This window comes from Hordeum vulgare, chromosome 4H, assembly GCF_904849725.1.
Source record: "Hordeum vulgare subsp. vulgare chromosome 4H, MorexV3_pseudomolecules_assembly, whole genome shotgun sequence".
Lineage (NCBI taxonomy): Eukaryota > Viridiplantae > Streptophyta > Magnoliopsida > Poales > Poaceae > Hordeum > Hordeum vulgare.
The window spans coordinates 570976487-571120665 of record NC_058521.1 but is presented as its reverse complement, the minus strand read 5'-3'; positions in this window follow the sequence as shown (position 1 = coordinate 571120665).

The following is a 144179-nucleotide window of genomic DNA, read 5'->3' as shown; positions in this document are numbered from 1 at the left end:
GAAACCTTAACCATCTTTGATCAACGAGCTAGTCAACTAGAGGCTTACTAGGGATAGTGTTTTGTCTATGTATCCACACATGTATTTGAGTTTCCAATCAATACAATTCTAGCATGGATAATAAACGATTATTATGAACAAAGAAATATAATAATAACCAATTTATTATTGCCTCTAGGGCATGTTTCCAACAACCGTCTCCCCAACATGGCTTCGACTTCACAGGAACAAACAGTCGAGGCACACCCATGGACATGCCGGAGAAGAAGAGCCGACTACCACGAACAAGACCACACATCTCACATTGCTCACCGCCGTCATCGTTGCCACATAAGCCCTCGTGCGCATCCAGACATAGGAAGCACCAGAGGGATCAAAGTCTTCAAGACGACACCCTAAATAGGGGAACAATGTTGAAGACGATGCCACCGCCCGACCCTGCAACGGGATCTGGGTTTTCACCCGAAGAAATTGATCCAGGAGCAAAGGCTGTGAAATTCCCGACGATGTCTCCAAGGAGGATAAACGACGACCACGGCCCCGTCACCGTCGGCCGGCCAGCACCGGCCAAGCTTTCACCCGGGGCAGCCACTCACACGCAGCAGGCTGAGGTCGACCCATGCCTCCATTGGACCGTGCACCCCCACACAGCAAGCACACCAACGCTATGCAGGGCCACCAGCTAGCCTCCTCTACGACGAGCCTACTGATACCAGAACAGGTCCTGCACCCCGCATCCAACCATGGCTGGAGCCTCCCTGCCTCACCAAATGGCATCTGGTTTTGTGTTTTTGAGAAAACTATACATCCACTTAGAGCTCATTTTACGCGTAGGATCAGAGACAAATCAATTGCTTAGGACGGCAAGTGTCATCCTATCAAATTACTATACTAGTCCTAATTCCTACATTTTGATTTATCAAAACCAAGTGAACCCTGAGCCCTAAGGGCGGCGATCTGCAAATTTTCATTTGCATCTTTCCACGGATAAGGGGACCAATCCGCACATATAGATACGGGAGGCCATCATCCAACGTTGCACACATACATTTCAACCCGCATTTGGACTAACCTGGTAAAATTCATGCGAACCGACCGATATTCATTAAAGTTTGGATAGAAAATAGCATCAATCATCCATATATAGCATGCAAATTAAGTCTAGTATAACAATGTCTTAAATTCGACTAGATTAACAAGATGCCCAACACGTTTTTCATCAACGGATCATGCCATCCCACACATACCCCCTTCAACTTCATCCAACAGGGTGTGTACGGAAATGACCGTCCCTATATCATGTGGTACATCATGGTAGCGCGTGCACACTGTATAATTTGTAGACCAACATTGAGTGAACGAATCAACCAACAAGTTGAGCAAGAGGAAGCAAACCTTATGATCTCGTCCTCTGCTGCCTGCTGACGAACTATGTTACAAAACTTGATGACGCTGGTGTGGATAGCGTACCAACGATAAATAACGACCTCACATTGCGTTCTTGAATGATGTAATGTCGTAGGGCGCAATGTGCTTTTGTGCGTGAAACGTTTGATGCACTTTCTGCCAGAAGGTATCCCCTTTGCTCCTGCATATGAAATCAACGGATATGGCCAACCACGGATCGCACAACAACTCATCCTTCATGGTCGAGTAGCTCGTCATCCTCCGTACTCTAAAATACGACATAACGTTCAAAAATAAGTTTAATGACATTTGACCAAACACCTGCCAAGCGTGGTGTCCACCATGAAGGTCGTCTAAGGGGGGTGGAGTGTACCTGGGTAAACATCGTCTTACAGGTGAGCGACCGCGTAGGTCCTCGTTGCAGACGCCCAACATGCCTTTGTGGCGGTCAGAGATGTACAACAGCAGCAGCGGAGTTGAAGGGTGTGAATGCAAAGCAAAGGGGAAAGGGACGGAGTGGAAAGAAATGGGACCGGGAGGGGGGATTCGGTGGAAGGGGGTGTCAAAGTCCTACATGTCTGTTGTCTGGACTCCCGCAAGACCCCCCCCCCCCCCCCCCACACCACTTTGCCTCCAATTTGCGGGGGAAACACGTCTGAACCACTCGGCGGACCGATACATACCCCGCATTGAATGACCTCCACAGTTCGGATGGATGTAGATGATTTACATGTCGCCGTTGCAGATGCCATAGATATTTTCCTGATTTTTTTCCTGATAAGACATCCTTATCCACTCACCCGAGGACACATGATAAGCACAAGACCAGCCCTCTACTTTTCTCCCAGCTTTTGAGGAGAGCACTTATCATCGCCACCGGATTAGCACATGAGCTTATCTAATTCTACTTTTACTTTTTAACCTTTTGAGAGCCTCTTCTCGGGCAGATCCCGGACAGGCGTCGCGCCAAGAACATCCCGGGCTGGCCGGAGTCACGGGCGGTCAATCTAGCACAGTGCTTTCCCTCTGCTTTCTTCTGCGCACAGTGTGTGACCTTGACCCCTTTTCCTGGTGGTTTTTAATGTTGTCTCAGAAGAGCACTGTGGGGGTGAGCGTTCGGTGTGTGATCGCGGCTCGTCCACATGGATTTTGATTCGGACGGGGGCGAACAAGTGGCCGAGGGCATGGCCAGGCAGGAGACGGCCTTGGTCCACCGGTGCTGTGACGATGGCAGCAGCCGTTGCCAAGGGATCGTCCGTGCATCATGCATGTGCATGGGTCGATGCCCAACACTACCGGCCTTTGGGTCCCTTTTGGGTAGGTGCTTCTGGTACGAACAAGTCCACACATATTCCTTTTTCTATGTCTGTATTTGGGTAGTGGTCATTGTAGTGCTCTGGATGGGTTGATGGGGAGAGCCTTTCTACTCTCATGTGGTCTTGTGTTGTCTCGGATCTGCAAGCTAGATGCTGGGTTGCGTAGGCTACATGCGGGGGAAAGCTTTGGCTTTACGAGCCAAACTTGGTGTGACATGATCACATGACAATGTGATGCTGAAGAAAAGAGTAGGCAGCTAGGAAGTTAACTGTGCATCCACATGCGTTCATCCGTTTAGTTTCTGAGTTTGTTTATGTCACGCTGGCGTCTAGGAACAACTTCATTAGAATGAGCGCATCTCCAACGCCATCCCTTAAACCCCCAGCAAGCACCCGGACTAAGGTGTTTGAATGTTTTTTGCCATCCATCATGGTGTCGCAAACCGAAAGCAAACTTGGGAAAGGTTTGCGGGAGTTTGGACATCGGTTTGGTCAATCAAAGTCATCATGTAGCTCTCATTTCTTTTAAGTTCGGATGGCGGAAGGGCGTTGCTGACTTTTCTTTTGGTTGTACAGAGGAAGACATGCTTGGCGTTTTGGCGGAAGGCTTTGAAATCTCCTAGCATGTTTCGGCGGAAGCCACTTTGCTTCATTTTCTTCTTCTTCAAGTGTTTGGCAGAAACTACTTAGTTTATGCATTAGTATCATAGTGAGTCGCCCATGTTTTGGCGGAAACCTTTCTTCAAGTGTTTGGCGGAAAGCTATTAATCTGTGGATTAGTACCATTCCGCTGCTACTAAGGTGTTAATAGAGATGAGTATTTGAGATATAGGTTTAGATGACCGACTCTTGTATCTGTGTCCGCGAGGACCCCTGCTTGGATGTGCCAGCGCATGTTTGGGGTGTTCAAGGAATTGCGTTGGAGATGCCCTTAGCTAGGGAAACGAAAGAAAGAGCTCATTTTGGTGAGCCATTCAAAGTTGGCAATCTGGGCCCCTGATCCTTAACATTCTTGTACAGTTGGTAATGAATGCATAAAGCAGTTGCTTGTCATTTATGGCTTCCCAGAATACGGTACTATTAAGTCACAGTATTACTCCCTCCATCACGGTTTAGAAAGCACAGCTAAACTTGCGTGCGTTTCCAAAATAGACAAGATTTAAGGCGCGAAAGCAATTACTCCTACTAATTAGTACTAGTAGTACTATTCATGCATGCATCCTCCTAATTTGCTGCTCACGCATTAGTATTACTATTTTCTCAGTTGATTAGGCACATTAGCATCTACACCTACTACATCTCACAATCAATCGGTGACTACCTTGGTCCCAGAGATTTTCAAACGTGCCTTCTAAACCGTGACGGAGGGAGTACAAGTTTTCAATGGTTTTAAGTTGTGAACATACAACCCAAGATTATCAGCAGTTAGCGTAATGGTTGTGCTAAAATTGTAACCTCAAAGTCATGAACTTAATTATTTCACACTGCTAAAAATGTGACTGCTGCTACAGATGCAGCTATGTGAACAATAAAATATTTTTTTAGAAAAAACCTCTTTTTTGTGTGAAACATTGACAAAATGTTTGTTAGCTTGCATATTTCATCACCATATGTAATTCGCGGAAATCATGGCAAAAAAATCGATGTTTTAAAATGTTATTTTCAAACGTATTTTGGGCCGTCAATTTTTTGTCACATTTTCCACGAATATCATTTCACGATGAAATTTTACAAGCTATGAAAAGATTTGTCAATGTTTTAGAGATTTTTTTAATTTTATTTTTTGAATTTTTTATCCCTATTTTTTATGATTTTACTATTTATCCAAGTTCACATGAGCTCGGTATAAATTAGAACGTCACTTTCGCTGTTGCTACTAGCTATTTGGTGAAAGGTGTTAATAGAGGCTGACATTTCAGCTACAGGGTTGGATGACCGGTTCACGTATCCATGTCCACAAGTCTGGACGTGTTTGTTTGTGGGATTGCGGGATTGTGTTGAAGATGCCCTCACTAGGGAAATGAAAGAAATTACTCATTTCGGTGAGCCATTCAAAGTTGGGAGCCGGATTCTCTAACATCGTGAAGGAAAATCACGGTGCTACAATGTCAGTGTAAAATGAAAAAGAGAAGTCAGGGAGTGTTAACAGATTATTTATTGTAGGTATTTATTGTAGATATAAATAATATAAAATTAATTTTATTTCAACATCAATTTGTCTGTATGTAATTACTATAAATATATGCAGTAGATTGGTAGTAATATACAACTTAATTTAAATCATTTTAGCCTTAATCATATGGATTCCAAAAAGGCAAGTTAGGGTATTTTAGCTTCTCTAACTTTCCTTTTTGATGTTAGAGGATCCATTTCCTCCAAGTTGACAAGGCGAACCTGATCCTGAACATTCTTTTTACCTTCGGCAATGAATGCGTAAAGCAGTTGCTTGTCGTGCATGGCTCTCTTTACTGGTACTACTATAGTAGTGCTCCTTTCGTTTTTAAATATATATATATTTTTAAAGTTTCATTAATGGATTACATGATATATTTTAGAGTGTAGATTCACTTATTTTGTTCCGTATATAAATCATTAGAAAAATCTCTTAAAAAACTTATATTTAGGAATAAGAGAATACAAGTCACAGTAGTAGTACTACTCGAGTTTTCTGTGGTTTTATTAGTTGTGAACATGCCACCCAAGATTATCAGCAGTTAGCGTAATGTCTGTGGTGAAATTGTGGCCTCAAAGTCATGAACTTAATCATTTCACACTGGTATCATACCCACATGATTCCCACGTGGTGGACCTGCTAGACAGCCGCCGATCGACGCAGATGGCTTAACCAAACTCTACTAATCAGTACAGCTCCCTCCAAGCCTTAATAAAAGTCGCCGATTGGAGTCTCTCTTGTTCAGATTTGACGTGAAAGAAATATGCAGAATGCAAATGCAATGCCATGACGGAGATCGTTTTCATTCTAGCGTACTCTCCTATTTAATTTAACCTAACAAGATCGCTGCCATGCCAGTGAGTGATAGTAGCTCAAGCGCTCAACAACCACAGCTCTTTTTCTTCCAATAATTTTTGCGTGGAACGACAATCGGAACTTGACACCTGCATCCATCTGTCGCCGTCATTTGCGCTAATTTCGTGCTTACGTCCCTGTCGGGCTCCTTGCTCGATCAGGGTCAACACATGCAGCCTAACCCGTGTTAATTTTATCACTGTCGTGGTTTGGTTTGGGCTAACCACAACATGCATTTAGACGAAGAATCTAGTATAGGTGTAAGGAATGTCTTGTAAGAAACAGAGAACTAGAGAAAGGAGGAGGAGCCTCGCAAGAGAACAACTTTTCTTGAGAACTGATAGAAGAAAGGGGCCGTGTATTTTGCTTGTCACACGTTTTTAATGAACACGTAAGTTGTCATTATAATCAATCTGTTATGGCCGACCTTAGAACATCTCCAAAGTGCATCGTCTAGTATGAAGTGACTTGACACTCTTATGGTCTAGGAAATTATGGACGTTAACTTTCTATGTGTTATGGACTATAGACTTGTGACAAAATCATCTCCTAGCATAACAAACAACTTAGGTCAATTCAACACAAGTGTTCTTCTAATATCGTGCCCTCGATGTTGTATGCATCATCATTACACTCAATTCATGCACATGATAGAAAAACGGAACCATCGTACAACACTTGAGCTAGTCATAGAGGCAAGACTAAGAATCTATTTTACCGTTTATTATTCTGTATTTGCATATGAGTCTTCATATGAGCCTCATGGTTACTCCAGACTCAAGAACCATTGAAGTTATAGCATAAAAATAAACATTAATTATAAACTTGCAAATAAATAACATTGTTATTATTGCTTTTAGAGTATATTTTCAACATGTTTTAATCATCGCATGGGAGGCGCTTGGACAGATGTCAACACTTCTTCTTCGAGTCACTCTTCCGAAATCCATCCTCCTCAAGTTCGTCCCTCATGACGGATTAGAAGAGCTCAGGCGTAGATTCCCGCCAGCTCCTTAGGGCGCCGAGGTTAGGGCTTATCATCGTGCGTATGCGACAACGAGGTTTGATGTCAGGTTCTTCTTACTGGTACAATGGTTTAACAGGCAACGACTGCAGTTCCGGGGGCAATGATCCTTAGGGACACGCTGCACGAACACTTTATGGCTTCAATCAACAAGGTCATACCGACTACAATATGTGAGCGGCGTCGGCTGCTTGTTCTGACTGCGGCAGTGGCCGCTTAGTGGTCCAGGGAGGTCGACACAATTTTACTATGGTTGGGGTGCTTTATATTCGAGGAGAATTTTTGTAATAGATTTGAATCCTTATCACAAAAACAAATGAAATGTGTATAACAGTTGCTTGTTTTTTCTTCATTTCTCTTATACCACTAGAAGCACGTCATTTTCAAGGTGAGCACTTGGCACTCATGGTTGTAGTCCCTCCCTCCATGTGTTGCCCCGCTTGGGCAACTCTGGGGGGGGGGGGCTAGTCTTCGCAACCTCCCTTCCCAATTATTCCCTCCCTTGCCGTCGCATGAGGCAACTATCGGGCAAGCACAACACGTTTTCGGGGAATGAATGGGGCATATGCTCCCCTTCTTCTCCCACAGGGGGCCTTCGAGACAATAGTACTTAGCCATAGACCTGGGCATTCCTCGGTCCGATCTATTTTCGAGGCAAACTTGAACCCAACACCCGAGCTTGAGCTCAGGCCAAAACAAATAAAAAGTGCATGTTTCCTATTAAATAAGCTTATTTTAATTATTTTAGGGGCATATAAATAATATGGAATAGATATATATCTATTAAAACCCTATTTTGAATTACCTCGTGCTTTTATGCTTCTATTTCAGGCCTAATCCGGAACTCGAGCCCACCGATAGGCCTTTGGGGTTGAATCATCGAGCCGGGCTGGCCATGCCTAGGTCTACCTAACCCCATTAAAAAAGGGCATCCTTCTTTTAGAGCATCGTACTACTACCCTAAATCAACCTCTTTTTGCGGGAAAAACTTTTGATCTATTCATCAAACATTGTGGCAGTACGAAGAACACAAGAAGTAATAAAAAATACATCCATGTCCATGAAGCACCTAGCGACGACTACACACACTAGAGCGAGTCGAATAAGCGCCACCATTATTGCCCCTCCCTCGCTAGGAATGGGCAAACCTTGTTGTAGTAGGCAGTTGGGGAAGTCATCGTGGTAAGGCCACAAAAGACCATTGCACGAGGATAGCAATCATCGCTGATGAAGAGAAGGGTAGTTCGGAAGAATCTAACATATAGACATAAGAACGCAGACGAACAATGACCGAGATCCAGCATGCATCCATGATCCTAAGACCACAGGAGATGAGGCAGATCGACAATGGCGCCCACAAAAGGCGAGGAAACCCTAGACACGTGGGAGGCTTTATTTATATCTTGGGAGGAAAGAAAATGTGTGCATTGAGTCAACCTCCTTGGAGCACCATCCATAATTCCATATGCCGGAATAATGCAAATGTTGCTTCCTCGGTTTCCTCGATCGATTTACATTATGAATCCAGGCTTGCAGGGAACACACACTTATATAATATTACCATAGAGAGAAAACAAAATATATGTCTGCAAGAGAAAAAGGTAGATAGTAGTATGTATTTTTCCTAGTTGGGGAAGTAGGTATGTTACTAGTATGCACAGAGGGAAGCCAATCAACGGGCTCGTGGCTAAGGTAGAGGGAAGTAAAGATTTGCCCGAATCATATTGCAAGGGGAAAAGAAAGATGCATAACGCTTTTTACATACATTCCATGTATACCATTCAAAAATAAAGATGCCTTTCATTGGTTCACCCATATCCGTGTCAAGCAACCGTACGATTTATACCATCTTATACTAGTTATAATGAGAATAACATACTCCTTTCGTCCTAAAATAAGTGATTCAAAAATGACTCTTCTTTGTACTAGGGAGTACATAGTAGCATGCATGTCACATAGATCAAAAAATGCGATGTGATAAATAATTAAAGAGTGGATAGGCAAACATGTTACCATCACATAACGCTTTTCAATACAAAGTGACTCTACACAATACTAAATGAAGATATCTATGTTACTACATCTATGACACTAGTCACTATCTAGGTGGTAACACATATAGATACATGTTACTAGTCTAAGAGCATATCCAGTCGTTCGGCCCCCAGAGGCGTGAAATAGCGCCCCCTGGGGGTGCGCCGGTAGAAAAATCGGCCTAGGGGGGTCGGCTTCCTAGCCGCCCCCAAGGTCGTCCCCAACCGCCGATTTCGGTCCATTTTCGGCGTAAATTGGCTCACTTTTGGCACAAATTGGCCCACTTTTGACCCATATTCAGCATGCTTTGGCACAAATTGAAAAACAATAGTGTTTTTTTTATCACATAGTTCATCATAAAAATCAATACAAATAAAAAATAGTTCAACAAATCAATACAAAATCAAAATAGTTCAACAAATAAAAACTCATAATTCATCACACATCAAGCTAGGCGTTGCCCTTGAGCCTCCATATGTGCTCCACCAAAGATGCACCTGTGAGTCTCGAATCTCCTGACACATGCTGAGAAAGGCAGTCCAGGTTCCCGGTAGGTGGTGATCAACTTGGGCAAGAGGACACTTCCTGTAATATGGTTCAGTGTCAAACACTGTCTCCTTCCTTCGCTCTCAATGATCATGTTGTGCAAGACGACACAACAAGTCATGAATTACCACATTTGATTTTTTGACCAAGTCTGAGCGGGGTACCGGACAACAGCAAAACGATATTAAAGCACACCAAATGCTCGCTCGACATCCTTCCTGCAAGCTTCTTGGCACTTGGCAAAGTAGGAGTTCTTGCCTCCTGGTGCAGGATTTGAGATAGTCTTCACAAATGTGGACCATCTCGGATAGATGTCATCTGCTAGGTAGTATCCCTTGTTGTAATGGTGTCCATTGACCTCGTAGTTAACCGGAGGAGCATGACCTTCAACAAGCTTGGCAAAGACATTCGAGCACTGCAGTACGTTGATGTCATTGTGAGTTCCTGGCATACCAAAGAAAGAGTGTAAATTCCAAAGGTCATGTGTGTCCACTGCCTCAAGTACCACACTGCAACCTCCTTTGGCGCCTTTGTACATCCCCTGTCAAGCAAATGGACAATTTTCTATTTCCAATGCATTCAACCGATACTTCTAAGCACCCCAGGAAATCCTCTTGTTGCATTCTGTATTACGATCCGAGCAGTGTCTTCAGCATTGGGTGATCGCAAGTATTGAGGTCCAAACACTACCACCACCGTCCTGCAAAACTTGTACGAACACTCAATGGTGATGGACACGACCATGCGTCCATAGTCTTCCAGAATATGACCGGGAGCTCCGTATGCAAGCATCCTCATAGCTATCGTGCACTTCTGGAGTGAGGTGAATCCAAGTGTATCGGTGCAATCCTTTTTGCACTTGAAGTAGTTGTCGAACTCCCTGATGGAATTCACAATCCTGAGAAAGAGCTTCCGGCTCATCCGATAACGGCGCCGAAATAATTTGTCGCTGTGTAGAGGAGCGTCGGCGAAGTAGTCGGTGTACATCAAGCAATAGCCTTCCAGTCGATGCCTCTGCTTTGCCTTCAGCCGACCTGACGCCAAGCCACCTCGCCTCGGCTTTGCTTTGCTTGCGAACAGGTCGGCCAGAGCGGCGAGGACCACAAGGCACTCTTCATCGTGGGTATCGACGTTGGCTTCCTCCTCCATTAACGCTGTGAATGCCTCCCGTCGTCGAAGTCCATCGCCTAGTCAAATCGCCGTACATCTGGCGGGCGTGGCGGACGCGCAGCCGACGTGTGTGGCCGGAGCGTCGGGAAAACCCGCCAAGAAGCAGGGGGAAGCAGGAGGGGGCGAAGCCGCGGCGTACCCTCCCTTCGTCGACGGGGAGATGGCCTTTGTAGCGGCGGTAGATAGGTGGACGGCGCCGGGATCGACACGGAGGCGAAAGGTGTAGTGCACGAGGGGTGAAATATGAAGGATGAAGAACTGTTTTTCAGCTGACAGGGGGGCCGACGCACCGTTTTTTCCTTCCGTCGGCGCCCCCGAGCGCCCCTAGCGCTAGGTTTGACTTGGGACCGCCGGAGCCAATATCGACCCTACCCGACGAAAAACGGGCTCCTGGAGACGCGCCTGGACCGTTTTTTCCCCTGAAGGGAGGGGGGGGGGGGCTTGTTAGGGGCGCTGCTGGAGATGCTGTAAGTTACACCCCCACTACTAGCCTTATCCAACATGTTAGCTGTATCTAAATGGCTGTCAGGTTAGATACAAATATGTCCCGTTCAATGAGTGTAGTTTTTCTTTCTTTCCTTTTGGAATATACCATTCCACAAGGGGCATACCGCATACATACGCAGGACCTGAAAAACTGAGTCTGCGCTTGGATTGGGTGTAAAATAATACAGAGGTAGGTATTTTTTTACACGTGTAATTTACCGGTCAATGAGTAATTTCGGGCTAGGAATGAAACGACGGATCTAGGCATGTATTTTTTACGGAGGTATTTCACGCGCAAACGCTGATCCAAACAGGCCCTGAATCACACTATCAACCCTCCGCCTCAACAGAATTACTTTGGGCTAATATCAGAAAATCACGTGAGAGTTAGGCGCGCTGCTACAAACCTATACTGAGATTTCCAACACCTCTTCTCTGCCTAGCTACCTTTGCCAGGACTGATTTGAGTTTGATCAAGTCACATGCATTGAAGAGAATATCCCACTGAAACAACGCGCATCCAGCGCGGTTGCCACGGCCAAATCGAGCTGGCGCGATGACGACCGGCCGATCGATGCGACTGCCCGTTCCCCCGCTGAACCCGTGGGAGATCCACACGGATCTGGCGATCGATTACCCCATCAAAATTCCACGTCGGAGCTAACCGTTTCGTGGACGCAACCCGCGAAGCAGTGCATGCGTGGCTCCGTCATCATCATCAGCAGGTTCCCCAGGCCGGGGATTAGGCCTGATCGCCACCGGTTTAACGCTTAACCTAATCGACCCCGCGCTTGTCCTGTCCGATGGATAGGGATGTAGAGCGGCATCCGATCCGCCCACTTTCAAATCAAAACATCTTAGGTTATTACTAGCAAAAGGGCCCGTGCGTTGCAACGGGAGAAAAAAAATACCCCATGCTCTTATTTTTTTTTATAATAATGTTGATTTATTAAAATAATAAGCTAACTAACTAATGTAGTCAGTCATATCCTATTTTGTTAAAAAATCAACCTGTCCATTGTTAATTCCACCATGATGAAAAATTGAGCGGGACAAGCAAAGCAAAACAAAAAGGCTACCTGAATTAATTAATGGACTGTTATCTTATTTCACTCATGGGATAGAGAATGTGGGATCAGATGACAAACTGAAGGTGGTGTTCCATTCTCTCTCTCTACAACAATGCAATCTTACATTCAATACATTCATTCATCAACAAAACAAATTCCCACAAAACAAAATTTCTTGCTAGTGCTTGGCACACGGTTGGAGGCATGGGGAGGGCCTCTCACCAGATGATGAGTTCCTACCGGAGAAGGGATACGATGAGGGGAGCAAGGGGTTAGGCGTCTCTATGTGGCCATAAGGAGTCGTCGTTGCCGCGCCATAACCTCGGAGTTCCCCGTTTAGTCATGAAGGCCCGCCTCCACCTGCAAGTACTTCTCTCCGCCGCGCCTTATCCGCGCGCCGACGCTGTTCTGCATCGAGCAGACGCATCATCCCAAGTCGTTGTAGCTGTCGCGTTGATTTGATCCAAAAGCTGTGCTCGAGCGCCGAAACGGGGGCAGCAAGCGGGCAGAGGTACGACCGCGGAGGCGGGTGGGTTGAGATCGACATCAGTGGTGGTTGAGGTCGCCCGCGGCGGCGAGTGGTGTGACAGCGGTCTGGGCACAGGCCAGGGTGGACCAGGGTCGACGCGATGCGCTCGAGCGCCACAACGGGGGCAGTGAGCGGGGAGAGGTACAACCGCGGAGGCGGGTGGGTTGAGATCGACAGCGGTGACGGTTGAGGTCGGCCACGGCGGCGAGTGGTGTGGCGACGGCCTGGGCACAGGCCAGGGTGGCTGAGGGTCGATGGGAGGAGGCGATGCCTACGGGTATAATTTTTGCAGCGAATCGTTTTTTTCCTTTTGCGTTACAGTAAATGATGGAGCGTGGATTGAATAACAAAAATTATAAGGGCTTTATTATAAAAATGCTGTAATGGGTTTTTCGACGAAAACAATAGCTGCTTTATTATTAGATATAAATGTATATATAGATTTAAACTAACATTATGTTATGCGGGTTTATGCGGGATGTCCGTCGACATCCCTACCGATGGATGAGTCAGTCAGTCAGATAGAATAATGGCGCGTTCAGTTACAGGCCGCGACGACGACACGCACCAGCCAGTTCCTTCCTTGTCCGGTTCAACGCTCCAACCGGCGGAGGGGACGACGTACGGGTTCTTCTTCTTCCTTCAACACTCCAACCGGCGGAGGGGAGCTAGCGCGCGGCGTGGGGCGGGCGGGCCAATGGGGAGGCGCCAGAGGGGCCACGCTGGATCGTGGTGATCAAGTTGGCGACCAGTACGTACGTACGTGCCCTCATGTGCTTGATTAACTATGCAGGATTAGATGTTTAGATTAGATCGTTTCCCATGGGTGCGAATGCGATGCTCTCCCGGGATTGTTTTTGTATGTACGGAACTTATCTCCAGGATCATGTTGTTTACAGTTGTCATTAGCTGCTGCCTGCCAGCGAGCTAGGTAATCATATATACTTATACTATTACTAATATAGATGTAAGCGTTCATATACATGCGCATACACTCACCCCTATGAACACACGCACGCATACCAGTGGCGGTGCCAAGATCCAATATTTGTGATGTCACATTAGCTTGTGTAGTCAGCTTCCTGAAGTAGTTTGCTTAGTAGTGTAATATACATTGCCTATAGTGACTTGATTTACCAATTTCCTGTGTAGTCATATGACTACACAGCTGCAACGTGGCTTCGTCACTGACGCACACCCTATTCTTATGCGTACCTTCAAGAGTCTGAACCGACATGTCATCTTCAGATTTATGAAATTACCGAATAGCATCAGGACTTGAACCCTTGGTGGGCTGGGGGTAAAGTTATGCATGTGTTCTAGGAGTAGAACAAAGGAAGAAGCTTTGCCGGCGGCAGAAAGAAGAGAGGTGGAGTGCGTACGGAAGCATGTGTCCCAAATGCATGCCTGTCGTCGCCGTTAACCCAATCGTTGCACCACTTCATCAGGTTTCCTTATTTATTTAGCTTGTGGCTGCACTGTGTATCACGGCAGATACACGTACGGGATCGAGTTGACGTAGAGTGCAAGATTTAATTTCTAGCAATGCCGTACGCACTCGAAAAGGAAAAAAGGTCATTCGCCGGAAATACATACGTATAGCATTGCGAGAGATCTGGAGATACGTATATCCACGAGAGGGACGCCGGCCGGGTCTGCATGCAGTAAATGGTCCGGCAAGCATCGTCATTACCGCCTTCCATGCAGCTAAAAACCTCGATCGAGCAGATGTAAAACTTGATCGATCTGGATTTCGACTGTTCAAGCGGACTAGCGAGGTGACCAGGTGCTGATGGATCGATCATGGATGCGTCGCTCGCATAGAACGTTTGGACATATATAGACAGAGGTCAAGAGCGGCCGGCTTCACTCGCCGACGTCACAGTGAGTGCAGGATAGCTGGGGGTCGCGGCGGCCTGTCCGGTTGTGCCCGGCGCCGGGCGCGTCCGGGTTTCGCTTGCGTCAAGATCGGAGCCCAGGACGAGTCAGCACGTCTGGTCGATTATATCCATCCAGTGTGAGAGCTTTGGGGGAGATGGATCGACCGAAAAGGATAACGATGAACAAAGAGCTGTCCCTTTTAGCTGCTGTTGCAGTCTTCCTTTTGGGCGTGAGGCGCGGGAGCTCGCACGTAAAGGCTTTTTTTGTTAAGGACCTGTTTGAAACCATTAACATTATGTAATTCGGTTTTTATAATCTATTTTATCTTTAAAAATATGACAGATTATAATGTAGATTATAAAAATTAGATGAACAAATTATTAAAAACTCATAATCTACTCTATCCCAACTAAAATTAGATTGTAAAGTTGGAGATAATTACATTCCTGCCAACGCTACCCTTCTTTAAAAAAAAACTAGAGGACACACAGGTCATTATGTAATGTAAAACATAGATTACAGTTTATATAATCTGGCCTCCAAACATGTCCACCTAGATTATTTTTATAAACCAGATTATATAATCTATCTTTATAATCTAAATTATTATAATCTATTATGGTTCTAAACATGACCTAAGTTTGTGCTTGTTACTAAGGCTTGGCTCGCTAAGCTTAACGAGTAAACAACTTTGATTATCTCTATTCGTTTAAAGTCTGTGAGCACTCATTAACAAGCATTAAATCATTTTCTTTAGGTACTAAAAACACCTTTTCTTTAAGCTAAGATGTGTTTTTCTTGAACGAATAGAGTAATCACACGATAAATTACTCTAGTTACCCGCAAAAACTTATAATTTTTAACCGAAAAAAAGAGAAGTTACTCTAGTTGTTATCTCCTATGGGATGAGTTGGGTCGATTAGACAGAATATATTGGCCGAGATGCCACAAATATTCTCATTTAACATAATAATATGTGTTGTGTTATATTAACGAGCTCTTCGTAAAACTCATTAACTTGCTTGTTAAGTTTGCCGAATTGAAATCAATGATTAACTATTCATTAGAAAGCGAGCCATGACCTTAATGAGCTGGGTTACAAAGCGTTCATGAAGACCACTATATGAGCTTTTGGTGCACCCCTGCTCACACGGGCCTTGCGAAGCCACGAGACACAAGGGATACGCCTCGGCATGGCCCAAGTCGAGTCGCATTGTGGATTCAGAAAATCGCCTGATAGAAGGCTCTGTTCTGTCCCCATTGTAGGCCGGTCCAGTCAAAGGACAATGCTATATATCATTCTAGTGAGCAGCTCATCTTCTCCAATTATGGTAAGTAGTGCATCACATGTGGAGTGTGAAGTTTTGGAGGACGGGGTCATTGGAGGATTTTATTTTAAAAGATTCAAAAATACTATTTCTATGTTTCAGAAAAATCCAAAGAAAATTTGTGAAAACTTATACATATTCGCAGTGGATCTATTAAATCTTGTTCAAAAATATTATTGTTTGCAAGTTGCACAAAAAGAACAAAATTCCGGCCCAACAACAACAAAAATGTGGCCCATTTTCATTTTTGTATACGGTATGTATGAAAGTATACTGCTATAAATTTTCTCCTCAACGTGTTATATAGGTGTTTGTGTATGCATAAAAACATTGAATTTTTTGTGATGTGGAAATATTTTTTTTAAAAAGTCCTCTCTGGAGCCCGTGCTCCTTTTGCACTTTTCGATCGCATATGTCATTTGTTGCAGTCTTGTAGTTGTGGAGGGATATCACTTCCGTGCATGGGGAAGGGTGAGTTTGTTTGTATCCTTTTAGATCTTTTGTCAAAATTAAATTTCTCTGAAGTCATGCATTCAAACTATGAATCAATTTAATCTTTGTGTTCCTTGTGTCGAGGTCGTCGAAACTAAATCTTAAGTTGATAAGTTTTGACAATTTTTTTTTACGAAAGCCCTAATTTCTCGTTCGATGCACCAAAAAACAGGCGCGAAAAGTGTCATCGGACACAACCCCTTATTCAGAATTGTGTGCGATATCTAAACGTCACAAACGAATGTGTACTTTACCCCATTCTGATGAGATTGGAGTTGTAACATCCCCCTATGTAATGAGATACAATGATCATCATCATTAAGCTAATATATTTTGATTAACTATTCTTGATCATCTTTGAATCATATCTCATTTCATTCCACCACTCAAATCAATTCAAATTATAAGTGAACCAAAGAAATTGAAAAACATGAAAACTAAAATGGACGTAATGTGGCTAATAATTCATAGATAGTTATGGTGGATAAATAAAATTTTTGTAGAAAATTTAAGTGCCCTAAAATAACTATAACATGGAACATAACAATAATTTAAATACATTTTAAATTATGAAAGTCACAAACTAATTTAATTAAATTCCAAACTTCTTGTGCTAGTGTATATTATTGCATTATAATTATCGACACAAGGTTAATATTTTATAAATGTAAAATACTTTTGTTTAAAAAAACAGAAAACAAATAAAAAACAGAAAATGTAAGAAAAAGAAAGGAAAATGCCACCCCCTATTCCCCTGGGCCTTGGCCCAGTGCTCCGGCCTAGCCCACCTCGCCTTCTCCCCTCCACCTGTCGAGCCGCACCGCTACATGCCGTGTGGCGCGCGCGTCCCCGCTGGACCACCTCGCCGGCGACGCCGCGAAGAGGATAAGGACGCCCCCGCGCCTCGAGCTCCTCTCCCCTGCCAACCCCCACTCAATCTCTCCTCTTCCCTCAGTTCCTCCGTCGGAACCGAGCGCCACCGTCGTCGCCGCCCTGTCATAGCCGCGGCCACCGTCGCCCCCGAGCCCCAGGACCTTGCCCGCGAGCTCCGCCTGGATCCGACGCTTCTTCCTCGCCCAGGAGCTCAAGCCTGGAGTCAACCGGACGACGCCTTCGCCTTCCTTTGCCTCGCCGGCGATCTTCTTCGAATCTGATGCCGTCTGCTCCTACTAAGACCCCGACGAGCCTTTCTCGCGTTCCATGGTGAGCTCTCGGTTGAAACCCCTCTCTGCCCCGCTCGTTTCCGCGTCGTAGGCGTCGTCGCCATCGAAGCCGAGCTCCGGTCGCCGCCCGCTCATCGCTGTCGCCGCTACGGGCACTTCAAGTCGCTGCCACCACCACGGTTCGACGCGGTGTGGTGCCCCCGTTCAAATTCGCCCATTCGTGCTTCGCCGCGTGTCCCGCAGCCTCGCCTCCGACCTCGCCAGACTCCGGCCGCCTCCTCGCTCGTCGCCGCTGTCGAATTAGGCCACCCCAGCAACTACCATCGCCACCACTCGATGCGCGCCATCGGATCCGTTCGAACGCGCTTGGTCGCATCCAATACCGTGCACCATAGGGCATCCCCGACGATCGTACGAATGCCGATAGCCGCCCCGCTAGTCACCGCCGCCGTTGAAGACCACCTCCGATCGCGCCACTGTGGCAGATCGACGCGCCATTGACCCCTCGTTCGAATGCGACCGACCGCGCGCCAAATGGGCAACCGTAGCCGTTTTCCGGCGAGTTCCGGCCGCTTGCGCTGTGGATTTGGTCACCGGAGCCAACTCCTGCGCCAACGCCGATGTGGAGCCGCTTGGGGGCCACCCTGGGTCACTGCCAGTGGGTCCCACGGACCCAGTTGGCTGGGTTGACCTGGTCAACGTTGCTGACTAGGCGACCTCTAGTCACTAACATGTATGTGAAATGTATAAACGAGAGAAGGAAACAAATGATGGAACCGTTGCTTTTATTGATGGATTGAGAGTATATATACCCATGGTACAAGGTAGTTACAAAGAGGCGGTTGCTACTTATAGCGGGGATTAACCCTTTAATTAATCTAATTTATTTATTTCTAACACTCCCCCTAATCACTGCTTGTCTTGGATATTTATTTTCTTGATGAAGACTCCTCTTTGTATGTGTCTTTGAGAATGTCCATCATCTTCGTGAAAGCCTTTGTATAATCTTGAAAGTCTTCCCCAAAAACCCTGTGGGAAAAAATATGAGAAGAATAGTGTAGATATGTTGCTTAAACTCCTTTAAACCCGGTGGGAAAATAATAAGGAGAAAATAGTGCAACGTATAATGATTATTGTCTCTTGATAACTCAATCGAGAAAACCTTTGAAGAAGGAGAAAAATCAATTGTGAGTTTAGAGCACAATTAATATGTCTTAAATACTTCCTTTAAAAACCCAATAGGGAAAATAGAAAGTATGGCATATGATTTTTGATAATATATTGCCTCATTAAAAACCTTTTTATGGGAAAACTGATGCAAAACTCATAAAGGAAACGAGTATAATAATTATTATCTAGTGATAATTAATGGTTTATGATTCTAGGAGTTTCTCCCCGTGAAATTTGCAAATCTCGAAAACGTCTCATACCAGTTCCATGAATATATTTCTGAAATGTTGAATTTGGTAAAGACTTTGTGAACAAATCTGCTAGATTGTCACATGATTTGGTTTGCAAAATATCAATTTCTCCATCCTTTTGTAATGCATAAGGATAGAATAACTTAGGAGAAATGTGTTTTGTGATATTACTTTTCACATAACCCATTTGCATTTGAGGAATGCAGGCCGCATTATCTTCATATATAATAGTTGGTGATCCTAATGAACCAACACCACATGAAGTTTGAATATGGTTAATCATCCTGCGAAGCCATACACATTCTTTAGATGCTTCAAGTAATGCAATAATTTCAGAATGATTAGTGGAAGTTGCTACGAGAGTTTGTTTTGTTGACTTTCATGAAAAAGCAGTTCCACCATATAAGAATACGAAACCTGTTTGTGACCTGGCATTGTGAGGATCAGATAGATAGCCAGCATCAGTATATCCTACCATAGTCATATATTGGTTTTTCTGATAGAATAAGCCAAGATCTTTTGTGCCATGTAAATATCTAAGGATATTCTTTACTCCCGTCCAATGACGTTTTGTTGGAGCAGCGCTATGTCTAGCTAGTAAATTTACCGCAAATGAAATATCAGGCCTGGTGCAATTTGCAAGGTACATTAACGCACCAATGGCACTAAGATACGGGAACTCAGGTCCTAATATCTCTTCGTCATCATTCCGAGGTCTAAAAGGATCTTTATTCATATCAATGGATCTGACAACCATGGGTGTTTTGGTTGGATATGATTTATCCATATTAAATTTTTCCAAAACCTTTTGAATATAAGCAGGCTGGTATACTAAAATTCCTGAGGGAAGATGCTCAAGCTGTAAGCCTAAGCAGAATTTGGTCTTTCCCAAATCTTTCATCTCAAATTCCACCATTACATGATTGCGTGCTTTTTCTATATCAGGTGTACTCCCAATGATATTGAGGTCATCAACGTACACTGAGATGATGCAAAATCCATTTGAGGATTTCTTTATAAGTACACAAAGGCAATCGTCATTATTTGAGTAGCCTTTTTGAATAAGGAACTCACTCAGTCGGTTATACCACATTCTACCTGACTGTTTTAAGCCATATAGTGACTTTTGTAATTTTACACAATATGCGTTGCGATTTGCTTTTGGATTCGACATTTTAAGTCCTTCAGGGACCTTCATATATATGTCCGATTTGAGTGACCCATATAAGTATGTTGTCACTACATCCATCAACTGCATAGATAAATTCATTTGTACCGCCAAAGATATTAAGTATCGAAACGTTATTCCACTCATAACAGAAGAGTATGTATCATCGTAATCGATGCCGGGTCTCTGCGTGAACCCTTGTGCTACAAGCCTCGCTTTGTATCTCACCACCTCATTGTTTTCATTCCTTTTTCGAACAAAAACCCATTTTTCTCCAACAGGGAAGACATTGTGAGGAGTAGGTATTACTGAGGAAAATACCTCTCTTTTGTTGAGCGAGCGCAGTTCTGCCTCACTTGCTTCCTTCCATTTAGGCCAATCAGGACGCTTGAGGCACTCCCTGACGGTCTTTGGTTCTAGATCCAGTTGAAGGGTTTCAGCAATTTCAGAGGCGAAATATATGTCGACAATTGTAGTCTCTCTATTATATAATTCTCCTGATTCTGTATAGTTTATGGAAATTTCTTTTATACCTTCAGACTCTATGTGATTTCCCACAACAATAGAATCATGGTGTTCTGATGTCCCAACTATTATGTTTTTTATGTGCATTTATGCTAGGTTCAAGATGTTGAGCATCTGGTTGGTGTCCTTCAACTTGAGGTTGAATTGCATTTACTCATAGAGGATTTGATTTCCTTTGTTTCCGCGGAGGCTTTTGAGAAGCTATATTCCGACTAACCAGATTTCTCCCCCTCTCACTCTCATTTGGGGTTTGAGTGATTTTAGTTGGTACCTCCACTCATTCTGGTGCATTAACAGTGGGAATATGTGATTTAGTGACACCTTTATAGTCAGTAAATGCATCTGGCAGATTATTTGCAATGTGTTGTAAATCTGTGATCCTGTGAACTTCAGTTTCAGATTCTTTAGTACGTGGATCTAAGGACTGAATGCCAGTTACATTCCAATCTATTTCCTGGCATTCTCTGTGGTTTGATTCTCCCCCTAATGCCGGAAAATGGTCCTCATCAAAAATAGAATCAACGTAACGGGCAGTAAACAGGTCCCTTGCAAGAGGTTCAAGATATTTTATTATTATCGGAGAATTATAACCCACAAAGATCCCTAGTTTTCTGTGGGGGCCCATGGATGTACGCTGCGGTGGTGATATCGGTACGTATACTGCGCAACCGAATTTTCGCAGATGGGAAATACTTGGCTGAGTGCCACGTACTAGTTGCAGCGGGGAGGTTGTATGATATGCAGTTGGTCTAATTTGTATCAGATCTGCGGCGTGTAATACCGCATGTGCCCAACAAGATGCTGGTAATTTACAATTCTGTAATAGTGATCGAGCAATTAATTTTATTCTTTTGATGAGAGATTCAACCAAACCATTTTGAGTATGAACATAAGGCACGTAATGTTCTAAATGAATGCCCATAGCCATGCAATAGTCATTGAATGCACATGAAGAAAATTCAGCGGCATTATCCATTCGAATTGTTTTTATCCTATTTTCAGGATGATTTCTTTTAATTTGATAATTTGAGAAATTAGCTTGGCAAAAGCATGATTTCATGTGGACAATAAACACACATGTGACCATCTAGTAGATGCATCTATGAGTACCATGAAATACCTAAAGGGTCCTGATAGTGGTTGAATTGGACCACATATATCTCCTTGAATGCGTTCAAGAAATTTAATGACTCATTTTTAACTTTAAGGTAAGATGGTTTTATAATCAATTTTCCAGTTGCACATGCGGTGCATACAAAATCTGATGATTTTGGGAATTTTTTAGTTGGAAGGCTGTGACCAATAGAATTATCAATAATTTTTCTCATCATCCCTATGCCAGGATGACCTAGGCGATCATGCCAAGTTTTGAATTTATCAAGGTCTTGAAAAATTATTTTGTACGCAACATGTGATACGGGCTTTATATAACTGTAATATAATCCAGATGAAAGTGAGGGGAATTTCTCAAGAATTTGTTTCTCAGACCCATTACTCTTTGTTAAAAGCAAATGTTCAGAATTATTTTCAGATATTGTTTTCAAATGGAAGTAATTTGATCTGAGGTCTTTGAAACTTAGTGTATCCTCAATTACAATTGTAGTACCCATAGGTAGAACGAGTGTGGCTCGTCCTGAACCAATAATCGACGCATCGTGACCGACAATGGTCATAATATTCCTTTTTCTCTTAGTTAGAGTTTGGAAATATTTTATTTCCCTTAATATTGTGTTAGTGGTATAAATGTCCACCAAACATAATTCTTATTCCATCGAATTATTTTCCTGTAAAATCTATATAGAGTAAACAATATTTTAGGATGAAACTTTATTCATATTACTCACATATAAATATATATATACAAAGTATTCATATTACAGTTACAAATATAAATATGATATTATGTTTGAACTACATAATACGATTAGTCCGTAGGACTTTATTCTACTTAGAGTTATACAAATTATAATATCCATTATTACAATAAAATAGCTGATAACATCAAATGAGTGATGTGGAGATTATATAAGATCTCCATATGCGTCTTGGGTGTATTCCACCATCATGTTGTCAACATCAAGAAGATCTTCATCCTTCTGCCTTATTTCCTTAGGAGCGCTTTGAGAAGTGCTAGCTTCAAGGTTTTCTTCTTGTTGTAAGGCGTTGAAGGGAGCTTCAGCTTTTCCATGAACTTTTTTGCCTTTCCCAGTGGATTTGATGTATAAATCCGCTAGATGCTTGGGAGTTCGGCATTTGCTAGTACGATGGTTAGTACATCCACACCTTTGACAAATCTCGGAGTTGGTGTTTCGGTCATTTTTCTTGAAGTGACCTTTACCTTTAGATTGACCAAAGCTTTTCTGTTTGTTGTTCCTTTTCCACTTTCCATTGAATTTATTGAATTTCTTTTTATTGCCCCCATACTTTTTAGTAAACTGAGTGTTATCATGTACTTCAGGGAGTGGCATTGAGCCCGTTGGGCGCGTCTGATGATTCTTCATGAGAAGTTCATCATGTTTCTCAGCCTGAAGTAAAGTGTATATGAGCTCAGAATACTTTTTGTATTTTTGTTGATGGTACTGCTGTTGTAGTACTCTCATCGAGGGGTGGAAAGTGCACAAGGTTTTCTCAATAAGATCTTCTTCGGAAATTGGTTGATTGCAAAACCTTAGTTTTGAGTTAACCTTGTGAACTGCAGAGTTGTATGCTGCCACAGATTTGAAATCTTGGAACCTTATGAGGGACCATTCTCTGTGTGCTTCCGGCAGCATAACTGCTCTTTGTTGGTCATATCTCTCCTTGAGAGAGTTCCACAAAGCTAGTGGATCTTCTTCCATCAAATATTCTGACTTTAAGTCCGAATGGAGATGGTGCCTTAAGAAACTTAAAGTTGTATATTTGGCTGCCGTGGGGATTTCTCCGGCGCCTTCAATGGCTGTGATGATAGTGGAACCGAGTTTACGACTTTCAAGGGCTATCTTTGCATCCATAGCCCATGGTAAATAGTTACTACCATCTAGTTCAAGTTCATGAAATTCACGATGGATGACACCAGACATTTCCTGCATGGTATTATCATGCATAATTTTAGTTTTACTATGAGAGTAAAATATAAGTTACAACAAATGCTTTGGGGAAGCAAAACTTTCAAGTATAAACTTGTATGTGTAGACCCCATTTTATGTATATGACACTTCGAAGATAGTCACCGTTGGGGTGTAGATCTCACAGTAGTGGAGAACATAGTCTGGTTTTGACCAGTAGATGTTCATATGTCCATTACCTTGTGTCATACTATATTTTACAAAAACACTTTGAAGGTAGTCATCTTGTCAAAAGACTAGATGTAGACCTCTTAGCAAGAGTGGATAATCTACAAATTATGCAGTAGATCACACAATTACCTTGTGATTTGCAAAAATTCAAGGTAGTCACATCAATTCGCATATTCGGGAGAGCACTCGAAGATAGTCATTTTGCCAAAAGAATGGAGGCAAAAAGTTGATCTTTCAGCGATGAGGATAATCTTCAAAGTGCAGTAGATGCCTCATCTACCTTGTGGTCCCAAAATTTGAATTGTAAAAAAAATGTTGTAGTTGAGAACTACATATTCTAAAAATAATGAAAAATGTTGAGGCAATCATATAGAATATGTACACATAGTCCGAGACTTTATTTTAGATGATATACAAACTAAGTATTCAAACGTACAATACAATACTGAGTGAATATGAGAAGCAGAGGTTCTTAATACAATAAGATATCACACTCAAATAAAAGGAACAGACTGCAGTGCAATATAGTAGTACTATGATTAAACACAACACACTAATATTCAATTTATTTAGGTAGTGTACGTGGTGGAATTTCCTGGCCTGTAGGCCTTTTTGGAGAGAGACGTGGCCTGTAGGCCTTTTGGAGAGGAAAGAACGTGGCCTGATCCAGGCACCACACGAGTAGATAAGGAAGGAGAGAGCAGCCACGCATGAGGGTTTCCCCGGAGCGCCGCTTCTCCCGTTCCCATCCTGTGCTCGATCTGGTGCTTAGCACCTCACCACGCCAGCCCTCCTCTCCCCATGGCTGCTTCTTCAAGGGAGGCGGGGTGCTCCCGCGCCGCCGCACGGCCACCACCACCGCTGCTCGCCCCGGGGGTGCCGGTGAGGCCGAGGGCCGCCGGCAACCACGCGCCCCGGACTGCAGCGCGGTTCTGTGCCATGGCCGCTGAGAACTGCCGCAGGATGCGGCGCGCCTCTGGTGGAGGCGTGGGAGGGAGGGGTGGTGCTGGAGGCGGGGGTGGAGTCGCCGGTGATGGTGGAGGCGGCATCGACGACGAGCCCTGGCCCTCTCCTTCTTCTTCCATCTTGATGGCACCGTTCAGATCGGGAACAACGGGGTAACCGCCTGTTTCCGCTGCTGCCGGCGTCGAGGACGCCAGATCCGAGATGGGGCCATATCCTCGGGGGAAGAGGTGCTCCGGCAGTTCGTCTGATGGCGTCAGCGACAGAAGCCGCGGTGGTGCGCCCGTACGCGCTGGGCATGGTCCGAACTTGTGCTGCATGCAGTACGGGGGTAGAGGTGGCGGCGCGAGTTCGCAAGGGAACAACTCTTCTTCTCCGAGGAATGGCGCTGATGGCCCTGCAAGAAGCCAATCCATAGGAGGGATGTTGAAGGCGGATGGCGGAGTGGCCGGTGCGATGTAGTCGCCAGTGACGGCCGGAGCCGAAGGTCCGGCCTGATGTATTGCAGGTATATCTCCATTTGCAGCAGGGGTCGGAGTGGAGGATCTAGCTCGGTGCACCGTCGGTGCTTGCCCACGTAGTGGGTGGTTGCCTCGCCGGGCATAGCCACAGCGACGGTTCTGGCAGTGGTTCCTGGCGAAGAAGCGACGACGAGGGCCACTCCTTGCACCAAGTCCCTGACGGCGATGTGCAACACGGTGGTGATGGGTGCGTGGAAAACGACTACTCTCTTTCTGCAGAAAGCGTGCAAAAGCGAAAGCAATCGACGGCAAGTCCCTTCCTGCCATTCTTACCTTTCTCGTGATGGCTCTCTGTCGCTCTCGGCAGAGAAAGTGTTGATAACGTGTGAAATGTAAAAACGAGAGAAGGAAACAAATGATGGAACCGTTGCTTTTATTGATGGATTGAGAGTATATATACCCCTGGTACAAGGCAGTTACAAAGAGGCAGTTGCTACAAGTAGCAACCGACATAGCGGGGATTAACCCTTTAATTAATCTAATTTATTTATTTCTAACAATGTAGACCCGTCGCCTAATTAACTAAACTATTAACTAAAATAATTAGTTTAAATAATTAGGACAGTGACATGTGGGTCCCGCAAACCAATTAACTTATTAGTTAAAATTAAGCCCCTCTTAACTATTCTGTCAGTGACTTATGGCCTCCTTGGTTAGTTTGACCAGTCAACAACTGGCTGTTGACTTCTGACTCAGCAGGCAACAGGGCCCACTGTCAGCCTCTGTAGCACTTCTCTGGGACACTTGGTGTGTGCCCGTAGCAATTTAGGGGGTGTTTGGTTACAGGGACTTATTAGGGACTTAGAACTTATAAGTCCCTTTAAGTCCCATCTAAACCAAACATGAGGGACTTATAGGGACTTAAAGTGGTAATTTGGGACTTGTGAAATAAGACTCTCAAGGAGAGACTTATAGGGACTTATAGTTGTAATATGGTCTTTTAGTCTATGTTTAGTCCTAGGAACCAAACAGGTAGGAACTTTTTAGGGACTTAGGACTTATAAGTTGGGACTAAAAAAAGTCCTAGGACTTATGAACCAAATAGGGCGTTAACCTTTTAATTTCAAGTTAAATAAAATCTAGTAAATTCAAGAAAATGTTTAAATCTTTGAAAATTCATATTAATTCAGGCTTAAGTGAGATGAAAATAATTTATGTATTAAAATTGCTCAGAAAAATATAACGAATCCGAATATGCTATCCGCTCATCTCTCACATGCCTCTAACATAATGAACATGGATTCTTCCCGTGTGACTCATTTGTCGGAAAACTGCGAAACGCGGGGAAAACATTCCTAGATGTTTTGGCGCTCCGTGTGTAATGTGTAGCGCTGCGTCAGGTCACACTTAGCGCAACATACAACCTTTTCATGCATCGTGACACATTTTTTGCTTTTATATTTATTGTTTCTTCCCCTCTTCTCTATGGTAGCGCTGCTACCGAGTACGACTACGCTCCGGACGTCCATCCCCTTTCAGCAGAGCTTCGAGGCAAGCAAACTCCTTGATCATTCCTATGTCGCCAAATTCCTTCTCTCTCATATTTGCATAAGATTCTGCTACTGTTGTTGATAACTCCTATTGTGATGCATAGTCTGCTTTCTAACGTGGTGTTGTACTTTACTTGTTATCCTACTCCCTCCGTCCAGGAATAAGTGTACATCTAGCTTTTGTTCTAAGTCAAAAATTTAAAATTTTGACCGACTCTATAGGAAAAAGTAGCATCATTTATGGTACTAAATTAGTATCACTAGATTCACTTTGAAATGTAGTTCCATAATGTACCAATTTAATTTCATATATGCTACTATTCGTTTCTATAAAATGGGTCAAAATTTTAAAACTTTGACTTTGAACAAAAGCTAGATGTACACTTATTCATGGACAGAGGGAGTATATGCTTAGTATAGGTTGGTTAGTGATCCACCAGTGACCCCTCACCTTGACCCTATTGCACTTGTTTTATCATCGATGACTCGATTAACGTGATTGATGTCCTAAGCCACACACATCACCTCACACACCCCTTAGTTGTATGACTCTATAGAGCCACTATCGAGTGTCGAGGGTGATACATCGTAATGTACTCCTGATGATAACTTTGTAGTGTAGCTAGTCGGTCGTGGATTACCGAGGGTGATTCCTATTTCACCATCTCCGATGATGCATGTGTCATGCAGCACCTCAAGCGTGAACCTGTCGTGGGTGATACCCTTCTAGTTCACCTTGACGATTACATCGAGTGGAAATCCATCAAGGGTGATTCCTCAGATTCCCCCCTTGATGACAAGGACACACTATTACCATTACCTATTGCCCCATTACTGGTATTGTGGGATTGAAGGGACATGCGGTAGCACCCCGGTTGAGGTGGACCTGAGTTCCCGACAGTCCCTTCTGAGTCGGGTTGACCTAGAGGGTACCCGGAAGATAATTCTGAGACACGGTCGCGAAGTAGACCGCCCCACGAGAGGGATGGACCTAACACTTGCCGTAAGTCCTCTAGACAGGGTGACATGATCACTCATTGATGGGGTTATAGTCCCAGGGTAGGGTCATAGGCCTGCCCTATAGGTCCTACCCAAGGACTACTCTTCATAGAGGACAAGGCCCTTAGACAGTTCCGACTCAACTAAGGACTCCCCCATCATCCAGTCGACGAGCACTCGGAGCATATTTAACGTACCGACTGGAATCCACTCTGTACATCGTAACCTCCTAGGAGGGCAACGGTCATATGTTTCCATTCACCATTATTAGCATTTAAGGCTTACGTTACCTGTAACGTAGGCATTTATTCGCCACTATTCCACCCCTGTCCACCGGGCCATTATGAAGGGCAGCACACTCTATATAAGCCGCCCTTCCCCACTGGTGCAGGGGTTGGCATTTACTGTAATCTTATAATCCACTCGACACTAAGCTCCCAAGAGCACTGAGACGTAGGGCTTTTACCTCCACCGTAGAGGGGCCTGAACTCATACATCCTCGCCGTAGCTAAGGCTCTGCCCATCCTTTCGTACCCCATACATCTACTGTTAGACTTACACCCACGACACTGATAGTTTCTGTTCGCTCCCAAGACACTAAAGGGTTTGGGTATGTGATCTGAGTAGGCCTCTCGCCTTTTTGCACTAGCCACCACGCAGGAAATAAGTATGGGCACTCTTCGTCGTATATTCCCTCGAAAGCTCTTTAGATGTCACAGTGAGCGGCACGCGCCCGGGTGGCCCGGGTAAGCACTTGATTTGTATAAAAAGGTAGCTAGGACTTATGAGGGTTGTCCTCGTAAATCATAGGAGTGTAAAGGGCGATGGACCCAGGCCCCTGAGCGCTTAGGATTTACACGAGCATGTTTGCCTCTCTGTTGTGTCTAGGTAGGCTTACGATGTGTCGGTCAGCCGAGGCGGGGCATGACCTGGAAGGTGTGTCCGGTCGGAGTTAATCGGGCATGTTGGGTAAGTTGGTGCACCCCTACACGGAAGTATGTCTATTCGAATAGTCGTGTCCACGGTAACGGACGCACGAAGAGTATCCCGATCCACTACAACTAGAACTGGATACTTGTGACAGTAAAATGAAATGATGGCTTCGAGATTGCTTCGCCGCAGCGACTTCCGGCGAGTTTGCGTTTTCCTACTTTCGTCATGTCGTCCGGTGGAGATCTGTGCATGGGTCGTCAGATCCTCTTTGGCGCCCTCTCCTTCATCGCCGATGATTCGACATGGCTTCGGGATGCGCCCCTCGATGTCGAGGCGCTTCCCAGTTGTGGGGCTACGCACTTCCGTGCCAGTTCGTGCGGTGTTCTTCTTCTCCAGCCATCGGCCCCGATGTCGATCTTCGCCCCCGTCGCGCGCCGCAACAAGCGATCTCGTCGTCCGCGGCTCCAGCGTTGGGTGCAACACGCCCAGGCGCGACAGAGAGCGTCCTCTCAAGTGGCGGTGCTCGAATCGGTTGTGGTCGCGCCGCCATCCCAGTGCTTGGACTCAGTTCCGACTGAGCTACCTTCCGAGTACCTGGGTCGCGGGCCTGCAGCCGAAGTTCTCATGGCCGATTCCCATGAAAGTCCCCTCCGGACTGGTTGGAACGAGCATGAGGTCGGAGAATCATCCGGCGCTCGTCGTCAACACCATCGTTCTGCCAGTCGACGCACTCGCAAGAGCAACGTCGAGGTGTTCCGCACACCCATCCTCAACCTGGCTGCGGCTGCCAGGATAGCCGATTCTCTCCAGCCGACTGATTCAGAGGCGGGTAGAGGGATCGAGCAGATCCGTGCCCTATTGCATACGGCGCAGCGGCCAAATTCGGCGGTCTCCCAGTCGCACAACAGGATCCACAACAGTTGTGTTCACGCGAACACGCATCGGTCGGTTTTCAGCCCCGACTCTCATCAGCGACGCAGAGGGGGCAACCGCTCTAGGAATCCCGAAGATCGTTGCCGTTCGCGCACCCCTCCACTGGGTGGGCCTTACGGCCCCCAGCATCACGATGATCGTCGTTCAATCGGTGACGCGCATGATCCAAGGCCCGACGCAAGAGGGTACATCGCCCAGAAGAAGGTCGACAGAAGTCGAGCCCACCGTGATGGTCACGATAGAGACCGTCCGAGTGGAAGCAGGACCGTCGTCTCTGGTCGCGAGTGCTTCAATCGGGCCATCCGCTCAGCTGACATCCCTCCCAACTTACGATTAGCGATGGGAATCAGCAAGTTCACAGGAGAGTCCAAGCCAGAAACTTGGTTGGACGACTATAGAGTGGCGGTCCAGATCGGTGGCGGAGATGACCAGGTCACCATGACACATCTCCCCCTGATGCTCGACGGCTTGGTGCAAGCTTGGATGAACCAGTTAGCTCCGTCAAGCATCTACAGCTGGGCAGATCTGTCCCGAGTCTTCATCAAAACCTTCGAGGGTACGTGCAAGCGCCCTGCTGGTCTCGTAGAGCTCCAGCACTGTCTCCAGAAGCAGAACGAGCCCCTGCGCGATTTCATCCAGCGCTGGATGACCTCTACCACACGGTGGAGAACGTCACAGAACACCAATCAGTCTGCACCTTCAAGGCAGGCGTGTGGTACAGAGATCTGTACCTGAAGTTTGGTCGGACAGGCGACATCTCCATGAGCAAGATGATGGAGATAGCCGCACGCTATGCAAATGGCGAAGAGGAGGACCGCATACGTAGTGGCAAGCATAAGTCAGTCGCCGATGGAGATGGAAACAACAGTCGGAAGCAGAAGCAGAAGGTTCAATCCACTCCACAGGCAGAGGCAGCTGCTGTTACAGATGCCAAGTTCAAAGGCAAGGGGAAAGCTCACTACACCCCCAAGAAGTGGCAGTCAGGAAATTCCATCCTGGATCAACCGTGTCCAATCCACACGAAGATGGACGAAGAAGGCAACGCCATATTCCTGAAGCATACCACTCGGCAGTGTCGCCTCCTGATCCAAGGATTCGGTGAAGGTCAGCCGAGTGAAAAGGACACCGAGCAGGATGATGAGGACAAGGAGGATCCGTTCCCCCAAGTCCATGCAACGCTGATGAGTTTTGCTGATGTGGAAAGCAAGAGTCGACTTTAGCTGGTTAACAGGGAGGTGAACATGGCAGCCCCATCCACCCCCACGTTCCTCAAATGGTCACAGACTGCGATCACCTTTGATCAGTCAGACCATCCAGCACACGTACCCACCCCAGGGAGGCAAGCTCTGGTCATCGACCCGGTGGTGGAAGGAGTCAGGCTGCGCAAAGTCCTCATGGACGGCGGCAGTGGCTTGAACATCATGTACGCCGACACTCTCAAGGGGATGGGCATTCCGATGTCCAAACTTAGCGAGAGCACTATGCAGTTCCACGGAGTCGTCCCAGGACGAAAGGCCAAATCACTCGGTCAGATCGCGTTGGATGTCGTCTTCGGCTCTGACAAGAACTTCCGCAAGGAGAAGCTGACATTCGAGGTGGTGGACTTCCAGAGTGCATACCATGCGATTCTGGGCCGCCCGGCATATGCGCGTTTCATGGCCCGTCCATGTTACGTCTATTTGAAGCTGAAGATGCCAGGTCCCAAAGGTGTGATTACGGTTACGGGCAATCGGCAGCGGGCTGAGGAGTGTCTGCAGCAGGGGTCGAGGATTGCTGATCAGCAGATGGCTATTCTCGAGCTGGATGAGTACAAGAAGACCGCCGACCCTGCTGACCTGATGCGTTCAAAGAAGCCAGCTTCCGAGTCCGCATTCCAGTCGGCGGGAGACACGAAGAAAGTCAGCATCCACCCGACGGACGACACCGCTGCCCCGACAAACATCTCCACCACCCTTGATCCAAAATAGGAAGCTGAGCTCATCCAATTCCTCCGTGAGAACTGGGACATTTTTGCATGGAAGCCCGCTGACATGCCAGGTGTACCCAGGGAGTTGGCTGAGCACCGACTGCATGTGGATCCTGCTGCTCGGCCCGTCCGACAACGCGTGCGTCGGTCCGCCGTGCACAAGAGGAAGGCAATCGGAGAGGAGGTGGCTAAACTTTTGGCAGCCAACTTCATTCGCGAGGTACACCACTCCGAGTGGCTCACTAATGTTGTCATGGTGCCCAAGAAGGACAAGTCTCTCCGTATGTGCATCGATTTCAAGAATCTCAATAAGGTCTGTCCGAAAGATCACTTCCCGCTCCCCCGCATTGATCAAATTGTTGATTCGACTGCGGGTTGCGAGCGTTTATCCTTCCTTGATGCCTATTCGGGCTATCACCAGATCCGTCTGTATGGTCCGGATGAATTAAAAACAGCCTTCATCACCCCATTCGGGTGTTTCTGTTACATCACTATGCCATTCGGTTTGAAGAATGCAGGAGCAACTTTTATGCGCATGATCCAAAAATGCCTCCTTGACCAGATCGGTCGAAATGTGGAGGCATATATGGATGATATCGTAGTCAAGTCACGCAAAGGTTCCGACCTACAGACTGACTTGGCAGAAACATTCGCCAACTGTACGATATCAAGCTCAACCCAGCCAAGTGTTCATTCGGCGTTCCCAGCGGGAAGTTACTCGGTTTCTTCGTTTCCGAACGAGGGATCGATGTCAACCCCGAAAAGATCGGGACCATCGTCCGAATGGAGCGGCCGAATAGATGATGTTCAAAGGCTCACAGGTTGCCTAGCGGCTTTGAGCAGGTTTATCGCTCGACTCGGCGAGAAGGCGTTACCTCTGTACCGACTCATGAAGAAATCAGATACCTTCGAGTGGACAGACGAAGCCCAAATTGCATTCGACGACCTCAAAGCCCTGCTTTCAACCCAGCCGGTTCTTACTTCCCCGCTCAGTAAAGAACCCCTTCTTCTGTACACCGCGGCTACAAATCAAGTTGTCAGCACCGTTCTGACAGTCGAACGCGAAGAAGAAGGCAAAGCATACAAGGTTCAACGGCCAGTATATTATGTCTCCGAAGTCCTGACTCCTTCCAAGCAGAGGTATCCCCATTATCAGAAGCTTATTTATGGGATCTACATGACTGTAAAGAAGGTGGCTCATTATTTCCAAGACCACTCGGTGTCTGTCATATCTGATGCTCCGTTGTCGGAAATTCTCCACAATCGGGACGCATCAGGCCGAGTGGCAAAGTGGGCAATGGAGATGCTATATTGCGACATCAAGTTCGAAGCCAAGAAAGCTATAAAGTCTCAAGCTCTGGCTGACTTCATAGCAGAATGGGTAGAACAACAGCAACCGACTCACATCTACTCGGCCCATTGGACCATGTTCTTCGATGGGTCCAAGATGTTGAATGGCTCTGGCGCCGGCGTAGTGATCATATCCCCAAAAGGTGATAAACTCAAGTATGTGTTGCAGATACATTTTGATTCTTCCAACAACAAAGCAGCGTACAAATCTCTCCTTTACGGATTGCGCATGGCCATCACACTCGGCGTCCGTCGCCTGATGGTCTATGGCGACTCAGATCTGGTGGTTAATTAAGTAATGAAGGAATGGGACATAAGGAACCCCACCATGACTGCATACTGCAACGCAGTAAGGAAGCTCGAGAAGAAGTTTGAAGGTCTGGAACTTCACCATGTTCCCCAACTGAAAAACCAAGCAACCGATGAATTGGCAAAACTTGGATCTACTCGGAGACCGGTCCCGAGTGATGTCTGCCTCGAGCACCTACACCTCCCCTCGATGAAGGAAGATCCTTTTACAGAGGAGCCAGTACAACCGAAGAGCTCAACAGATCCGACTGAAGTCGAGGTCCCCGCTGTGGTTGATTTGATCATGGAGATTCTTGCTGTCATCCCCGAGTGGACTGTGCCGTTCATTGAGTACATCATGAGGCAAGAGTTACCAGAAGACGAAGTCCAAGCTAGGCAGATCATCCGCAGGTCGAAGTCCTTCACCGTCATTGATGGCCAGTTGTACAGGGAAAGTATTTCAGGCGTCCTTCAGCGATGTATCTCCCTTGAGGAGGGACAGTTAATCTTGGAAGAAATTCACTCGGGAACCTGCGATCATCATGCCTCCTCAAGAGCAATCGTCGCCAAAGCATTCAGAGCTGGTTTCTTCTTGTTGTAGGCGAATGAAATGGCAAAAGATATGGTCGACCGATGCGAAGGCTGTCAGTTCTATTCGAACAAGTCCCACAAGCCAACATCTGCGCTGAAGACAATTCCTCTTGTTTGGCCGTTCGCCGTGTGGGGATTAGATACAGTCGGACCATTCAGAACAGGCCAAGGAGGATTCACTCATCTGCTGGTAGCAGTCGACAAGTTTACCAAGTGGATTGAAGCAAAGCCCATCGAGAAGCTTGACGCACTTACGACCATCAAATTTATCAGAGACATCATCGCCAGATACGGGGTTCCGCACAGCATAATCACCGACAATGGCACAAACTTTGACTCGGACAGGTTCAAAGGTTTTTGCACATGCCAAGGTATCCGAGTGGATTTTGCATCCGTGGCGCACCCCCAAACAAACGGACAAGCAAAACGGGCGAATGGACTTATTCTTCAAGGGTTGAAGCCTCGACTCCTACGAGAAGTTGGACATGCCGCCGGCGCATGGGTCACCGAGCTGCCTTCGGTGCTGTGGGGCCTCCGCACGACTCCGAATAGATCTACAGGGTGATCCCCGTTCTTCCTCGTTTATGGAGCAGAGGCAGTCCTTCTGAGTGACTTGCTTCACAACTCTCCACGAGTCGAACTCTTCTCCGAAGCCGAAGCAGAGCAAGCCAGGCAAGACGGAGTGGATCTTCTAGAAGAAAAGCGCGAGATGGCACTGACTCGTTCAACGATTTATCAACAAGATCTGCGGCGATTTCACGTGCGGCACGTCAGGAGTCGCACATTCCAAGCAGGCGACCTGGTGCTCCAAGTGGATCAGCAGAGACCACACAAGTTTGCTCCCGCCTGGGAGGACCCTTCATCATCTTTAAGGTGCTGAACAACGGAGCATATCGACTCTATAACCTCGACGGGGAAACGGACGAGCCACGAGCGTGGAATGGAGATCTCGTGAAGCGCTTCTACACATGACCGCCGACGGAGACAATGTAAAGAACAAGTATCATTGAAGTAATACAAAGCAGATTGATTTCTTGCCGATTCAAAATTCTTCCGCGTCTGCAGACTCCGATCTAAAAAAAACTCGCTTCGAGTGTGCACTAAAAGTCGCACTCGGGGACTTAGCTGCGACCCAGAGTCGCCTAAGTACAAACTCTCTCCGAGTGCGCACTAAAAGTCGCACTCGGGGACTTAGTTGCGACCCAGAGTCGCCTAAGTACAAACTCGCTCCGAGTGTGCACTAAAAGTCACACTCGGAGAATTAGCTGCGACCCAGAGTCGCCTAAGCAAAAACTCGCTCCGAGTGTGCACTACAAGTCACACTCGGAGACTTAGCTGCGACCCAGAGTCACCTAAGTACAAACTCGCTCCGAGTGTGCACCAAAAGTCACACTCGGAAACTTAGCTACGACCCTGAGTCGCCTAAGTAAAAAGCTTCCTCCGAGTGTATACTCGAGATACACTCGTAGGCTTAGCAGACCCTCATTGAGGCTCATGTGGATGTGAAGACAACTGACATCTACATGAGTAACAACTCACTCCGAGTGTGCACGAAAAGTCACACTTGGGGACTTAGCTGTGACTCAGAGTCGCCTAAGTAAAAAGCTTCCTCCAAGTGTATACTCGAGATACACTCAGAGGCTTAGCAGACCCTCATTGAGGTTCATGTGGATGTGAAGACAACTGACATCTACATGAGTAACAACTCACTCGGAGTGTGCACGAAAAGTCACACTCGGGGACTTAGCTGTGACTCAGAGTCGCCTAAGTAAAAAGCTTCCTCCGAGTGTATACTCGAGATACACTCAGAGGCTTAGCAGACCCTAATTGAGGCTCATGTGGATGTGAAGACAACTGACAACTACATGAGTAACAACTCGCTCCGAGTGCGCGCTTACAGTCACACTCGGGGACTTAGCCGCAACCCAGAGTCGCCTAAGTAACAACTCGCTCCGAGTGCGCACTAACAGTCGCACTCGGAGACTTAGGTGCGACTCAGAGTCGCCTAAGTAAAAATCTTCCTCCGAGTGTATACTCGAGATACACTCAGAGGCTTAGCAGACCCTCATTGAGGCTCATGTGGATGTGAGGACAACTGACATCTACATGAGTAACAACTCACTCCGAGTGTGTGCTTACAGTCACACTCGGGGACTTAGCCGTGACCCAGAGTCGCCTAAGTAACAACTCGCTCCGAGTGCGCACTAACAGTCGCACTCGGAGACTTAGCCGCGACCCAGAGTCGCCTAAGTAAAAGCTCGCTCCGAGTGTGCACTCGGAGGCTTAGCAGACCCTCACTGAGGCTCATGTGGACGTGAAGGCAACTGACAACTACATGCTCCACATGTTTGCCATTGGCTTCACCAAGAGACGCCAAACAAAAACCACGAACCAGAATCGTGTCAAAAAAAAAACTCAGCGAAGGAAGAGCAAAAGATCCGATTCGAATTCAAAGTTGGATCTACGATCAGTCGGCTCGGTGTGAATCAAGCTTATCCATACCGAACCACGAATGTGACGGCCAACAGCAGTGGCCAAAGTTTAATACAGATACCACTCGGCATACCGAGGTAAATGTGCGTTCACCATAAAGTTTTTTCAAGCGTCACCGGGACTGGCGGGCTCCACAAAGGCGTCGAGGTCGATTCCGTCTGCAATGCGAGTGGCTGTGTCGAGGAAGGTCTCCATGAAATCTTCGAATCGAAGCTTCTTGGTGTTGGCGACCTGCAACGTCTTTAGTTTTTCTTCGCGGGCCTCCTTGCAATGCACTCGGACCACAGATAGCGCCACATCCGCACCACAACGAGCGGCAGACTTCTTCCATGCCTGCACTCTGCTTGGGACGTCCTCCAGCCAAGTCATCAACCCATCTATTTCACTCCGGGAGTCGTCTTCTGGCCACAACTCCTTGTCGATTCGGCCAACAAATTTTCTCAGGCGGCCAATGAAAGGTCCCACCCTGCTAAGGCGAATATGCGCTCGGAGCATGTCCCGGTTGGCTTCATCGCCGAGTGGAACGTTCGGAACAAGCGACCGTTCAATGTCGGCTGCTTCAGTCTCAACGTACCGACAGAAGTCTGCAAAGAAAAGACAAGCAGAAAGTAAGCACGGAGTGAACTCCAAAGTCAAGAAGCACTCGGCAACAACTTACCACCAAGCAGTGCAACCATCTTCCTTGCCCAGTCGCTGACGTACTTCTCCTGCGCCATGCACCGAGTGTTCATCACCTTCAGCTGGCCCATCCATTCGGATCTCTGACTCTTCATTTTTTCAACTTCGGCTAGCAATGCCTTGTTGGTCTCCCGAGACTCCTCCAAAGATTTCTCTCGGTCAGCAAGAGCCTCCTTCAAACCAGCCAGGTCATTCACAGCCGCCTCCAAGTCCGCATCAAGCTGAATCTTCTTAGCCTTCAGAGCATTGTACGCAGATCCCATTTCGCAAGTCTTCTGCCAAATAGACACAAAGGGAGGATCAGACACATTCAACAAGGAAAAAGTATCGACACATATGACAAAACAATCAAAGCTCAAAGTTCTTCAGACCCCTGCCGATGCAAGCAATCGACAGCGGTCTCGGCGACTACACGTAGTGGGTTCACTGAGAGTGACCCCACTGGCATGAAGCTCGAACAGGTCGGCCCTATTGAGCTCCATGACAAACAGACAACACTATGAGACTACTATTACCCGACCTGAGTAACACTACTCTCGGGGACTACACCCAGTGGGTGCACTCGGAGTGCCCCCACTGGTACCATTCGGGCAGATCAGCTCTGATCTGTTCAGATTACGGAAAATACATATAAAGACAACTGCCAGTGCAAGAACTCGGCAGAAGTCTCGGGGACTACACCCACTGGGTTCACTCGGAGTGAACCCACTGCAAAATCATCCTACTGTATCCGAGTATATCGCTGAAACCCCCAGTGGGTAACAAGAGGAAAGTAAACACTTACTAGCGCACTTACTCGGATATCGTCCCGGAGTTCCAAGCTTTTCTTGTACAAAGACGCGATGGAGTCATACGCTCCCTTGGCGTCACCCACCATCAGCTCCACCTGCACCATGGCGTCCTTGGCGGCCCCCACCTGGTCTTCCGGGAGGCGTCGGGCGTCATATTGAATGGTTGACGGACCCAGCGCGACAGAAGACTCCCTGGGCATCCCGAGCTCCGCTCCAGTCGGTTCCGCCGTGAGGGGTACCGTCTCAGTCGGCGGCACGTTCATGGTGGGAGCAGCAGTAGATGGGACAACCTCAAGGACAGGCGCCAAAGCTGGCTCCGACCCCCTTTGGTCGTCGTCCTCCAGATGGATCACCTCTGAAGGAAGCCCGACTGAACAAAATAAAATTACAAAAAAAGGTCAAGATCAAGGACAACAGTCGCGAAACAATAATACAGTTCTCGGAGTCGTGACAACGTACCTTGCTGGGACGTGGCGGCATTATCCTTGTCCATGGGATCATCGTCCTGGCGCGGCAGAGAGGTGGCGGAGGTAGCAGCCCTATTGAGTGAAATCCACTCGACGGATAAGCATGAGTTCCCAAAAAGAGGAGTGCAATCGGATACCGAAAGGAGATGGAAGAACAAGACACTTACGCTGAAGCGACCGGAATAGCAATCCTCATGTGAGGCAAAGCTTTCCAAGGCTTAGGCCCACTAGGTTTGGCCACCTTGGACGGCTGGTTCACGGGCTCGGCAGCAGCGTCCCTGGTCCTCTTCACACTCCGAGCACTTGGAGCCACGAGAGGAGCTAGCGGAGCACTCGGAGCCACGGGAGGAGCTGGCGGAGCACTCGGGGCCGCTGGAGGAGCCGGCGGAGCAGCAGGGTCATGACGGCGTTTGGTTCGGTGCTCTTGTGGTGAAGGTGGTGAGCTTTGCTCCCCATCCTCCTCCTCCTCCTCTTCCTCTCCTCCTCCGTCTCCCCGTTGTCGGAGGCGTACTCAGCGCTGCCCTCCTGGCTGCCCTCCTCTTCCTCGGCTAGATTCCCGTTCGAGGCGGCAGAATACCAGTTGGTCCACTCCTGCACAAAACACAGTCGGCAACGTCAGTCGGCGGGACAAGAAAAGCAATAAATCTAAGAAGATTAAAAGCACTCGACAAGATGTACTCACCTCATTCGGAGGAGGATTGTCGGCGCGGAAGGGCTTCACCCGCCGGGCTCCCTCGGGGTTATCACTCGCGCCTGTGATGCCGCGGACCCACGCCCTCACAGTCTCCCCGCTCACGCACTCTGGATGAGACCGAGTGGAATCCGAAGGCCCCGCGTAGTGCCACATGGCGTGGTGTCGGGCCTGCAGCGGCTGGATGCGCCGACCCAGAAAAGTCTCCAGCAGATCCGTGCCTGTGACTCCCTTACGGACGACGGCTATTAGCGCATCGACCAAAGGCTGGATCTTGATCCTCTCCCCCTTAGAGAGCGCAAGCTTCCTGGGAGGGCCCGGACGGTCCAAGCTAAAAGGTGACAACCCGCACGAAGCATTCGGACAAGCAATGTCCTGGCAATAGAACCAGGACGACTGCCAGTTCCTGACTGACTCGGATAGTTGGAGAGAGGGGTAGCTACTCTTTGTTTTCTTCTGGAAGCCTAAACCCCCGCAGAGCTGGAGGATATGGGTCTTATCGTTCGACTGGCTAAGCTTTTTGACGGTTTGGGATCTAGCGGAGAAGACATACTTATAGAGCCCCCAGTGGGGGGGACATCCAATAAAGCACTCGCAGAGGGTGACGAATGCAGCAAGGTGGGCTATTGCGTTCGGAGGAAAATGATGGAGCTGCGCCCCGAAGTAAGTCATGATACCTCGGAAGAAGGGGTGTGGAGGCAAAGAAAAGCCCCTGAACACATGGCTGAGCAGCAGGACGCGCTCCCCCTCCTTCGGCATCGGGTCCGTGTCGCCTTCCGGCAGCCTCCAGGACTTGTTGACGATCATGCCATGCTCCACCAGCTCCAGCAAGTCGTTCTCCGTCACCGAGGAGGGGAGGAAATCCCCCTGGATCCAACCCGCCGGCAGCGCTCGCTGCCGCCGCTGAGTAGGGGCCGCTCCCTTCTTCTTCTTCTTCTGCGACTCGAGTTTGCTGGTCTGCCCCTTCGTCATGGCAAAGGCGACGGATCCGCAGAGGAGGAGAGGAAGGAGGAGGCTTGAGGCATGCGGAGAGCTGCGGGAGGAGCGTGATTAATGAGAAGAGGTTGGACAGCGCAATAGGAAATCCCGCCGGGGGGGGGGGGGCTTAAATAAGCTTCCGACTGGGTCACTAACAGGTGGACCCGAGATGTTATCCCCCCCAACCAGCCGCTGTGATGTTAGTGGAGAAGATAAAGGCACGGTAATCGAGGCGGCAAAACCTACTCGATGGCGATGTCGTCATCCCCGCTGAGCGCCCGGCAACCGAAATTTGAGGATCCCGGAAAATCCGGTGCTGTTAGCATGACGAGTCATGTCGAAAGATTCCGTGGAAGCACTCGGTCCCTGACGCTTCGTTTCACTGGTATATTCACTCGTATCACTGGTTGAAAGGATAAAATGGATCGAGGCAAACAATGCTAAAGTCACCTCCATACCAGTCGGTTCCATACTCCAGACATCACTTCATCGTTCCAACCCCGATCCATTCGGGGACTAATGATGGGGTTATAGTCCCAGGGTAGGGTCATAGGCCTGCCCTATAGGTCCTCCCCAAGGACTACCCTTCATAGAGGACAAGGCCCTTAGACAGTTCCGACTGAACTAAGGACTCCCCCATCATCCAGTCGGCGACGAGCACTCGGAGCATATTTAACGTACCGAAGGGAATCCACTCTGTACATCGTAACCTCCCAGGAGGGCAACGGTCATACGTTTCCGTTCACCATTATTAGCATTTAAGGCTTACGTTACCTGTAACGTAGGCATTTATTCGCCACTATTCCACCTAAACGTGAGAATGGTTATTAAAAAACCGGGTGTAACGGTTCAGTTCTTACTTTGGGTTTGATTGGTTTAGGTTTTATTGGGCTGAGATTTTTTTAGTTTGGTTTTGGTTTGGGTATATGGAGAAACCAGTTTGGGTATAGTTGGTTATGGGTTTAAACGGTTTGGTTATTAGTGGTTATAAACTATGGGTCCAAACCGGTTTCTAGGCATTGGTTATATCCGATAATCAACTACGACCGACAACGAGTATCTTTGATTCGCGTGCATGCTGTAATGCACTATATAATTATGTATTACGGGGAAACAACATATGAAAATCGGAAGTGTTTTCTTGTGCTTTCGCTAAGCAATTTGGTTTTAATACACTTGTTACTGAGCTTATCAGCTATGGGCATGTTCTTTTTGCCTCTTACTGTGTGTTGACTATATCTCAAGGATTACTTTGTTTCTAAACTGTTGTAGATGCACTTATGCCTTTTCTATCTTATTTGTTTCTTAACATGTCAATTTATGCAATCATATGTACATTAAAGCAAACCCATGGTTATGTACTGGGTTTAAACCCATGGTTATGTTTTGGGTTTAAATTGGTTTGGGTGAAAAAAATAGTGGGTTTGGTTATGGTTGGGCTAAAAATGACACTAAATGGGTATGGTTCAAGTATGGTTTTGAGAGATAAATGAATGGGTATGGTTCAAGTATGGTTCAAGTATGAAACCATTCTCAGGTTTAATTTCACCCCTGTCCACCGAGCCATTATGAAGGGCAGCACACTCTATATAAGCCGCCCTTCCCCACTGGTGCAGGGGTTGGCATTTACTGTAATCCTATAATCCACTCGACACTAAGCTCCGAAGAGCACTGAGACGTAGGGCTTTTACCTCCACCGTAGAGGGGCCTGAACTCATACATCCTCGCCGTAGCTCAGGCTCTGCCCATCCTTTCGTACCCCATACATCTACTGTTAGACTTACACCCATGACACTGATAGTTTCTGTTCGCTCCCAAGACACTAAAGGGTTTGGGTATGTGATCTGAGTAGGCCTCTCACCTTTTTGCACTAGCCACCACGCGGGAAATAAGTATGGGCACTCTTCGTCGTACATTCCCTCGAAAGCTCTTTAGATGTCACAGTGAGCGGCACGCGCCCGGGTGGCCCGGGTAAGCACTTGCTTTGTATAAAAAGGTAGCTAGGACTTATGAGGGTTGTCCTCGTAAATCATAGGAGTGTAAAGGGCGATGGACCCAGGACCCCTGAGCGCTTAGGATTTACACGAGCATGTTCGCCTCTCTGTTGTGTCTAGGCAGGCTTACTATGTGTCGGTTAGCCGAGGCGGGGCATGACCTGGAAGGTGTGTCCGGTGGGAGTTAATCGGGCATGTTGGGTAAGTTGGTGCACCCCTACACGGAAGTATGTCTATTCGAATAGTCGTGTCCACGGTAACGAACGCACGAAGAGTATCCCGATCCACTACAACTAGAACTGGATACTTATCACACTAAAATGAAATGATGGCTTCGAGATTGCTTCGTGCAGGGAGTCGAGGAAGGATGTGTGGGCATTGATACTGCATGCTTACATATTTTATACTAACCCATAATCTTCTAATGCTGTAAGATGCTGAAGATGCTAGTATTCGCTAGGATAGGCCTTTCCTTCGATTCTGGCAATTCCACAGATACAACCATTTCCCTTGATACTGATGAATATTTAGCATATATCTGATGCAAGTCTTGTCAGTACTTTGGATGAGTACTCATCGTTGCTTTGCTCCCCTTTCCCCCTCGATACGATTGCTGCGATCAGATGACAAAGCCGGGGAACCAACTGATCCCGTCGACGACTACTACTACCCCGACGGAGCCTAGTACTATGTGGAGGCCGCCGATGACCAGGAGTAGATAGGAGGCTCCCAGGTAGGAGGGATACGCCTTTTAGATCGAGATGTTGTTGTTTTTGCAAGTCTTCTTAAGTCAAACTTTTTTACTTATGTTTGTACTCATATATTGTTGCTTTTGCCGAGTCTTATGTATTCGAGCCCTCGAGGCCCCTCGCTTGTAATATAAAGCTTGTATTATTCTTATGGGCCAATTCCATTCGTGCCCCTAACTCGAACCCACTACTCACTTTTGCCCCTAGTTTTCGCGAATGCTCGGTTTTCCCCCTCCATCGTTAGTGCCACTTATAGAAATGCCCCTCCGGACCATTTCCATCCAGTCAAGGCTGTTTGACTGCTAACTTACCATAACTTACCATTCTTACATGTGGACCCTCTCTTACCTCTTCGCTTCACTCTCTCTGCTCTTTCTTCAACCTCTCGACTGCTCGATTTGGAGAGCAGCCGCAGCAGGTGGTCACAGCCGGTCAATTTGGAGGGCGACGACATGTTCACGTCGGGCATGTCGAGCTCGTTGGTGGCTTGCGTGGTAAGTGTTGCTGGTCGGTGGATAGATGTGGGGGATTTTTGTCCCAATTAGAGTTCATCAGTTTGGGGATTTCTTGCGTTTAGGTCGATGGTGTTGGGATTTTTCAGTTTCAATCTGAGTTCTACATTCCCCATCCTTGATTCTCTGGGCTGGAGATGAGCTCGACACGGCGGTGCCGAGGGCACGATCTCATTCCTGCTCATCGTGCCGCGTGGGAAGGTGCAATCATGGGAAGAAGATTCTTAGGCTGCCCCCTCGGTGTAATTACCTCTCAATCCCGCTTTGTCTATCCTCTCATTTTGCTTTCATTATTTGCCAACAAAAATGTATAATGTAAGATTTAATTCTGTAGCTCCCTGATGGATGCGACTCGGTAGTTTGTATTGATCCCCCTCCCACAGATTGTGTTGCTCGTGCATTTGAGGAACTTCATGCCGGATTGGAGAAAAGGTAGCTAAAGGCCCATGATTTAGAGAGGAGGTTGATCTACTTAACATATAAGAACAAGAAACTCAAGTTGAAGATCAAGAAGAGAAATGGGCTTATGCAAACATGGGGATTTTTCATAGTACTTGGCATTAGCATTTTGGTATCAGTTTCTTTCTGAGTGGTAATGTGACAAGTTTCATCTAGAAATCAGTTTGCTATTTTGAGTATATTGTGTTCCATTTGGTAGCAATGTAGAAATGTGACAAATCTTGATAGTGCAGTATTAATGTGACAAAATTGACCGTTAATTGGACCACATAGTATATGATCACATTGAAACATAAGAGAGTTCACAACATTGTGCCACAACAAATTTTGACAGCATTACAACTACCACCAAATCTGGTACATGACCTTATAGTTTTGACATCCACAACAAATTTTTGAGTATTACAACTACCACCACATCTACTTGTTCTTCTTACTCCTGGTGTTGCAAGATGGGTTTGAAGAGAGCCTAGAACTCCTCCTAGGCCACACAATTTTTCTCGTAGCTTTGTTTGGAGTAGAAGAACTGGTAGGATTATTGCTTTTAGTGACAGAAACTATAGTCTCCTCTTCTGCAATTTTGAACTTCTTCTTAAGTGACGACTGTCCCCTCTCAACTGGTCTTTTGTAGTTCTTTCTTGGGTTGCAATGTCACAAATAAATGGGAGAAGTTAGTTACCAAACATTGAAATTTTTAGGAAATAACTTCAAAAATAAACCAAAAAAGTACGTGACTGTAGTACTGACTGTTGTTGCATCTCCATCAGTAGAAGCATTTGCATTTGCATCATCTCCAGCACTAGCAACATTTATATTTGCATTTGCATTTACATCATCTCCAGCATTTGCATTTGCATTTGCAACATCTCCAACACTTGCATTTGCATTTACATCATCAGTAGAAGCATCTGCGATAGTTTCATTAGTAGCAGAAGTTGCACCAGTAGCAACATCCGTTACTCCATCATTTATAGACAGAGGTTCATCATCAACATTTTGAGCACCTCAATGTTCTTCCTCTCCAAATGGAGGGTCAATGGACTCTTTGAAGTGGTTGCCTTTGCGCCCAAGCTTCCCACATCTTGAACACTTATTATTTCTTCCTCCAAGTCCTTTTCCCTCTGATTTTGCCCTAATTCTTGTCTTCCTAGGTCTACTAGGGGCCTATTTTGCAATGGAGTACTCAATTTAAATCCTGGGTCTACTATATCCCATTGTTGCTTGCCCTCCAGAAGTGGCAGATTATCAGCATAAGTAGCACTGAATTTTGCCACAGAGAAATACTCATGAACATACTGATCAATCTCACTCAGTGGACCTCTCATTGAAGTGATAAAGTACAATGCATGTATGCATGGTTCTCCTATTATTTGCCAATTTCTACAACTACAAGTCTTTGTTTGCAAATTAACATGATATCTCCACTCTCTTTTTCCCTTGTCAATTGTAGTAATCACTTCCTCTTATGTGCTTCTTTTCACTATGGACATATCAAGGTCTTTTGATTATGCATGAAGCATAATCATGATTTTGGGGATTATGGTGTGCCCATTGTATGTGCCAGGTGCAATCTGCTGTCTCAAGTCAAACTTTTCCATTATGAACTGCCTAATTTTGTCAAGCAAGTCCATAGTGTGTATCCCCTTCCACTTGTTAATTTTAGAATTGAATGACTGAGCTAAATTGTTATTGACATAGTCAATTTTGCATAATTCATTGAACAGGGCCGTGGCCCAGAGTTTGCTATGATGCTCCTCTAGGTACTCTTTCACACCAGGTTTTTTGTGCAGGTGTCTAAGATGATATTTGTGTTTTTTGATGCTATATGTTAATGAACAGGGCCACAAATTTTCATCAAAAAAATTCCTCTAAACTTTTTGGAGAAATTAGCTGCCAAATGTCTCATGCATTCCGTGTTCTCAACCCCTGGGAATACATCTTCAACAACAGTCTCTAGTCCTTTGCATGCATGTGTGTGGATGACAAGACCTGGTGGATGCCCTATTAGTTTTTTAAATTCTAGAAAAACCATGTCTAGCTTTCTGTATTTTCAGACTAAAAAACTCCAAATGCTACTAGGAAGATCCAGTTGCAAGCATCCACTGCACATGCACTCACAAGTTGGCCTTTATACGTGTCAGTCAATGTTGTGCCATCTACTGCAAGATAAGGCCTACAACCATGTAAAAACACTGCTAGCATGCTTTGAAAGAAAGAAACACTCTCCTAAAGCACTCTTTTTTTTCTAGTTTATCCAGCTATTTTGTAGTCTACAGTGTGCTTGTCAATGTTGACTACACTTCCAGGAGATGCTTTCTCAACTTCTGCGTTGTAAGTGTACAACAATTGAAATGAGGCAGTCCACTGACCATAAATGTTGTCCTGTGCCATATTCTTTTCATAGAACACTCTCATGTATGGGACTTGCAGGCCATACATTTTCTTCAGGTTCTTTTTCAACTCTGTAACTCCAACCTCTGAATCCTCTAAAACCCAATGCTTCAGTACATCAGCAACCCAACTCCTCTCAGTTGACTTCAGTCTTTGCCTTCTGTTTACACTTGGGCAAGTATGTGCAGACTAGTTCACTTTGACCTGCAATATTAAAAGTTCAATTACATGTCACAAATACTTCATGCAACAAATAAGTGAAAGATTTGCAATGTAAGTACATATGCACCTACTGTTTGTACCTGAAACAATGTACAATTTCTCATTAAGGAGGCATGCATCCTCCATCTACACCTCTTATAAGCATAATGAGCAGTCAACCTGGTAGGACCACTCTTATCTACTACATACTCACTCTAAGTTTTCATTGAAAATGTAGCTAGTGCATTCCTACAATCTAAAGCACTCAAAAATATAGTTCCTTGTTTTAAAGAAGGATCATCTATGTTGTACTACACATCTGGCCTTCCATCATCTGAATCCTCACTATATCCCATGTCCTGGTCCTCCTCCAACTCACTTCACCTGCCTCATCAAACATTCCTTCTAGTGGTGAAATATAATCTTCATCCCCATCATCTGTCTGCTTGGCATTCTGTTTTATAACAAACTAAGGGAAAAGCCTTTTATCCTCATCATCTATAGGCCAGTCATCACGAAGTCCCTCCTCAATATTTGGATTAATAGAATCTGTGCTCTGAGTAGGACGTGCATAACTAGGCACTTGCTCTCATGGTGTTCCTGGTACCTGCATAGAGCTCTCTCCTCCACCTAAAGCTCTCTTCTGACTACTGTCAAGCACTGAAGCACTAACACTTTCCCCCCCTGGATTTTCTGCTTCTAGCTTTGGAACTAGTAGATTGTGATTTTCTACCACTCCTTTCTGTCAATCCTCTTTTTCTTTGTATGACATTGATTTCTAATTTTACTGGGACACGAGCATGAGTTCTAATTTTTTTTTCTAACTCAGCATGACATTGGACTAGGACCCAAACAAAATTATCAATATTCGAGTACCTCAATTCAACTGCATCATGTATTCCCCACAATTATTTAACACAGATATGAGATCTAAACTGCTCAAACTTTAGTGTACTCTCCACTACAAAAGGAAATGAAAATCATGTCTCCCCTACTATTGTACCCACAGGAACTAGAAGAGTTGTTTCCATAGTACAATCCAAACATATATAGTCCAGCCTACGAATGACCATGAAAAACAAAAAAACCGAACCAAATGAGCACTAGGAATGCATATGAACACTAGGAATCAAATCGAACTACAATACCTGCAACATGCTTCAGACCTGAAAGTAGTGCACTGATACGTCTCCAACGTATCTAATTTTCTAAACTCTTTTGCCCTTGTTTTGGACTCTAATTTGCATGATTTGAATGGAACTAACCCGGACTAACGCTGTTTTCAGCAGAATTGGCTTGCCGTTATTTTTGTGCAGAAATAAAAGTTCTCGGATTGACCTGAAAACTTACGGAGAATGTTTTTGTAATTAATAAAAAATACTGGCGAAAGAATCTACTGGAGAGGGGCCATCCTCAGTCCACAATCATGCAGGGCGCCCCCTAGGCCGCACCCCCTGGCTTGTGGGGTCCCTGAGTGTTGGGGATATTACCTGTGAATGACCCGCCCTAGTTGGGCCGGGTTATTCATTAGGCGATTCATCCAAGCAACTATTTGGGCCTTGTCCTGGGCGGATTGAGATCATATGACGGTTTGTGATTCATGGAAAGTCTCCAAGCTTTGAAAGATGGCGACTTAGAGACCACAGGGGTCACGATTTGTAGGAAGGAAAGTGTCCATGTAAACCCTAGGGGATTTGACCTGTATATAAAGGCGAATCCCAGGGGATGAAAGGGGAGTTAGAAAATCATCGAGTGCTAGGTTTGGCGAGTTACGCCCTCCTTGTAATCGAAACCATATCAATACACACAAAAGCAGGACGTAGGCTATTACCTCCTCACGAGGGGCCGAACCTGGGTAAATCGCCGTGTCTCTCCCGCTTAACCCCTTTGAGTCGCCACCAAGGTGCGATGGCTCCAGTATTAACTCCTTTCACGAGGACATCTGCCGTGACAAAACCACGACAGTTGGCGCCCACCGTGGTGCCTACGCACGGTGGAGTTGAGTTCTCAAGGGGAGCCCTACCAGGGCTTGGGAGTTACACGACGTCGCTCATGACTCGGAGCCGCCGCGGGATAACCTACACCGACAACCGGAAAGGGGGACCTGAAGCAGATTCGATTGAATCTGGCTACAGGGTCCCCTTCGGCAAGATCAACATCTTCGTCGGCATGATCGGATCATCCGTGCCTGAGCCGGACACCTCCACCGACATCGTCGAGCCGGCCAGGTACGTCCGCCAAGTCATAACGCAAAACCTGACTCGCCCGGTCTTTGCGGGGTTCACGCAGGGATCGGAGGAGCCAGAGCGCTCGGCGACTCAGGAAACTACCCCGGTCAACTCTAATGATGAATCATCCATGGGCGACTCAGATTCAATCCAGTCTCTTCATGGGGATTGTCTCGGGGGCTTGTCGCTGGCCATGGATCCAGAAATCCTTGACCGAACCCGCCGCCAGATCGCCATCTACATGGCTGGGGCGACTCAACCCACACAAAACCCTACTGGAGGCGATGGAACCAGCGAGACGTCCAGGAGCCCGGCCGCAGTCCTGGTGGATTTAGCGGCGGAGATCATGAGGCTAATGGCGACTTCCCTCACACCAGAGAACCAAGAGGAGATAAACGCGGAGCTGGCGAAACTCAGAGAGGCGGTGGCAAAGGCTCATCGGGACGCCGAGATGGAGTCCACCAGGATCGAGACTCAGCAAGCCCAAATTACGGCCGAAAGGATGCGTTTAAACACTGACAACTGGCGGTTCGAGAGACAGCAGCGCGGGTCCGACGCCGTCCGTCAGCGGAGACACCAGGGTCACTTGCCCCATGACCTCAATCCGACCCGCCTGTTCGATACTCCACGAACCCTTGGGACGGGGGCCGCCCCGGTAGGAGGACCGGGCCGCTCACCTACCCCGCCGGCTTAGCCGGTTGAGGGTCACATTCCCCGTTTCTGGACGCCTCAAGGCCACTTTTCCAACCCGGTGGATAACGTGCTTACCGCAACTCGCCATCTGGAGTCTCTTCCGATTCACGGCAACACCCCAGCCGAGATAGAAGCAAGGAACGCCATCGAGATGTTGAAGACGGCGGTGGTTCAAAACGCCCAGTTCTCACATAGCCTCGAGAGGTTGCATTCCACCCCTCAGGCAAGTTATACCAGGAGCAGGCCAGAGGACCAGCCTGCCGTAAACAGCGGGCCGCGACACCTCCCACAAGACAACCCGCCCGAACGAAACCCGCCGGGCCGGGATCTCCCGAACATCCAAGACGCCCCGGCCCCCCTCGCCGGGGGCGGAGGGCGAGTTGGGGTACCATGCTTGTCCCCGGCCCTTCGGAATGAAAGGATGCCCAAAGACTTCAAGGGACCAAGGAAAGTGCCTAATTACACACCGGACCTCGAGCCGGCGTCATGGATCGAGAGTTATGAAATCGCCATGGACATGCTCGACGTAAACGAGGCGGTTTGCGCCAGATACTTCACGATGATGCTCGAGGGGTCAGCACGCACTTGGTTGAAAAACTTGCCTCCCAATTCCATCCAATCCTGGGCCGAGTTAAAAGAGCGTTTCATCAAAAACTTCCGAGGAACTTGCAAACGTCCGATGACGATCGTCGATCTACAGCACTGTGTTCAGCGCCCGGATGAGTCGGCCCACCATTGGTCACGGCGGGTTGCAGAAATTATTCATTCGTCAGATGGTATTACGGCGGCTCAAGCCGTGCTCATCCTCGAGCACAATTGCCATTACGAACACTTGGTGCAGAAATTGGGGCGACTCAAACGAAAGGTCCCAGACATGGGCGAGCTAATGGACACCCTCACTAGATATGCTGAGGCCGATGATACCAAAGATCCCGGCGAGGATGGCAAGGCTAATTCGCCTAAGAAGGGCGAGTCATCCAAAAATCATACCCGGTTCCACGGGCGTAACCGTCACAATCAAGGGACCAATGGCAAGCGGAGACTACAGGAGGAGCCCTCGGACTTAGTCGCCAACACCAACGCTAATAACGGCAAAAAGAAGAATCGAGGTTTCAGTGGGAAGAGGCCGCGTAACTATGAAGAGCTACTCAAGGGCCCTTGCCCGCACCATGCCACGGCAGACGGCCCGGCGAGTCACTCTTGGGAAAACTGCTTCGTGATGCGAGAGTTTCGGGCGGAGGCAATCAAGAAGAGTCAAAAGGAAGACCCGGACCAGCGCCAGGAGCAATTCGTCGCGCCCAACCAAAGACAGAACCCCTTCGGCGGCTTTCCCGAACAGGGGGCTCAGGGAGGCCCGCAGCCAGGCGGCGGCCAATACCCGGTGCACCACCAGCGGCAGTACAACCCGCCAGGAGTTTTCCAGCAGCCACCCCCACAGGGGGCTCTGCAGGGTCAGGACGATAATGGGGGCTTCCGCAGCAACCCCAAACAGTTAAGTAATGGGCAGTATCACGTTTTCACCACTAATGCTTGCAGGCGTGATAAGAAGGTGAGTCACCGGGCGTACAGTGTATCTGAACTGGCGATTCCCAGATACCTCCATTGGTCTGAGCAGACCATAACATGGAGCAGGGAGGATCACCCGCCGAGAGTAGATAACCCGGGCGATCTGGCGTTGGTCGTGGCTCCCCAAGTTGGGGGTTACACCCTATCAAAGGTACTAATGGATGGTGGCAGCAGCATCAATATCCTATACTTTGACACCTTCCGAAGGATGAATCTACTGGAGAAAGACCTGATGCCTTCAACCACGGTTTTTCACGGAATTGTCCCAGGCAAGTCGGCTTATCCCATAGGCCGGGTCAGGCTCACAGTGGCATTTGGAACTGCACAAAATTATAGGTCGGAGTCTCTAATCTTCGAGGTGGTCAAATTGAAAAGCCCCTACCATGCGCTGTTTGGGCGACCGGCTTACGCCCGCTTCATGGCTTGCCCGTGCTATGTCTACCTCAAGCTCAAAATGCCTGGTCCCAAAGGACCCATCACAGTTGATGGAGATAGAAGGATCGCAAAGGAATGTGAAGAAGGGGACGTGGCTTATGCGGAAGTCGCCTGTGCTGCGGAAGAGCTCAAACACCATCGGGCCAATGTTGACCCGGCGGACATGTCACCCCTGAAGAAGCCAACTACAGACTCTGAGTCGCCCCTCAAGTTCAAACCAACAGATGACACTAAGACAATCGATTTCGTGCCTGGCGATTCATGCAAGCAGTTCACCATTGGGACGGGTCTGGACCCCAAATAGGAAAGCGCGCTCATCGAATTCATCCGTGAGAATCGGGACATCTTTGCATGGAAACCTTCTGACATGCCTGGTGTGCCGAGAGAATTCGCTGAGCACCATCTTAATGTTGACCCAAAGTGCAAACCCGTCCAGCAGTACCTTCGTAGATTTAACGAGGAGCGACGCAAGGCGATTGGGGAAGAAGTCGCCCGTCTTTTAGCCGCCGGATTCATCGTGGAAGTTTTTCACCCCAAATGGCTGGCTAACCCGGATTTGGTACTCAAGAAGAATGGTACTTTTCGTATGTGTATTGACTATACAGACCTCAACAGAGCTTGTCCAAAAGATCCCTTCGCTCTTCCCCGCATCGACCAAATCATTGACTCGGTGGCGGGATGCGAACGATTGTGCTTTCTGGACGCCTATTCAGGATATCATCAGATCAAGATGGCCATGGAGGATCAAGAGAAAACAACCTTCATAACCCCCTTCAGGGCCTTTTGCTATGTGTCCATGCCCTTCGGACTCAAGAGTGCGGGGGCGACTTACCAACGCTGCATCCAGAATTGTCTTCATAACCAAATTGGTCGCAACGTCCATGCCTATGTCGACGATATTGTGATCAAGACCCGCCAGGGGGAGACACTACTGGAAGACCTCAAGGAAACATTCGATAATCTGCGGGTATATCAGATGAAACTAAATCCTACCAAGTGTGTTTTTGGTGTGCCTGTAGGAAAACTGCTGGGTTTCCTGGTATCGGAGCGCGGCATCGAGGCTAACCCGGACAAGATCGAAGCGGTTACATCCCTCGGAAAGCCGGCGAACGTTAATCAAGTTCAACGACTGGCGGGTCGCATTGCGGCTTTAAGTCATTTTGTGAGTCGCCTGGGGGAGAAGGTGATCCCTCTTTATCAATTATTGAGGAAATCCGATCGATTTGTTTGGACAAATGAGGCAGACGAGGCGCTCGAGGCCCTGAAACGCCAATTGGTCAACCCGCCGGTCCTGGCAGCCCCAACTGAAAAGGAGCCCATGCTTCTGTATATCGCGGCAAATTCCAAAGCAGTAAGCGTGGCAGTGGTCGTTGAGAGAAAGGAAGAAGGGAAGGAATACCCAGTGCAACGCCCAGTATATTTTATCAGTGAGGTGCTAACTCTTTCCAAGCAGCGGTACCCAAATTGGCAGAAGTTGGTATATGGGGTGTTTATGGCAAGTTGAAAACTTAAGCATTATTTCCAGGAACACCCTGTCATAGTGGTTAGCTCTGCCCCCCTTGGGGACATCATCCAGAATCGGGAGGCAACAGGGCGAATCACCAAGTGGGCAATAGAACTTGGGCCTCATCACATACAATATACTCCCCGCACAGCCATCAAGTCCCAGGCATTAGTTGATTTCGTTAATGACTGGACAGAGCTACAGGCTCCGGAAGACCGGCCTGATCTCACTTACTGGACTATTTACTTTGATGGATCTAGGCAGCTGGAAGGCTCGGGGGCTGGTGTGGTGTTGGTATCCCCCCAAGGAGATAATTCGGTTACGTTCTCCGACTTATGTTTCCGTGCACTAACAATGCGGCAGAATACGAAGCTTTGCTTCACGGCTTGCGACTCGCCAAGGAGATGAACCTAACACGAGTCAGATGTTTTGGTGACTCCGATTTGGTGGCACAACAAGTTTTGGGTACCTGGGATTCTCGGGACCCCATGATGGCGGCTTACAGGCGAGCTGTGTCTGATGTGGCAGGTCATTTTCATGGCTATCAGGTGGACCATATTGATCGGTGCCTCAACGAGGCAGCTGATGCCCTCTCACGACTTGGCTCACAGATAAAGCCGGTTCCCCCTAATGTTTTTCTAGATATCTTACATAAACCATCCGTGATTTTACCATCAGAGGAGGAATTGGCGATACCAGATCCCGAGTCTCAGCTCATGGCGGCTCTCCATGTCACTCCGGATTGGGTTCTCCCTTATCTGGCTTATCTCGCTCGGGGCGAGTTACCGGCCGACGAAGTTTTGGCTCGCCAGATCGTTCGGCGCAGCAAATCCATGGTCATCATCAATGGCGAGTTATATAAACAGAGCGCCTCTGGAGTTTTTCAGCGATGTGTTTCCTCCGAAGAAGGATGCATAATCCTAAATGACATTCATTCCGGAGATTGTGGGCATCACGCCGGGTCACGTTCTTTGGTATCAAAGGCTTTTCGTCATGGTTTCTTTTGGCTGGCGGCTCATGCAGATGCAGAAGACATAGTTCGTCGGTGCGAAGGGTGCCAGCGTTATGGGAGGCAGGCTCATGTGCCGGCTCGAGAATTAAGAATGATTCCCATTACTTGGCCTTTTGCAGTCTGCGGGCTGGACATGGTTGGCCCCTTTAAAATGTCCTCCAACAAGAAGACCCACCTGTTGGTGGCGGTTGATAAGTTCACCAAGTGGGTTGAGGCGGAACATGTTGGAGCTTGCGATGCGGAAACAGCGGTCAAATTTTTGAAGAAGCTGATTTTCCGGTTTGGATATCCGCATAGTATCATTACTGATAATGGTACTAACTTGTCCCAAGGGGCGATGCAGGAGTTTTGTCGTCGAGAACATATCCGACTTGATGTTTCTGCAGTCTCTCACCCATAATCTAACGGGCAGGCAGAGCGGGCGAATCAGGAGGTTTTGCGAGGGATTAAGCCTCGACTCATGGTTCCCCTGGAAAAAACCCCAGGGTGTTGGGTTGAAGAGTTACCTTCAGTACTGTGGAGTATTCGGACCACCCCGAACCGATCCACGGGATTCACCCCTTTCTTTTTGGTCTACGGAGCAGAGGTTGTTCTCCCTACTGACATAAGGCATGACTCACTTAGATTCGCCGCATATGTGGAACAAGACAATGAGCTGGTGCGTCAAGACTCTTTGGACGCCTTAGAGGAGGCGCGAGACCTGGCTGCGGCCCGTTCGGCTATCTACCAGCAGGATCTGCGGCGTTATCATAGTCGCCGGGTTAAGAGTCGGACCTTTCAGGAAGGCGACTTGGTTCTTCGGCTAATACAAGATCGAGCAGGAATGCACAAGCTGTCACCACCTTGGGAAGGGCCGTTCATCGTCAGCAAGAACCTCCGCAATGGCTCTTATTATTTGGTGGATCTCCGGCCTAATCGGTCAACCACGGAGGCTGAGTCGACTCGCCCCTGGAATATTGCCCATCTGCGGCCTTATTACACTTGAGCTCTTAAGCTCTACACTTTGTAAGTTTTTCAGTTTCATTACAAAGTAATAAAATACGCCCTGACTTGGGGGCTTCTTCGTTAAAAAGCAATTGTGTCATCCTGTTGCGACCTTATGAGCCAACAGAATCATGCATTTAGGGTGTGTGCTCGAGCTTTCTGACTCGCCTCATCCTGTCGCGACCTTATGAGCCGACGAAACCTGCATTTAGGGTGTGTGCTCGAGCTTTCTGACTCGCCTCATCCTGTCGCAACCTTATGAGCCGACGAAACCTGCATTTAGGGTGTGTGCTCGAGCTTTCTGACTCGCCTCATCCTGTCGCGACCTTATGAGCCGACGAAACCTGCATTTAGGGTGTGTGCTCGAGCTTTCTGACTCGCCTCATCCTGTCGCGACCTTATGAGCCGACGAAACCTGCATTTAGGGTGTGTGCTCGAGCTTTCTGACTCGCCTCATCCTATCGCGACCTTATGAGCCGACGAAACCTGCATTTAGGGTGTGTGCTCGAGCTTTCTGACTCGCCTCATCCTGTCGCGACCTTATGAGCCGACGAAACCTGTATTTAGGGTGTGTGCTCGAGCTTTTTGACTCGCCTCATCCTGTCGCGACCTTATGAGCTGACGAAACCTGCATTTAGGGTGTGTGTACGAGCTTTCTGACTCGCCTCATCCTGTCGCGACCTTATGAGCCGACGAAACCTGCATTTAGGGTGTGTGTACGAGCTTTCTGACTCGCCTCATCCTGTCGCGACCTTATGAGCCGACGAAACCTGCATTTAGGGTGTATGTACGAGCTTTCTGACTCGCCTCATCCTGTCGCGACCTTATGAGCCGACGAAACCTGCATTTATGGGTGCATGCTTGAGTTTTCTGACTCGCCTCATCCTGTCGCGACCTTATGAGCCGACAAAATTGCTGTTTTTGTTTAAAGGCATAGCCTTGAGGGTTTTGTACCTTTCTTTCTGATCCCTCTGGGAAATATTTGTTATCACTTATTTGGTTCTCATATATGCTGTTTCCAAAGCCTAAAGACAGGTTAATAATCAGAACTACTTCATCCATGGCGAGTTGGGCATTTCAAAGGAGTCTCAAATATTTCAAAATCGCCTTACGGGCGACATAAAGATTCTTGCAAAGGGTATCACCAAAACAGTACCAACTTATGAAAGAAACCTATTACATGGCTCTCAGGCCAAAATCAGTAAGGTTCATTCTGTTGGCGCCTTAGGATCATTCTGCTGTGAGCTTTGGCCAACTTCGATTTGCAAGTTGCCCAGTACCCAATTGCACTTAGCCAAGGCTGCGAAGTCATCTTCATCAGTCAGGATCGATGCCAGGTCTGCTTCCAAGTCAAAAGGGTTCTTGGGTCGCTGAGGAGTTAAACTGGTCGTCGCAAAGGCTGCAGGTTGACCTTCTTGTTTTTAGTATCATAAGCCGCCTGATACTTTGATAAATCAAGGCTTGCTGCAAGCTGGGTTGTGCCAGTCGGGAGTCTTTGACGACACGTTGATAGTCCTCTTCAACAAATTCTGACCCATCGTCTTTAAGCTGAGGAAAGCCTGCTGCTACCTCTTCCGGGTTGATTTCTGGAGCATACGCCAAGCAGGGACTCAGGGCAGTCAGAACACCCTTTCGGGCGGCTGACCGAGTTAGCTTGCCAATTTGAGGGGGAAGTGTGGATAAGCAGCCAAGCACCTTCTTTATGGAAGTGATAGGCTCTTTGGCACCCATCACAGCTTTAACGGTCAAGACACTGCCGGTGTACAATTGCTCTGTCAGCATGTAAATCGCCTTCAGCATCAACACACAGTCTTCTTGAAGGTTGGCGGCTCTCGGACCTGAGCAAGGAGTCATGATGATCAGCGACTTATGATAAGAATTATTTATAAAAAAAGAAGAATAAGAAGAGATCAAAAGTTTAAGAAAGCTTACCGAAGACAACTTGTGTCATGTTGGAGATATGACGCTTCAAGCTGGACAATTCCTGTTGAACAGTGGCCAGCCTGGTTTCAGCCTTCTCTGCTCTTTTCCTGGCGGCATCTTGGTCAGCTTGAGCTCTTTTCAACTCGGTTTTGAGTTTCTCCAGTTCATCCAAGGCCAATTGATATTTCTCCTCCGACTTAGCTCGGGCGTCTTGTTGAACAGATAAGTTTTTCTTTAAATCGCCAAGCGCCGATTCGGTGTGAGCAAGAGTTTCCTGTTGAAAGTACAAAACGAGGGCAAGTCTTCGAACTATTGCAAGCAATATCCCTGACACTTGGGGGCTAATGTATAATTTTTTCTTTTCAGATAAAGTTATACAATTTCAAGACCCGGCTCATCTTTTTATTGATGACCCGGCCCTTGGGGGTTACTGGTCGCAAAGTTTTTTCTAAATTTTCTAAAGACCCGACTCATCTTTTTATTGATGACCCGGCCCTTGGGGGTTACTGGTCGCAAAGTTTTTTCTAAGTTTTCTTAAGACCTGGCTCATCTTTTTATTGATGACCCGACCCTTGGGGGATACTGGTCGCAAAGTTTTTTCTAAGTTTTCTTAAGACCCGACTCATCTTTTTATTGATGACCCGGCCCTTGGGGGTTACTGGTCGCAAAGTTTTTTCTAAATTTTCTAAAGACCCGGCTCATCTTTTTATTGATGACCCGGCCCTTGGGGGTTACTGGTCGCAAAGTTTTTTCTAAGTTTTCTTAAGACCCGGCTCATCTTTTTATTGATGACCCGGCCCTTGGGGGTTACTGGCCGCAAAGTTTTTTCTAAATTTTCTAAAGACCCGGCTCATCTTTTTATTGATGACCCGACCCTTGAGGGTTACTGGTCGCAAAGTTTTTTCTAAATTTTCTTAAGACCCGGCTCATCTTTTTATTGATGACCCGGGCCTTGGGGGTTACTGGTCGCAAAGTTTTTTCTAAATTTTCTCAAGACCCGGCTCATCTTTTTATTTGATGACCCGGCCCTTGGGGGTTAATGGGAGTAATACAATATAACAAATTTACCTCATGTTTGTTTTTTAACATCCGCAGCAGGCTTTTTTCCATCTCATAGCTCGCCTCCAGGCGACTTGAAAAACCAGAGCAGAGTTCTTCGAACTCCAGACTTTCATACTTAGAAAGCTTGGCCTTGGAGAGTCCCGATTCAGGAATGTCTTGGGAGGAGGATGCCACATGTTTTGACAAAACCGTCGTCGCCGGCTTAGAGAAGCCAGTACCAGTAATAATCACAACATCTGGATCTTCTGTTGTCATCAATGGACTTGGCGGCTTAGGGGTATCCATTGTTTCCTTCGGCGACTCAGGAAGATCCATCTGATTTTCAGGCTCGGCTTGATCTGGTTTGTCCTGATTCGGTGCTGATTCTTTGATGGGTTCTAAAGTTGGGACAGGAGTTGACCCGCTGGTTTTCCTTTTCTTGGCCTGTGCCCTAAAAAGAAGGGAGAAGCGTATTAAGGAACTGAAAGGTTCATTACTCTCAGGATTCAAAACAAGATTATCAAAAGACTTACCCTGGAACCCGAATCATTGGTGGAAGTGTCGACATCACTGAGTCGCCAGATGTAGGAGGAGAGTTCTGCAAGAATTATACGTCAACAATATAGGCGGGTTACAGGCGTGATTCAAGGAGAACATGAAGAGTTGTCATTCACAAAATACCTCATTTGGTTTCCTCTTGTTCGTTGCTGGTAAGCCGGACACCAGATCACCGGAATGACTTCGCGTCTTCCGATTTGAAGTATGCTGTGCTTTCTTCAGTAGGAAATTTGGGTCCAAACAAGCATTTGGGTGTGAGAAGGGAACTTTCCCACAAACTCGCCTGGCCGGCTTAGGTGGAGAAGGAGATGAATCAGAGGAAACAGAAATTACCTCAACAGAGTCCTCCTGGCTTTCGTTGTCTTCGTTCTATTACAAGGAAAGGGAAAGACATAAATACAAAGATTAACAGTAATGGATGGCGAGTGAGAAGAGGATGAATTTTTACCTCCGAAAGTGCATCGCCGACTTGAGATTCATCGACTTCAGATGGCTCAGCCACAGCAGCTTTGCCCTTACCCTTGGTTTTCTTTGAGGGCGGCTTAACATTTTTCATGGCTGGCCTTTTGGGCTTCCTGGACCAGAACTTATCGCCTTTCTGAAATAGTATATGTTACAAAAACACAATACAAATGAATAATAAGGAGTAAAACCAAAGGCGGGTTAGATTTGTTCACCTTGGGCGCCGGGTTAATTTTGCAGAAAGGTTTGAGGCCAATTTGGCCGCATTTTCCCGCAGGCTCGCCAGTTAGTTTCTTGATAATGGTAACAATGTCCTTTTCTGTTAAAGCCGTATTGAAATAACATTGAGGATGATCTAGGGTGCCATCAAAGTCGCACATCAAACCGTCTCGGCGACTTAGAGGGAGGATATGCCATTCGACCCAACAGCGGATTAGGTCAACCCCAGTAAGATCATTATTCGTCAAGGACCTTAATTCGGACAGTATTGGGATGAACTCCGATTCTTCTTCCTCGGTGAGTTTGTCTGGAAGCTTGAAGTTTGTTGGAAGGCGAGTCGGCCTGTAGCCCAGAAGTTTGTTTTCGCCTGCAGGAGAAGTCTCTTGACAGTAGAACCAAGACTCGCCCCAACCTTTGGGATGGCTGGGCATGGCGAGTGAGGGAAACGTGCTATCCCTGCGGCGTTGGACATTGACACCGCCGAGTTCCAGGCTGGGACCGTTGTGGAATTCCGTTTGGCAATTCAGATGGAAAAAGTGCTAGAATAGAGGAATAGAGGGCTCAATCCGTAGATAAGCTTCACAAAAAACTTGGAATTGACATAAGTTGCTTATGGAATTGGGTCCCAAATCCTGAAGGCGGACGTTCATGAAAGCCATGGCATCTCTAAGAAACTTCGATCCAGGCGGGTTAAAATCTCGCTCCAGGTGTTCAACAAAAACGACTATTTCCCTTCCCTGGGGTTAGGAAGATCCTCTCCAAACCCGGTGCGCCAACCGATAACATTCTGGGGGTCCAGGTTGCCCGTTTTCACATAATCAGCTAGTATGGTATCGTCAACATTGGTAGGAAGCCAGTCACTTTTGAAGACGGCGCCCATGCTACAAAGAGGTAAGGTGTGAACTTACATGCCTCGAACATCTACTATAAGGGGTGAAATAAGTTCATTTAAATCGCCAAGTACTTTGTCCGCGGACTAAGGGAAGGACTTGACTCACTATATCAAAGGGCCGAGTTGGTTTATTATGGCGACTTACGGAGTGTGGCTATTCACAAGAGCTGCGCTCTAGAGATGATGGGGACGTTCGTTCAAAATGTCAAAGTGTGAAGACTACAAACAACTTTCCGCAAACAGTAGGTAAATGGTGGATCTATCAGGCAGATAAAAAGAAACCTCAGGAAATCGACTGGATGCGGGATTTTTTTACCAGGGCAAGATGACGCCCTCACTTAATGGAACACTATTCTAAAAGATCCACAAGTAAATATGGATAAATAAAGGTATTCAAAAGCATTGGCTATCTCATCAATGTTTGTGTTAATCGGTTCAGGGTACGCGACGTCTGCTCGCAAGGAATATCAAGAACATGGCAATGGCTGGAACTCTGAGCAGGGGTTGGATCTTTTCCTAAAAAAGGGGCGGAGGCCTAACCTGATGCTTTCGGACGAAGAAGGCCGACGACGATGAAGGTTGTTGGAGAAACACGGAGTTTCCGTCGGGTGACGAGGTCTTCGGCGGCGGCGGAGTTCGTAGCAGACGGCGAGATGGTCGACGACGATGTGGTGGTCTATGGCGGTGGACAGATCGGCCGCGGCGTGAAGCTGGACGACGGCGAAGGCCTAGGGGCGGCGCCAAAGCTTCTCGCGTGAAGGCGGGAAGGACGGCGGTGGCGAAGTCCTCGGAAGGCGATGAGGTTTTCTCGCTGTAGTGATGGGGAGGAGATTGACGAGACTGGTAGGTGGGAAGCACCAGTCCTGTCCCCCCCGTCTATTTATCAGAGCCGGTGCTGGAATCGAGGCGCCGTGAGCGGGAACTGTCGGGGAATAAAAAGATTCGCTATAAATGCGCGCCGAAGATTTCGGGATAACGATGCGCTAAGATCCATTGGGGCTGTATCAATCTTCCCGAAAATCGAGGGATAAGAAGAGGCCAACAAGAAAGGGTTTGGCGACTTAAAGAATTTTCGGTGCCCGATGGCGGGTTACAATTTCTGACATATGAAGCTAAATGAGGAATGAATCGCCTTCAACTGAGCAGATGTATTGGCATGAAAAGGAAGTTCAAGTCAATTTGGGGCCTAATGTTGGGGATATTACCTGTGAATGACCCGCCCTAGTTGGGCGGGTTATTCATTAGGCGATTCATCCAAGCAACTATTTGGGCCTTGTCCTGGCCGGATCGAGGTCATATGACGGTTTGTGATTCATGGAAAGTCTCCAAGCTTCGGAAGATGGCGACTTAGAGACCACAGGGGTCACGATTTGTAGGAAGGAAAGTGTCCATGTAAACCCTAGGGGATTTGACGTGTATATAAAGGCGAATCCCAGGGGACGAAAGGGGAGTTAGAAAATCATCAAGTGCTAGGTTTGGCGAGTTACGCCCTCCTTGTAATCGAAACCATATCAATACACACAAAAGCAGGACGTAGGCTATTACCTCCTCACGAGGGGCCGAACCTGGGTAAATCGTCGTGTCTCTCCCGCTTAACCCCTTTGAGTCGCCACCAAGGTGCGATGGCTCCAGTATTAAGTACTTTCACGAGGACATCTGCCGTGACAAAACCAGGACACTGAGGCTCCACCGACCTCGTTTACACTTCTATATATACCTATCCGGGGATAAAAAATCAGAGAGAAGAGTTCATCGTGTTTTACAATATGGAGCTGCCACCACCTCCTGTTCTTCCTCGACGTCATCGTCATCACCAACCATCCTTCATCACCAATTTCATGATGCCCTCCATCGTTCTTGAGTACTTCCATCGTAGGCTTGCTGGACGGTGATGGGTTGGATGAGATCTATCATGTAAACGAGTTAATTTTGTTAGGCTTTGATCCCTAGTATCCATTATGTTCTGAGATTGATGTTGCTATGACTTTGCTATGCCTAATGCTTGTCACTAGGGCCCGAGTGCCATGATTTCAGATCTGAACCTATTATGTTTTCATGAATATATATGTGTTCTTGATCCTATCTTGCAAGTTATAGGCACCTATTACGAGTTATGATCCGCATCCCCCAGGGTGACAATAACTGGGATTCTTTCCGGTGATTACCGTAGTTTGAGGAGTTCATGTATTCGCTAAGTGCTAATGATTTGGTCCGATTCTATATTAAAAGGAGGCCTTAATATCCCTTAGTTTCCATTAGGACCCCACTGCCATGGGAGGGTAGGACAAAAGATGTTATGCAACTTCTTTTCCATAAGCACGTATGACTATATATGGAATACATACATACATTACATTGATGAATTGGAGCTAGTTCTGTATCACTCTATGTTATGACTGTTGCATGATGAATGCCATACGACATAATTATCCATCACTAATCCATTGACTACGGGCTTTCCACATATTGGTCTTTGCTAAGTTACTTTTCCATTGCTATTGTTACGATCACTACAAAACCGCTATTGTCACGTTTGCCACTGTTACTGTTACTTCCATACTACTTTGCTCATAAATACTTCGTTGCAGATATTCAGTCTTTCAGGTGTGGTTGAATTGACAACTCAGCTGCTAATACTCGAGAATATTCTTTGGCTCCCCTTGTGTCGAATCAATAAATTTGGGTTGAATACCCTACCCTCGAAAACTGTTGCGATCCCATATACTTGTGGGTTATGAAGACCTTTTTCTGGCGCCGTTGCCGGAAAGAATAACTTTATTCTCTGGGTCACCTGGAATTTATATCTGTTGATCACAATGCAGAATTTGAAAGATGCTAAAACCAAGATCTACGCCTCAACTACAAGGGCAGGTAAGGAACGGCCATCTAGCTCTGCAATTGATTCTCTGTCTGTTATGAGTAAATTTGCGACACCACCGCCTGCTACTAAATCTGATACGTCGCAAGTAATTGATGATGCTATTTATTCTATGCATGATGCTTATGATGATACTTTGCTTGATACTACAGTGCCACTTGGTGAATTTCGTGATGAAAAAATTGCTAGAGTGAATGCTGAAAACTGATGATATTGCCGAATCTGATGAAATTGAACAGTATGATTTACCTGCTAGACCTAGCTCTCCTAGATATGAATTGCCTAATATACCTGAGGGTTATGTTATGGAAGGAGAAGTAGCTAGGGACTTTCTTGCTTGTAAGGATAGAGATGATCTTAAGAAATTACTATGCAATTGGAAGGAAAAAAATCTTGGAATGCTAGAATGCAATATGATCCCAAGTTTAATACTTCACCTATCTGTGTTACTCATAATGATTATGAATTCTCTGTCGATCTTGAGTTAATTACTTTGGTAGAATCTCATCCTTTTCATGGTTATGAATCTGAAACTATTGTGGCACACCTTACTAATTTGAATGATATAGCCACCATATTTACTCACGAGGAAAAATTGTTACTACTATATTCTTAAGATGTTTCCGTTCTCATTAAACGGTGATGCTAAGATATGGTTTAATTCTCTTGCTCCTGGTTGTGTGCATAGTCCCGAGGATATGATTTATTACTTCTCTAATATCTTTTCCTACCCCTAAAAAACAAGCTGCCTTGCATGAAATATTTAACTTTGTGCAAATTGAAGAAGAGAGTCTCCCACAAGCTTGGGGGAGGCTTCTCCGGTTACTTAATGCTTTGTCTGATCACCCTCTCAAGAAAAATGAAATACTTGATATCTTTTATATTGGACTAACCGATGCTTCTAGGGACCACCTAGATAGTTGTGCTGGTTGTGTTTTCATGGAACAAACTATTGAACGTGCTGAACTACTATTGAATAATATATTGAGCAATGATAATGATTGGACTATTCCCGAACCACCTCCAAAACCAACTCCGAAGAAAAGAGGTATTCTATTCCTTAGTCCTGAAGATATGCAAGAGGCAAAGAAATCGATGAAAGAAAAGAAGTATTAAAGATGAAGATGTTAAGAGTCTACCACCTATTGAAGAAATACATGATCTTGATAACCCGACATAGGTAGTAGAGGTAAATTTGTGACTAGAGGTGACATTCCTTATAATAAGTCTGCTATCCAATGCTTGGATGAATTTGATAACTTTGTTGTTAAACAAGAAAATTTCAATGCTTATGTTAGTAGACAATTGAAGCATAATGCTTACATGCTTGATCACTTGGGTGATTATATGAGTAGAACTATCAATGATCTTAGGCTTATTAGTAAACATGCTTCCAATGTAACTACTCAAGTAGAACATGTACTTCAGGCACAAAATGATTTGCTCAATGAGATGATTAGTAAGAACAATGATGATTCTGTTAGAGTTGTGACTAGAGGTGGTAGAATGACTCAGGAACCTTTGTATCCTGAGGGCCATCCTAAGAGAATTGAGCAAGATTCTGAGAGAGTTAATATTGACGTACATGGTCCTTCTAATAAAAACAAAAGAATGATGATAGGACTTTGCATGCTGCTAGTGAACCTGTTATAGAGTCACATAAAAACCCAAATGATATCTCTATTTCTGATGCTGAGACACAATCTGGTAATGACATTAACCTAGTGATAATATTAATGATGATGTTCATGTCGACTCTCAACCTAGTAATGATAATGATGTGGAGATTGAACCTACTGTTGATCTTGATAACCCACAAGCAAAGAATAAGAGATATGATAAAAGAAATTTTGTTCCTAGGAAGCATCGTAGAGAAAGATAACCATGGGTTTAGAAATCCATGCCCTTCCCTCCTAAACCATCCAAAAATAAGGATGATGAGGATTTTGAGCGCTTTGCTGAAATGATGAGACCTGTCTTTTTTACGTATGCACTTAACTGATATTCTGAAAATGTCTCCTTATGCTAAGTACATGAAAGATATTGTTACTAATAAAAGAAAGATACCAGAAGCTGAGGTCTCCACCATGCTTGCTAATTACACTTTTAAGGGTGGAATACCAAAGAAACTGGGAGATCCCGGGGTACCTACTATACTATGCTCTATGAAAGGAAATTATGTTAAAACTGCCTTATCTGACCTCAGAGCTGGTGTCAGTGTTATGCCGATCTCTTTATATCGTAGACTTGACTTGTATAAGTTGACACCTACTGAAATCTCTCTTCAAATGGCTGATAAATCAACTGCTTTACCTGTCGGTATTTGTGAGGATGTGCATGTTGTGGTTGCAAACGTTACTATCCTAACGGACTTTGTTATTCTTGATATTCCCGAGGACGACAGTTTGTCGATCATCCTTGGTAGACCCTCTCTAAATAAGGCAATGTCACTTTCATGTTAATGGCAATGAGCATACGGTACACTTTCTGAAGAAACAACCTCAAGTTCATAGTATCAACTCCATTGAAAAAACTCCAACGTTTACTATTGGAGACTTTGAATTCCCTCTCCCTAGAGTCAAAAAGAAAAATGATATACTTATTGTTGGGGACATGCATATCCCCATTGTGGCAACCTAGTGTTATTCGAAAGTTCTCTGGTTCCATGTCATTCAAAAAAAGTTTGTCAATAAGACTTGCTCAACCTTATTGATGGATTCTTTTTGACGGGTGATACCTCTCAAACGTATTTATAATTTTTGATGATTTCACGCTGTTATCTTGCCTTCTTTGTATGTTTTATCTACCTTTTTATATCTTTTTCGGACTAACTTATTAATTCAGTGCCAAGTGCGAGTTCCTGTTTTTTCCGTATTTTTGACTCTTTTTAGATCTGATTTTGGAACGGAGTCCAAACGGAAGAAAAACCCCGAAATGATTTTTTCCCGAACGGAAGAAGTCGAGGGGGCTTTTGGGCCAAGCCAAGTGGGCTCCAAGGAGCCCACAAGCCCCCACTCCGCCACCAGGGGAGGCGGCGGTGGGCAGGCTTGTGGCCTCCCTGGCCGCCCCCTAACCTAGGTCTTTGGCCTATACATTCGCAAATATTCCGCAAAAAATCAGGGGAGCCTCGAAAATACTTTTCCGCCGCCGCAAGCTTCCGTTTCCGCGAGATCTCATCTGGAGACCCTTCCGGGCGCCCTGCCGGAGGGGACTTTGGAGTTGGAGGGCTTCTTCATCATCATCACCGCCCTACCAATGACTCGTGAGTAGTTCACTTCAGACCTACGGGTCCGTAGTTAGTAGCTAGATGGTTTCTTCTCTCTCTTGGATCTTCAATACAAAGTTCTCCATGATCTTCATGGAGATCTATCCGATGTAATCTTCTTTGGCGGTGTGTTTGTCGAGATCCGATGAATTGTGGACTTGTGATCAGATTATCTATGATATATATTTGAGTCTTTGCTGATTTCTTATATGCATGATTTGATATCCTTGTAAGTATCTCCGAGTCTTGGGTTTTGTTTGGCCAACTAGATATATGATTCTTGCAATGGGAGAAGTGCTTGGTTTTGGTTTCTGCCATGTGGTGACCTTTCCCAGTGATAGTAGGGGCAGCAAGGCACACATCAAGCCGTTGCCATCAAGGGTAAAAAGATGGGGTTTTTATCATTGGTTTGAGATTATCCCTCTACATCATGTCATGTTGCTTAAGGCGTTACTCTATTATTATGGACTTAATACACTAGATGCATGCTGGATAGCGGTCGACGTGTGGAGTCATAGTAGTAGATGCGGAAAGTATCGGTCTACTTGTTTCAGACGTGATGCCTATAGAAATAATCATTGCATAGATATCGTCATGACTCTGCACAGTTCTATCAATTGCTCGACAGTAATTTGTTCACCCACCGTCTACTTGCTTTCATGAGAGAAGCCACTAGTAAACACCACGGCCCCCGGGTCTATTCACATCCATCGTTTACAACTCCGCTTTTACTTTGCTTTGTTACTTTGTTGCTTTCAGTTCTCACTTGGCGAACAATCTATAAGGGATTGACAACCCCTTCATAGCGTTGGGTGCAAGCTTTTGTGATTGTGCAGGATCTTGAGATACTCCTCCGCCGGATTGATACCTTGGTTCTCAAACTGAGGGAAATACTTACCTCCGCTGTGCTACATCATCCTCTCCGCTTCGAGGGAACACCAACACAGAAGGATTCCTGGTGTCGTCAACGTACCCATTTCTGGCGCCACTAGAAGGTCTTTTGTGCAGTAGCATAACGGACATCACAAGCATTTCTGGCGCCGTTGCCGGGGAGAAGAAATCAAGATCTATCCAAGTAGGTATCACAAAATCTTCTCTTGCATGTACTTTTGTTGCGAGTTGCCTCTCGTTTTCTTCTTCCCCACTCCACATTTGCCGTTTTCATTCGCCTTTCTCCTTCGCCGTTTTCTCTTGCCCTTGCCGTTTTCCTTTGCCAGTTTCTTGCTTGCTTGTGTGCTTGTTTGTTTGTTGAAGACATCATGTCTGAAAACACCAAACTTTGCGACTTCTCAAGCACTAATAATAATGATTTTATTAGTACTCCGATTGCTCCCGCCACTAGTGCGGAATCGTATGAAATCAACGTAGCTTTGCTGAATCTTGTTATGAAAGAGCAATTCTCTGGCCTTCCTAGTGAAGATGCCGCATCCCATCTCAATACCTTCATTGAGCTTTGCGATATGCAAAAGAAAAGAGATGTGGATAATGACGTGATTAAGTTGAAACTTTTTCCTTTCTTGTTGCGAGATCGCGCAAAAACTTGGTTTTCTTCTTTGCCTAAAAATAGTATCAATTCTTGGGATAGGTGCAAAGATGCTTACATATCCAAGTATTTTCCGCCGGCTAAGATCATCTCCTTACGTAACGATATCATGAATTTCAAGCAACTTGATCATGAACACGTTGCACAATCTTGGGAGAGGGTGAAGCTTATGATTAGAAATTGTCCTGCTCATGGCTTGAGTTTGTGGATGATTATACAAATCTTTTACGCTGGCTTGAATTTCGCTTCTCGTAGTATCTTGGACTCCGCCTCAGGTGGAACGTTCATGGAAATCACGTTAGGAGACACTACAAAAGTCCTAGACAATATCATGACCAACTACTCTTAGTGGCACACTGAAAGGTCACCTGCTAGCAAAAAGGTGCACGCTATAGAAGAGACTAACTCGCTTAGTGCTAAGATGGACGAGTTGATGAATTTGGTTGTTAGTAGAAACGCTACCGTAGATCCTAATGACATGCCACTATCTTCTTTGATTGAGAGTAGCAACGCTAGTTTGGACGTGAATTTGTTGGTAGGAACAATTTTGGCAACAACAATGCTTTTAGAGGAAACTATGTTCCTAGGCCTTTTCCTAGTAACTCCTCTAACAATTATGGCAATTCCTACGGCAACACTTATGGAAATCACAACAAATTACCCTCTGATCTAGAGAGTAATATCAAAGAGTTCATCAACTCTCAAAAGATTTTCAATGCGTCCATAGAGGAAAAACTACTCAAAATAGACGATTTGGCTAAGAGTGTTGATAGGATGTCTTGTGATATTGATGCTTTGAAAGTTAGATGCGCTCCTCCCAAGATCAACTTGGATGAAACTTTGAAAGCTATGCGTATCTCCATGAATGAGAGCAAAGAAAGAACCGCCCAAATTCGCGCTAGACATGAATGGTTTAAAAGGGTGCGTTCTAGTGATGCAAATCACGAAGATCTTAAAGTGCTTGGTGTGTCTCCTCTTGAATCTTTGTTTTCGCGTGTCAAACCTACTTATGAAGGGGCTGTATATGAATCCACTTTGGTTGAAAAACGCCCCAATGATTCGGAGTCCACCTATCTTGATGATAAAGGTGTGGAGAGTGGAGTAGAAGAAGTCAAAATTTTGGGTAGTAATGAAACTCCCACTGTGGATTTCAAGGAATTCAATTATGATAATTGCTCCTTGTTTGAATGCATTTCTTTGATGCAATCCATTGCAGACTCTCCACATGCTTATAGCCAAAGCAAAGCCTTTACCGCGCATATCATAGATGCTATGATGAAATCTCTTGAAGAGAAGCTCGAACTAGAAGTCTCTATACCTAGAAAACTTCATGATGAGTGGGAACCTACTATCAAAATCAAGATCAAAAACTATGAGTGCAATGCTTTGTGTGATTTGGGTGCTAGTGTTTCCGCGATTCCAAAGTCTTTATGTGATATTCTTGGTTTTCATGAGATTGAAGAGTGTTCTCTTAATTTGCATATTGCGGATTCTACTGTCAAGAAGCCCATGGGGAGGATCGATGATGTTCTTATTGTTGCAAATAAGAACTATGTACCCGTGGATTTCATTGTACTTGCCATAGATTGCAATCCTTGATGTCCCATTATTCTTGGTAGACCTTTCCTAAGGACTATTGGTGCTATCATCGATATGAAGGAAGGGAATATTAGATTTCAATTTCCTTTAAAGAAGGGCATGGAGCACTTTCCTAGAAAGAAAATAAGATTGCCTTATGAATCTATGATGAGGGCTACCTATGGTTTGAGTACCAAAGATGACTATACGTGATTCCATCACTTTCGCCTAGCTAAGGGCGTTAAACAAAAGCGCTTGTTGGGAGGCAACCCAACGAATCTATCCTTTTTCTTTCTGTTTTGTGTTTTCTACACTTTCATAATTCTGTTATGATTGTGTTTTTTGTGTTTCTTTTTGCGTTTGTTCCAAGCAAAACCGTTATGATTAGTCTTGAGGATGATCGTTTGGTCATGCTGGAAAAGACTGAAACTTTCTGCTCACGAAAAGAATTTTCATTTTTTTTTCTGTAAGAGATTTTGAGTTGATTCTTTTTGCTGCTGATTTTTAGGCAAATTCTTCATACTTTCGTAATTTTGCAGAAGTTTTTAAGTACCAGAGGTATACGAAACATACAGATTTCTACAGACTGGTCTGCTGTTAACAGATTCTGTTTTTGTTGTGTTGGTTGCTTATTTTGATGAAACTATGGATAGTATCGGGGGTATTAGCCATGGAAGATTGAAAGTACAGTAACCCAACATCAGCACAAGTAGAATTTAAGTTTGCTACAGTACCTAAGGAAGTGGTGGTTTGTTTTCTTGTACTAATGTTATCACGAGTTTCTGTTTAAGTTTCGTGTTGTGAAGTTTTCAAGTTTTGGGTGAAGTTCTTATGGACAAAAAGATAAAGAGTGGCCAGAGCTCAATCTTGGGGATGTCCAAGGCACCCCAAGAGATTCAAGGATGCCGTAAAATCCTAAGCTTGGGGATGCCCCGGGAAGGCATCCCCTCTCTCGTCTTCAATCCATCGGTAACGTTACTTGGGGCTATATTTTTATTCACCACATGTTATGTGTTTTTGCTTGGAGCGTCTTGTATCGTAGGAGTCTTTTATTTTTTTGTGTCACAATCATCCTTGCTGCACACCTAGAGAGAGAGACATGCACACATCGTGATTTTGTCGAGCTTCACTTATAACTTTTGGTAGACAATTCAGCTCACATGTGCTTCACTTATATCTTTTGAGCTAGATACTTTTGCTCTGTGTGCATCACTTATATCTTTTAGAGCACAGCGGTGCGTGGCTTGGTAGTTGATCTATGCTTTGAAAGTAGTCTCAAAAGGGGTAGTTATCCAAAGGGATACGAAAACTTCCACCTTCATGTGCATTGAATAGTTAGAGAAGTTCGATTCATCTCAATTAGTTTTGAGTTGTGGTTATGGTAATATTGAAGTCATGCTAGTAAGGTGTTGTAGATCTAGAAATACTTGTGTTGAAGTTAGTGATTCCCGTAGCATGCACGTATGGTGAACCTCTATGTGATGAAATCTGAGCATGATTAGTATATTGATTGTCATCCTTTGCGTGGCTGTCGGGATCACGCGATGGTTTATACCTACCAACCCTTCCCCTAGGAGTATGCGTTGAATGCTTTGTTTCGATTACTAATAAAACTTTTGCAACAAGTATATGAGTTCTTCATGACTATTGTTGAGTCCATGGTTTAGATGCACTTTCACCTTCCACCATCACTATCTTCTTAGTGTCGTGCAACTTTCGCCGGTGCACAAAACCCACCATTAGCCTCCTCAAAACAGCCACAATACCTACCTACTATGGATTTTTCAAAGTCATTCCGAGATATATTGCCATGCAACTACCACCATGACATGTGCCACCACGTCTACATTGCCTTTGCACGATCGTAAGATAGCTAGCATGATGTTTCCATTGATGTCTATGCCATGCTAGATCATTGCCACGGTACACTACCGAAGGCATTCCATATAGAGTCATAGTTGCTCTAAGTTTTGAGTTGAAAGTGTGATGATCATCATTATTGGAGCATTGTCCCATGTGAGGAAATAAAAGAGGCCAAATAAGCCCATAAAAAAGAGGCCAAAGAGCCCACCAAAATAAAAAAAATATATATAAAAAAATGAGAGAAAAAGAGAGAAGGGACAATTCTACCACTTTTTCCACACTTGTGCATATTAAGCACCATGATCTTCATGATTGAGAGTCTCTCATTTTGTCACCACCATATAGCTAGTGGGAAATTTTCATTATATAACTTGGCTTGTATATTCCAATGATAGGCTTCCTCAAAATTGCCTTAGGTCTTCCTGAGCAAGCAAGTTGGATGCACACCCACTAGTTTTCTTTAAGTCCTTTCACATACTTGTAGCTCTAGTGCATCATTTGTATGGCAATCCCTACTCATTCACATTGATATCTATTGATGAGCATCTCCACAGCTCATTGATATGCCTAGTTAATGTGACTATCTTCTCCTTTTTGTCTTGCAACCCCCACCACATTCCACACCATCTATAGTGCTATAACCATGGCTCACGCTCATGTATTGCGTGAGAGTCGAAAATGTTTGAGAAAGTAAAGGTGTGAAACAATTACTTGGCCAATACCGGGGTTGTGCATGATTTTAATTAATTGTGCAATGATGATAGAGCATAGGCAGACTATATGCTTTTGTAGGGATAACTTTCTTTTGGCCTTGTTATTTTGAAAGTTCATGATTAGTTTGCTAGTTTGCTTGAATTATTATTGTTTCCACGTCAATAGCAAACTATTGTTTTGAATCTAATGGATCTGAACATTCACGTCACATAAGAGGAATTACAAAGGACACCTATGCTAGGTAGCATGAAAGAAATCAAAAATTCATTCTTATCACTTCCCTACTCGAGGACGAGCAAGAGTTAAGCTTGGGGATGCTTGATACGTCTCAAACGTATCTATATATTTTGATGATTTCATGCTGTTATCTTGCCTTCTTTGTATGTTTTATGTACCTTTTTATATCTTTTTGGGACTAACTTATTAATTCAGTGCCAAGTGCCAGTTCCTGTTTTTTCCGTGTTTTTGACTCTTTTCAGATCTGATTTTGGAACGGAGTCCAAACGGAAGAAAAACCCCGAAATGATTTTTTCCCAAACGGAAGAAGTCCAGGGGGCTTTTGGGCCAAGCCAGGTGGGCTCCAGGGAGCCCACAAGCCCCCACTCCGCCACCAAGGGGGAGGCGGCGATGGGTAGGCTTGTGGCCTCCCTGGCCGCCCCCTGACCTAGGTCTTTGGCCTATAAATTCCTAAATATTCCGCAAAAAATCAGGGGAGCCTCAAAAATACTTTTCCGCCGCCGCAAGATTCCGTTTCCGCGAGATCTCATCTGGAGACCCTTCCCGGCACCCTGCCGGAGGGTACTTTGGAGTTGGAGGGCTTCTTCATCATCATCACCGCCCTTCCAATGACTCGTGAGTAGTTCACTTCAGACCTACGGGTCCGTAGTTAGTAGCTAGATGGCTTCTTCTCTCTCTTGGATCTTCAATACAAAGTTCTCCATGATCTTCATGGAGATCTATCCGATGTAATCTTCTTTGGCGGTGTGTTTGTCGAGATCCGATGAATTGTGGACTTGTGATCAGATTTCTATGATATATATTTGAGTCTTTGTTGATTTCTTATATGCATGATTTGATATCCTTGTAAGTCTCTCCGAGTCTTGGGTTTTGTTTGGCCAACTAGATATATGATTCTTGCAATGGGAGAAGTGCTTGGTTTTGGGTTCTGCCATGTGGTGACCTTTCCCAATGACAGTAGGGGCAGCAAGGCACACATCAAGCAGTTGCCATCAAGGGTAAAAAGATGGGGTTTTTATCATTGGTTTGAGATTATCCCTCTACATCATGTCATCTTGCTTAAGGCGTTACTCTATTCTTATGGACTTAATACACTAGATGCATGCTGGATAGCGGTCGACGTGTGGAGTAATAGTAGTAGATGTAGAAAGTATCGGTCCACTTGTTTCAGATGTGATGCCTATAGAAATAATCATTGCATAGATATCGTCACGACTCTGCACAGTTCTATCAATTGCTCGACAGTAATTTGTTCACCCACCGTCTACTTGCTTTCATGAGAGAAGCCACTAGTAAACACTACGGCCCCCGGGTCTATTCGCATCCATCATTTACAACTCCGCTTTTACTTTGCTTTGTTACTTTGTTGCTTTCAATTCTCACTTGGCAAACAATCTATAAGGGATTGACAACCCCTTCATAGCGTTGGGTGCAAGCTTTTGTGTTTGTGCAGGATCTTGAGATACTCCTCCGCCGGATTGATACCTTGGTTCTCAAACTGAGGGAAATACTTACCTTCGCTGTGCTACATCATCCTCTCCGCTTCGAGGGAACACCAACGCAGAAGGATTCCTGGTGTCGTCGACGTACCCATTTCTGGCGCCACTGGAAGGTCTTTTGTGCAGTACCATAACGGACATCGACGTGCATGAGATGGATGAATTTAGAAAGCACAACCTTCTGTACTCAACTTTTATTTTATGTTCCTTAGTTTCAGTTTAGTAAAATTCTATTATTTCTCTGTTTCCCGTTTTATCCGTGCAATAAAAAATGACATGAAAATAAAAGTTCTCAGAACGCCCTGAATATTTAGTATGATTTTATGGATTATTTAAGAATTTTTTGTGTTAAGAACACATCAGGGGGTTGCACCAGTGGGCCACAAGCTTGCAGGGTGCGACCACCCCCGTGGGCGTGACCCGTATCTTGTGGGTCCCACGTGGGGCCCCTTCACTTATTCCAGGACCCATCCACTTCGTCTTCCTCCAGAAAAAATCCCACCATTGCTCAAATCCGTGTTTTAGCTCATCTTGCTTGCATTTTCGATGTGCTTTCTCAAAGCCCCATTCGCAAAACTATTTTAGGGGATTGTTCATCGGTATGTGAATCCTCCAATGGTCAAATTAGTTTTTGTTCTAGTGCTTTATATGTTGCAAATTTTTGCTGCTGTGGTGACCTTGTTCTTGAGCTTGCATGTCAAATTTGTAGGGTCCCAAGTAGTTTTGATGCATGATATACCTTCTAGGCACTTGTGGGAGTAGTTGCTACAAGTTTTGATTGAGCTTTGTTCTTCCTTATTTGGAGACACTAAAAATTTCAGATTTATTTTTCAGAGAAAGAAAAGATGAGGAGATTGTAAAGAGGCTCTTTAAGCCGGAGTTTTAAAGAAAATGAAAATGAGAAGCCTAGATACAATATGGCTCTTTCAACCATATGAATGGCCAAGTGGGGCATTCTTGAGGGCGGTCGAAATTTATGAAGATTTCTACTATCTAGCAGAAAATGCATGCATCACCGACTTCCTCAACGATAAGTGTGACCAGTATCTCCTACTTACTAATACTTTCGTGCAAAATTTTCACTTTTATCTTAGGAAGAATCCTCCCATGGTAGAATTTCATTTATATGATGTGCCTAAGGAAATGTCACTTTACGATTTTTGCAATGTTTGCAAAATACCTTTTGAGGGCAGCATCAGTGAACCACGTCCTAGATACATGGAGGATTTTATTTCTGCAATCATTGTAGGGGAAGAGAGAGGGGTGTCAAAAGCAAAAGCGACCAACATACATTTTCCTGTTCTACGTTATTATTCATTATTTGTAGGGAGATGTTTTGTTGGTCGCGGCGAGAGTGGAATCCTTAGTGCTCTCGACCTCATTATTCTGCGCCACGCTTTACTTGCTGATAGAACTTTTAGTCTGGGCACTATACTGGCCCAAGAGTTGAACTTAAACAGTTCGAAGGGCCCTATATTCGGAGGTATTTATGCATCTCGTTTAGCTAAACACTTTGAGATACCTATTAGGCTTGAGAAGGAAGAGGAAATGCTACATCCTACAAGATATTTAGATTGTGATAGGATGGTAGCACCTCATTTTATTAAGAAAGACAATGATAAGAGGCTACTTTACAACTTAGTATTTAGTCAGGGTACCTGTGATATTATTACTTTGATTGCTTCTTCTTTGTTCAATATCCATTCAGGAAGGTACACTATTCTGCCCGAGGACATTTACAAATATCGGGACTTGTCGCAACCCCCAGCACCTGAGCCTGCACTAGCCCTCGATCCGTATCTGGCTCCAGTTTTTCAGTGGGAGCCGTAGGAGCTCGCAAACCAGTGGAACCCTCAGTATCCTCCGGAGTATCTAGGAGAGGGTTATTTCCAGCCATGGCCTTAGACCAACTTAGGCAAAAAGCCTAAGCTTGGGGGAGTACGTATTTCCCACCGACATTACATTTATGTTCACACACTCATTCCAGTTGTCACTGTTCATACTTTTTCATTGTACCATCCATGGTAGTTTATTTCTTCCTCTTGTTTTATTCTTGTGTGTTTCATTAACCTTGAGAAAACCAATAATAATAATAATTCTAGCTTTACCTTCTAGTTTGTTTAGTTATAGTGTTAAAATAAACCCAAATAAACTTTTTGTTCTTCTTTTTGCTTGTTGGGGGCTTTCCCGTGTAAATAGTTTTTTTTCTTTGGGTCGTCAGGAGAAGACCACGATGACATGCTGAGTGGCTCTCATATTCATCATCATTTATCTATCAGAGAGTCCATACTACCTTGTCTTCTCCTTTGAGTTATTGCTTGCAGATTCTAGCTTAGTCCAATGCACGTGCACTATTATTATTATTATTTTTCACACCATTCGGTCGTGCAAGTGAAAGGCAATAATGACGATATATGATGAAGTGACGAAGATGGAAAAAAGCTGGTATGAACTCGACCTATTGAGTTTTTGTAAATATGATTAGCTCATCATTCTGGATTCAACTCGTTATGAATTGAACAGGTTTCCTATGACAATTAGAGATTATAGTTACTTATGCCATGCTTAATTAGCTAGGAGCCAATAATGGTTTGTCTTGAGTGCCAACATGCATATTGAAATGGTTGTGATGTAGTATGATAGAATGGTATCCTCCTCCGAATGATTCGAGTGGCTTGACTTGGCACATGTTCACGCATGTAGTTCAAACAAAACCAACATATCCTCCACAATGTTTATGTTCATGGTGATTTATATCCTACTCATGCTCACATTCAATGTTGGTTAATCTCAAAGCATGTTTATGACTGTTGTCGCTCTCTAGCTGGTCGCTTCCTAGTCTCTTGCTAGCCTCCACTTGTACTAAGCGGGAATACTGCTTGTGCATCCATTTCCATAAACCCAAAAGTTGTTTCATATGAGTCCACCATACCTACCTATATGCGGTATTTTCCTGCCGTCCCAAGTAAATTTGCATGTGCCATACTCTAAACCTTCAAATAGTTATTCTGTTTTGTATGCCCGAATCGCTCATGTAGTGACTAGGGGCTGTCATTATCTTCCATGCTAGGTGGGTTGTTCTCAAGATATGTGTTGATTCACTACCATTCACGAGGAAGTGGCTGGTAATCGGGATGCCCAGTTCCATGCTTAAAATTCAAATCAAAATTTAATGAAACAAAACTCCCCCAGGATTGTTGTTTGTATGGACGGTACCCGTGGATTCGGCCCGCCGTGGAGTGTGATCGATTGGTGGAGGGGGAGTAAAAACTTTATTATTCTGTTTGGGAACTGCCTATAATATATCTAGCATGGAAGATATTGAGATCTCATAGTTGTTATGTTGACAATGAAAGCATATAACCCAAATTTTTGTTTCATCCATGTTTTAAAAGCTCGAGCTCTGCCACTTGTGTATATCAATGCTTCCCTCTACGAAGGGCCTATCTATTTTACTTTACTCTTGAGTCATCCTCTTCTTATAAAAAGGCACCAGTTAGAGAGCACCTTAGTCATTTGTATGCTTTGTTATTAATTGATATTGAGTATGAGTATGACTGGATCTCTTTTACCATGAATTACAATGTCTAGTCAGTCCTTGTTCTTCGGAGGTGCTCTGCATGTATGCTTTGCGGTCTCAGAAAGGGCTAGCGAGATACTAGTTTATCATATTGTATTATGGTTGTTTTGATAAATTTTTTGTCATCTGAGACTTATTATTATTGTTCGCTAGTTGATTATGCCATTGGTATAAGTAAATATGAGACCTAAATATTATTGTGAATGTGGTTAGTATATAACGTGAGCTGAAGATCTGAACATAAGTTAGACATATTAACAACAAAAAGATCAAACAGAGTTTGCAAAAGTTTTTTCTTTATCACTTTCAGTTTATCAACTGAATTGATTGAGGACAAGCAAAGGTTTAAGTTTGGGGGAGTTGATACGTTTCCAACGTATCTACTTTTCCAAACTCTTTTGCCCTTGTTTTGGACTTTAATTTGCATGATTTGAATGGAATTAACCCGGACTGATGCTATTTTCACGAGAATTGCCTTGATGTTACTTTTGTGCAGAAATAAAAGTTCTCGGATTGATCTAAAAAGTTACGGAGAACGTTTTTGGAATTAATAAAAAATACTGGCGAAAGAATCTACCAGAGAGGGGCCACCTCCAGGCCACAAGCCTGCAGGGCGCGTCCCCTAGGCCGCGCTCCCTGGCTTGTAGGGTCCGTGAGGCTCCATCGACCTCGTTTCCACTTCTATATATTCCTATCCCGGGAGATAAAAAATCAGAGAGAAGAGTTCATCGTGTTTTATGATACGGAGCCACGACCACCTCCCGTTCTCCCTCGGGAGGGCAGATCTGGAGTCTGTTGGGCTCCGGAGAGGGGAAATTGACGCATCATCATCACCAACCATCCTTCAACACCAATTTATTGATGCCCTCCATCGTTCGTGAGTAATTCCATCGTAGGCTTTTTGGACGGTGATGGGTTGGATGAGATCTATCATGTAATCAAGTTAGTTTTTGAGGGTTTGATCCCTAGTATCCATTATGTTCTGAGATTGATGTTGCTATGAGTTTGTTATGCTTAATGCTTATCACTCGGGCCCGAGTGCCATGATTTTAGATCTGGACCTATTATTTTTTCATGAATATATATGTGTTCTTGATCCTATCTTGCAAGTTATAGACACCTATTACGAGTTATGATCCGCATCCCCGAGGGTGAAAATAACTGGGATTCTTTCCGGTGATTACCATTGTTTGAGAAGTTCATGTATTCACTAAGTGCTAATGCTTTGGTCCGGTTCTCTGTTAAAAGGAGGCCTTAATATCCCTTAGTTTCCATTAGGACCCCGCTGCCACGGGAGGGTAGGACAAAAGATGTCATGCAAGTTCTTTTCCATAAGCATGTATGACTATATATGGAATACATACCTACATTACATTGATTAATTGGAGCTAGTTCTGTATCACCCTATGTTATGACTGTTGCATGATGAATGCCATCCGACATAATTATCCATCATTGATCCATTGCCTACGCGCTTTCCACATATTGGTCTTTGCTAAGTTACTTTTCCGTTGCGATTGTTACGATCACTACAAAACTGCTACTGTCACGTTTGCCACTGTTACCGTTACTTCCATACTACTTTGCTGCAGATATTAACTCTTTCAGGTGTGGTTGAATTGACAACTCAGCTGCTAATACTCGAGAATATTCTTTGGCTCCCCTAGTGTCCAATCAATAAATTTGGGTTGAATACTCTACCCTCAAAAACTGTTGCGATCCCCTATACTTGTGGATTATCACATAGCTACTTAATTGTTTGCCTACTCATTGATCTTCACTTATATCTTTTGAGCGTAGTTTGATTGAATTGCTCTAGTACTCGACTTATATTTTTTTGAGGATAGTGGTGCTGTTATTGTGAAGAAATATGCTCTCATGCTTCACTTACATTATTTTGAGAGTTAGTAGAAACTTTGAAGAAATCCTCTCTTTCTTCACTTATATTATTTTGAGAGTTGAATTTTTTAAAGAAACTTGTGCTCTCATTCTTCATTTATATTTGTTTGAGATCTTGTTAGTAGCAATGGCAATTTGTTTTAAATGAGGTTTGTCCCTAATGTGATAGATATCTAGGGGAGATATAATAAAAACTTACATGAATATTGTTGGATGGTAAACTCGATCCTTTGCAATAGTTTTGCGATATGAAATAGTGATATGTGAGTTGTGTTGATGAGTCATTATGCTTTAGTAATACTATTGGTGCGAAGGTTTATGATTCCCTATGCATGCACATTAAGTCAACAATTATGCTATGAAATTACATCCTACTTGTGTTGCATTATTCCGTGTTAGTTATGTTTTATGTTTGCTCGTGATGGTTTTTGTTCCTTGGTTGGGAGCTTCTCAATCTATTTGCTAGCCTTCACTTGTACTAAGCAAGAATGCTGCTTGTGCATCCAAATCCTAAACCCAAAGTTGTGCCAAATGAGTCCACCATAGCTACCTATATGCGGTATTTCAATGCCAATCTAAGTAAATCTGTATGTGCCAACTCTCATATTCAAAATAAACTTCTGTTTTGTGTGCCTGTACCGCTCATGAAGAGGTAAGGGGTGGCTGGTATCTTCCATGTTAAATAGGTTATTCTCAAGATGAGTCTTTATTCACTTGCCATTGCACGAGAGTATGGCGGTAATAGGGATCCCTAGTCCCAAAATGCAAAGAAAATTTATTTTATGTTGTCAAATAATAAATTCCTTGGAGATGTTGGTATGGACGGTATCCGTGGATGCGGTGATAACCCACAAGTGTAGGGGATCGCAACAATTTTCGAGGGTAGAGTATTCAACCCAAATTTATTGATTCGACACAAGGGGAAGCGAAAGAATATTCTCAAGTATTAGCAGCTGAGTTTGTCAGGTTCAACCACACCTGAAAGATTAGTGTCTGCACGCAAAGTATCAGTACCAAAGTGGTAGGATAGCAACGGTGTCAGAAAAATATCTGTTGACAGCAGACTTTTCCTAACTGTTGTATCAATGGCACCAATAAATAGCACATTGAGGGGGACTATTCTTCCCCAGCAAATGCTCCAGAAAAGTCTTGCAACAAGTAACAGCAAAGTAGCGAGTAACATCAGTAGTGACAGCAGCAACAAGGAACAACGGTAGTGACAGCAGCAGCAGAGTAACAACAGTAGTGACAACAGCAGTAGCAACAGTAGTATTGACAAAGTAACGTAGCAAGGACCAGTAGTAAAAGACTCGTAGGCAGTGGATCGGTGATGGATGAGTATTACGGATGTGATTCATCATGTAACAGCTATAACACGGAGAGATATGTAACTAGCTCCCGTTCGTCAATCTAATGTAGGCATGTATTCCGTATGTAGTCATACGTGCTTAGGGAAAAGAACTTGCATGACATCTATTGTCCATCCCTCCCGTGGCAGCGGGGTCCTAATGGAAACTACGGGATATTAAGGTTCTCCTTTTAATAAACAACCGGACCAACGCATTAACACTTGGTGAATACATGAACTCCTCATACTATGGTCATCTCCGGGAGTGGTTCCGGCTATTGTCACTCTGGGGTTGACGGGTCATAACACATAGTAGGTGACTACAACTTGCAAGATAGGATCTAAAACACACATATATTGGCGACAACATAATAGGTTCAGATCTCAAAACATGGCACTCGGGCCCTAGTGACAAGCATTAAGCATGGCAAACTAGTAGCACCATCAATCTCAGAACATAGTGGATACTAGGGATCAATCCCCGTCAAAACTAACTCGATTACATGATATATCTCATCCAACTCATCACCGTCCAGCAAGCCTACGATGAGATTACTCACGAACGATGAAGAGCATCATGGAATTGGCGATGGAGGAAGGTTGATTATGACGATGGCGATGATTTCCCCTCTCCGGAGCCCAAAAGGGACTCCAGATCTGCCCTCCAGATGAAGAACAGGGGGTGGCGGCGCCTCCGTATCGTAAAACATGATGAATCCTTCTCTCTGATTTTTTCCGGGCGAAACGTAATATATAGAGCTGAGTTTGGAGGCGGTGGCGCCACGTGGGCCCCACAAGCCCTCACGGCGCGGCCATGGGGGTGGCCGTGGCCCATGGGCTTGTGGCCCACTGGCACACCTCCTCCGGTGGATCTGTGCGCAAGTATTTTCATTAATTCCAGAAAAGTTCTCCGTAAATTTTCAGGACATTTTGATAACTTTTATTTCTGCACAAAAACAACACCATGGCAATTCTGCTAAAAATAGTGTTAGTCCGGGTTAGTTCCATTCAAATCATGCAAATTAGAGTCCAAAACAAGGGCAAAAGAGTTCGGAAAAGTAGACACGACGGAGACGTATCAACTCCCCCAAGCTTAAAGCCTTGCTTGTCCTCAAGCAATTAAGTTGACAAACTGAAAGAGACACAAGAAAAAACTATGACGAACTCTGTTTGATCTTGTTGTTGCAACTATGTCTAACTCATAACCAGAATTTTAGCAAGATCACAAGCAAACCACATAAGCAAATGACATCTAGGTTTCACGGTAAACTCATATCAATGGCATAATCAACTAGCGAGCAAATAATAGTAAGCCTCAAGTGTCAACACTTCAATCAAAACAACATGAAGCAGTACGAATAGATGGTATCTCACTAGCTCTTTCTAAGACTGCAAAACAAAAATGCAGAGCACCTTCAAAGACAAGGGCTGACTAAACATTGTAATTCAAGGCAATGAAGATCCAGTCACGGTCATACTCAACACAGTTAAAAGCAAAGCATAAAAATGACAGAGGTGCTCTCTAGATGGTGCTTTTGTAAGAGGAGGATGACTGAACATGAATATAAATAGACAGGTCCTTCGCAGAGGGAAGCATTGTTTTGCAGAGGTGCTAGAGCTCAAGCTTTGAAAACAGAGATAATAATTTTGGGTGGCATGCTTTCATTGTCAACACAATGACTAAGAGTTCTCAACATCTTCCACGCTACACATGCTATAGGCGGTTCCCAAACAGAAAAGTAAAGTTTTGACTCCCCCACCACCAATCAATCACACTCCACGGCTAGCCGAATCCTCGGGTACCGTCCATACCAACATCAATCCTGGGGGAGTTTTGTTTGCAATTATCTTTTCAATTTGAGCATGGAACTGGGAATTCCAATTACCAGCCCCTTTCCCGTGAATGATAGTGAATAAACACATATCGAGGATAACACGCCTAGCATGGAAGATACTAATAGCCCCCTGTCACCACATGAGCGGTTCGGGCATGCAAAACAGATTATTTCTTGAAGATTTAGAGAGTGGCACATGCAAATTTACTTGGAACGACAGGTAGATACCGCACATAGGTAGGTATGGTGGACTCATATGGAACAACTTTGGGTTTATGGAAGTGTATGCACAAGCAGTATTCCCGCTTAGTACAAGTGAAGGCTAGCAAAAGACTGGGAAGCGACCAACTAGAGAGCGACAACAGTCATCAAAATGCATTGAGATTAACTAACATTGAGTGCAAGCATGAGTAGGACATAAATCACCATGAACATGAACATCCTAGAGGCTATGTTGATTTTGTTTCAACTACATGCGTGAACATGCGCCAAATCAAGCCACTTGAAACACTCAAAGGAGGATACCATCCTATCATACTACATCATAGTCATCTCAACATTCATGTGGACATCCAAGAAAAACCATTATAAGCTCCTAGCTAATTAAGCATGGCATCAGCAACTATGATCTCTAAGTTGTCATTTCAAACATGTTTCTTTCACAACAAAACTGAATCAGGCATGATGAGCTAGTCATATTTACAAAAACAAAATAGATCGAGTTCATACCAGCTTTTCCAGGCTTAGTCACTTCATCATATATCGTCATTATTGCCTTTTACTTGCACGACCGAATGATGTGAACAATAATAAGAGTGCTCGTGCATTGGACTAAAGCTGGAATCTGCAGGCAAACACAAAGGAGAAGACAAAGTAATATGGCTCTTTGACAGCTAAATAGGTATGCATGCGAGAGCCACTAAACATTGTAACCATTATCTTCTACCTTGACCCAAATAAAAAGAAAAATATTTACACGCGAAAGATCCCAACAAGCAAAAGAATAAAAATAAAATCTTTTTGGGTTTTCTCAAACTAGACAAACACATGAAAAGAAAACGAGAAAAAAGAAAATAAACTGGCATGGATGATACAATGGAAAAGTGTGATTACCGACGAACAAAGTGAAAGCATAAGCAAGAATGTAAAGTCGGTGAGAACACGTACTCCCCCAAGCTTAGGATTTTGGCCTAAGTTGGTATACTCCCAATGAGGGAAATAACCAGCTCCGGGGTACTCCGGAGTGGACTAAGGATGCCACTGCTGTGTGAGCTCCTCTGGCCCCCACTGATAAACTGGCGTCTGGTACTCGACTGGTGGCTCGGGCACGGGCACCTGTGGTTGGGCTAAGCCCCAATATGCATAGATGTCCAAGGGCATAATAATGTACCTACCTGCATGAAGATTGAACAAAGAAGGAGCAGGCAAAGTAATAGTCTCACGAGTACCCTGACTAAATACCAGGTTATAAATCATCCTTCTATTTATATCTCTATCAAGAAAGTCATGGCGAACCATGCTATCGTAATCTAGATATCTCTCGGGAAGAAGAATCTCTTCTTCCTCGTCCAGTCTAATAGGTATCTCAAAGTGTCTAGCAAGACGAGTAGCATAGATACCTCCATAGACAATGCCTTTAGAACGGTTCAGGTTCAACCGTTGAGCTACTATAGCGCCTAAGCTATAAGTTTTATCGTTATAAAGGGCTTCGTGCAAGACCGCAAGATCTGGGGAACTAAGTGACCCAGCTTTTCCACGACCAATCAAACATTTCCCACAAATAATGAGAAGTACCGAAGCACGGGAAAATATATGCTAGCAGCTCTAGCGCAAGACACTCCTCTCTCCTCTCCTACAACAATTTTATCGATGAAAGCTTCCAAGTCCCGTGGACGAGGTTCATGAATATCCCCAACGTAAGGTAATTTGCAAACATTGCAAAAATCCTGGAGTGATATGTGTTGGGGGATATCATAAAGTTTGAACTCAACCATAGGGGGATTCTTCTCGGATAGAAGTTAAAGCTTTGTACGAAGATATTAGTGAGGAGGAGGTATTGCGGACACTTATCTTCAGCGAAGGCGGTAAGGCCTGCGTTCCCCACAAAGTGATAAAAGTCCTCATAAATTCCAGCGGCGCGTAAGAACACGTCGCTTGGCCACTCGCACGCTCGAAGTTCTGCGACTCGAGGGACCGGATACTTGGGCTTCTTCTCACTCCCATCATCCTTGGGTTCACGGCTTGAAGAGCCTCTTAAGAACCTCCTCATCTTTTCCCTTTTCTATGTGTGAAAATTTCTAAATTTTTTAGTGACTCTAAGGAAAAGTGAACAAGGCTCAACAAAACTTGTAGGAATTACTCCCACAAGTGCCTAGAGGCCATATTACGTATCCAAACTACTTGGGACCAGCTAAAATTAGCATGCAAAGCTCAAGAACATGGTCACCAAGGCAGCAAAAATACGCGGAGTATAAGGCACTAGAGCAAAAACTAATTGGACCAATGGAGGAGTCACTTACCAAGGAGTAATTTCCCCAAAACAGTTCGGAGAATGGTGATTTGAGCAAAGAGATCGAAAATCCCAGCAAGAGGAGCAAGAACATGGGTTTGAGCTGCGAAATGATTGTTTCTGGAGGTAGGAGAACCAGATGAGAGCAAGAATGAGTGGAGGGGGTGCCTGTGGGCCCCACAAGCCTGGGTGGCGTGGCCATTGGGGGTGCCCGCGCCCCAAGGGCTTGTGGCCCACTGGTACAGCCCCCAGACAAGCTCTTTGTCTCAGTATTTTTCAAAAAATCCAGAAAAATCATACTTGATTTTCAGGACGTTCGGAGAATTTTTATTTTCGGGGTACTTTTCTACCGGACGCTAAAACAAAAAAGAGGGAAAACTAAACTAAATCTATCATTTTTCTTCTAAGCAACCTAAAGTGAAAGCTTGAAGCAGAGGTTCGTGACTCCTTGATTCATCCATCTCATGGTCATCGAAAGAAATCCGTGAATGGGGTTGATCAAATCCCCTCGACAAAACTTTTCGAATCGCAAAAGAAGACAAAGAATTTTCGAACAGCCACTAGGTCACCTCAATGGGGATGTGAATTTCCCCAACAAGAAAATCATACTTCATCTTGGCACGAGGAATAGGGCATTCAAAGCTCCCAATAAGAATCGATGAAGTCTTTTCGATAGCATTGATGCAATGTACTCGATATTGTTTCTTCGGAAAGTGCACCGTATGCTCATTACCGTTGACATGGAAATTGACATTGCCTTTGTTGCAATCTATAACAGCCCCTGCAGTGTTTAAAAAGGGTCTTCCTAGGATGACAGCCATGGCATCGTCCTCGGTAATATCCAAGATAACAAAGTCTGTTAAGATAGTGACATTAGCAACCACGACAGGCACATCCTCGCAAATGCCAATAGGCAAAGCAGTTGATTTGTCGGCCATTTGCAGAGAGATTTCAGTGGGTGTCAACTTATCCAGTTCAAGTCTACGATAGAGAGAGAGAGGCATAACACTAACACCGGCTCCAAGATCGCATAACGCAGTTCTAACATAGTTGCCTTTAATGGAGCAAGGTATAGTGGGTACACCGGGATCACCTAGTTTCTTAGGAGTTCCACCCTTGAAGGTATAATTAGCGAACATGGTGGAAATCTCAACCTCAGGTATCCTCCTCTTATTAGTCACAATATCTTTCATGTACTTAGCATACGGAGACATTTTGAGCATATCTGGCAAACGCATTTGCAGAAAGACAGGTCTGATCATTTCAACGAATCGCTCAAAATCCTCATCATCCTTTTTCTTGGATGGTTTGGGAGGAAAGGGCATACGTTTCTGAACCCATGGTTCCCTTTCTTTACCGTGCTTCCTAGCAGTGAAGTCATTCTTATCGTATCTCTTAGTCTTATGTTGTGGGTTATCAAGATCAAATTCAATCTCCACATCCTTTTCATTGCTAGGTTGAGCATCTTCATGAACATCACTATTGATATTATCATTAGGCTCATGTTCATCACCAGATTGTGTTTCAGCATCAGAGACAGAGACATCGTTTAGACTCTCACGTGTAGCAGCAATAGGGTTGCTAACGTGCAGGTTCCTATCATCTCTCTTCTTCTTACTAGGATGACTAGGTGCATTAGTACTAACTCCTTGAGAATCTTGTTCAATTCTCTTCGGATGACCCTCAGGATACAAAGGTTCCTAGGTCATTCTATCGCCTCTAGTAACGACTCTAACGGAATTGTCATTCAACTCATTGAGCAAGTCATTTTGAGCTTTAAGTACTTGTTCTACCTGAGTAGTAACCATAGAGGCATGTTTACTCAGAATCTTAAGATCGTTGACGTTTCTGTCCACACAAGCACTTAAATGACTAAGCATAAGCGCATTCTGTTCCAATTGTCCGCTAACATAATCATTGAAACTCTGTTGTTTGGCAACAAAGTTATCAAATTCATCTAGGCATAAGCTAGCAGGTTTATCAAAAGGAATATCACTCTTATCAAACCTACGCAGAAAATTTACTTCTACTACCTGTATCGGGTTATCGAGACCATGGATCTCTTCAATAGGTGGTCGATTTTTGACATCTTCAGATTTAATGCCTTTCTCTCGCATAGATTTCTTGGCTTCTTGCATATCTTCAGGACTAAGGAATAGAATACCTCTTTTCTTCGGGGTTGCCTTAGGAGGTGGTTCTGGAATAGTCCAAGCATTCTCATTGCCCAAGATGTTATTCAATAGGATCTCAGCTTGTTCTACAGTTCGTTCCCTAAAAACACTACATGCACAACTATCTAGGTGGTCTTTAGAAGCATCGGTAAGTCCATTATAGAAGATATCAAGTATTTCATTCTTCTCAAGAGGGTGATCAGGCAAAGCATTCAGTAGCTGGATGAGCCTCCCCCAAGCTTGTGGGAGACTCTCTTCTTCAGCTTGAGCAAAGTTGTATATTCCCCCAAGGCAGCTTGCTTCTTATGGGCAGGGAAATATTTTTCAGAGAAGTAGTAGACCATATCCTGGGGACTACGCACACAACCAGGAGCAAGAGAAGTGAACCAGGTCTTAGCATCATCCTTTAGCGAGAAAGGAAACAACTTTAGGATGTAGTAGTGGCGGATCTTTTCCTCACTAGTGAATAGGGTGGCTATATCGTGCAGTTTGGTAAGATGGGCTACAACCGTTTCAGACTCATAACCGTGAAAAGGATCAGATTCGACCAGAGTGATTAACTCACGGTCGACAGAGAATTCATAATCCTTATCGGTCACAAAGATAGGCGAAGTAGCAAACTTCGGGTCGTATTTCATCCTAACGTTCAGAGATTTTTCTTTCCACTTGCACAGTAATTTCTCAACATCGTAGCTATCATTACATGCAAGAAAGTCCTCAGCTATCTCTCCCTCCATAACATAATGCGTATCAGGCATATCAAACAATTCAGGCATAGGGGAGCTAGTTCTAGCAGGCAAAATAGCAGGTTCTACTTCAATAGTATCAGCAGTTTCAGAAGTATCATCACATCTAGCAGCAAATCTAGCAATTTGTGCATCAAGGAATGCAACTAGTGGAAAAGTAGTATCAAGCATAGCATCATCAGGCATAGTATCAAGCATGGCATCATCATAAGCATCATGGGCAGCAGAAGTAGCATCATCAAGCACAGGCGACATATCAAGATTTCTAGCAGGAGGTGATGTCGCAAACTTACTCATAACTGAAGGTGAATCAAGTGCAGAGCTAGATGGCAGTTCCTTACCTGTCCTCATAGTGCAAGGCAAGATTTCAGTTCTTGGATCTTTCAGATTCCTCATAGTGACCAGCAGACGTAAATCCCAAGTGACTCAGTGAATATAGTTGTGCCTCCCCGGCAACGGCGCTAGAAAATAGTCTTGATAAACCACAAGTGTAGGGGACCGCAACAGTTTTCGAGGGTAGAATATTCAACCCAAATTTATTGATTCAACACAAGGGGAAGCGAAAGAATATTCTCAAGTATTAGCAGCTGAGTTTGTCAGGTTCAACCACACTAGAAAGATTAGTGTCCGCAAGCAAAGTATCAGTAGCAAAGTGGTATGATAGCAACGGTGTCAGAAAAAGATCTGTTGACGGGAGACTATTCCTAACTGTTGTATCAATGGCGCCAGTAAACAACACATTTACGGAGGACTATTCTTCCCCGGCAACGGTGCCAGAAAATAGTCTTGATAACCCACAAGTGTAGGGGATCGCAATAGTTTTCGAGGGTAGAGTATTCAACCCAAATTTATTGATTCGACACAAGGGGAAGCGAAAGAATATTCTCAAGTATTAGCAGCTGAGTTTGTCAGGTTCAACCACACCTGAAAGATTAGTGTCTGCAAGCAAAGTATGAGTAGCAAAGTGGTACGATAGCAACGGTGTCAGAAAAATATCTGTTGACAGCAGACTATTCCTAACTGTTGTATCAATGGCGCCAGTTAATAGCACGTTGACGGGGGACTATTCTTCCCCAGCAACTGCTCCAGAAAAGTCTTGCAACAAGTAACAACAAAGTAGCGAGTAACAGCAGTAGTGACAACAGCAGCAAGGAACAGCAGTAGTGACAGCAACAACAGGGTAACAACAGCAGTGACAGCAGCAGCAGGGTAACGACAGTAGCAACAGTAGTAGCGAGAAAGTAACGTAGCAAGGACCAATATTAAAAGACTCGTAGGCAGTGGATCGGTGATGGATGAGTATTACGGATGTGATTCATCATGTAACAGCTATAACACGGAGAGATATGTAACTAGCTCCCGTTCGTCAATCTAATGTAGGCATGTATTCTGTATGTAGTCATACGTGCTTAGGGAAAAGAACTTGCATGACATATATCATCCATCCCTCCCGTGGCAGCGGGGTCCTAATGGAAACTACGGGATATTAAGGTTTTCCTTTTAAAAAGAACCGGACCAACACATTAACACTTGGTGAATACATGAACTCCTCATACTATGATCATCTCCGGGAGTGGTTCCGGCTATTGTCACTCCGGGGTTGCCGGGTCATAACACATAGTAGGTGACTACAACTTGCAAGATAGGATCTAAAACACACATATATTGGCGACAACATAATAGGTTCAGATCTGAAATCATTGCACTTGGGCCCTAGTGACAAGCATTAAGCATGGCAAAGTAGTAGCAACATCAATCTCAGAACATAGTGGATACTAGGGATCAATCCCCGTCAAAACTAACTCGATTACATGATAGATCTCATCCAACTCATCACCGTCCAGCAAGCCTACGATGAGATTACTCATGAACGATGAAGAGCATCATGGAATTGGCGATGGAGGAAGGTTGATGATGACGATGGCGACGATTTCCCCTCTCCGGAGCCCAAAACGGACTCCAGATCTGCCCTCCAGATGAAGAACAGGGGGTGGCGGCGCCTCCGTATCATAAAACGCGATGAATCCTTCTCTCTGATTTTTTCCGGGCGAAATGTAATATATAGAGCTGACTTTGGAGGCGGTGGCGCCACACGGGCCCCACAAGCCCTCACGGCGCGGCCAGGGGGGTGGTCGCGGCCCAGGGGCTTGTGGCCCACTGGCACACCTCCTCCGATGGATCTTTGCACACGTATTTTTCATTAATTCCAGAAAAATTCTCCGTAAATTTTCAGGACATTCTGAGAACTTTTATTTCTGCACGAAAACAACAGCATGGCAATTCTGCAGAAAACAACGTTAGTCCGGGTTAGTTCCATTCAAATCTTGCAAATTAGAGTCCAAAACAAGGGCAAAAGAGTTCGTAAAAATAGATACGACGGAGACGTATCATGCGGCTAGCCGGGAAGTGTGAAAGAATGGTGAAAAAAGGAGTAAACTTTATTTTCAGTTTGTGAACCGCATGTGATTTTTTAGCATGGAAGATACTAGGAACTCTTAGTCGTTTTCGTTGACAGGAAAAGCATGCCACTCAAAATATTTGATCTCTCATTTTTTCGCTTTGAGCTCTAGCACCGCTACGAATCTATGCTTGCTTGTGCGAATGACATATCTATTTACTTTATGGTTTTTTTATTTGAGTCCCATCTTCCCTTATAAAGCACCAGCTCTAGAACACTATTACCATACTTGAGCATTGGATGTAGCTAATATTTGGCCGTGTTGCATGAATGAATCAATGATTGAGCATGATGGGCTAGGGATAGCGTTCTTTAGCGTTAATATTTTGAAAGACTTAGTTGCTTGTTGATATGCTTGAGTATTAAAGGTCTCATGTCAAATTATAGACTATTGCTTTGAATCACTTAAGTCCAAATGTCCATGCTACAAAAGAAAAAAGTATATGATGAATATGATAGGAAACATTCCACATCAAAAATTCCGTTTTCAATTGCTACTTTATCGTGGTGAGATTTATACGAAAGAGTTGCTGTTATGATGCTACAAAAAGTAATTGAAATTATCATTGGTCAAACTTATGCACTATGCTATCATTCACACTTCATAAATTATTTCTTTTATCATTTACCTACTCGAGGCCGAGTATGAATTAAGCTTGGGGATGCCGATACGTCTCCAACGTATCTATAATTAATGAAGTATTCATGCCATGTTTACAACCATTTTATATTGTTTTGGTATGATTTGCATGGAACTAACCCGGCCTAACGCTATTATTAGCAGAACTACCATCGTGTTGTTTTTTGTGCAGAAATAAAAGTTCTCAGAATTGGACGAAACTTTTTTACGAATGTTTTTGGAAGAAAAGAGAAATACTGGAGCAAAGAACGACTAGAGGGGCCTCCCTCGTGCCCACTAGGCACCAAAGCGCGCCAGCCCCCTAGGCGTGCCCTGCTACCTAGTGGGCCCCTCGAGGCCCATCTTGACGTGAGGCCGATGCCAAAAATTCCTATAAATACACAAACCCCCAGAAATAACCCTAGATCAGAAGTTCCGCCGTCGCAAGCCTCTATTGCCACGAAAAACAAATCGGAAGCCCGTTCCGGCACCTTGCCGGAGGGGAAGATCATCACCAGAGGCTATCTTCATCATCCCTATGGCCACTATGATGAGGAGGGAGTAGTCCACCATCGGGGTTGAGGGTTTGTGCCAGTAGCTATGTGTTTAATCTCTCTCTCTCTCTCTCTCTCTCTCTCTCTCTCTCTCTCGTGTTCTTGAGATGGCGCGATCTTGATGTATTGCGGGCTTTGTTAATATTGTTAGATCATATGATGTTTCTCCCTCTCTATCTTGTTGTGATGAATTGAGTTTTCCCTTTGAGACTTCATTTTATTGGATTGAATACTTTTATGGATTTGAGAGCACTTGATTTATGTCTTGCTATGAATACCTGTGGTGACAATGGGGTATCACATTGATTCACTTGATATATGTTTTTGCCGGGGAGCTTTGCATGGTAAACAAAAATTTTCGTACGCACATAAAAGATCTATCCATGGTGATGACCATCTACAAGAGGACATATCTGATCCATATATCCTTATAGATCACTAAGAGGGAAGTGTTAAGAAACGCAGTTGATGTAGTTGAATGTCTTCGCGATCCAAATCGCAAGCCGTCCTGCAATCCAATCACAATCTAGCACCGAACGGACGGCACCTCCGTGTTCAGCACACGTACATATCGATGACGATCTCTGCCTTCTTTATCCAGCAAGAGGGAGCTGAGAGGTTGGACCGCACGATAGCGTGGCGGCGGTGTTGGTGGAGCTGATCCGGCAGGGCTTTGCCATGCGCTACCGAATCGATCTAGAGGTGGAACGAACTAGTGGAGGGAGAGAGAGCTGCGTCGTGGCTTGGGGTGCGGCTTCCTCTCGCCTCTCCACTATATATAGGAGGGAGGGAAGGGGTGGTGCCCTAGGGAAAATCCCTAGGGTGGGACAGCGGCCCAAGAGGAGGAGTCCTCCTCCGATTGGGGAGGTGAAGGCGCAAGGAGGAGTCCTTATCCAATTCGGACTACCCCTTCCTCACACTTCGGTGCATAGGCCCATAAGGGCTGGCCGCTCAGCCCACTAGGGACTCGTGTGCAACCTCTTAGCCCTATGTGCCCCCGAGGTGGGTGACTCCTCCCGGTGAACCCCCGAAACCCATCTGTCACTCCCGGCACTCTACAGCAGTGCCCGAAACCTTTCCGGAACCCGTATACCTCTTTCGTACATATCAATCTTCATCTCTGGACCACTCCAGAACTCCTCGTGACGTCCGGGATCTCATCCGAGACTTGGAACAACCTTCAGTCACCAACATACATAATTCAACTATACCTAAATGTCACCGAACCTTAAGTGTGCAGACCCTGCGGGTTCGAGAACTATGTAGACATGACCGAGACACTCTCTGGTCAATAACCAATAGCGGGACCTGGATGCCCATATTGGTTCCCACATATTCTACGAAGATGTTTATCGCTTGAACCTCTATGTCAAGGATTCAGTTAATCTCGTATGTTGTTCCCTTTGTCCAATGGTATGTTACTTGCCCGAGATTCGATCGTTAGTATCTCCATACCTAGTTCAATCTCGTTACCGGCAAGTATCTTTACTTGTTCCATAATACAAGATCTCGTTACTAACTCCTTAGACACATTGATTGCTAGGTTCTTGTGATGTTGTATTACTAAGTGGGTACTATAGATACCTCACCGTCATACGGAGTGACAAATCCCAGTCTCGATCCATGCCAACCCAACAGACACCGTCGGAGCTACCTGTAGAGCACCTTTATAGTAACCCAGTTACGTTGTGACGTTTGATACACACAAGGCATTTCTTCGGTGTCCGGGAGTTGCATGATCTCATGGTCATAGGAACAGATACTTGACGTGCACAAAACAATAGCAATAAACTCACATGATCATATGCTATGTTCATAGTTTGGGTCTTCTCCATCACATCATTCTCCTAATGATGTGATCTCGTCATCAAATGACAACTCATGTCTATGGCCAGGAAACCATGACCATCTTTGATCAACGAGCTAGTCCATTAGAGGCTCACTAGGGACAGTGTGTTGTCTATGTATCCACACATGTATTTGAGTTTCCAAACAATACAATTCTATTATGGAAAATAAATGATTATCTTGAACAAATAAATATAATAATAACTATTTTATTATTGTCTCTAGGGCATATTTCCAAATAGTTTTGGCACTCAACTCGCGTATTCTCGAGGTGACATTGGGGTAATATATGCATAGGGGTTGATGCATGTTCTCGTCTTTGTTTCTTCGGTAGAAATGTCGGGGGACTCTTTGAGGTTCTTTGTGTTTCATTGAGTATTATGAATCAGAATTTGTTATGGTGTTATTTCAGTACGAACTCTTGGATAGATCGATCGAAAAGGATAACTTTTTATTTTAGTACGAACTCTTGGAAAGATTTATCGGAAAGAATAACTTTGAGGTGGTTTCGTACCTTACAAACAATTTCTTCTTATTTTATCAACTAGATAGGAACTTTGGAGTGATTCTTTATCCCACGTTGAGGGATTGTTATGTGATCCAATTATATTAGCATTGTTGAGAGATTGCACTAGCGAAAGTACGAACCCTATTCCTCATTTTCAAGCATTGCAATACCGTTTGTGCTACGTTTTATGAATTGCTACCTTGTTGTTTTTATTTATTCAGAATATAAAAATATGTTTCTACCATCTATATTACACTTGTATCACCATCTCTTCGCCGAACTAGTGCACCTATACAATTTACCATCGTATTGGGTGTGTTGGGGACACAAGAGACTCCTTGTTATTTGGTTGCAGGGTAGTTGAGAGTGGCCGTCTTCATCCTATGCCTCCCATGGACTAATAAATCTTAGGTCATCCACTTGAGCGAAATTTTCTACTGTCCTACAAAACTTCTACAAAACACGAGTCTACAAGAACTAGTTCTATAGTAGACATCACCAAGTTGGAATTAATCCCTAATTTCAACATTGTCAAGGGATCTAAGTGTCAAGTTTGTGTTCAAGCTAAGCAACCTCATAAGTCACACACAACTATGGAAACAAGAAATCTTGCACCACTAGAACTCAGACATTCAGATCTTTGTGAAATGAATGGTGTTTTGACAAAAGGTGGAAAGAAATATTTCATGACGTTAAGTGATGACTCCACTAGATGCTACCATGTGTATCTTTCGAAATAAAAAGATGATGATTTGAACTCTTTCAAGAACTATAAAGCTAAAGTGGAAAACCAACTTGATCAGAAAATCAAGAGGCTTAGGTCCGATCGTGGTGGAGAGTATTTTTCCAATGAATTTGATTCTTTTTGTGCGGAACATGGTATAATCCATGAGGGGACGCCTTCCTATTCACCTCAGTCAAATGGGGTAGCCAAAAGAAAGAGTCGTACTCTAACTGATTTAGTCAACGCAATGTTATGCACATAGGGTCTCCCCGAGGCATGGCGAGGGGAGGCGATATTGGCTGCATGTCATGTCCTAAATCGAGTTCCCATGAAGAACAAAGAGATAAGTCCACTCAAGGAATGGGGGGAGAAAAGGTTAAAGCTCTCTTACTTATGAACTTGGGGCTGCTTGGCGAAAGTCAATATGCCAATTCAAAAGAAGCACAAACTTGGACCAAAAACTGTGGATTGTGTTTTCATGGGCTATGCTTTTCATAGCATTGGTTATAGATTCTTCATCGTAAAATTTGAGCTACGCACATGCATGTCGGTACAGTTATGGAGTAGAATGATGCGACTTTCTTTGAAGATATCCTTCCCACGAAGGATATGGGTAGCTTATCAAATCAGGAGTTGCCTAGTTCATCGGGTCGGGATATAGATGCAATTTTGGAACCCACCATTTCGATAAAACATCTTGAAAATCATATGAAGGAAAATAATGAGACTCCTAAAAGGAGGAAGAGACAGAGGACTGCAAAGTCCTTTGGCGATGATTTTCTTGTGTACCTCATAGATGACACTTTCAGTTCTATTTGAGAGCCCTATGCATCCGAGGATGCTCACTACTGGAATAAAGTGGTCCATAGTGAGATGGATTCCATCTTGGCAAATGAAACTTGGGAGATCATTAATCGTCCTTATGGGTGCAAACCTATAGGGTGCAAATGGGTAGTGAAGAAGAAGCTTAGGCCTCATGGTGCTATCGAGAAGTACAAGGCATGGCTCGTGGCCAAGGGTTATACCCAAAAGGAATGTGAAGACTTCTTTGATACTTACTCACTTGTGGCTCCACTGACCACTATTCGAGTAGTACTTTCACTAGCTACCTCACATGGTCTTCTCGTTCATCAAATGGATGTTAAGACTGCTTTCCTAAATGGAGAGTTGGACGAGGAAATTTACATGGAAGAACCAGATAGGTTTATAGTGGACGGTTAGGAAGTAAAGGTGTGCAAATTTTTGAAGTCTTTGTATGGACTTAAGAAAGTACCTAAGCAGTGGCATGAGAAGTTTGAAATAACTTTAATGACTGCAGGCTTTGTTGTAAACAAAGCCGACGAATGTGTGTACTATCGCCATGGTTATCCTTTGCTTGTACGTTGATGAAATATTGGTTTTTGGAACAAATCTGAATGTTATCAAGGAATTCAATGATTTCCTATCTCGTTGTTTTGAGATGAAGGATTTAGGAGTAGCTGATTTGATTCTAAACATCAAGCTATTGAGAGATGATGATGGTGGGATTACATTGCTTCAATCTCACTATGCGGGAAAGACCTTGAGTTTCTTTAGTTACAGTGACTACAAGCACTCTCCAACATTATATGATCCTAGCATGTTGCTTCAAAAGATTCGAAGAATTGCTAGAGATCAATTGAAATACTCTCAAATTATTGGCTCGCTTATGTATTTAGCCAGCGCTACGAGACCTGACATCTCTTTTGCTGGTAGCAAACTGAGCCGGTTTGTCTCAAAACCAGGAGATGTTCATTGGAAATCTCTTGAGAGAGTTATGCGTTATTTGAAAGGCACTACGAGTTATGGAATACACTACACTGTGTACCCAAATGTACTTGAAGGGTATAGTGACTCAAACTGGAACTCTGATGCTGATGAGATAAAGGCCACAAACAGATATGTATTCACTCATGGTGGTGGCACTGTGTAACGCCCAAGATGCGACCCTATCCTTAATTTGGCACGAGGGCCTCGTCAGGGATAGAAGCGCATCTCGTCATTTCGCAAGAATGGATATCGTTACAAGCACATGTAATGAAAAGATGAGATATATGTAATTGGCTTACACTCGCCACAAGGTACATCAGAGTCACATCACTACAATACATAAACATCATGAAGAAGAGAAGGTTCCGACTACGGACGAAAGCAAACGAGAAAAGAAAATGACGCCCATCCTTGCTATCCCAGGCTGCCGGCCTGGAACCCATCCTAGATCGATGAGGAAGAAGAAGAAGCAACTCCAAACGAACAATCAACACGCTCGCGTCAAGTAACCTTTACCTGTACCTGCAACTGTGTTGTAGTAATCTGTGAGCCACAGGGGACTCAGCAATCTCATTTCCAAAGGTACCAAGACTAGCAAAGCTTAAGGGGTGAGATAAGATTAAGTGGTGAGGCTGCAGCAAGCGACTAAGCATTATATGAGGTGGCTAACTTACGAGTACAAGAAATAAGAGGGGGAAGATCTACGCATAACAGACGTGAACTACTGATGATCAAATGAATGATCCCGAACACCTACTTGCGTCAAACATAACCCCACCGTGTCCTCGATCGAAGAAGGAACTCGGGAAAGAGAGAGTCACAGTTACGCACTCAGTTGGCATATTTTAATTAAGTTAACTTCAAGTTGTCTAGAACCAGTGTTAAACAAAGTTTCCACGTTGCCACATAACCGCGGGCACGGCTTTCCAAAAAGATTTAACCCTGCAGGGGTGCTCCAACTAGTCCATCACAAACTACCACACGCTGTGACGGAATGACCTCGATCAGGGAAACCCGTGATCTCCTCGGATCCCTATTGGAAAACCTCAACCTCGAGTTAGCTCAAAGCATCCTCGGAATCCCTCGCACGAGACGCTCGATAAAGGTAAAACAAGTCCAGTAAGGCCGCCCGGCGTGTCGACGATCCCGATAGGAGCCGCGTATCTCGTTCTCAGGACACGACAGATGAGTGATGGTTACCACGCCAAATGCCGAGTTGCCCCGGGTAGCGTAAATAAGCTGCTCTGTTTTGCACCAGCACTGGCCCTCCTTGTATTATGTAGAATTACTCCTCGGGTTCATGACGCCCTATGCTTTTCAGTATTAACAGAATTATTATGTTGGGCAAATATAGTACCATTGTTGGGCCTTGCAAGACAAGCTTTATCCTAAAACGAGAATCTAGGGGGTTCCCATAACAACCCCAAGCATGTTAGGAGCCCTCATTTATGGAACATAACACCGGTAACCGAAACTAAGGCGACAAAGGTGGAACAAAACACCAGGCTAGAAAGGCCAAGCCTTCCACCTTTTACCAAATATATAGGTGCATTAAATTAAATAGCATTTAATATGGTGCTGTAACAAGGAACCCATGTTATCACATGGAAGCAACTGCACCTGCAACTAGCAACGCTAACACAGGGTTAAGCAAGCGGTAACGTAGCCAATCAGTGGTTTACTAGGTTGTGAACAGGTTGAAGGTTTTCATGGCAATGTTGGGATGCTGATATTTAACAGGTGGTAGGCAGCGAGACATAGCGGTAGAAACAGTAAAACTAGCATGGCAATGATAGTAATGGTATCTGGGGAAATGGTCATCTTGCCTGAGATCCCGCCTGGAAGAAGAACGACTCCGTGAAGCAGACGAACCGACGTAGTCGAACGGATCCTCACTTTCTGACACGCTTGTGGAACTCTATCGAGACGAAGGAAACCGGAAACAAGCATCAACACACGATATTCCCCACGACACATGCACGACAAGATGCAATCCACATATGATGCATGATCAGTTGAATATATGCAAGACATGACATGTCAATTCACAACAGTCAAACACTACACATTAAGTGAAGTTCAATATGCAACGAGTTGCATATTGATGAAACTCCACATACCAATTATTTAGTTCTATCCCGATTAGGTACACGGCAATATTAATGTGGTTATACATGGCAAGAGGTGAAGCGTAATTGAACTACATATCTAGGCATTTTAAATGAGGTCGGAAACGACATATAGCATCTCCGAGATGACCTCATGCATTAATTTATAATTCTGTCCAGATCTGAACACTTTTAAATATTTGTTAAACAGAAAAATAAATAGGTTCACGTGATTGTACGCGTCGTTCCAATCAATTTACACATAAAGAACATCTCCAACGGAGCTACGGTTCAAAGATACGAACACCGCAAGATATGATGGCATGAATGCAATATGTGTGCAACAATGGTGACAAGCATTTCAAAACACACAACCAGAAAGATATAATGGAATTACACGGGATTCTAAGCAAGTTTCATATAGGACACGTTCAAAACGGAGCAACGGTTGAACAACTACAAGCTAAACAAGAAATGACTACAATGTGCCAAAATCAGCCACATCGCATTTTCCACGCCCTCAAACAACTAGCTACAGAAATCCAATATGCTCAACCAAGGCATGAGACAGTAAAGGCAAGATTCACTACAACATACTACTAATAACATTTAGCATGGAAGCATGGATCACTAGGAAAAGAGCTCACAAAATGGCATCCCACACACAGTTTCAGACTTAGTGAAAATATCAGTTTATGACAGTGCAATTTTCGATCTGAAGGCATATTGACAGCAACAAAACTACATGCTACAGGGCACCAAATTACATGAAAGTTCACAACGTGGTAGACAATCTTAAGGTCTACAACTAACTCCGTTGCATCAACCTCAAAAGAGCTACAGATCACCAGATAAACTCATGACAAGACATCAACAAAATATAACAGATATCAGACTTAGAAATATTTCAGCATCTCCAAATAAGCACTGTTTTCTAGCAAGTTGACAACAAGCAAACAACACCTAAACATGGATTTCTATTGCAACCAAAATTACCAGAGGCTAGCCTACACATCCAAGGGCATATCTCTAGTTGACAACTTATTCATATCATGCACGGATTAAATCACACAAAATAAACAAAAGGGCAACCTGGCAAAATATCACGCACACTAACTTTCTCAAAAGCTAAAACTAAATGCACAGTTAAATTCTATGGATTTTTCTACCCCGAAAACATATATAATATGAGGGGTTGCAAAATAAACTAGCGCCACACGAATATGCGAGATTATGTCCTAAACGCGGTTTAAGAAACTAGCGACCGAACCTACATGCACAAATGCAAACAACTACTCTAAATACATGGAAAAGGGTCCCTAAAAACATGAGCATTTCATATACGAAATTTGAGCAATCCGGACACGCTCGAAAATAAATATAGGGTAATTAACATATTAGGACAGCACGCAAAACTCGGCATTCGGCGGGTCAAACTATTTCAAACATGCATGCAAGTTGCAAAATATTAATCTACGCGGAAAACTACACAAGTTTCATATATAATTCGTTCTGATCCGATACACGGTTTAAAATATACGAGTGTTTTAAAAATACGACATATTTCTGAAATTAATTAATCACACAGAAAATCCTAAAATACTAAACGGGCCAAAACTAACTACATGGCCCGAACAGGGGCATGGCGGAGGATACTAAAAGGCGCCTATGGCGGGGAATAGGCGGGCTGGAGGGGGTGCTCACCTCGCGGGCCTGAGGCCTGGTTCGGCGGGGAAGGAGGCCGGTGGGGCGAGGCAGGCCTGGGGCGGTGCGGCGCTGGGCCGGCGCGCGGAACTGGGCCGCGGGGAGGGCGACGAGCTGGGCCTGGCGCTCGCGAGCGGAAGGGGCGAGGCGCGGCTTTGGGCGCGTCGTCCTCCTCTGTCCCGAGCAAAGGGAGGCGGCGGCGGCGATATGGCAGCGACACGAAAGCCTAGCTCCGGCAGGGCACGGGAGGCGGGGAAGGTCGGATCTGAGAGGGGGATCACGGATCCATCCATTCCCTGCGCGGGAAGAGCACGGCGGCGCAGATCGGCCAAAAGGGCGAGCTCTCCTCGAGCCCTTGCGTCTGGCTACCGGCGGGGAACAGGGCAAGCGACGACGCGAGGACGACTGGGATCCGGCTCGGTGGCGACCGAAGGGCGCGGCGAAGAGGCTGCGTCGGCGGTCTCCGACAAGGGGGGCGGTGCACGGCGACAGGACGGCTCGGCTGCTGCTGCGGGGGCTGGATGCCTCGGGTCCAGATGGGCTCGGGGCGGGCCGCGTGCGTGCTCAGTCGGGCCCGACGGCTGGAGGTGGAAGAGAGGCTGAGAGAGGCGGCTAGGGTTAGGTGGGCGTGGAAAACAAGGCAGAGAGAGGGTTTGCTGCCTAAAATGGCATGGGGGTCTATTTATAACAATGGGGGGGGGCTTGGTTTAACAGTTTTTCGCCCCGGTTCCAACCGCGCGATCTAAATCGGACGGTTTCGAATAGGGGAAAGGCTAAGTGACCGTGTAGAGTGGCTAGCCCGAGATGAGAGAGAGAATGGGCACCCGGCAACGTGATTTTTAAAACACCGAAAAACGTCCGACGATAGACCGAATACGGTGCCGCTACGGTCGACCGTTCGGGTACGAGACGGACTCCGATTGCGATGAAATTTGGCGGGCGGCCTACCTATAACTAAATAAGACCGCACACCAAGTTCCAACCCAATTAGAGAAAGTTTTACACACACTTTTAAAAACAAGGTTTTGACAATGCCGCAGGCGCGTGCGTGTGTGGTCGGGCTCAGAACGGGCAACGACGAACACGGAGAGAACCGAGAATTAATAACGGATGCAAGTTTGAAAACTGACGGCAACGGGATGCCGATGCAATGCGGATGATGCGCACGATGCGATGATGCTGCGACAAATAAAAATAATCACACGACAAAAACAGAATAAAAGGGGAATCTTCTAGAACGTCGGTCTCGGGCTGTCACACACTGTTTCTTGGAAGTCTTGCAAGCTGACCATCTTAACAAGGTCAACAATGGAAGTAGAACTGACATCACTAGATACAGCTACAATATAAGCTGATTGGTTTCGTTGGCTCTTGAATGACTTGCCGGTTCTTGAGAAACCTTTGCCGGGTATTCTTATGAACTGCGACAATCAAACTGTGATCGCCAAAGTGAGCAGTTCAAAGGATAACATAAAGTCATCAAGACATGTTTAAAGAGGGTTAAGGTCTGTTAGGAAAATGAGAAACTCTGGAGTTATTGCATTGGATTATACCCAACAACAACAACAACAACCAAGCCTTTCAGTCCCAAACAAGTTGGGGTAGGCTAGAGTTGAAACCCATAAGATCTCGAAGCCAAGTCATGGCTCTGGAACGTGGATAGCTAACTTCCACGCACCCCTGTCCATGGCTAAGTCTTTGTCGATATTCCAAACCTTTAGGTCTCTCTTAACGGACTCCTCCCAAGTCAAGTTTGGTCTACCACGACCCCTCTTAACATTCTCAGCACACTTTATCCATCCGCTATGCACCGGCGCTTCAGGTGGCCTCCGTTGAATATGTCCAAACCATCTGAGACGATGCTGGACCAACTTCTCTTGAACCGGTGCTACCCCAAGTCTCTCTCGTATATCGTCATTCCGTACCCGATCCTTCCTTGTGTGGCCACATATCCATCTCAACATGCGCATCTCTGCTACACCTAACTGTTGGATATGTCGTCTCTTGGTTGGCCAACACTCCGCGCCATACAACATCGTAGGTCGGATAGCTGTCCTATAAAACGTGTCTTTTAGCTTTTTGTGGCACTCTCTTGTCACAGAGTATGCCAGAAGCTTGGCGCCACTTCATCCACCCAGCCTTGATTCGGTGGCCCACGTCTTCATCGATATCGCCATCCTTGTGCAACATGGACCCCAAATATCGAAACGTGTCTCTCTCCGGTACCACCTGCCCACCAAGGCTAACCTCTCTATCCTCGTGCCTAGTAGCACTAAAACTGCACCTCATGTATTCAGTTTTAGTTCTACTAAGTCTAAAACCTTTCGATTCTAGAGTGCGCCTCCATAACTCTAACTTCTAAAAATCAGGTAAATCCTTTTACTAAGGGTCTATCACGTACTGTGATAGATAATGCATCAAAGGAGATGTGTGTGAGACCCACAATATGAGTTGTTCACAATGGTAACCTATTCTATGTGATCAGAGATCCCGTGAATTAGATGTGGAATATAAGATGTTGGTCAACTTAAGGGAGAGTATCCTTACTATTAATAATAGCTCTCCATGAAGATGCAATACTCTCTTAATCTGCATGGCATGTTGATATATATCTTAATGTGTTTTAAGTGGCTTATTTAAGCAAAGATGTTGTCTTGCAGAACATCTTTTGAAGAACACACCTATATGAGTCCGATGTTAAACTTCGCAATCTATGAGAGTAGGGTGCCCTCTAGTAAACTCATGAAAGGCATTGGAGTATGACGCATAAGCTCCACCTGCTAGCAAGTCCCATGGTAGTCCAGGATCAATCAACACTTTGTGTGAAGATAGATTCGTAGAAAACTTGCAGTTCAAGGTTTAGTCCACTGTTCAAGTTGCTTACTAGTGTAGCATAGAGTTCTAGGTGGTAGTTCAATTTAACAGTCTCCGTTGCAGTACGAGTATATAAATAGTTTTTGGAACAAAAGGCAAATTTTGTGTGCCTCTCGGATCTGTTGGGGGATTGCTGGAATTTGATCTATATATGGGCCAATCAATAGCATATTCAGAATTCCTAATAAATACAGGGGTCCACTCATCCCATTCATGCAAGGCAAGAGGTGGGACAAAAGTTTAGTCCCATACTTCTCACTTAGTAGGACTTGAACCTCTTTATAAGCAAAGTTGTTTCCCCACATGTATGAGCATGAGAACAAGAGAGACATACACGCACACTCCTACTCTACCGCCCTCCTCGTCACCATGCGCCGCGGGTTGAGGGAATGAGACGAGCCATTGTATAAATTTTTGACACGCATGACTGGCATGTGAAAGGTTGGACGGGAGCTAAAACGTTTTTGTTGTACTCGGGATTGAATACCAACACTTCACCTTTGGCTGCTGGTTGTTTCCTTCGTTTGCCGTCTTTTCGTTTCGTCTTCCGTCACAACCTATTCACCTCCTTCTCCTGTGCCTATAAAAGAGAGGTCGGTGCTTTCCAGAGTGACACACCAGACCAACATCTTCTTCACGCTGTCCAGTTCCAAAGCTCTAAGCTACTGCTAGGTTATTCCCCGTCCCGGCCTGCGGCGTGCACTACAGTTCTGGACAATAGGCCTCCAAAACCACCATATTTTAGAGTCATGTACGGGAGAAAGGTGATAAGGTTTTTGGAAAGCGCTCTGCGCGACTACTGACCTCTTCATCACGGATGCCATGAATATCGATGACTACTTCCCCAGCATCGTCAACCTCTTCCACGACATGGGCGGCTACAATGTCAACGCCAACACCAACGCTAATGCTACCACCTCTGCTCAATATGTGTTCGTGTCTTTTCTATTCAAGATCCTACTAGAGTTTCTTGGTCTAGTATCTGTTATAGATTTATTTTGTTCTAGTACACATGTTCACACCTTGTCTCCAATAGTTTACTTGCTTAGTCTTGCCTTCGTCATTTTGGTTTACTTTCTTCAAGTTTGCATGATTTGTCTTGTATTTGTTACAATGATTATGTTTTATCTTCTGTCTATTTCCTTTATATCATTCGATAAATTGCTCATATTTCCAACAATCAAGCAAGGACCGGTGAAGGTAAGAGCATCTACAGTCGGACTCTCTAAATCCTCCTTAAATGTCCACGGACGCAACCGGTCAATGATCGAACATGAGAGAGAAAGAAAAAAACCGATTCACCGGATCCCTCATAATCCCTATACATCCGGGCTGTTCGTCCGTGAACCCTTATACATCTTGAATGTAGCGAGAATATGAGGGCTCGCGAACGCATCCAGACGCATCCGATCAATCTATTACGTAGAACGTGGCCCCATCGAGGACCACCTTTTCTTTTTCTTTATTCATTCTTTTCTTTCTCACTCTTCACCTTCACCAATCAGATGCCAGTGACCGAACATATGAGGAAGAAAGTAAGTATTATGACTGCACGAATGGATATATAAAGGCTCAAAATACACACATCCGGTCATTCATCGAACGCGTCCGCACGCGTTTGAACTATCAAATTAGAGGTACGTAGTTGTAGATGCTCTAAGAACATAAGCTGGATGCGCTATTCGAACATTTTTCTATCAAAGTAATCGAACGCCTCTACATGCGTACGGCTTACTAGTACTTCCTTCATTTTATATTGTAGTTGGTCCTCGCTTTTTGAGATTAAGATTTGAGCATAAACTTAATCAAATGAACAACTGTGGTGGGAACAAAAATTATATCATTAAATTCGTATTTGAGATAAATTTTCAATGGTATAATTTTTGCTTCCGATGCAGTCGGTCAGTCGGTTTAATTTATGATCAAACTTAAATTTTTAAAAAGATGAACACACTATATACTGAAATGAAGGGAGTATGTACTTAACGACGCATGCAGCAGGCAAACAGACGTCAACCGGAGTTCAGTTGTTGCAGAACATTAAACGAAATGACGAATTCCATTACATGCTCATAAAACCAGTACAGTTACATTGACCAAAGAACACTACAGGGGGCGTACATGATGAATCATACAGTGCAGTATAACACAAAAGGACCTAATAGAGTCTACGTGCTCTGCCATCCACATTACTGTCGTGCTCCATTTGGAATACTCGTGTGAGATCGATCGATCTTGTCGTCGCGGGCTAGTCCTTAGTCCTTAACCGAACGCATCCTTGGTTCACACATGACCCTCGACTCGATATAAGGATCATGCATGACCTGGTCCTTGATTATTATACACCATCAAGCCCTAACAACTTACGCTAATAGCACACGAATAAGCTTTATATATAAAAGGAGGGCATTTTTTTGGAATAACGACTCTACAATGTATCAGGCTTTAGTTGAGCGAGATTTAACGAAATCTCAGTCAGTAACACAGCATGTAAGAAATACAAACAAAAAATATTCTGTTTTACACCGATCTTAATATGAGATTTCAGAGCAACTTCGAACGCGCGCTTTGTTCTTCGTTTATCCGTGCGGGTCGGTATGTCCGCTCGCTGTTGCAAATGAATCGGCCGTGCGTTCAATGGAGCGACCCATTTTTCGTCTGCGCACAATACTTTTTTAAGGTAAAAGGCCCGCAGTCGCAGATCATCCAGCGGCCATTGATGGGGATATGTACCTAGGGTCTTAGGCCTGACCTACATGCCCTATCGAAGGTCACTACATTGAAGAATTAAAGATTACAAGGAAGACTCCGACTGAAATCACCATGGCGCATGAGTCACTCGACAGAACATCCACTCGGAGAACGAGAAGCCTTTCACTTGAAAGTCTTTCACTCGAACATCCACTCGACAGTTGCCTTTCACTCGGAGGAACCAGAAGTCAGTTGACCGCAGAAGATCAGAAGCTACTCCAGGGAGGCCAACAGGCAGGCATTTGACTGGTTGTTATAAGTAGCATTTATTACATACGTTATGAGTCAAGTTTACCTTTATTACCACGATTGAACACTTGGTTGCCGGGTATTCATGAGGGGCAGCGCACTCTATATAAGCCACCCCTCCCCTCTGGCACAAGGGTTCACACCCCTTGTAACTTACACATTCCACATGACAAAAGCTCTAGAGCACTGAGACGTAGAGATGTTACCTCCACGAGTGGAGCCTGAACTCATACATCCGTGTGTACAATCTCGCCGTAGCTAGGACTCTGCCCTCTCCTTACATACCCCTAACCTCTACTGTCAGGCTCGTTCCCACGACAGCCATGCCAGCACCAAGAGTTCACGTTGGTGATATGCCACCGACCGGCTTACATATGCCAGCCTACAAAGAACTACAGAGTTTTCATGTTGGGCGCACTTGTCAGCTGCTGGCACACATGCCAACACACAAAATGAGGTTGTAGTTTCACCAGGCTATCTCGTTCGTGGTCATGCCCTCACAGCACGACATGGATCACTCGTCATCGAGGTTGAGCATGTCGGCATGCATCTTTTCGAACCAAGACCGCTTCCTGGGAGAGACCGTGCTCAAGTCCTTCTTCATGATCTCGACTCCCTTCATCATGCAAGCGAGCCGGACTTCTCTTGCTCTGGTGGCTGCTTTGGTGGCCTTGATCTCTTGCATCTTCGCTTGCTTCCCCGCCTCCAACGTGAGTTTCTTATTTTGTATGTCCATGAAGGCCTTAATTTGCTCCTCTTTCTCTTGTTGGCTCTTCTCCTCTCTCAAATCCTTGTTGGTGATCATGCCTTGTAAAGTAGCTGGCAAGGCAAGGGACGCCACCTCGCACTTGTCCTCTTTCTTGGAGTTGGTCTTCCCCCATGGCTCCGGCTTCTCCTCCTCACCATGCTCTTCAACGGCTGCACCGCCTCCTACGCGCCTTGATGGCGGTGTATTACGCTTTGAACTTCTCTTCGTCGTTGATGATCATCAAACAATGAGTGAGGTTGAAAGACTTGTCCTCATGATGGACCTTGAATGCTTCCAAAGCTTGGCAGACCTACAAATGGACAAGGAACATTTATGAAAGAGCAAGCTACATGACAATCAAATAAGCAAGCATGTCGGTCATACCATGTCTTTCATGCCGATGCCACTCACGGGACGGGCCTCGATGCTCTCAAGGGTGGAACATAACTTGTTGCACTCTTGTTCTATCACCCTCCAACACTTGTCGAGCGAGACCCGCCCATGCTAGCTCTTCATTTGGTACGGTTTAAACTTCTTGCGCTCGTGAAAATCACGAAGCACTCTTTCCCAAAATGTCGACGCCGTTTGCTCGGAGCCTATCTTGGGGTCTTGGCCAATGTCTCTCCAATAATCACAATGGAGTTTGTTCTAATTTTTTGTGTATGCTTTGGTCTGCTTGCTCTTTTGCTTCTTATTTGCATTGGCTTGGGCACGGAGCTCGTCGAACAATGGCTCTCCATCAATGTCCACTTCATTATCCTCTTCATCAAGGCCATAGTCTTCCGGAAACTCGTGGTCTAGCAGGAAAGAGATGCCCAAGCCGAGTTGGTCCTCCGTCATGCGGGTGGCCTTGTCTTCACCAAACGTGTACCCCATGCCATCGTGCCCGACCATGAAGGGGGTGCGACCATCTTGGATTTGCATCTTATTGGGATCGAAGGTAATGCCAATGCCACCACATTCTTAGATGAGGCCCTCCATGAACATGCGGTTGGCCTCGTCTTCCATAGATGGCATTCTGTCGAACAGGTTGCGGGCGTTCCCCATGGTGCAGGTCGGGAGCTCGCAAGGCCGTTTGGGTGCACCCCCAGAGGATGATCCACCGCCCACATGCATTGCGTTGAGACCGATGCCCGTGGGCCCTAGCGTGGCAGGCGCGACCTCCTGGGAACCGGATCCCATAGAGTTGGACAAATGGGAGGTTTGCGCCTGCGGTGTAGTGGACATGTGCGGCGACAGCGGCAACGATGAGCTCGTGCTGGCATGGGTTTAACCCTAGCATCAGCAGGGTCTCCGTAGTGGCCGTGCAGTTTCTCTCACAAATAAGGCCATACTCATTGGTGTACCAAATGTGCACCCTGCATAGGCCCATCAATTTCTAGGGCCTAAATTTTTTCATTGGCCTAGTATGTACGTATATAGCTATTCCCGGGATCGTTCTAAAAAGGAAATCTACTCCTCAACACTGGGCCGTTGCATAGTCACATTAGTCGATCGATCGGAAACGCGCCTAAAAGAGGACTCATAATAAACTACTTAAAAAACACGATTGATCAGAAACAGGATCTATCATAACAGACAGTCCTCATGCCCGAGGCACACGAAATAGGATCACTGATCGCAAAAACACCCGCGTTGTTACAACCTAGGAAATGGTATCGTCGATCGATCGACGACGGTCCTCACCCACTGTTCAATTGGAAACAAGGTTGTCAAATTGATTGGCAGCAGTTTTAGACTCCGGAGCACCGTCGACGAGCGATATGGGCACATGGCCGAGAGGATTGCCATGGGCACACACCGACATGTGTGACGACTTACATCCTCGAGGTGCTTCACAACTTAGAAACATGGAGCCCTCCTTTCCAATTAACTTCTGCCCTTACTCTTAGTTTATAATTTAGTTTTTAGCAGGAATTGTTAGAAATTTATTCTTGCCTTCTTTGTTAAAGATCATAGTATAGAAGTTCAATTGGATTGGATGTGAGACTAGGTTCTTTTTGGAAAAGGAGTATATCCCCGGCCTTTGTATCAGAGTGATGCATGATGACCCACAAGTGTAGGGGATCTATCTAGTCTTTTTGATAAGTCAGAGTATCGAACCCAACGAGGAGCGGAAGGATCTGGCAAGTGGTTTTCAACAAGGTATTCTCTGCCAGCACTGAAATTATCGGTAACAGACAGTTGTGTGATAAGATGATTCGTAGCAAGTAGCAAGTAAAAATAGTAACAAAGGTGCAGCAAGATGGCCCAATCCCTTTTGTAGAAAGGGACAAGCCTGGACAAACTCTTATAGGAGGTAAAGCGCTCCCGGGGACACATGGAAATTTCTATCAAGCTAGTTTTCATCATGTTCATATGATTCACGTTCGCTACTTTGATAGTTTGATATGTGGGTGGACCGGTGCTTGGGTGCTGCCCTTACTTGGACAAACATCCCTCTTATGATTAACCCCTCTCGCAAGCATCCGCAACTACGAAAGAAGAATTAAGACAAAGTCTAACCATAGCATTAAACTAGTGGATCAAATTCAGCCCCTTACGAAGCAACGCATAAACTAGGGTTTAAGCTTCTGTTACTCTAGCATCCCATCATCTACTTATTACTTCCCAATGCCTTCCTCTAGGCCCAAATAATGGTGAAGTGTTATGTAGTCGACGTTCACATAACACCACTAGAGGAAAAACAACATACACCGCATCAAAATATCGAACGAATACCAAGTTCACATGACTACTTATAGCAAGACTTATCCCATGTCCTCAGGAACAAAAGTAACTACTCACAAAGCATAATTATGTTCATGACTAGAGAGGTATTGAATAGCATCAAGGATCTGAACATATAATCTTCCACCGAGTAATGCAACTAGCATCAACTACAAAGAGTAATTAAGACTACTAGCAACCTTACAAGGACCAATCGGAGTCGCGAGACGGAGATTGGTTACAAGAGCTGAACTAGGGTTTCAAGATGAGATGGTGCAGATGAAGATGTTGATGGTGATGAGTCCCCTCCGATGAGAGGAGTGTTGGTGATGACGATGGCGACGATTTCCCCCTCTGGGAGGGAAGTTTCCCCGGCAAGACGGCTCTGCCGGAGCTCTAGATTGGTTCTGCTCAAGTTCCGCCTCGTGGCGGTGGCGGTTCATCCCGAAATCCTCCTCCTAATTTTTTCTGGAACGAAACCCTCCTTATAGCAAAAGATGGGAGCCAGAGGGCCAACAGGGAGCCCACAAGCCCCCTAGGCGCGGCCAGGGTGGTAGGTCGCGCCTAGCAGGCTTGTGTCCTCCTGGTGGCTCCCCTCTGGTACTTCTTCCGCCCAGTATTTTTTATAAAATCCAAAATAATTCCTCGTTCATTTTCACGGCTTTTGGAGTTGCGCAAAATAGGTATCTCAAACTTGCTCCTTTTTCAGGCCAGTATTCCAGCTGCCGGCATTCTCCATCTTCATGTAAACCTTGTAAATAAGAGAGAAAAGGCATAAGTATTGTACCGTGAAGTGTAGTAACAACCCATAAAGCAATAAATATCAACATAAAAGCATTATGCGAAATTGACGTATCAACTCCCCCAAGCTTAGACTTCGATTGTCCTCAAGCGGAAACTGAGATCAATAAATATGCCCACATATTTAGAGATAGAGGTGTCGACAAAACAAAATACGGACATGCAAGCATTATGATCATGATTAGAACAGCAATAACATCATATAATGTCTTATGCTAAAGTGGTAATTCCTTCACAAAGTAAAGTATGGATCAAGAACCTTATTGAGAATTAACAACCAATAGACTTTACTCATTGAAGCAATTGCAATTTATCATAACATCGGAAAGAGCCAAATAAGAGCCTGTAAAGAAAATCCACATAGTGAATCATCCTTTCGTCTTCTACAATTGCTACAACTCACGTGGTACTCATGAGATCAAAGTTTCAGTCGGACACAGAGAAAGATAGGGGCTTATAGTTTCGCCTCCCAACTATTTACCTCAAGGGTAATGTCAACAATAATAATTCATGAATACTTACTTCCAGGTTCACATATGAATATAGATCTTTCCCTAGCATATGACGTTAGCCAAGATAAAGGCGAAATAAGGAATTGGTGTCGATCACCATGACACTTTTAAGGGAAAAAAGTAAAGGTACAAGATAGGCCCTTCGCAGAGGGAAGCAGAGGTTGTCATGCGCTTTTGGGGTTTGGATGTGTGACCTCTTAGTGTGAAAGAACGTCCCTTTATATTGCCTCCTGTGATAAAGAACTTTATTATGCAGTCTGTCGCTTTTATGTCTTCCTCATCACAGGTTCATACAAAGCTTATTTTCCACACACTAATAGATCATACATAATTAGGGAGAAATTCTTATTGATTGCACCGATGACAACTTACTTGAGGGATCTTCTTCAATCCATAGGTTGGTATGGTGGACTCTCATGGCAAAACTGGGTTGAAGGTTTATGGATGCACAACTAGTATCTCTACTTCATGCGGAAGTTTTGGCTGATATGAGGTGGAAGCAAGCGTCACATGCTAAGGGATCTCTAGTCATATAACATTGTTAGGAACCAAGCAAACATAATTCATTATGTGGTCTTCCTTGTCCAACATCTACTTCTAAGCATGTAATAGTTTAATGAGTGTGCACAATCATAGATGGTGTTCAAGATGATATATTTGTATGTGAACCTCTCTTTCTTTATTACTTCCTATTAATTGCGACAATGATCAAGGTCTGCGTTTGTCCACCCACAACAAGTTTCAATCAACATTCTTTTTATATGTGAAGCCATCACTTCCCATAAGATCATTACATGATCTTTCATGCTTTTGTTCTTTCATCATTCTTTTCTTTCAGATCATGGCATGAGGCAAGGCCCTTAACTAAAACACTCTTTATTATATGACTCACGATCTCGAATACATCGGGGGTGACACAAAGCAAAACTCAAGCCTAAAACACTAAGAACTTTATTCTACTAGAGAAAGATAAAACCAGAAAGGATCAAACTAAGAAAAGGTAAAGGCAAAAGATGTGATGATGATACGATATCGGGGCAACTCCCCCAAGCTTGGCACAAGCCAAGGGGATTGCCCATATCCGTGCTTAGTTGTCTTCCTTCGAAGGTGATGGTGGTGGAGTTGTTGCAACCTGGGTTTGATCCTCCATCTTCCAAGGCATAGGTGCTCCATCATGGAAAGACGATCGAGTCTCCGGAATCCTCAAATCTGCAGCCAACCGCATTGATTTCAATCTATACTCATACTCACAATTTCGGTTCTACAGGTCATAGATCTGGGCTTGGAGGTGATAAATTCTGTTATAGAGCCTGGAGAGGTGCTTCCCGATGTCATTGGCATCGATCTTGTGCTTGTTGGTGAACTCCGTGATCATCATGTGGTTGGCGTTGAGTCCCCGTTCCACCATCCCTTGGCACTTGAAGACTTGCTGCTCCATTGCCTCGAGCCTTGCCTCCATGCTTCCGGTCTTCTTGGGCCCCTCAACATCACGGATGTGCAGCACCCCCTCATGCATCTTGATAGATTGAGGGTGTTGCAGCACTCCCGCGATGTAGGGATTGATGACCTTCTCAGAGAACTTGTCCTTCGGAGCTTTTGGGGACGCCATAGCGATCTAGATCTGCCTGCACAGCAGCTCGAAATGAAAACAAAGGAAAATTGCCTGATACGAGGGTCAGATCTTTCGAGAGAATATATAATGAATTTTTCCCGACCAGAAGGAGTACTCCGCAAGAAAACGGAGTCCGGGAGGCACACGAGGTGTTCACAAGCCCCCCAGGTGCGGCCAGGGGTGGCCCGCGCCTGGCAGGCTTGTGGCCTCCTGGTGCGCTTTCCGGACTACTTTAATTTTTTCTATTTTTCTAGAAATTTGAAAACGGAGAAAAATTCCTACTGGAAAAGTTTTGGAGTGTGTTTACTTACCGAATCACATACCTCTTCGTTTTTGGAGTCTGAAACAGGCTGATAAATATCCCTTATGTACTCCCCCGGAGTTATGGTATTAATAATATTGCTTTCAACATTTATGGGAGTACCTGAGATATAATGCTTGATTCTTTGCCCATTTACCACTCTCGGAAAATTACCTTCCGTGTTGTTGATCTTGATGTCACCGGAACGATATACTTCCTCAACAATGTAAGGACCTTCCCATTTAGAGAGAAGTTTGCCTGCAAAAAATCTTAAACGAGAATTGTATAGCAAGACATAATCACCTACATTGAACTCACGTTTTTGTATCCTTTTATCGTGCCACCTCTTAACTTTTTCCTTAAACAACTTGGTATTTTCATATGCCTGAGATCTCCATTCATCAAGTGAGATAATGTCAAATAACCTCTTCTCACCAGCAAGTTTGAAATCAAAGTTGAGCTCTTTGATTGCCCAATAAGCCTTATGCTCTAGCTCAAGAGGTAAATGGCATGCTTTACCGTAAACCATTTTGTACGGATACATGCCCATGGGATTCTTATAAGTAGTTCTATAAGCCCACAGTGCATCATCAAGCTCCTTAGACCAATTCTTTCTAGACCTATTAACAGTCTTTTGCAGAATTAGTTTAATCTCTCTATTACTTAGCTCTACTTGACCACTAGACTGAGGATGATAGGGAGATGCAACTCTATGGTTGACATCATACTTAGCAAGCGTTTTACGGAGAGCACCATGAATGAAATGTGAACCACCATCGGTCATTAGATATCTAGGGACTCCAAATCTAGGGAAAATAACTTCTTTAAGCATCTTGATAGAGGTGTTGTGATCAATACTAGTAGTTGGATAGCTTCTACCCACTTAGTAACGTAATCAACAACAACTAAGATATGAGTGTACCCATTGGATTTTGGAAAAGGTCCCATATAATCAAAACCCCAAACATCAAATGGTTCAATGACAAGTGAATAATTCATACGCATCTCCTGATGTTTACTGATATTACCTATTCTTTGACATTCATCGCAATACAAGACAAACTTACGGGCATCCTTGAAGAGAGTAGGCCAATAGAAACCTGATTGCAATACCTTGTGTGCAGTTCTATCTCCCGCATGGTGTCCTCCGTAAGCCTTGGAGTGACACTTCTGTAGGATCTGTCCCTGTTCATGTTCAGGTACACAACGTCTAATAACACCATCTACTCCTTCCTTATAAAGGTGAGGATCATCCCAAAAGTAATGTCTCAAATCAAAGAAGAATTTCTTATTTTGCTGGTAAGTGAAGCTAGGTGTTATATATTTGGCAACGATATAATTTGCATAATCAGCATACCACGGTGTACTACGTGAAGCGTTGATGATATTCAATTGCTCATCAGGAAAGCTATCATCAATAGGTTGTGGGTCATCAAGAACATTCTCCAACTTAGACAAGTTATCTGCCACGGGGTTCTCAGCACCCTTCCTATCAACGACATGCAAATCAAATTCTTGTAGCAAGAGAACCCATCTGATAAGTCTAGGTTTAGCATCTTTCTTTTCCATGAGATACTTAATAGCAGCGTGATGAGTGTGAATAGTGACTTTGGAATCAACTATGTAAGATCAGAACTTTTCACATGCAAACACGAGTGCTAAAAATTCCTTTTCAGTAGTAGCATAGTTTCTTTGGGTACTCTCTAGAGTTTTACTAGCATAGTGAATAACATTCAAATTCTCATCAACTCTTTGTCCTAGAATAGCGCGAACAACATAATCACTAGCATCACACATGATTTCAAAAGGTAAGTTCCAATCAGGTGGTTGAACAATAGGTGCAGTTATCAAGGCCTTTTTAAGTATTTCGAAGGCTTCCTCACAATCATCGTCAAAAACAAAAGGAATATCCTTTTGCAAGAGATTGGTAAGAGGCCTAGAAATCTTAGAAAAGTCCTTAATGAACCTTCTATAGAAACCAGCATGACCAAGGACACTTCTTATACCTTTGATATATGTGGGGCATGGCATTTTCTCGATTGCATCAACCTTAGCCTTATCGACTTCAATACCTCTTTCAGAAATTTTATGTCCTAAGACGATGCCTTCATTAACCATAAAGTGGCACTTCTCCAAATTCAAGACAAGATTGGTATGTTTACATTTCTGCAACACTCGATCAAGGTTGTTGAGGCAATCATCAAAACAAGACCCGTAAATGGAGAAGTCATCCATGAAAACCTCAACAATCTTTTCACGAAAGTTAGAGAATATAGCCATCATACATCTTTGAAAGGTGGCAGGTGCATTACATAAGCCAAAAGGCATACGTCTGTAAGCAAAGGTACCGAAAGGGCAGGTAAAAGTGGTTTTCTCCTGATCAGATTTTGCAACAGGTATTTGGGAGAAACCAGAATAACCATCCAGAAAGCAGAAGTGTGTGTGTTTAGATAGTCCTTCTAGAATTTGGTCGATAAAAGGCAAAGGGTAATGATCTTTCCTAGTGGCTTTATTCAATTTCCTAAAATCAATCACCATCCTATAGTCAGTAATAATCCTCTGTGGGATCAATTCATCTTTATCATTAGGGACAACAATAATACCTCCTTTCTTAGGGACGCAATGCACCGGACTTACCCAATCACTATGAGCAACATGATAGATAATACCTGCTTCCAGGAGCTTTTGTATTTCTTTTCTTACTACCTCTTTCTTCTTAGGATTTAATCTCCGTTGATGATTGGCAACTGGTTTGGAATCAGGATCGGTTTTAATTTTGTGCTGGCATAGAGTGGGACTAATGCCCTTAAGATCGTCAAGAGTATATGCAATATCAGCACGGTGCTTCCTCAGAGTTTTTAATAACTTCTTTTCTTCATGCTCTGAGAGGCTAGCACTAATTATAACAGGATATATCTCCTTTTCATCAAGATAAGCATACTTAAGAGTATCAGGTAACTGCTTAAGCTCAAACACAGGATCACCCTTTGGTGGGGGTGGATCTCCAAGCAGTTCAACAAGCAAATTATTCTTAAGGATAGGATGTTGTTCAAAGATAACTCTATCTATGTCATTCCTTTCATCCATATGCATATCATTTTCATGCTCAAGCAAGTATTGCTCTAAAGGATCAATAGGAGGCACAACAATAGAAGCTAGAGCAATAATTTCATCTTTACTAGGCAACTCTTTTTCATGAGGTTGTCTACCAAACTTGGAGAAATTGAACTCATGTGACACACCTTCAAAGCCAACAGTGACAGTTTCCTTCTCACAGTCAATATGAGCATTGACAGTATCAAGGAAAGGTCTGCCAAATATGATGGGACAAAAGCTATCTTGTGTGGTAGCAAGAACGAGGAAATCAGCAAGATACTTAGTTTTACCAAACAAAACTTCAACATCCCTAACAATTCCGAAAGGGCAGATAGTATCTCTATTGGCAAGCTGAATAGTGACATCAATAGGTTCCATCTCGACAAGTGCAATCTCGTCTTTAATTTCATCATATAGAGATTGAGGTATTGCACTAACACTAGAACCCATGTCACATAAACCATGATAATAATGATCTCCTATCTTAACAGAAACAACAAGCGTGCCAACAACATGTCTATATTTGTCTCTAGCATGAGGTTTAGCAATTCTAGCAGCATCTTCACAGAAGTGAATATCATGGCCCTCAACATTGTCGGACAGAAGATCTTTGATAATAGCAATGCTAGGTTCAACTCTAATTTTCTCGGGGTGTGTAGGTGTTCTAATGTAGCTCCTACGTATTACAGTTGAAGCTTTAGAATGATCCTTTATCCTAACAGGGAAAGGTGGTTTCTCAATGTAAGCACTAGGAACAATAGGATCATTATAAGCAATGACTTTCTCTTCAACTGGGCCGGGTTTAACTACATTGACTTCTAAGGGAGGATGATATTTAAACCACTTCTCTTTAGGGAGATTGATATGAGCAGCAAATGATTCACACATTGAAGCTACTATCTCAGAGTCAAGTCCATATTTAGCACTAAAATCACAAAAATTATTTGTTTCGACAAAGGATTTAACGCAATCAAACTTGAGATTCATACCTGACTCCTTAGCTTCATCAAACTCCCAATCTTCAGAGTTGCCTTTAATTCTTTCCAATAAATTCCATTTGAAGTCAATATCTCTCTTCATAAAAGAACCGGTACAAGAAGTGTCAAGCATGGTGCGATTATCATGAGAAAGCTGAGCATAGAAGTTCTGAATAATAATTTCTCTCGAGAGATCATGGTTGAGGCATGAATATAGCATTGACTTAAGCCTCCCCCAAGCTTTAGAAATACTTTCTCTATCACGAGGCCAGAAATTATAGATATAATTCTGATCACGATGTACCAAATGCATAGGATAAAACTTTTGATGAAATTCCAATTTCAATCGGTTGTAGTTCCATGATCCAATATCATCACATATCCTATACCATGTCAATGCTTTATCCCTCAAAGATAAGGGAAATACCTTCTTCTTGATCTCATCCTCGGGCAAACCTGCAAGCTTAAATAAACCACAAACTTCATGTACATAGATTAGATGCAAGTCGGGATGTGATGTTCCATATCCTGTAAAAGGATTAGCCAACAGTTTCTCAAGCATACCCGAAGGAAATTCATGGCAAATATTTTCAGTAGGTGCAGCAGGTTGAGGAGTAACTCTTTGTGCTTCCGTTCAAGGTGAAGATACCCCGATCAAGCTCCTCAAAGGATTAGTTTACATAGTGACACGTGACAATTAATTTCAGCACACTATATAAATGTTTCCTTACCAAATTCCACTTACCAAAGGCGCTTCACTCCCCGGCAACGACGCCAGAAAAGAGTCTTGATGACCCACAGGTGTAGGGGATCTATCGTAGTCTTTTTGATAAGTAAGAGTGTCGACCCCAACGAGAAGCAGAAGGATCTGACAAGTGGTTTTCAGCAAGGTATTCTCTGCAAGCACTGAAATTATCAGTAACACATAGTTGTGTGATAAGATGATTCGTAGCAAGCAGCAAGTAACAATAGTAACAAAGGTGCATCAAGATGGCCCAATCCCTCTTGTATCAAGGGACAAGCCTGGACAAACTCTTATAGGAGGTAAAGCGCTCCCGAGGACACATGGGAATTTCTGTCAAGCTAGTTTTCATCTTGTTCATAGGATTCGCGTTCGCTACTTTGATAGTTTGATATGTGGGTTGACCGGTGCATGAGTGCTGCCCTTACTTGGACAAACATCCCACTTATGATTAACCCCTCTCGCAAGCATACGCAACTACGAAAGAAGAATTAAGATAAAGTCTAACCATAGCATTAAACTAGTGGATCCAAATCAGCCCCTTATGAAGCAACGCATAAACTAGGGTTTAAGCTTCTATCAATCTAGCAACCCATCATCTACTTATTACTTCCCAATGCCTTCCTCTAGGCCTAAATAATGGTGAAGTGTTATGTAGTTGATGTTCACATAACACCACTAGAGGAAATACAACATACAACGGAACAAAATATCGAACGAATACCAAGTTCACATGACTACTTATAGCAAGACTTATCCCATGTCCTCAGGAACAAAAGTAACTACTCACAAAGCATAATTATGTTCATGACCAGAGAGGTATTGTATAGCATCAAGGATCTGAAGATATAATCTTCCACCGAGTAATCCAACTAGCATCAACTACAAAGAGTAATTAACACTACTGGCAACCTTACAAGTACCAATCGGCGTCGCGAGACGGAGATTGGTTACAAGAGATGAACTAGGGCTTGGAGACGAGATGGTGCTGATGAAGATGTTGATGGTGATGATTCCCCTCCGATGAGAGGAGTGTTGGTGATGACGATGGCGACGATTTCCCCCTCCGGGACGGAAGTTTCCCCGGCAGGACGGCCCTGCCGGAGCTCTAGATTGGTTCTACTCAAGTTCTGCCTCGTGGCGACGGTGATTCCTCCCGAAAGCCTCCTCCTGATTTTTTGTGGAACGAAACCCTTCTTATAGCAAAAGATGAGAGCTAGAGGGCCAACAGGGAGCCCACAAGCCCCCTAGGCGCGGCCAGGGGGGTAGGCCATGCCTAGCAGGCCTGTGGCCTCCTAGTGGCTCCCCTCTGGTACTTCTTCCGCCCAATATTTTTTATAAAATCCAAAATAATTCCTCATTGATTTTCACGGCTTTTGGAGTTGCGCAGAATAGGTATCTCAAACTTGCTCCTTTTTCTGGCCAGAATTACAGCTGCCGGCATTCTCCCTCTTCATGTTAACCTTGTAAAATAAGAGAGAAAAGGCATAAGTATTGTACCGTGGAGTGTAGTAACAGCCCATAAAGCAATAAATATCAACATAAAAGCATGATGCAAAATGGACGTATCAATGCACACGGTCATTTTATTAAAAAATAGTTGAAAAATCTCCGTAGGCAATTACATGCTTTGTCCGAGCTAAAATGAAATAAAAAAACAAAAAGATGTATTTTTTCACAACCAGCTAAAATAGGACAATAAACATGTATGTTAGTATAGGACCATCATTTAAACCGGTTGTAGATATCCTTAGCTAGCATGTCATATCGGATAGACCTAGTGACCAAATGCTTCCTGACTTTCGCATGGGTGAGTAACAACAATGTACATATCCACATCGTTACCCTCTAGATTACCTACAAAAAAATAATGTGGGTTTGTGTGTTAAAAGCCATGTCATTATCTATAGTTTAGTATAACCCAAAGTAACGTGCATACTCCTATCCGAATATGTATCAAAGTCATTATGTCTACCCCATTTCTTCATGAGGGTCTTCCCATCCATCGCTGCTCATGAAAAAAGTCGCCCGCGTCCTCCCCCACGGGTGACTCAAGTGGATTCATCGCCCCTGCCTAGCTCCCTTCATCTGCGGCTCTCCTCCCGCCGTCGACAGGAGCCGCCAGGGACAAAGCGCCTCATTGTTGGCTGGTGGTAGGGCCTTCCTCCTCCTCGATCGGGGCACACAACATGGGATATGGCGGCCTCGCCAGGATGCAGCACTGGCATGGGGTGTTGTGATGGCGGCGTGCGTGGCCGGACCGACGACATAGTTGGATGGAGCGGCTGTGGAGGCTGCGTGGTGACCTGGGGCCGTAGCGGTAGCATTCCATGGTTATCTGGCATGATGGCGTCCTGATCTGGTGGATCTTGGTATGCGCGCGGCGCGGGAGGTGGTGGTGGCCGTCGTGGCTGGCTACAGCGGGGTCGTGGCTCGTGGTGTCGGTGGTTTTACTGAATAGACGATGGATCTTCGGTGGACCAGGCCCTGGCGTGGCTGCTCTCGCGACCAGTGGCGCCTGATCCGGTCGCTGTCCTCTGGCCCTGATCGGCATGCTTCTCTCCCGTGGGTTCCTAACGGCGCCGGCATTGCCGTGGGAGAAGCTTGTGGAGGAGATCCAGGATTAGGGGAAACCCCTTGGTCGGCCCCGGCTGGCCGCGCCGCCGCCGATGCTCAAGGGCGCCGCTGTTCTTCTTGGAGACATCGATCTATGTCTGCTCCTCTACTACGCACCTCCGTGCCTCTCGGGTGAAAAACCTAACTTTGGTGGGCGGCGACGGCTTCTTGGTGCCGTGACCTTCCTGAAGGCGTCGCCTTGAGGGTTGAGTGGTGGTGGGCATTGTGTGGGTCCTTGACTATTTCTCATGGTGGGCACTGATTCAGGGGAAATCCTAGGATCTGGTCTTCCAGATCATACGATGGTAGTACTACGGTGTTGTTTCTCTCTTGGGAGCATCGTTTGTGAAGCAGCGCTGGATGACAAAGGCAGGAGCTGGAACGGCTTCATCTTGCACGGAGCTTTCGTGGAGCTGTCAAGTCATGCCTGACCGACAGGTACTATGCTGAATCATGCCTGGTTGGCAGGTGTTACGCATGATAGTTCTTTCAGAATCTTTGCATCTGGATGGATGAGCGCAGGGTGGTGGCGCCGTTGGGTGCCATGGTGGCTTCGACGGATGATGTAGATCTCTCTCCTGAATATGGGTCAGTGGGCCGATGATGATGGCATCTTCTAAAACGTGTGCATGTGGTGTTCACTTTAGGTTTGTTGCACCAGCTGTTGGTCCCGATACATTATGTGGATGGATTCACCACTAGGAGAAAGCCTAGTAGTAGAGTTGGAATTACCCATATCAGTAGCGTTGGTGGTAGCGCTACTACTAAGGCACTACATCTAAGTTTTAGCAGCATCATTGAAAAAACGAACGCTACTGGTAAGTATGCTTAGCTATAGCGCTGGAAGGAAACAAGCACTGCTGCTAAACCAGCACTGCCGCTAGACACCTACCAGCACTACTGCTAATATTCCTGCTTTCAATAAATTAGTTCCCCTCTACGTATTTGTGCCCGCTCTACATATTTGTGCATGCTCTATATAATAGTATCATCATATCATAATAAACATACATTATTCTCATCATATCATACAAATACAGTAGTCTCGTCAGACCATTATCATCATCATTATCCAATACAAATATCATCAAATCTCAAAAATAGCTATACACAAGTCATGCCTCGAATAAATGCAACTGCATGGTCATGGCACACACCCACAAGTTTCATCATCTCTAACTAAACCATGATGTAGAAAAGAAGAGCGATCAGTATGAGCAAGAGCGCGACGATGTAGTACTTCTTGAGCCACCGGTTTTGTTCCCTCTCTTTCCATAGCATCCACCTCAAGTAAATATTTTTCGCTTCGGCTCTGCTGTCGAACCCACTTTGGCTAGTGCCTGGGTACCTGTTCACTTGGGCTTGAGCGTTTGGCGAGTGGTCGTAGACTCCTAGAACCATCCCAATGAATACGGCGTAGCACTCCTTCGCCATCTCCGATCTATGTACTGAGACGTCTCCAACGTATCTATAATTTTTGATGGTTTCATGCTATTATCTTGTCAAACTTTGGATGTTTTGCATGCCTTTTAGTTATTTTTTGGGACTAACTTATTAACTAGTGCCAAGAGCCAGTTCTTGTTTTTTCCATGTTTTTACCCCTTTCATAGGAGATTTTGAAACGGAAGAAAATCCCCGAAAAGATTTTTTTTGGAACGGAAGAAGATCGGGGACCTTGGGAGCCAAGGCAGGGGAGCCCCAGGGGTCCCACGAGCCCCCACCCCACGGCCAGGGGGGTGCGCCATCCAGGCTTGTGGGCCCCCTGGAGGTCCCCTGACCTAGGTCTTCATGGAGATCTATCCAATGTAATCTTCTTTTGCGGTGTGTTTGAAGAGATCCGATGAATTGTGGGTTTATGATCAGATTATCTATGAATCTTATTTGAGTTTCTTCTAATCTCTCTTATGCATGATTTCATATCCTTGTAATTCTCTTCGAGTTGTGGGTTTTGTCTGGCCAACTAGATCTATGATTCTTGTAATAGGAGAAGTGCTTGGTTTTGGGTTCATACCGTGCAGTGACCTCACCCAGTGACAGAAGGGGCAGCGAGGCACGCATCATGTTGTTGCCATCAAGGGTAAAAAGATGGGGTTTTCAACATTGGTTTGAGATTATCCCTCTACATCATGTCATCTTGCTTAAAGCATTACTCTGTTCGTCATGAACTCAATACACTAGATGTGTGCTGCATAGCGGTCGATGTGTGGAGTAATAGTAGTAGATGCAGAAAGTATTGGTCTACTTGTCTCGGACGTGATGCCTATATGTATGATCATTGCCTTAGATAACGTCATGACTTTGCGCGGTTCTATCAATTGCTCGACAGTAATTTGTTCTCCCACCGTAATACTTGCTATTTTGAGAGAAGCCTCTAGTGAACACTATGGCCCCCAGGGTCTACTCCACACCATATTTTCAGCCTTACACTTTTTACTTTGTTGCTCTTTCCGCCTTCAGATCTGACTTTGCAAACAATCTTGAAGGGATTGACAACCCCTTTGAAGCGTTGGGTGCAAGCTTGCTTGTGTTTGCGCGGGTACTTTGGACTTGACGAGGCCCTCCTTCTGGTTCGATACCTTCGTTCTCAAACTAAGGGAAATACATATTGCTCCTGTGCTGCATCACCCTTTCCTCTTCAAGGGAAAAACCGACGCAAACCAGAGAAGTAACAAGAAGAATTCCTAAGCGCGAGGGAAGGACTTTTGTTGCCATAGCAGAAGAATTTCTGGCGCCATTTCCGGGGAGGAAGATAACCTCAAGAACTCATCCAAGTATGTGTCGTAAACTCATCTCTTGCATTTACTTTGTTTGCCAGTTGCCTATCATTTTCCTCTCCCCCACTTCACCAATTTGCCTTTTTTGTTCGCCTTTTCGTTCGCCCTTTTCGTTCACCCTTTTTCTCGCTTGCTTTTTGTTTGCTTGTGTGCTTGCTTTCTTGCTGAAGTCACCATGAACGAAAACACCAAACTTTGTGACTTCTCGACTACTAATAATAACGATTTTATTAGTATTTCGATTGCTCCCGCCACTAGTGCGGAGTCATACGAAATCAATGCCGCTTTGCTGAATCTTGTTATGAAAGAGCAATTCTCTGGCCTTCCTAGTGAAGATGTCGCGTCCCTTCTCAATACCTTCATTGAGCTTTGCGATATGCAAAAGAAAAAAGATGTGGATAATGACATGATTAAATTGAAGCTTTTTTCCTTTCTCGTTGCGAGATCGCGCAAAAACTTGGTTTTCTTCTTTGCCCAAAAATAGTATCGATTCTTGGGATAAGTGCAAAGATGCTTATATATCCAAGTATTTTCCGCCGGCTAAGATCATCTCTCTCCGTAATGATATCATGAATTTCAAGCAACTTGATCATGAACATGTTGCACAAGCTTGGGAGAGAATGAAATTAATGATTAGAAATTGTCCCGCTCATGGCTTGAGCGTTTGGATGATTATTCAAATCTTTTACGCTGGCTTGAATTTCGCTTCTAGAAATATCTTGGACTCCGCCTCAGGTGGAACGTTCATGGAAATCATGTTAGGATAAGCCACAAAGCTCTTAGACAACATCATGACAAACTACTCTCAGTGGCACACTGAAAGGTCACCTACTAGTAAGAAGGTACACGCTATAGAAGAAATTAACTCGTTGAGTGCTAAGATGGACGAGTTAATGAATTTGGTTGCTAGTAGAAGTTATCCTTTGGATCCTAATGATATTCCATTGTCTTCTTTGATTGAGAGTAGCAACGCTAGCTTGGACGTTACTTTTGTTGGTAGGAATAACTTTGGCAACAACAATAACTTTAGAGGAAACTATGTTCCTAGGCCTTTTCCTAGTAACTCCTCTTATAACTTTGGCAACTCCTACAACAATACTCATGGAAATTACAATAGATTACCCTCTCATCTAGAGAGTAATATCAAAGAGTTCATCAACTCTCAAAGATTTTCAATGCATCCACAGAGGAAAAACTACTCAAAATTGACGATTTGGCTAAGAGCGTGGATAGGATTTCTTGTGATGTTGATGCTTTGAAAGTTAGATGTGCTCCTCCCAAAATCAACATGGATGAAACTTTGAAAGCTATGCGTGTTTCCATGATTCAGAGCCAAGAAAGAACCGCCCAAATTCATGCTAGACATGAATGGCTTAAAAAGGCGTGTTCTCGTGATGAGAATCACGAAGATCTTAAAGTGCTTGGTGTGACTCCCATTGAATCTTTGTTTTCTTGTGTCAAACCTAATGATGGGGCTGGATATGAATCCACTTTGGTTGAAAAGTGCCCCAATGTTTCGGAGTCCATCTATCTTGATGCTAAAAGCATTAAAAGTGGAGTAGAAGATGTTAAAACTTTGAGTAGTAATGAAATTACTACCGTGGATTTCAAGGAATTCAATTATGATAGTTCCTCCTTGATTGAATGCATTTCTTTGATGCAATCCATGTTAAACTCTCGACACGCTTATAGCCAAAACAAAGCCTTTACCGATCATATCGTCGAAGCTATCATAAAAGCTCTTGAAGAGAAACTTGAATTGGAAGTCTCTATCCCTAGAAAGCTTCATGATGAGTGGGAACCTACCATCAAAATCAAAATCAAAAACTATGAGTGCAATGCTTTGTGTGATTTGGGTGCTAGTGTTTGTGCAATTCCAAAGTCTTTATGTGATGTTCTGGATTTTAATGAGATTGAAGAGTGTTCTCTTAATTTGCATCTTGTTGATTCTACTATCAAGAAACCCATGTAAGGACCAATGATGTTCTTATTATTGCAAATAGGAACTATGTACCCGTGGATTTCATTGTGCTTGACATTGATTGCAATCCTACATGCCCAATTATTCTTGGTAGACCTTTCCTAAGGACTATTGGTGCTATCATCGATATGAAGGAAGGGAATATTAGATTTCAATTTCCTTTAAGGAAGGGCATGGAACACTTTCCTAGAAAGAAAATAAGATTTCCTTATGAATCCATGATGAGGGCCACTTATGGTTTGAGCACCAAAGACGACGATACGTGATTCTATCGTTTCTATGCCTAGCTAAGGGCGTTAAACAATAGCGCTTGTTGGGAGGCAACCCAATGAATTTATCTTTTTCGTTCTGTTTTGTTGCGTCCACACTTTCATAATTCTTTTGTGATTGTGTTTTTTGTGTTTCTTTTTGTGTTTGAGCCAAGCAAAGCCTTTATGACTAGTCTTGGTAATGGTTGTTTGATCTTGCTGGAAAAAGACAGAAACTTTTCTCTCACGAGATGAATTTTCATTTTTAGTCAGAAAGAGCTTTTGAGTTGATTCTTTTTTCTGCTGATTGATATGCTTTGTTCCTAGGCCGTCGTAATTGTTCAGATTTTTTGAGGTGCCAGAAGTATACGAAGTATACATATTGCTATAGTATGGTCTGTTTTTGACAGATTCTGGTTTTTTGTTGAGTTGGTTGCTTGTTTTGATGAAAATATGGTTAGTATCAGCGAGTACTAGCCATGGAAAAGTGAGAATACAGTAGCCCATCATCAATATGGATAGAATTCAAGTTTTCTACACCACCAAAAGAAGTGGTAGTTTGTTTTCTTGTACTGATGTTATCACAAGTTTCTGTTTAAGTTTTGTGTTGTGAAGTTTTCAAGTTTTGGGTGATGTTCTCATGGACAAAGAGATAAGGAGTGGAAAGAGCTCAATCTTGGGGATGCCCAAGGCATCCCAAGCAAAATTCAAGGACACCAAAAATTCTAAGCTTGGGGATGCCCCGGGAAGGCATCCCCTCTTTCGTCTTCAATCCATCGGTAACATTACTTGGAGCTATATTTTTATTCACCACATGATATGTGTTTTTCTTGAAGCGTATTGTATCTTAGGAGTCTTTTCTTTTTGTTGTGTCACAATAATCCTTGTTGCACACCTTTTTGAGAGAGACAAACATGCACTCATCGTGATTTTGCTAGAATGGTCATAGTGCTTCACTTATATCTTTTGAGCTAGATACATTTGCTCATAGTGCTTCACTTATATCTTTTGAGCTAGATACTTTTGCTCTTGTGCATCACTTATATCTTTAGACCACGGCGGTGCGTGATTTGGTAGTTGGCTTATGCTATGAAAGTAGTCCCAAATGTGCTAGGTGCCCAAAGAGGGTGCAAAAAAACCTCCATCTTCATGTGCATTGAGTAGAAAGAGAAGTTTCGATTCTTCTCAATTAGTTTTGAGACATGGATTCGGTAATATTAAGAGTTATGTTAGTAGGGTGTTGTGAATCTAGAAATACTTGTGTTGGAGTTAGTGATTCTCGTAGCATGCATGTATGGTGAACCGCTATGTTAGGAAGTCAGAGCATAATTGATCTATTGATCATCATCCTTTGTGTTGAGGTCGGGATTGCGCGATGGTTTACACCTACCAACCCTTCCCCTCGGAGTATGCGTTTAGCACTTTGTTTTGATTACTAATTAAAACTTTCGCAACAAGTATGTGAGTTCTTCATGACTAATGTGAGCCCATGGTATAGATGCACTTTCACCTTCCACCATTGCTAGCCTCTCTAGTGCCGCGCAATTCTCGCCGGTGCACAAACCCACCAAATTCCTTCCTCAAAACAGCCACCATACCTACCTACTATGGCATTTTCATAGCCATTCCGAGATATATTGCCATGCAACTCCCACCGTTCTGTCTCATGACTTGTGCCGTCACTCTCATATTGCCATTGCATGATCGTAAGATAGCTAGCGAGATGTTTTCAACGTCATACTCCATGCTAGATCGTTGCACATCCCGGTACACTGCCGGAGGCATTTCCTATGAAGTCATCATAGTTGTGAACTTTGAGATGTGAGTAAATAAAAGTGTGATGATCATCATTATTAGAGCATTGTCCCATGTGAGGAAATAAAAAATAAAAAATAAAGAGGCCAAAGAGCCCAAAAACAAAAAAAGAAAAAAGAAAAAAAAAGAGGCCTAAGAGCCCAAATGAAAAAAAGAGAAAAAGAGAGAAGAGACAATGCTACTATCTTTTTCCACACTTGTGCTTCATGTTAGCACCATGTTCTTCATGATTGAGAGCTTCTTGCTTTGTCACTACCATATGCTAGTGGGAATCTTCATTTTCTAACTTGGCTTGTGTATTCCAATGATGGGCTTCCTCAAAATTGCCCTAGGTCTTCGTGAGCAAGCAAGCTGGATGCACACCCACTAGTTTTCCTTTTGAGCTTTCACATACTTATAGCTCTAGTGCATCTCTTGTATGGCAATCCCTACTCATTCACATTGATATCTATTAATGGGCATCTCCATAGCCTTTTGATACGCCGAGTCAGTGTGACCATGTCCTCCTTTTTTTGTCTCACAACCACCACCATACTCTATTCCACCTATAGTGCTATATCCATGGCTCGCGCTCATGTATTGCGTGATAGTTATAAAAAGTTTGAGAAAGTAAGAGTGCGAAAACAATTACTTGGCCAATTCCGGGGTTGTGCATGATTTATATTAGTTGTGTGAGGATGATGGAGCATAGCCAGACAATATGATTTTGTAGGGATAACTTTCTTTGGCCTTGTTATTTTAAAAGTTCACGATTACTTTGCTAGTTTGCTTGGAGTATTACTGTTTTCATGTCAATAGCAAACTATTGCTTCGACTCTTACGGATCTGAACATTCATGTCACGTGAAAGAAGTTGCAAAGGATAACTATGCTAGGTAGCATTCCACATCAAAAATTCATTCTTTGTCACTTCCCTACTCGAGGACGAGTAGGAGTTAAGCTTGGGGATGTTTGATACATCTCCAACGTATCTATAATTTTTGATGGTTTCATGCTATTATCTTGACAAACTTTGGATGTTTTGCATGCCTTTTATTTATTTTTTGGGACTAACTTATTAACTCTGTGCCAAGTGCGAGTTCCTATTTTTTCCATGTTTTTGACCCCTTTTAGAGGAGATTTTTTCCATGTTTGAAACGGAGTCCAAACGGAGGAAAATCCCCGAAAAGATTTTTTTGGAACGGAAGAAGATCGGGGAACTTGGGAGCCAAGGCAGGGGAGCCCCAGGGGCCCCACAAGCCCCCACCCCGCGGCCAGGGGGGCCGCGACATCCAGGCTTGTGGGCCCCCTGGAGGTCCCCTGACCTAGGTCTTTCGCCTATATAATCCCAAAAATTCCAGAAAAAATCAGGAGATCATCGAAAGTACTTTTCTGCCGCCGCAAGCTTCTGGTGCCCTGCCGGAGCGGGGATTCGGACACGGAGGGCTTCTTCATCAACACCATGACCTCTCCGATGATGTGTCAGTAGTTCACCATAGACCTACGGGTCCATAGCTACTAACTAGATGGCTTCTTCTCTCTCTTGGATCTTCAATACAAAGTTCTCCATGATCTTCATCGAGATCTATCCGATGTAATCTTCTTTTGCGGTGTGTTTGTCGAGATCCGATGAATTGTGGATTTATGATCAGATTATCTATGAATCTTATTTGAGTTTCTTCTGATCTCTCTTATGCATGATTTCATATCCTTGTAATTCTCTTCGAGTTGTGGGTTTTTTCTGGCCAACTAGATCTATGATTCTTGCAATAGGAGAAGTGCTTGGTTTTGGGTTCATACCGTGGGTGACCTCACCCAGTGACAGAAGGGGTAGCGAGGCACGCATCCTGTTGTTGCCACCAAGCGTAAAAAGATGGGGTGTTCATCATTGGTTTGAGATTATCCCTCTACATCATGTCATCTTGCTTAAATCGTTACTCTATTAGTCATGAACTCAATACACTAGATGCATGTTGGATAGCGGTCGATGTGTGGAGTAATAGTAGTAGATGCAGAAAGTATCGGTCTACTTGTCTCGGACGTGATGCCTATATGTATGATCATTGCCTTAGATATCGTCATGACTTTGCGCGGTTCTATCAATTGCTCGACAGTAATTTGTTCACCCACCGTAATACTTGCTATTTTGAGAGAAGCCTCTAGTGAACACTATGGCCCCCAGGGTCTACTCCACACCATATTTTCAGCCTTACACTTTTTACTTTGTTGCTCTTTCCGCCTTTAGATCTCACTTTGCAAACAATCTTGAAGGGATTGACAACCCCTTTGATGCGTTGGGTGCAAGCTTGTTTGTGTTTGCGCAGGTACTTTGGACTTGATGAGGCCCTCCTTCTGGTTCGATACCTTGGTTCTCAAACTGAGGGAAATACTTACTGCTCCTGTGCTGCATCACCCTTTCCTCTTCAAGGGAAAAACCGACGCAAACCAGAGAAGTAACAAGAAGAATTCCTAAGCACGAGGGAAGGACTTTTGTTACTGCAGCATGTACCTGCATCGTAAGTTGATGAATTCAACGATTATATGCAATATAATGTACTTGAGAAATACAAAGAGGCATAGTTAGCAAAATACAAGCAACCTATAGTAAACATTAATAACGAAGTTCCTCATACCCAAACTAATTAACTAGAGCGATCTACGTTAGTTCATAGAAAGACAGTAGTACTAATTAAAAATACACATTGTCATCATCAATCACTCCTCCATGTCGGCGCTCCAATATTCATGGTTAGGGAGGAAGCAAACGAGCTTTGTGAAAGGCTTTAGGTCAAAACGCTGAGCGAGTAGAAGTGTTCGAACATTCTCCCGCCTCATTGGCCCATGGTAGAACATCCCTATGTGTTCGAGGACCTCCTTCATGATCACTTGGGAAAGTTCATGCTCTACGTTACAAACTCAGCTCGGATTCGATGATCCAGTGTCCTTTCTATGCTTGTGGCCCAGTTGACAATCTCGGCATCGCCGGAAGCAGCTGACCTGCGAAGGCGTTGATTATCCCTTCTATACTTGATCATGTGATGCATGAGGTGGAATCCATCAACCCGATGATAACCCACAAGTATTGGGGATTAATTGTAGCCTTTCTCGATAAGTAAGAGCATCGAACCCAACGAGGAGCTAAAGGTAGAACAAATATTCCCTCAAGTTCTATCGACCACCGATACAATTCTACGCACGCTTAACATTCGCTTGACCTAGAACAAGTATGAAACTAGAAGTACTATGTAGGTGTGATAGGATAGATTTGCAAGAAAATAAACAACACATAAATAAAAACTAGGGGCTTCTTAGATAAATAAACAACTAAGTTAGTCTTAGTAGAGATCTTTTTTTTCACAAGAAGGTTATTTGTCCCTAGGCAATCGATAACTAGACCGGTAATCATTATTGCAATTTTATATGAGAGGCATAAGATAACATACTTTCTCTACTTGGATCATATGCACTTATGATTGGAACTCTAGCAAGCATACACAACTACTAAAGATCATTAAGGTAAAAACCCAATCATAGCATTATAAGGTATCAAGTCCTCTTTACTCCCATATGCAACACCCCACCAACTCGGGTTTATGCTTCTGTCACTCAAGAAACCCACCATAGGTAAATCATGAACACATTGCAACACCCTACAGCGGGGATCCCTCACGCTTGCGCGACACAGGGAGAACCATAAGACAACACCAATAATAAAACATGCAACTCGAACCAATCATGATGATCAATCAACCCATAGGACAAAACATATCTACTCAAACATCATAGGATAGCCATATATCATTGGGAAATAATATATAGCGTTGAGCACCATGTTTAAGTAGAGATTTCAGCGGGGATACGGGGTGTTACACTTCAGCATAGAGGGGGAGAGAGTTGGTGATGACGGCTGCGAAGTTGTTGGTGTACATCATCGTCACGATGATGGCCCCGGCGGTGTTCCGGTGCCACTAGGAGAGAGGGGGACAGAGCCCCTCCTTCTTCTTCTTCTTCCTTGGCCTACCCCTAGATGGGAGGAGGGTTTCCCCTCCGGTCCTTGGCCTCCATGGCAGCGGAGGGGCGAGAGCCCCTCCGATATTGGATCTCTCTCTGTTTCTTTCTATTTTTGTGTTTTTCTCCGTTCCAGATTCTGGCCTTTCACCGTTTCTTATATTGTCAGAGATCCCTAACTCCGATTGGGCAGAAATTTTAAGACGATTTTTATCCGGATATTAGCATTCCTACGGCAGAAGAAGGGAGCCAACCACCTTGCGGGGTGGCCACAAGCCAACCTGGTGCGCCCTACCCCAGGCCACGCCCCTGTTGCTTGATTCCACTTCCCGGATATCACATATATTCCAAAACAATCTCCGTAAGTTTTTATCCCGTTTGGACTTCCTTTGATATGGATTTTCTACGAAACAAAAAACATGCAACAAACAGGAACTGACACTGGGCACTGATGACCCACAAGTATAGGGGATCAATCATAGTCCTTTCGATAAGTAAGAGTGTCGAACCCAACGAGGAGCAGAAGGCTCTGATAAACGGTTTTCAGCAAGGTAATAACTGCAAGCACTGAAAGTAGCGATAACAAGTGATGGTGTAGTGAGGTGAAACGTAGCAATCAAAAAGTAACAAGTAACAAGTACTAGCAACGGTGCAACAAGTGGCCCAATCCCTTTTGTAGCAAGGGACAAGCCTGAACAAAGTCTTATAGGAGGAAAAACGCTCCCGAGGACACACGGGAATTTCTGTCATGCTAGTTTCATTATGTTCATATGATTCGCGTTCGTTACTTTGATAATTTGATATGTGGGTGGACCGGCGCTTGGGTACTGCCCTTACTTGGACAAGCATCCCACTTATGATTAACCCCTCTCGCAAGCATCCGCAACTACGAAAGAAGAATTAAGACGAAGTCTAACCATAGCATTAAACTAGTGTATCCAAATCAGCCCCTTACGAAGCAACGCATAAACTAGGGTTTAAGCTTCTGTCACTCTAGCAACCCATCATCTACTTACTACTGCCCAATGCCTTCCTCTAGGCCCAAATAATGGTGAAGTGTTATGTAGTCGACGTTCACATAACACCACTAGAGGAAAAACAACATATAACACATCAAATTACCGAACGAATACTAAATTCACATGACTACTATTAGCATGACTTATCCCATGTCCTCAGGAACAATAGTAACTACTCACAAAGCATTATCAGAGGTGTAATGAATAGCATCAAGGATCTGAACATAAACTCTTCCACCAAGTAATCCAACTAGCATCAACTACAAAGAGTAATCAACACTACTAGTAACCTTACAAGTACCAATCGGAGTCGCGAGACGAAGATTGGTTACAAGAGATGAACTAGGGATTGGAGAGGAGATGGTGCTGATGAAGATGTTGATGAAGATGCCTCCCCTCCGATGAGAGGAGTGTTTGTGATGACGATGGCGATGATTTCCCCCTCCGGGAGGGAAGTTTCCCCGGCAGGATCGTCCTGCCGGAGCTCTAGATTGGATATGCTCAAGTTCCGCCTCGTGGCGGCGGCGAAACCACGAAAAAGCTCCCGAATGATTTTTTTCTGGAACGAAACCCTTCATATAGCAAAAGAGGGGCGATAGTGGGCCGTCAGGGAGCCCACAAGCTTGCCCTCCGCCACCAGGGGGGTGGCGGTGGCAGGGCTTGTGGCGCCCTGGTAGCCCCCCTCCGGTACTTCTTTCGCCCAGTAATTTTTATATAATCCCAAAAAATTCCACGTAACTTTTCAGGACATTTGGAGAAGTGCAGAATAGTGGACTAAGATTTGCTCCTTTTCCAGTCCAGAATTCCAGCTGCTTGAATTCTCCCTCTTCAAATAAACCTTGCAAAATAAGAGAGAAAAGGCATAAATATGGTACCACAAAGTAATATAACAGCCCAAAAAGCAATAAATATCAACATGAAAACATGATGCAAAATGCACGTATAAGGCACTGGATCAATATGTTAGTCCCAAAAATAGTATAAAAAGTTGCCAAAAGTATATGAAAGTTGTAGAATATTGGCATGAAACAATCAAAAGTATAGATACGACGGACACGTATCAGCATCCCCAAGCTTAATTCCTGCTCGTCCTCGAGTAGGTAAATGATAAAAAAGATATTTTTTGATGTGGAATGATACCTAGCATAATGTTGATCATATAATCTAATCATGGCATGAATATTAAGACACGAGTGATTCAAAGCAATAGTCTATCACTTGACATTAAGACAATAATACTTAAAGCAATCATGTCTTCACAAAATATCATGGCTAAAAGAAAGTTATCCCTACAAAATCATATAGTCTGGCTATGCTCCATCTTCATCACACAAAGTATTAAATCATGCACAACCCTCGTTTTAGCCAAGCAATTGTTTCATACTTTAGTATTCTCAAACCTTTTCAATTTTCACGCAATACATGAGCGCGAGCCATGGATAACACTATAGGTGGAAGAGAATATAGTGGACGTTGTGGAGAAGAAAAAAAGAAGGAGATAGTCTCACATCAACTAGGCGTATCAACGGGCTATGGAGATGCCCATCAATAGATATCAATGTGAGTGAGTAGGGATTGCCATGCAACAGATGCACTAGAGCTATAAGTGTATGAGAGATCGAAAATAAACTAAGTGGGCGTGCATTCAGCTCGCTTGCTCATGAAGACCTAGGGCAATTTGAGGAAGCCCGTCATTGGAATATATAAGCCAAGTTCTATAATGAAAAATTCCCACTAGTATTTGAAAGTGACAATATAGGAGACTCTCTATCATTAAAATCATGGTGCTACTTTGAAGCACAAGTGTGGAAAAAGGCATAGTAGCATTGCCCCTTCTCTCTTTTCTCTCATTTCTTTATTTTATTTTATTTTCTCCCCTTTTTTGTGGGCTTCTTTGGCCTCTTTATTTTAATATGGGCTTATTTGGCCTCTTTTATTTTTCATAAAGTCCGGAGACTCATCCCAACTTGTGAGGGAATCATAGCATCCGTCATCCTTTCCTCACATGGGACAATGCTCCAATAATGATGATCATCACACTTTTATTCACTTGCCTTCATAAAGTCCGGAGACTCATCCCAACTTGTGAGGGAATTACAACTCGATACTAGAACAAAATATGAATCTATATGAATGCCTCTGACAATGTACCGGGATGTGCAGTGATCCAGCATAGCAATGATATCAAAAAATGAACAAGCCATGAAAACATCATGCTAGCTATCATACGATCGTGCAAAGCAATATGAAAATGATGTGCACGTCATAATAAACGGAACGGTGGAAGTTGCATTGCAATATATCTCGGAATGGCTATGCAAATGCCATAATATGTAGGTATGGTGGCTGTTTTTGAGGAAGGTATATGGTGGCTGTTTTGGGGAAGGTGGGTTTAATGCACCAACGAAAGTTGCGCGGTACTAGAGAGGCTAGCAAATGTGGAAGGGTGAGAGTGTGTATAATCCATGGACTCAACACTAGTCATAAAGAACTCAAATACTTATTGCAAAAAAATATTAGTCATCGAAACAAGGTACTACACGCATGCTCCTAGGGGAAGGGTTCGTAGGAATTAACCATCGCGCGATCCCGACCTCCACACAAAGGATGACAATCGATAAATAAATCATGCTCCGACTTCTTCACATAACGGTTCCCCATACGTGCATGCTACGGGAATCACAGACTTTAACACAAATATTTCTACCAATCCACAATTACACACTAGCATGACTCTAATATCACCATCTTTATATCGCAAAACTATTGCAAGGAATCAAACATATGATATTCAGTGATCTACAAGTTTTATGTAGGATTTTATGACGAACCATGTGAATGACCAACTCCTATTAACTCTCTAAATAGATATAAATGAAGCATGAGAGTTTAATTATTTCAACAAAAGATATGCCCACACTCTAACAAATATAAGTGAAGCAAAGGAGCATTCTACAAATGGCGGTTTTCTATGTGTAGAGAAACAGGCAATCCAAACTTCAAATGATATAAGTGAAGCACATGAAGCATTCTATAAAGCCATACTCACAAGATATAAGTGAGGATCAAAGAGCCTTCTATAAATCAACCAAGGACTTTCTCATACTAGCATGGTGCATTATTAAAATAAAAATAAAAAGCACACGACGCTCCAAGATTCACGCATATCATGTGATGAATAAAAATATACCTCCAAGTGAAATTACTGATGGTTGTCAGAAGAAATAGGGGATGCCTTCCTGGGCAACCCCAAGCTTAGTTGCTTAGGAGTAATTGAATATTACCTTGGAGTGCCACATGAATACCAAAGCTTAGTCTCTTTCCACTCCTTTTTCCTTCATCAATCGTGATCTCGCCCAAAACTTGAAAACTTCAATCACACAAAACTTAACAAAACCCTCGTGAGATCCGTTAGTAATAATAGAGCAAATTACAACGTTACGTACCGTTGCCAACCAATTAATATTTTTTTTACATTGTATCTACTGTAATATAACTTTTCCATGGCTTATACCACCGATACAATCGATAGTTTCATCAAAACAAGGAAAACAAATCATCAAAAACAGAATCTGTCAAAAACAGGACAATGTGTAGTAATCTTTACATTCACCATAGTTCTGTAACACTAACAATTCTGAAAAAGTAGGAAAAAATTAAAAAAATTGCATGGCAGTACTGTGTGAAAATTTCAGAAACTTTTGGTATTCTAGTAAAAAATGTAAATTCACGCACTACAGCCAAAGTTTCTGTTTTTGCACTGCACACACCAAACAAGCAATCTAATAATCCTAAAGGAAAATATTGGCACATTTTTTTGTAATACAATGGATTTATACAAGGGGATAATTATTTTTGTTGAAAATTTTCTGTAATTAAGATTCACAAGGTTTCCATGGGCATGAACAAAGTTCAAGGCATGCTCCCATTTTAACAATGCTCGTCTCTCTCACTTTCACTTTTATTTTTGAAAAAGTTTTAGGTTCCCTACTTTAATTTTTTGTTTTTTAAACTATATAAAAGCACACAACATAATAAAATGACTCTCTAAAACTTCCGGTTTGTCTCCCTCCCAGCGCTTTCTTTAAAGCCATTAAGCTAGGCATAAAGTGCTCAAGTAATTGATCTACCCGGATCCCAAGGTATATCAAAGACAATTTTAATTAACAATGATTTATAATTTAGTAGTGAGCACAAAGTAACATATATCACACAACAACAAAGTATAACTCTATTTCTATGTATCGGCATGTCATAAAAGAACAATTCATGCACACAAAGTAAAGGCAAATGCATAGTATAAAAAATTTCTTGCAATTTTATCGTATTGGAAATATAGAGAGGCGGAGATGTAGTTCCTCTCTCATAATAATTGCAAGTAGGAGAAGCAAGCACATGCATATTATATCTATCAAAATCATCATGTGTAATAGTAAAAGGCAACCTATATGTATAATCCTTAATAAGTGCAAACTTCTCCAATGTAGTGTAGTTGGGAGAATTCAAAAAGATAATAGAACTATCATGTGTGGGTGCAATAGCAACTATTTCATTCTTAACATAAGGAACTATAGCAAGTTCATCTCCATAATCATCATTCCTATTGGCATCATGGCCACAAGCATAGCAAGCATCAAGTTCATCAAAAATGGATATTTCAAATGAATCCAAGGGATTATAGCAATTATCATAGCATTCATCCTTCGGTAAGCACGAAGGGAAATTAATCAATGTATGAGTTGAAGAGTTACTCTCATTAGAAGGTGGGCACGGGTAGCTAATCCGCTCTTCCTCCTTTTGTTCTTCGCTCTCCTCCTCATCTTTTTCATCCAACGAGCTCACAGTGTCATCAATTTCTTCTTCCATAGATTCCTGCAAAATATTAGTCTCGTCTTGGACCGGAGGAGTCCTCAATATATGGCTTAACATAAGCATTAGAAGCATAGTTTTCATAGCAATATTTAAGTATGCCAAAACTTTCAGATTTGTAAAGAGTAGCATCATACTTTTCAATGAAAGAAGCAATTTCATAGGCACCCTTAAAAGCAACAAATTCTTCAATTTTCTCAATATCATAGTAATTATAAACACCCTTGGCATAAGAAGATATGATTCCATTATCCTTAAACTTAGAAATTTCACATAAATTCCAAGCATAGCATTGCAAAGTATTAATATGATGCCATAAAAGTTTCCCTTTTTGAGATAAGTGGTGTCGCACATAATAAGCATGCTCATTTAGTGATTTGCCCTCAACCAAGCTAGTTGGAGTTTCAGCACAAGCACAAATGGATCGAAGATGACCCAAGTAATATTCTTCGGTGATACGGAACACTAGTGGTTCCTCAACTTTTGGAGCAGCAAGTACATCTAATTTTTTTGGTATTTTGCATTTCCTACTCATATATAAAAATAGAAAACAAGCTAAACAACAAATAAAATCTACTTAGTGTTAAAGAAAACAAGCACACACGAGAATATTCACCCCACGCTATTGCTCCCCGACAACGGCGCCAGAAAAAGGTCTTGATAACCCACAAGTATAGGGGATCAATTGTAGCCTTTATCGATAAGTAAGAGTGTCGGACCCAACGAGGAGCTAAAGGTAGAACAAATATTCCCTCAAGTTCTATCGACCACCGATACAACTCTACGCACGCTTAACGTTCGCTTTACCTAGAACAAGTATGAAACTAGAAGTACTTTCTAGGTGTGATAGGATAGGTGTGCAAGAAAATAAAGAACACGTAAATAAAAGCTAGGGGTTGCTTAGATAAAGAAACAACTAAGTTAGTCTTAGTAGAGATTTTTTGTCACAAGAACGTTATTTGTCCCTAGGCAATCGGTAATTAGACCAGTAATCATTATTGCAATTTCATATGAGGGAGAGGCATAAGCTAACATACTTTCTCTACTAGGATCATATACACTTATGGTTGGAACTTTAGCAAGCATTCGCAACTACTAAAGATCATTAAGGTAAAACCCAACCATAGCATTCTAAGGTATCAAGTCCTCTTTACTCCCATATGCAACAACCCACCTACTCGGGTTTATGCTTCTATCACTCAAGCAACCCACCATAGGCAAATCATGAATACATTGAAACATCCTACAGCGGGGATCCCTCACGCTTACGCGACATGGAGAGCACCATAGGATAACACCAATAATAAAACATGCAACTCAAACCAATCATGATCATTAATCAACCCATAGGACAAAACGGATCTACTCAAACATCATAGGATAGCCATACATCATTGGGAAATAATATATAGCATTGAGCACCATGTTTAAGTAGAGATCACATCGGGATTAAGGGGTGTTACACCGCTGCATAGAGGGGAGAGAGTTGGTGATGATGGAGGCGAAGTTGTTGGTGTAGATCGTCGTCACGATGATGGACCCGGTGGCGTTTTGGTGCCACCGGGAGAGAGGGGGAGAGAGCTCCTCCTTCTTTTTATTCCTTGGCCTCCCCTAGATGGGAGGAGTGTTTCCCCTCTAGTACTTGGCCTCCATGGCGACGGAGGGGCGAGAGCCCCTCCGAGATTGAAACTCTCTCTCTGTTACTTTCTGTTTCTCCTTTTTTCTGCGTTCCAGATTCTGGCCTTTCACCATTTCTTACATCCCCAGAGATCCATAACTCAGATTGGTCTGAAATTTTAACATGTTTGTATCCGGGTATTAGCTTTCTTGCGGCGAAAGAAGGGCACGAACCTCCTTACGTGGTGGCCACAAGCCAGCCTGGCGCGCCCTACCCCCCAGGCCACGCCCCTTTGGCTTGTGCGTACCTTGGGCACCGACTTCTGTTGATTCCACTTTCCAAAATTCACATATATTCCAAAACAAATCTCCATAATTTTTATCCCATTTGGAGTTCGTTTGATATGGATTTTCTGCGAAACAAAAACATGCAACAAACAGGAACTGGATCAATATGTTAGTATAAAAAGTTGGCAAAAGTATATGAAAGTTGTACAATATTGGCATGAAACAATCAAAAATTATAGATACGACGGAGATGTATCACCTAACTATCATTCGGTTATTGGATGCAGCAGAGTCAGTCTTATGGTCAACAATTGACCCTTTATTTCTGTACTTTTTCACTTTGATATATCCACGAGTAAGGCTAGAGGTTAAAATGGCACTATCGAGAACACTCTTTTTATGGTTGTAATCCCTTTTCTTGATTTTGTTCACTGAGTCCAAGTACAAAGCATGGGAGTATTGTGGGTACAAACAGATGAGGACGCCCCCCGCTGCGCAAAATAAGTATACCTCAAATTAACCTCCATGCTTGCGAAAGAATGATTAAAACTTAAGAAATGATATCGGCACATGACTTACGTGGGATGATAAGGCAGGAGAATCGTTTTCTTGTCCTTATTAGAGATCATGAAATCGCCAATGTACTTTCTCGCGTAGTCACGATGCTCTTTGCACACTGGCAAGAAGCTCTCATGCATATAGTACGGGTCCACAATGCAGATATATTCTCTGTTTTCGCGCCTGATGATGTAGTTGTGATACAACGCATACAAGCGGATGAACTAAAAATCCAACTTGGTCATGTGGAACAAGTCATAGATGTAGTCAAATCGCATGATGAACTTATCCGTGGGTCTAGTATCGACGTATGACCTCGAACCCGGAACCTGGGCCGCGTAAAGTGGGTATCCTGGTTTTTTTGAGATGAGAAGGCTTTTCTCTCTGGCCTACACATCATCATGAAGTCTCCTTACATCATTGTTCAGTATGTTCTCTAGCACTTTCTGAGGTAGGACCGGGTGGCCGACGACATGGAAACGCTCTGCACCTACGACAAGTATTCTGTCTACCTCCTGGGGCTTCAGAGGCAGCTGGCTGCTTGTAGCATCTCTGGCACCTTTAGAGCCTTTCTTGTCCGATTTGCTCCTTTGCTTCTTGACGGGTGGTGGTAGTGAGCTCGCCATACCTTCCCTAACCACCACCCAAGTGTTTTTGGGCTAATCATTGGACGAACCTCGCGTTGTTCTTGTTGGGTAGAGGCGGCATATGGAGGCGTCTCTTGCAAGGATCGCATGAAGAGAGACTATTTGCAATCAGCCTTAGGACGTTCCAGCTCCGGAAATCAGGCGGCATCAAGTCATTTCCACACTCTTAGCGTGAGTCATCGGCACGAGCTTCGTCATAGCCGGTATTGATATACTGGTTAGGGTCATCATCATCCTCCTCCATGAAATCATCATTTGCTTCTGCGATGGGGGAAACGTCATCTGGCACTAATGGAGGCTCTCCCTCGCCGTGTCGTCCGCTATCACCCGCCACAACAGGTGCTGGTAGTTGGGTAGGTGGGGTGGTGTTCATACCTTGTTGAGGAGTTGTCATTGGTGTGCTACCGGGCACCTCGACACGAGGAAGAGTCTTCGGCCAATGCAAGAACCACCTCTTGCATGCACCAATCCGTTTAGGGGTCTCGTCGTCATCGACTGATACCGGAAGAGGCAAATCCTCGAAGCCCGCTTTGACACTTGCCATGCAAACTTTGAAGATGCTATGGGGCATCTATCGGTTGTGGAGCATATGGTCCTTCGGCTTCACGATCGTTACCTATCCCACGCCCACCTTCTGGCCGTTGATGCCGTATAGTAGGGTGCATGGGGTTCCGTCAGCCTGCGAAGACATGTCTACGACATGAGACATCCGAAAGGCAACTGAAACGGAAGACTATGGATATGCTGGTTTAGAGTGTATGATGCGTAATTACCGCGATGGCGTCGAGCTCAGCCAAAGAAGAAACCCGCCGAGCACGCCAGAGATGGAGGATGGGCTGCTATGAACAGGAGAGAGACCAGGTACGGGTGCATGTGAGGTTGCGTGAGAAGGCACTGGTGGTGCGATGTTCACTCAATTGCTCTCGAAAAAGATGGGAAGGGGAATGTCCTCTGGCCCTTTTCTGGATTCTTCTTCGTTCAATCCCAAACCGCTGGAACCAAGCTACTAAATGAAGCTGCCAGATCTGCATTGACCATTTCTTCGATTAAATTGACCAACTCTTCTTCGGTCTCAGCTTTGCTCTTATCGACCACAAGCGCGACCTTCTCGTCGATGGTCAGTTGAGTAAGCATTTGTCTCTGCCCTTTTTCCTTTGGCTTCTCGTAGTAGCACTTCTTCCACGAGGCGCCATCTCCAACTCCGTGCACACGTCCATACGACGTAGGTTTGTCCATCGAGACATTTTTCAGTATGTTCAGGGCCCGGTTGAACGGGTTCTCCCACTTGGGCCTCGTTGACGACTGAGACGACTCGTCGCTTTCGGCTGCGTTTTGGTGCTGCTCTTTCTGCAAAAAGATGTGAAAAAACTTGTTGACGAATTGATTGGAAGCTAATATAAGGTGGTAATATAACAACTACCAGTAGTCTCATGAACTCCCTCGTGTTTGGGTCCGTGTAAAAGATCTTATTGACGGGGTCCTACTTGTACCGGGCCCTCATCCAGTCATGCTCGTGCGGGTCGGTGAACTCCACCAAGGGGTTTGGAATTCCGTGACTTTCATGTTTGGCATCCTCCTTGGCCCATACGTGCCTCTTCCCCTCGTAACGACGACTTCCGAGGCGGTGGGGAGGCGTGTTCCTCACCTGGTGCGCCTTCATTTTCTCTAACTTTTTCTTGACTTCTTCTATAGCGCAAGTCTCCTTGAATTTTTCGAAGTCCTCTTCCATTAATGTCGGATTGTCAATATGAATCTTGGACCATTGTTCATTCTTCGCAATCGCTTTTTTCACACTTACTTTCCACACGGAGAAGGCTTTGGTGAACGTCACCATTGCCTTGTTGTTTATCTTTATCATGGGTTCGTCATTCCACGACAGTTTGCTTTCAGCCGCCCGGGGAACAAGAACCTATTGTGCAACTTCGTTAGGAGCATGTGCTCCATATGTGGTATCTTCCTTAACTTTTCATCGTTGATGTTGGCGGTTTCCCTGAGGATGCTTCCTAGTTGATTGTCGTAGCACGCATGCGCATCCTCCGGCGCCTTCGGCTCTAATTTCTTGGGGTGTGATGACCCACAAGTGTAGGGGATATATCGTAGTCCTTTCGATAAGTAAGAGTGTGGAACCCAACGAGGAGCAGAAGGATCTGACAAGTGGTTTTCAGCAAGGTATTCTCTGCAAGCACTGAAATTATCGGTAACAGATAGTTGTGTGATAAGATGATTCGTAGAAAGTAGCAAGTAACAAGTAGCAACAAAGGTGCAGCAAGATGGCCCAATCCCTTTTGTAGCAAGGGACAAGCCTGGACTAACTCTTATAGGAGGTAAAGCGCTCCCGAGGACACACGGGAATTTCTGTCAAGCTAGTTTTCATCATGTTCATATGATTCGCGTTCTCTACTCTGATAGTTTCATATGTGGGTGTGATGACCCACAAGTATAGGGGATCAATCGTAGTCCTTTCGATAAGTAAGAGTGTCGAACCCAACGAGGAGCAGAAGGATCTGACAAGTGGTTTTCAGCTAGGAAATATCTGCAAGCACTGAAATTGTCGGTAACAAGTGATTGTGTGGTGAGATGATTCGTAGCAAGCAACAAGTAACAAAAGTAGCAACGATGCAGCAAAGTGGCCCAATCCCTTTTGTAGCAAGGGACAAGCCTGGACAAAGTCTTATAGGAGGAAAAACGCTCCCGAGGACACACGGGAATTTCTTTCATGCTAGTTTCATCATGTTCATATGATTCGCGTTCATTACTTTGATAGCTTGATATGTGGGTGGACCGGCGCTTGGGTACTGCCCTTACTTGGACAAGCATCCCACTTATGATTAACCCCTCTCGCAAGCATCCGCAACTACGAAAGAAGAATTAAGACGAAGTCTAACCATAGCATTAAACTAATGGATCCAAATCAGCCCCTTACGAAGCAACGCATAAACTAGGGTTTAAGCTTCTGTCACTCTAGCAACCCATCATCTACTTACTACTAACCAATGCCTTCCTCTAGGCCCAAATAATGGTGAAGTGTTATGTAGTCGACGTTCACATAACACCACTAGAGGAAAAACAACATACAACACATCAAATTACCGAACGAATACTAAATTCACATGACTACTATTAGCATGACTTATCCCATGTCCTCAGGAACAATAGTAACTACTCACAAAGCATAATCATATTCATGACCAGAGAGGTAATGAGTAGCATCAAGGATCTGAACATAAACTCTTCCACCAAATAATCCAACTAGCATCAACTACAAAGAGTAATCAACACTACTAGCAACCTTACAAGTACCAATCGGAGTCGGGAGACGGAGACTGGTTACAAGAGATGAACTAGGGTTTGGAGATGAGATGGTGCTGATGAAGATGTTGATGGTGACGAGTCCCCTCCGATGAGAGGAGTGTTGGTGATGACGATGGCGACGATTTCCCCCTTCGGGAGAGAAGTTTCCCCGGCAGGATCGTCCTACCAGAGCTCTAGATTGGTTCCGCTCAAGATCCGTCCCGTGGCGGCGACGAAACCACGAAAAAGCTCCTCCCTGATTTTTTCCTGGACGAAACCCTTTCATATAGCAAAAGAGGGGGGCAAGTGGGCCTGCAAGGTGCCCACAAGCCCTCGTGGCGCGGCCTGGGGGTGGCCGCGCTGTGCAGGCTTGTGGCCACCTGCACGCCCCCCTCTTGCACTTCTTCGGCCCAGTATTTTTGATAAATCGGGAAAACAATCCTTGTTGATTTTTACGGCGTTTGGAGTTGCGCAGAATAGGTATCTCAACTTTGCTCCACTTTCAGGCCAGAATTCTAGTTGCCGGCATTCTCCCTCTTCATGTAAACCTTGTAAAATAAGAGAGAAAAGGCATAAGTATTCTACCGTGAAGTGAAATAACAGCCAAAGAAGCAATAAATATCAACATGAAAACATGATTCAAAATGGACGTATCAACTCCCCCAAGCTTAGACCTCGCTTGTCCTCAAGCGAAAGCCTAGCTCAATAAATATGTCCACATGTTTAGGGAGAGAGGTGTCGACAAAACAAGATACGAACATGCATGCATCATGATCATGATCAGAACAACAATACCAACATATAATCTCTAATGCTAAAGTGATAATTCCTTCACAAAGTAAAGCATGGATCAAGAACCTTACCGAAAAGTAACAACCTATAGCCTTTAGTCATTGAAGCAATTGCAATTTATCACAACATCAGAAAGAGTCAAATAAGAGCTTGTAAAGCAAATCCACATACTCAATCATTCTTTCGTTCTCTATAGTTGCTACACCTCACGTGGTACTCATGAGATCAAAGTTTCAGCTGGACACAGAGAAAGATAGGGGCTTACAGTTTTGCCTCCCAACTGCTTACCTCAAGGGTAATGTCAACAATAATAATTCATGAATGCCTACCTCCAAGTTGACATATGAATATAGATCTTTCCCAAGCATATGATGTTAGCCAAGATAAAGGTGAAATAAGGAATTGGTGAAGATCACCATGACTCTTTCAAGGGAAAAAAGTAAAGGTACAAGATAGGCCCTTCGCAGAGGGAAGCAGAGGTTTTCATGCGCTTTTGAGGTTTGGATGCGTGT